The sequence below is a fragment of the Vipera berus genome (assembly GCF_964194415.1).
Source record: "Vipera berus genome assembly, chromosome: 3".
Taxonomy (NCBI): domain Eukaryota; kingdom Metazoa; phylum Chordata; class Lepidosauria; order Squamata; family Viperidae; genus Vipera; species Vipera berus.
Window position 1 is genome coordinate 16,094,110 of NC_138204.1, and position 144,179 is coordinate 16,238,288.

Genomic DNA, 144,179 nt, shown 5'->3' on the forward strand with positions numbered 1-144,179 from the left:
AGGTTGGCAGAAGCTGGGACGTGTAACAGGCGCTCACTCTGTTACGCGGCACTCGGGATTCGACCCGCCAAACTGCTGACCTTCTGATCGACAAGCTCAGCATCCTAACCCACTGAGCCACCGTGTCCCTTCTACTATAGCCATACAACAAGGGTAAATATACTTAGACACAGGACCGTACTGTGAGAATTAAGCGTTCAGTAGAGTGATGGCACAAGGGAAATACCTGTCCCTGTCCCTGTGTCTAGTTGTTTTGGCATGCAGTGCCCTATAGCAGTGTCCCAAGGGGTCAGTTTCTGTCCAGGATGTGAGGTGTCTTTAGATATTTTTTTTCAATCCTTCTGAGGATTGCAATACACAGGTCTTCTATGGCAGGTAGGCTGGTTGCAGTTGTTGTTTTTTCTGCAGTCCTAACTATCCATTGGAGTCTGTACCAGTCCGGTTTAGTTGCTGTACCAAAACCAAACAATTATATGTCTGCTACATAGACAGTTATAACCATGCATGTTACACCTCTACGCCATGAACAACATTGGCTGCCAGTATATTCCAGGTCCAATTCAAAATATTGATTTTGACATTGAAAGCCTTTCATGACTTGAGACCACACTATCTGAGGGACTACTTTTCCCCAGTTATATCAACCTGGTACATTAGATCTAGCAGAGAAGGCATGCTGTGGGTATATCAACTAGGGACCTACATCTGGTGGGTCCCAGGAAACGTGCCTTATGGAACATTGTTCTCCCCACAATTAGATTTGCCCCATCCCTTATGATATCCTAGAAGTCCCTTAAGATTGGCTAAATAATCAGGCCTGGGGCTGCCAGGGAATCGAAGATATGTTCAAATGGCCTATTCTTATTTTCTCTTTGCCTAGGGTTGGCATATTTGTTTTTAATTTGGATTTTACATTTTTATATTTCCTGTTTTTATATTTGTTGTTATTCTATTGTTGTATGCTACCCAAACTCATGTTTTATGAGATGAGAGGCTATATAAATTCAATAAATAAATTAGTAGATCATGGGAATGAAAAAGACATATATTTTAATTAAAATACATTAACTTCAGTAAAGCAAAGTCTCTCAATACAGTACATTCTTAGTAGCAAGCTGGTTAAGGATGAGTTGGATGGCACAAGAATTAAGTGGATACAAAGCTGATTCAAAAAATATAGTAAATGTATATTAAAAGGACTAACTCCTTCCATCCTGATCACATTGTAAGTACTTCTTAAATCCAACTTAGTAACAATGAGTGCCTTTGCAGATGGTTCAATAGATTTGAAATAAGAGACAATCGGTAGTAATCCTTAATGGTGACCTGACTGAGAAGCCTATAATCATGAACAATAGGAATTGAACCATCAGTCTAAGAGATGAATATTGCCAGTGCAGATGCTGGAGATTTGGAAGAGTGAATAAACCCCTTTTTGAAATTGTCATCAGGATGGCTAAGTTGACTACTCATGGGAATCCAGGACTCAGGTTTCAATTCAATAGTACAAACACGTATGTGTTTGACGGGGAGGCAAATGCATTGCCTCCTCCACAAATACAACAGCAAAGTTTGACTATTTGTCTAGCAAGGTAGAAGAGTCACTGCTGGACTGAGTTGGAGGAGAGAAAGAGCAATATGTGTTGACATTTTGGGGATGACAAAGAGAAATACTTGTGTCCAGACCATGTCTGGAGTATATAACTTGATTCCCAGGACAACGGGTCCTTGCAAGGAAGCAGTTACATAAAATGGGATCTTGTATCGTCAACTACAATGGATTAGTACACCACAACACATCTGTTGTCTGGGGGCATAAATTTAACTTTTTAGACTGGACCAATCTATACAATTAGTGGTTGTTCCTATGTCTACAAGAACAGAAAGTTGAACTTTCTGACCTGAAACTAAAGAAAGAATAATACAGTAGGAACAATTAAAATGTGCTTGCCTGCTGTTGGCCATCTGAGCTCTCCTTAATTTTTCCCCAAGAGTTCCAATTGTCTTTGGGAACTCTTGGGAGAGGCCTATGAAGTTTCCTGACACTGTGTCCTTGAAGCAAGTGGAGTATTGCTTTTTATCTGCTAGCTATATGACCTGTAGATCTGTAGCTGCGCAGCATCTGAGACCATCACAATAAAAGCATAAGCCCCATTCCTTTCTTCTTCTTTGTTTCTCTTGATGGAGAGACACAAAGAGATCTTTCAATTAATATAATAATAATAATAATAATAATAATAATAATAATAATAATAATAATAATAATAATAATAAGAAGAAGAAGAAGAAGAAGAAGAAGAAGTTGGAAGGGACCTTGGAGGTCATCTAGTCCAACCCCCTGCTCAGGTAGGAAACCCTATACCATTTCAGACAAATGGCTGTCCAGTCTCTTCTTAAAAACTTCCAGTGTTGGAGCATTCACCACTTCTGGAGGCAGGTTGTTCCACTGGTTAATTGTTCTAACTGTCAGGAAGTTTCTCCTTAGTTCTAGGTTGCTTCTCTCCTTGACTAGTTTCCATCCGTTGCTTCTTGTCCTGCTTTCAGGTGCTTTGGAGAATAGCTTGGCTCCCTCTTCTTTGTGGCAGCCCCTGAGATATTGGAACACTGCTATCATGTCAGCCCTCACCCTTCTCTTCATTAAACTACACATACCCAGTTCCATGGATTACACTGGATCTCCAAGAGGTCATTGAGAAAGGATAGAAGGGACAATGTAAAACCTTGCCAGTTCTCCCCTGCATCGACTCTTCCAGTCAGCCATCAATTATAACAGCTCTTCCAAAATTATCTGGGGTGCCTTGACTCACCAGTTCATCTCTCAGCAAGCCCTTCTATAAACTGGTCAGTTAGAGCCAAATCATTCTGTTCCACATATTTGGAAATAATTTAAAAACTGTTATATTCACCTGTACTCCACACTGACCTGGCCTAATATTGCAGATTTTATGGTTGGCGGTCACTCGTTTCGTGCCATGTTGAAAGAAATGTCTAAATCTTTGCATGACGTTTTGATAATTGTCCAGCCTGTGGGTGATTGCCCTCAATAATAGGTGTGGCCCATTTGGCTACCTCTTCTTTCAGCACACTGAGCACAAAAGTCACTTTAGTGTGATTAGTGTAATCTGGGAGAAGTTCTGCTGGCTAACACCATAAACAGCTGTACTGAGTCATGAAAGTCAGGAATTGGTCCTGGTATCCTCTGAATTTCTCTGATAAACTCCTATGCTGGCTGTGTGGTTGGCTGCTATGCTGCTGTTCACTGAGGTTAATTCTCTTCCAACTGTTGTGGTAGCCGCATCACGGCGTTTTGCAAGTTAGTTACTTATCTGTTATAGGTGTTGCAACCACACTGCAGTGAGGTGCTCAGCGGATAGTGGGGTGCCCTGAGAATTGGGAGTCATTTCTACAGAGAAAGATGAGATCTTATGCCTCTTATTTAAGATGAATGCAAGATTAAAGTTAGCTCCATTAGTTAGACCAGCCCAGAAAACCAACTCCATAGGACGATTAGAACTACCTTTATTGAGACTGAGTATAACAACAGAATTTTGCAAGTCTAATTATGCTATAGCTCTTCTCACTTCTTATTCCACAGAGAATCAGGGTGGTGTCTGGCGAAGGGGCTTCCAACTATTAAATTCTCAGGGATTAAAAACATCATCAGTCTCTTTTGGGTAAGCAACAGTTCTTGGATATTTCCATCAAAGTCATCTTCCTTACTTTCTATAGTCCCTTCCTGTAGAAACTATCAATAATGCTGGATTAGGTTTCATCCAAACTGAAAAAGAGAACTTTCTTTTCTCTTTTTTAAGGGAAAGTTGAGAGAGAAGATGCTTTCAATCAGCTTAGGATATAGTACTAAGATGGCGGTCCCAAAGGTGTTTTTTCAAGAGGCAACTAGACTTTCTTTGTTTATGTTCAGTGCTGAACTGAAGAAGCTTCTCGGATGAAAAGCAAAATGTCTTCAAGGAAAAACAAAGACAGTCCAGTTGCCTCTTGGGACTACCATGACCTGTCTGACTGAGAATCTTCACAGATTCTAAGATGGCACTGATCACACATGTAGATGATCTTAAGTGGGACTGGGATGAAGGCTTCCATTATAGCTTTTTTTGATATCTTGGTCTTCAATATCATTGGTCATATCTTTCAGGACCAGTTTAGGTGTTGAGAGGACGGGGACTAGTGTTGCAGTGCTTCTCCTCCTTCATCCAAGGTCAGTTCCTGTTGATGTTCAGAGGGAAGAGATCTAGACTTAAGCTTCTGCTCTACAGCATGCCTCATTCTCTTCCATTCCTACTCAATAACTGGGAAAGTAATCTATTGGCATGGGCTAAATGTATAGATGATTTAAAGTTAAATATCCCAACCCCTGGTTGACCAGATGACGATGTTAAGGCTCTTTTCCAGTATCTGGAGGTTCTGGATGGAGAAGAAACCAAACGGCTGTGTATTTAGGAACATCCCTCTCCTCCCCGACTATATTCCTGGTCTGGGAACCATTCATTGTTAGTTCTGGATTGGGTGCCATTCTCTCAAATGAACTGGTACACAATTTGGGGATCCTCTTGGACCCTTAAACAGCAGATGGGAAATGCAGCCAAGAGGGGCTTTGCACAAATCCATTTTGTGTGCTTATTGCTCTTTCCTGGATTAGGAAGTTCTGCTCCAGTCATTCGTGCCTTGGTCATTTCTCATCTGGACTACTGCAATACACTCTACATGGGGCTGCAGTTGAAGACTACCTAGAAGTTACAATTGGTTGACACTCCATAAAGCACTATGTGGCAGAGAGCTGGGTTATTTGTAGAGCTGAAAAACCAATTATCTGGATGGGAATGCTTTTTAAAAAAAATTGTATCCTGCTTTTCTGATTTTTACAAATAACTCAAGGAGGTGAACATATCCAACACCTACCTCCTCCTGTTTTCCCCACAACAACAATCCTGTGAAGTGGGTGGGGCTGAGAGAGAATGACTGGCCTCAAGTCACCTAGCTGGGTTTCATGGCTAAAACCGGACTTGAACTCACATCATCTCCTGCTTTCTAGCCTGACGCCTTATCCCCCTAGACCAGGGAGTTGAAGTCCACAAGTCAAAAAAGAGCCAAGGTTCCCCCCCCTGCCCTAGATCAAACTGGCTCTCTTTGGGGCTACTCTATCAAACAATGCCATCTGATGGGACCCAGATGTGCCTTCTCTGTTGCAAGACTGGTCATACGGAGGAGCAAATATTCCTGAAATGCAGATGGTTTGATCCTTCTGGTCTTTTCCAAGGGTCTTTTCCCCTGGGCATTGGAATGGGCGGTGGGATTGATGAGTTTATTCTGAAAAAGGGGAGCAGTATGATTGTGGATTGTCTTGTTATTTTTAAATAATAATAATTATTATTATTTTTGGGGGGTGTTGTTTGCTGACTTCTTTTTAATTCAACATTAGAAGCCCAGAGTCACAACTGCAAGTGAAGGACACGCATATACATTGATGAGATGAAATGAATTCCCCACTTCAATTAACTGCTAAGAAATATATTACTAGGTGATAAGCCATATTTTTTAATAAAATGAACTTGTCACTTAAATCTTATTTGGCAAATAGCTGCTAAACCTGGCACCCAATGAAGCAAAATTATAAAATGTAAAGACGGGGGGGGGGGGAGAGAAACAACAACAAACTCATATCACCACACACGTCTAAATTATAAAAGCCTCTGAGTTTAATAGCTCAATATACATTTTAACTATAAAGTTGACGTCATAACTTTTCACCAAAATTTGAATTCATTCTCACCTGGCAATACAATATTTGAAGCTTATAACCAGAAAGACATAACTAGAAAGAAAAGGAATGAAGAACAAATGAAGACGAGAGAGAGAGAGAGAGAGAGAGAGAGAGAGAGAGAGAGAATAGAAGGGCAACTTTTAAAACAACGCACTTTGCAAAAACAACAACAACAAGAAGAACAACAGGTTAGCGGATCCGAAACTGCAGAAATAAAAGAAGAATGGCATCCCTATACGTTTAGATCCTATTCAACACAACATCCAAGTTCTCGCCATTCAAAACATCACCTTTCCTGCTCTGGAGAATGAAAACAACCCCTCGTGGAAAACTGGCCGCTCGTTCAACGCTCCGCCACCCACCCCAACCCCTGCCGCCCACGACGCCCACCCGCCCGCGCGCTTACCTGGGGCAGCAAACTACGCAAAGTGGGCTTGGGAAACGCCCAGGAACGGGCTGCGCGCCTATACAAAACAAGTGCCAGACGGGGCAGGCCCTCCACGCCCCCCCCTCCCGCCACGAGTGTGCGTGTGCGGCGCTCCCCACGCTCCTTATCTCCAAGCCAGTCGGGGCTGAGGCTGAGGGACTCGGAGACGGGGTGGGTGGGGGAACCGAGGGGCTCGCTTCGAAAGCCTCCGAGCCCGGCGTGGAAAGAGAGAGAGAGACTTTCCCTCTGCTGCGGCTTTCCTTCCGAGACATTTTGGGGAGGCAGTGGGAAGGCGGCGGCGAGCTCCGCCCACTGAGCGCCCGAGCTGCCGCCGCCGCCTGTTGCTTGGCGAAAGCTGCAGTTCAAAAGCCCCGGGACTTGCGGGCGAGGCGCGCACGGAGGGGAGCGAGCGAGCGGCCGGGCGGGCGAGAAAGGAGCGCGGTCCCCGCAAGAGGCGGCGAGGTGGGTGGGTAGGGGTGGGGGGATCGCTCGATCTCCTTTCTTTTCTTTTCTTTTTTTACGCCCCCCTCCCCTTTCCCCCGTGTATGGATTTTGCCAACTGAGTCGCTTTCCCCGCCGCGACTGCCCGGGCTATCATGTGCGCTTCGAGGTCGGCTTGCCAGGGCAGCTCCCGAGCCGAGTGATCCCTCCGCGGGGCGCTCCGCTCAGCTGCCCCCCCCTATTTTTTTTAATGGTCAGCTCTTTCGTCCGGCTACCGCCGCTCAACCCCTTGGCTTCCTAGATCTGCACCCACCACCAGCACCACCGCCGCCCCCGCCACCCGTGACGGAGATGCACGCGGCGGAGTGGTTGAAGCAGCTGGCGGCTGCCTTCAGGATCGTCTGGATCCTCCTCTGGGCTCTGGAGCTGCGATGCGCCCTGGCGGACTTCACCCTGGAGAACGAGGTGCACTCGAGTTTCATCCACAGGAGGCTCCGGAGCCAGGAGCGCCGGGAGATGCAGCGGGAGATCCTGTCCATCCTGGGCTTGCCTCACCGGCCGAGGCCCCACTTGCACGGCAAGGACAACTCGGCTCCCATGTTCATGCTGGACCTCTACAATGCTATGTCGGTGGAGGAAGAGGGCCCCAGTGAAGGCGGCGAAGGTTTCTCCTACCCTTACAAGCCCATCTTCAGTACTCAAGGGCCACCCCTGGCCAGTCTGCAGGACAGCAGTTTCCTCACCGAGGCAGACATGGTCATGAGCTTCGTGAACATGGGTGAGTCTCTGGCTGATGGTGGAAAGTGGTTGGTAGCGCTTGGTAGAAGGTGGTTGAGGTAGAAGGTGGCTCTTGGGAAGCCAGTAAGGACCTAATGGAGGTGGGACCAGCATCTGGTCCTAGGAGCCCCAAGGCTGATGACCTGCCAGAGATCTTTGGGCACTGAGGATGCTTGTCCTAGATTTTCAGGTGCAGGTCCCTGACTATCTGGCAGAGGCAGCCATCTTCTTCCATGCCCCATGCTGATCTGAGGTATTGTGGGAAACAAAAAATGACCCACAGTAATTGGGTCATTAAGGGCCTGCTTAAACCTGAACCTAGCCTTCCAGCAACTTTCTTTTTCTTTATGGCTGGCATGAATCAGTCAGGTATTCTTGTTTGTCTTCCTTCCAGACTTTTACTTGATTATTCACAGGTTTTAAAAAAACACCCTGTTTTCTTATAGCTTCTTTGGATCCTTTGTTAAGTAAACAGAATTTTGTTTGGTATTTTTCAAATGCTTGGATTTTCTCACCATTATAAAGTAGTTTTGTCTCTGGGACATTTCTGATTCCCACATCAACCACATGTCCCTAGGTACTTGGCATGGTGTCTTCAGTGGATGCTTCCTGATGTTGTGAAGGCCAAATCTGTGGATTGGGACCCTTGTCCAACTTGGCATTTAGAAAGGAAGGTAGACCTAAAATTTATGATCTTAAACCCACATGTGGAGAGACACCATAAGAACAAAAGGGTGAATAATCTCAAGCCTGGTGGTGGTTATGATCAAACAAGGGAGCTATCATCTCCAAAATCCTTTGTAGATCAATGTGAATTCTTACAAAGTTGTATTTATTCCAGCCATATACCTTGAACAATGGAAAAAAGGGTTGACTTGTTGGATTTCAGCAACTTTCCCCTCTAGATATGAGACCCGTTGCATTAATGGGTAACCAACTTTAAGTGTTCTTTAAGCCTATTACATATTTTTTTTTCAAGCTACCCCTTGAAATCTTGCAATTAGCTGGCCTTAAAGGACCTTGTAAAGTGCACCTGCATGAATCTAAAGTTGCAACACCGCACACCTTAATTTGGGAATGAGTGGCACTGCCTTTAGTGTATGAAAACAGAGGACTGGGACTGATGACAATTTGCAAGACTTTAACTAGTGAGATTAATTAATCTGTGGTAACTGAACCCATTATGTTCTACACTTGCAATAACATAGCCGGACAAACACTTTCTTTGATCCTAGTGTCATCCAATGGACTGGTGAAATTTTCTACATTTTAATCTCCTTATGTGTATGGTTCGGTTAGATCAGGGGTGTCAAACTGCCGCCCCGCGGGCCGGACGCATCACAAGGAAACCGCGCCCACCCCATTGCCGGCAATGGGGGAAAAAGCTCCGATATGTCGCACAACATCATGTGACGTCGCGAGTTTGACATGTCTGGGTTAGATAATGTAATCTTGAATATGCCCCCCCACACTAGATTTATTCCTCAGTATAAACTAGAAACATTTTTTTTTAGTTTTCTTCTACTTAAAAAATATATGAACGTATCATGGAATCTTTGTTGTGGAGTAATTTGATGATACCATACCCTCATTGAAGCCACTGATTAAATGTCCATTGCAGGGTTGTGAAAATAGCCTCACATTGGTTAAGTGTGAACCAAAGTTTGCTAAAAGATACCAACTGCTTATCAAGATGTTTGGAGAATTAGTCTAAAGAGTTCTCAGTTTTATTTGCTATCATGAGCTGCTGTGCATCATAAATGAATTAATTACACTTTTGTGATTACACTCTGGAAATTGCTCAGAGATAATTTGCATAAGATAACAGTTGATTATTGTTATCTTAAATCTTATCACATATGCACTTCTAGTTCTCTCAATCAATCAGAATAGAGCTGGAAGGGATCTTGGAGCTTTTCTAGTCCAGCCCACTGGTCAAGCAGAAGACCCTAGACCATTTCAGACTGGTGGCTGTCTTTTCTTTTCTTAAAAACATCCAGTAATGGAGCACCACAATTTCTGATGGCAAGCTGTTCCACTGGTTAATTGTCCTCACTGTTAGGAAGTTTCTCCTTAATTCCAGGTTGCTTCTCTCCTTGATTAGCTTCCATCCATTGTTTCTTGTCTTGCTCTCTGGTGCTTTGGAAAATAAGTTAACCCTTTCCTCTCTGTGGCATTTGCAATGATGTTGAGTTCAGTCTTGGGTCTGAGACCTCAAGGATTTGGTCATAGCTTGTGGTTCACATTGAAGATTTTGGACCACTTTGAAGAGCATTGGTAATTGCTGCAGAAGCATCTACAAATGAAAAGGTCTCAGTGGGAAGAAGAAAGCTCAGAGCTGCTTTAAAGAGCTAGCTTGCTTAGCTTTATTCAATGAAGTTCTTTTAAATCTGGTTTGTAGTCCACAAACTCATTACGTATGAGACACCTATTCAGATGAGGAAAAGGTTTGCTTTGGTGGAAAAAAAAAAGCAAAACAGGTTGTGGATTGGGAACTTAATGATGAAGAAAGATTTCCTGTTAATTCCTTGTTTGCTATGGCTTTGTAATGAGCAAAGCCTGAGCACATGGCAATGGCTTTAAACAAATTAAATGAAATTTGTCATTTTTCAGTTTGGCTGTTTTTTTAAAATGGAGAATTATTATAGATGGGGGTTTCTCTTTTCTTGTTAATGGGGTTGAATAAACCAGCTGGATTTGAGTAGAATGCTCTCTAGGGCAAAGTTCTATTTAAAATGTATAATTATAGGTACGAGTTTCTGTGTATCTGTTTTTAGCCGAGATCACATGTTGTCTGTGAAACCACCGCATGTTACAGATTGGATGTCTCTGAATCCACACCAAATCTTTATAAAAGTTCAGAACAGAGAGAACTTTAAACCATTCTCCCTTCTCCAAGCACCCAGCTTGGCCTAAGTCATAAAGAGGGACACACCCTTCCTTATTGTGACATGAGGTGCAGTGGCCTAGGGCTTGGTTTCTGATTCTCCAAATGTCTACCCAGTTCAGAAAAGTGACTAACATATGATATTTTTTGAAAATATTTCATGGACAATCAAATGAATTGTAGCTAGGGGGACAGAAAAGTGTTAAAGCCTTTTTAATCAACGTGGATGGAAATTCTAGGAGGTGAAGGCCAACATATCTGATCAATAGTGGGCCAGGGAAAGTTGCTTTAAGAATGTGTGTTTGAGCAGTAAAGCCAAACCAAGCACATTATGATTTAAGATGATATGTGAACTTAGCCTGCCTGAAAGTTTAAGCAATTTTACCAAAGTTGTATTTCAAAAAAAACCCCCAGAAAAACTTTGGAAACTTTTCCATTGAAACACCAAATAGAGAGATTGTAATTATCCTTATTTAGCACTGAAGTTTCTTTGATACTGTATAAATCAATGCATAGTTCATAGTACATTATATTACATCTCTGTGCAGGATATATTTCTACAAGTTGGAGTCCTGTTCTTACATGACACTTGTATACAATCAACCAATATTTCTCAACCTTGATAACCTTTAGATTTGTGGACTTCACTGTCAGAATTTTCCAGCCAGCATGGGAGTTGAATTCCATATATCTTCAAGCTGACAAGGTTGAGAAACATTGCAATCATCTGGTAATTTTTTTTTGTTGTCTGAACTTTTCATTGTCTAGTTTAGCCTATGTGAATTTGGATGGGGAAGAAAATCCTTGTACCTCAGTCTCTTGGTGTGAACTAATTGTGTGAATTAATCTAGTACTGAGTTAATGCATTTTTAGTATCACACACTCCGCTGAACCAAAAAAATAACCTAACATGAGCTTCACACAGCAGGTGAAGCCCCCCCCCACACCTTTTAAGTAAAACCTAAAATTATTCAAGTTTATAGTGTTATGTTAATATAAATCCTGGGCATTTAACTAAATTAAATGTATGGTGTGAACCCAGCTCTAGAAGAAAGTGAGATGAAAGGCATTGCTTGCAGCATTTCTCAACCTTGGCAATTTGAACATGTGTGGACTTCAACTCCCAGAATTCCCCAGCCAGTTTTGCCAAGCTTGAGAAACACTTGCATTTCTGGAGAATCATCTAAACTTGCCCATCTCAATGCATGGAAAACATTTGGTTATGCCACTAATATGGATTGGGCTACAGTGTAGCAGGAAATATGCTATTCTGGAAATAATGATTCTATCATAGTGGTATTTTCTCTGTTAGTGTGGCTTTTCATTAGTAAGCTGATAGGAAAGATTCAGTAGTTTTCACATAGGCAGGTGGAAAGAAGTGAGTTTTCTCTGCCTGGGTTTGTTCCCCAGTGAAGAATGCATGCCAGGACAAGTTTAAGAAAGGACATAGATTTCTAATAGCTTTCTTCATCCTTGTGTACACTTTCATCCCATTATAGCTTCAGGTCTTTCATCTCTGTAGGACAAAGGCCATTTTGTTTATAGACTGTTTAATGAATTAGACTCATTGCTCACTAGGCTATATTATATAGTCAAGCCCAGCACCTGTTTTGGAGCATACAGATTTCTATTGACAGTGAAAATTAGAAGATCTATTGTCAGAGAGATCTCCCCCCCCCCCGCTTTTAATTGAAAGCTTTCTATAGCAATCTTTCAAAATTGCAGCCTCTGTCTTAAACTGTGCCATGGTTGAGAAAAAAGATACCCTTGTGGGCATTGTGTTTCCCAGGTAGGGTCTGGTTACATATGTTGAACTATGGCAGCAAGGAAGTGTCATAACACAAAACTGAAAACGTATCGCAGTGAGGAAGCGTTATAGCACTAAAAAGGTTGCAGGTAGTTAATAGGTTGAAATAAAGCAACTCTATATTTGAAATAACTCAATGTAACTTCTCTATCTCTGTCTATCTGTCTGTCTGTCTCTCTCTCTCTCTCTGTGTGTGTGTGTTTTAAATTAGATCGTTTTTTCACTTTTCTATTCCTCGGCTACTAAGAGGTAAAGAATGAGTTTTCAAGAAGATGCAAAGCGGATGAGCTTTGCAGGGATTGGTGAAGATTTAAAACATTTTGTATTAGGAACAAATAATCCTTTATAGAAAAGACAGAGTGGCTTTGTAAGTTGTAAAGAAGCATCAAAAGATAAAGGAGGAATAAGTGGCGATTATTTTTTCTCTTGCTATGGTTAAGTAATTCTGTAATTCTGTAATGTGCTGTAAGATACATGGAGGTTATAAGCAGTCCTCTAGAACTGGCATCAGGGTTTTGTTGCTAATCAAGCTGGCTGCTTATATAAGTTATAAGACTGACTGAATGTAACTTTTTTCAGGGCTGTTGTAACTTTGAACAATTTGCTAAACTAATAGTTGTAAGTCGACTACATGTACTGAAGTTGGAAAAGTTAGGCAATTCTTCCTTCCATACGTTGTCTTTAAAAAAACTGTATTTCCTTATAACCAATGATATTTCAAGAATATATCTATATATCTATATCTATATCTATATCTATATCTATATATCTACTGCTAAGCTTGTAAGCCGCCCTGAGTCTTCGGAGAAGGGCGGGATATAAATAGAATAAAAATAAAAATAAAATAAATAAATATATCTGTATATATACCACTAAACCTTCTGTCTGTATGTGTTATCTATTATCCTATTTACTTCCCAGGAATCCAGAGATTAATTTTGTGAACATATCAAGATCTGATTGATGGTGGTTCTGTCTTTTTACAGAATTAAAATTCTCAGCATATACCATCCATTTTCCACTTAGAACATTTTGACATTTGAGACAGGCTTTTGGGGTGGTGAGCCAAGTTTCACTGTCAGTAGAAGAGTGTGAACTGTATTTAGGGGTATTCTGCCAAGCTAGATTGCAGTGTCCAAGCACCATTTCTGGAAGACAAGTGAATTGCAGAGGCTGGCTTATTGAGGCAGCTATGAGTATTTGATGACTGGTCAACAGCCCATTTTTGATATAGTACAGGTTGTCCTTGATTTACGACCACAACTGAGCCAAAAAATTTCTGTGCTAAGTGAGACATTTGTTCAATGAATTTTGCCCCATTTTATGATCTTCCTTGCCACAGTTATTAGGTGAATGACTGTAGTTGTTAAGTTAGTAACAGGGCTGTGAAGTGAATCTAGCTTCCCCATTGATTTTGCTTGTGAGAGGGTTGCAAAAGGGGATCACATGACTCTGGGACTCTGCAACCCTCATAAATATGAACCAGTTGCCAAACATCAAAATTTTGGACATGTGACCATGGGATGTTGCAATGGTCGTAAAGTGTGAAAAATGGTGATAAGTTACTTTTTTTCTGTGCCATTGTAACTTTGAAAAGTCACTAAATGATCTGTTGTAATCCAAGGATTACCTACACTGCTTTTGTTCTCCAGATTTAAACTGAGGATCAGGAATGAGATTATTAATGCATAATTCAGACTTTTTCAATCAAGTACCCTCCAGATATCTTTGTGCCTATACAGTATAACCATTATACTCACTTATTGAATTTCTTTCTTTTGAGCACCCTCCAGTTGTGATATACAACTTTCTCATCCTACATGCTATTCTAGAACTTGTAAGCACAAAAGTACTCAAATCTGGAAAGATTATCATAGGATTAAATTGCTGGATTGAATGCCAGACCGAATGTCAAAACTGGTTGTTGTTTTTTTAATCGCATTTATATCCCGCCCTTCTCCGAAGACTCAGGGCGGCTTACAATCTAAAGCACAAATCAATGTGCTTAGCAATAGCCTTCATTCTATGTATATGCCTGTTTATTAGGGCTTTCGCCCCCCCCCCCGCAGCATTATTACAAAGTCAGCTTATTGCCCCCAACAATCTGGGTCCTCATTTTACCTACCTCGGAAGGATGGAAGGCTGAGTCAACCTTGAGCCTGGTGGGATGCGAACCTGCACTAATTGCAGGCAGCTGGTGTTACTTAAGGAGGCATTAGCCCACTGCTCCACCAAGGGTTGCTATCAAATAATGGGAGAACAAAGGATGGGGATTATTAAAAAGAGGAACCTTGGAATACAGATAGTCCTTGGACTTGTGATGGTCACTTAGCGACAGTTTAAAGTTACAGTGAACCCAGAAAAAGCTACTTACAACCTGAAGTCAAAGTTCTGATGACTGCTTCCCCATGGTCATGTGATCACACTTGGCAAGGGTTCCACATTAATGGCTTTTTGAAACACCTCGTGGTCTTGGGACAATGATTTATGATTTATTTTTGCCAGAAACTGGTGTTTACTTCTGGTCTCTGGCAAAAAAACATTAGCCTCCTTACCAACAATGGATTTGCTTAACTATTGCAACTTTGGTTTTACAAGCATAAAAGGTAAAGGTAAAGGTTCCCCCACACATGCGTGCTAGTCGTTTCCAACTCTAGGGGCCGGTGCTCATCTCCGTTTCAAAGCTTGTCCGAGGACGTCTCCATGGTCATGTGGCCGGCATGACTAGACGCCAAAGGCGCACGGAACGCTGTTACCATCCCACCATAGTGGTCCCTATTTTTCTACTTGCATTTTTACGTGCTTTCGAACTGCTAGGTTGGCAGAAGCTGGGACGAGTAACAGGTGCTCACTCTGTTACGCGGCACTTGGGATTCGACCCGCCAAACTGCCGACCTTCTGATCGACAAGCTCAGCGTCCTAACCCACTGAGCCACCGCGTCCCTTTTTTTACAAGCATAAAGGTAAAGGTAAAGGTAAAGGTTCCCCCGCACATGCGTGCTAGTCGTTTCCGACTCTAGGGGCCGGTGCTCATCTCCGTTTCAAAGCCGAAGAGCCAGCGCTTGTCCGAGGACGTCTCCGTGGTCATGTGGCCGGCATGACTAGACACCAAAGGCGCACGGAACGCTGTTACCTTCCCACCGCAGTGGTCCCTATTTTTCTACTTGCATTTTTACATGCTTTCGAACTGCTAGGTTGGCAGAAGCTGGGACGAGTAACAGGCGCTCACTCTGCTACGCGGCACTTGGGATTCGACCCGCCAAACTGCCGACCTTCCGATCGACAAGCTCAGCGTCCTAACCCACTGAGCCACAAGCATAGCCCTCGCCTAACAACTGCCACAAAAACAAGGTTGTAAAATCAGGTGCGGTCACATGATGATCTGCTTAAGAAGCGGCATGACTTATGATTGTAACTAAGGGCTCAGTTACGGTTGTAAGTCAAGGACAATCTGTAAATATTTTGGGGAAAGGCAGATACGGGTAATACTTCAGGCCAGGGAAAGGTAAACCGACAAGGGAATGAATTTATAGATACAACGTAATAGATTCAGATTTTATCCTCTGATCAAGTTTGGAAGCCTACAAGAAGCATGTGAAGACAAAAGAAGTAAAAGTATAAAGCATCTTCACTTTAAATGTCTGTAATGGTGGGGTTACTTCTTGCTACTTTGTAAATGGTAAAACAAAGAATTTCATTAGTGGACTTAAATAAACCACAAACAGATTTTATCTGCTCCCTCCGGGCAGCAAAGGATTGAAACATAATTCCCAAGTATTTAAAATCCTTGATTTGTTCTACTTAAATATCATTTATTTATTTTCCAGCTACAGGTGGTCCTTGACTTACGACCACAATTGAGCCCCAAAATTTTGTTCCTAAGTGAAACATTTGTTAAGTAAATTTCAACCCGTGTTCTTACCACAGTTGTTAAGTGAATCACATCAGTTGTTAAATTAGTAACACGGTTGTTAAGTGAGTCTGGTTCCCCCATTGACTTTGCTTGTCAAAAGGGGATCACAAGTTCTCAAAAGGGGATCACAAGACCCTCCAGGACATTGCAACGGTCATAAATAAATAAACCATCAATTGCCAAGCATCTGAATTTTGGTCACGTGAGTATGGGGATATTGCAGTGGTTGTAAGTGTGAAAAACGGTCATAAGTCACTTTTTTCAGGGCTTGTTGTAACTGAGTGGTCACTAAATGAACTGTTGTAAGTCGAGGACTGCCTGTACAGTTGTAATTGGGCAGCCATTCGGTGAAGACCACTAATTAGCTAATGACAATTAATTTTTCTTCTCTGCAACGTCAATCAAGGGTCTAAAGGCCTCACCTTAAACTGACTTGCATTGTGAAGCAGATGCTACTTCATTAGCATATGGAAGAATTGGTATACTATAGGCCCACTTGCTACTGTAGGAGGATGCAGTCCTTTGTGGATAAAACTTGATTTCCACCAGACTTGCATTCAGTTTATCTGTGGTTGAGCTTATCTGTGGGTATATACAATATTCCCTTAGCTTTTTTAAAAGTACTGTACCCATATATCCTTTGTATACTTATGGATAAGGCCATCTGTGGATAAGTAGATTCTTCAGTTTTTCACTAAAGTACCATATAAATCTGCAGGTAAGTCAGTTGTGAAAATTAAAATGTACGAACATTTTCAAAGGTCAGCTTATCCACAGTTGGCACATTTTTCATGGTATTTTGGTTAAAGATTTAAGGGTCAGTTATCTCTGGATGGGCTTATACACACGTACTGTGTATGCCGTAAATGGAATGAAAGAAAAAGTAAAGCCAAAATGATTAAAGCTGGATTGAGTTGACAAGATCCTTAAAAAAGAGAATTGAGAAGAACAAAAGGCAGTATATGAAGTGGTGTATAGAAGTGTGAATATTAGATTTAGCTATAGTTTCTTTTCTTATGCCACTAATTTCTTTGGTCTACTAATGTCTTACTCCTTTTGTACTCTTTCTATCATATTGTGTCAGCCTTACCAGGGTAGATCAGACAGAAAACTCTACTTTATTGTAAAATTACTACATTAACAGAATCTCACAAATCCGAAAGCATATTGCTCCCACCATTTTCTTTATAGCCTGATAAACTAGGGAGAATCCCTTGTGTGCCTCTTGCCCTACCCATTGTTCAGCTGTGGGCTATGCTGTCTTTTACCTGTCTGTACCCCAGCCAGCCTCTCTTCACCATGGTTCCCAAAATCTTTCCACACACCATTACACATTGGTTTGCTCAGAAGGGAATTACGTGAAGGGAATACATGCACGCCTGCATGTATGCTGTCCTACCAATGGAAATCCTATCATAGAGAAACACTCCCAACTTGCTTATTTTTTTTTCATGCTTTCCATCTTTCTCCCCATCCGTTATATCTTCAGAATGAGTTTGCATCTGGAGAATTGAAGGTTCTCAAACTGGATGTCCCCAGACCTAGTCTTTTTATTTATTTTAATCCCATTTATATCCCGCCCTTCTCTGAAGACTCAGGGCGGCTTACAATCTAAGCACAAATCAAATGTGCTTAGCAATAGCCTTCATTCTATGTATATGCCTGCTTATTAGGGCTTTCGCGGCATTATTACAAAGTCAGCTTATTGCCCCCAACAATCTGGGTCCTCATTTTACCTACCTCGGAAGGATGGAAGGCTGAGTCAACCTTGAGCCTGGTGGGATGCGAACCTGCAATAATTGCAGGCAGCTGGTGTTACTTAAGGAGGCATTAGCCCACTGCTCCACCAAGTCTGAGTCACTAGTTCAAAAGTGGGGAACTTAATAGTTCTCCAGACCTGAGAAGCCCTAGCATGTAAAGAGTAAATTTACCTTGATGGTAAATCTATATATACAATATTCCCTTAGCTTTTTTAAAGTACCCATATTTCCTGCATATATTTGTGGATAAGCAGATCAAAACAGAGCTTGAAGAAGAGGATCAAAACAGAGGTCGAGTCCAAATCGAGAAGAAGGCATGCATAAACATCTCAGACAGACACCCAGTTCACATGAATACAAAGAAAGGGAGGAGGTAAAGCATAACCAGACTTGCAAGATTCTGTTATTGTAGACCACCTTAATAAAAGTAGTTTTAGACTTCTGTAGATTTGGTGTAGTCTGCACTGTTAGGCTAAGATCCAGCAAAGGGCAGGGATGAGAAAGGAAAAATAGTTCTCCAGGTAGGCAGAGTTACAAGTTTCCCAGTCTCATCACATTGGCAGTGCATCTTGTAAATTGGCAAAGTAGGGTAGTAAGAAAGAAAACATCACCTGGACCGATCCCATTGCTTTGAAATTCCATAAGAACAGTAAGCAAGTGCTTGGCAGTTTCCTAGCAACCATGGTTTGCTTCCTTTATCTCAAAACAGGCCCCGAGCAATTCTTCAGATTGTTGGCTTTCCCAGAGCTGCTGCAAGGAAACAAAACCTTTCCATGAAAGTAGAGACTCATATCACCCGCCCCCTCCATACATAATATGGAAATAGCTGGGGAAGAGGTGGAAGAAAACAAGGTGTTTCTTCTTGCATTCAGGACACACCCAGACTATATATACTTTCTGGAATAAATGGGGGCTAGCAATGAATTCAGTAGTTTGGGGAAACTGGTTAGAATGAAAGTGGTTATTCTTGAGAATCCAGCCTTCTTTCTCCCCCTCCCTCACATTTCCCCAAGCAAATGTGTTTCTAATTCATTCTTCAGTATAAGCCTTTCTCAAGCTGGTGTCCATGCTCAGTTGGGATGATGGGAGCTGCAGTGTGAATCCTTGTTTCTCATGGAAGAACAGTCTCTTTGTAGAAGCCTTCTGGAGAAACCCTTTTCCTAAAGGGAAGAACGCTGAACTAGAAAGCAAAAGCGGTACCATAACAATTACAGTAACAATAATTGAAGCCATAACCCCATCCTGTGGCTCAGAAGCAGCATTCAAAATGTCTGGCAGAATTCTTCTAAAAAATAACGCAAAATATTTAAATTTAAATTCTAAGAAAGGTAAAGGTTCCCCCGCACATGCGTGCTAGTCGTTTCCGACTCTAGGGGCCGGTGCTCATCTCCATTTCAAAGCCGAAGAGCCAGCGCTTCTCTGAGGATGTCTCCGTGGTCATGTGGCCGGCATGACTAGACACCAAAGGCGCACGGAACGCTGTTACCTTCCCACCATAGTGGTCCCTATTTTTCTACTTGCATTTTTATGTGCTTTTGAACTACTAGGTTGGCAGAAGCTGGGACGAGTAACAGGCGCTCACTCTGTTACGCGGCACTCGGGATTCAACCCGCCAAACTGCCGACCATCTGATCGAAAAGCTCAGCGTCCTAACACACTGAGTCACCGCGTCCCTTTAAATTCTAAGATAGGTAAAGGTAAAGGTTCCCCCGCACATGCGTGCTAGTCGTTTCCGACTCTAGGGGCCGGTGCTCATCTCCGTTTCAAAGCCGAAGAGCCAGCGCTTGTCCGAGGACATCTCCGTGGTCATGTGGCCAGTATGACTAGACGCCAAAGGCGCACAGAACGCTGTTACCTTCCCACTGTAGTGGTCCCTATTTTTCTACTTGCATTTTTACGTGCTTTCGAACTGCTAGGTGGGCAGAAGCTGGGACGAGTAACAGGCGCTCACTCTGTTATGCGGCACTCGGGATTCGACCCGCCAAACTGCCGACCTTCCGATCGACAAGTTCAGCGTCCTAACCCACTGAGCCACCGCGTCCCCGGAAATTCTAAGATAGGGAACCATAAAAGTACAGATCCGAGAGGAAGGCAGGGGTAAACTGCTTTTATATCAACCCAAGAAAGCTACAAATTTGCCCATAAAGCTCGTTAACATCTGAGGAAGGCGTGAAAGTGGTTTCACTTTTTTAGTGATAAAATCAATTCACAGTTAGGCACCTGTTGGTGACAAATTGCATCTGTATAGGCAGAGTGAAATGTAGTGACTTTGACATTGTGCCCATCACATTTTGGAACACTCTGCTTCCCGTGGGCCTGCTGAATCTGCCTAACATATTTTGAAAAGCATTTCCAAGCAACTCTGTTCCATTGAGTTTTTAAGCCTAGTTGATTACCAGAGGTGTTTTCAATTCCTGTATTGTTTGGCATTATAACCTAGGTGGAGTCTTCTGATTAGGCTCAGCTGTGAAAACTGTAAATAAATAGATAAACTCTGAAATATGTGCATTCTACAACCTGAAACCAATGCAAAAGGGGGCCTCTATCCTAAACTGGCACTTGACAGCAACAACCTTTTCAGTGGGGCCTCTCCTGCAGTGTTAACATATAGGCAATTCATAATAGAAAATGGGTCCCTTTGGGAGTCTTGCTCTAATCTGTTTTGAGAGATAAAGGCCAGATCAATAATTTAAATTGTCCTCAGAGAACAATTGGCAACAATAGCAGATCTTTCAATAGGGATATTGTGTCAGCTTTTTTGGATTAAAGTTCAAGTTTTGTTTGCAATCTTTTTTTTTTTTCTTTTTTCTTTTTTGTTGTGTTTGGAATAATTATAGATGTGGTACTGGAAGAGGAACGGTCGATTACAGAAGAGTTGACTTTAAAGTTTTTTGATTTGGGATCCTTGGTTAATTTGGAAAATTATTTGTAAGAATGTTATATCATGGAATGGATAAAATGGATGGAGTTTATTTAGGATAAGTATAGGGTTGAGAAGGGTTTTTTTTTTCTTTTTCCTTTTTTTTTGTCTTTAATATATGTTTAATACTATTAAGGTTTGTTCCATTCTATATAAGCTAGAGAGTGTCCTTTTCTTATTCTAGTTTTTTTTTAATATATATATTTAATATTGTTAAGGTTTGTTTTATCCTATATAAGCTAGAGAGTGATGGATTTTAGAATTTATAGTTGTTAGTATATGGTTGCTTAGGTTTGCTTTTTTTTTATATATATACCTTGTATTCAGCTCTGGGAAGTAGGGGGGGGAGGGGGGGAGGTAGGGGGGGGAGGAGGGAGGGGGGAGGAAGGGAGGTAGGGGGGGAGGAGGGAGGGGGAAGGGGGGTTTTTTAAAGGAAAATTGTATTTTAAAACTTTTCAATAAAAAAAAAATAGGGATATTGTGTCATCCTTATATTTTGTATCAATTAATAGCCAAATGGCTACATTTTGCACCAGTTGCAAATTCCAGATACCTTCCTCTTTGTCCGTGATAGCTGGGACGTCCAGAAGTTGCCACATCAAGACAGTCTGGAGGGCATCATCTTAACTGCCCAGAGTTGCTGGGAATCGGACGGCATATAAATTTATTATTATTATTACTGTTGCCTTGGAAAAGGCAGCTGTGCATTATAAAACACTCTGTGGCAGCAAGTTCTCCCCAAAAGCCTCATAGCAGAAGTGTCCATTACCGAATTAAGAGTCAGACTGAAACCAAAACTCCTGGACTACAAGTTCTATCATTTGAAGCAGATGGTGGGAAGTTGTAGCTTGTAAGTATGATGGCTGTTACCACTGGTAATTATTGTTTTGCCATGGCTCATGGCAACCAGCTTGAACTTGCCCACTAGAAAGAATGCATAACAACTGAAGGAAGGGGGAAAGGATTGCTTCTCAGAGGAAACAGAGAGACCCTGAAATTGTACAGCTGAAGTGAAAAGCAGTTGATGAGAAGAAATCATTGGAGTTTTTTAAGAAGAGACTAGACAGTCACTTGTCTGAAATGCTATAGGTTCTCCTACTTGAGCAGGGGGCTGGACTAGAAGACCTCCAAGGTTGTATTCTATTCTATTCTATTCTATTCTATTCTATTCTATTCTATTCTATTCTATTCTATTCTATTCTATTCTATTCTATTCTATTCTATTCTATTCTATTCTATTCTATTCTATTCTATTCTAAGCAAAATCATCTGTGATGACAGAGGAGACCTAATAATCCTGCAGCATCCCATAAAGATGCCTTTCAAAAGATCAACAGGAGTGGAGCTGTGCAAATTGTGTTGGGAAGCTATTCCATAAAACATAACTCTGGGACAAAGAAGCAATTGTTGAGAGCCAGTGAGTAGAGTGGTTAAGTTGTTGGATTAGGACTAGGAGTGGAAAGAACAAGATCCTTCCCCTGACAAGTGTTTGGCATCAGAAAACCCATCTCTTTGCCCCATTTAATAACAAGCTTTTTAGCACTGTAGGGTATTAGAGTTTTCCTTCTACAACTGTGTAGGAGAAAGAGGGGGGTGGGCTCCCTCTTTTGGGGATTACTTTGTAAAGGGAATGTAAGGGGACAAGCATTTGCAGCTGTAACCTGACTTGTGTTAAAATTTGGAAAAGCTGCCTTACATTCCATCTCACTGCAGGCCTTCCTTGGTATACAGCCAAAGGTTAATATAGATGTCGCAAAGTTTCTCTCCCCCTCAAATCCTCCTCTCCCCCCACCCCACACACTTTAGAACGCTTCAGATATATGAGTATGTATACAGCTGTGTTTGTAGTAACCCTTTCATAATCACCCTTCTTAAATGGTATTTTCCTGCTTGTATAAATCAAAAGAATTTCTGAAGGATATTTGACCTGCATTTGAACTTATTTGATCTTTGCGCATTTCCCACTTGAAACAAAGCAGATTAAATCTTCGCCCTGAAAAGGCCAAGGATCACATGATGTGGTCCATACCTCAGGATAAACATTCCCCCCCCTCTACAACCCCCCCAATCCTTTTAAGCTGCTTTGCTTGTTTTGAAAGCCTGGACATTGAATCAGTTCCTTATACCTTGGGATTTATAACCCCCTAGAGATTTAAATGAGAGTAAAAAATTATGTTATCCTTCTAACAGAATGCATGATATTAAGATTTAAGATTTAAGATTTATTGAGATTTTTATACCGCCCTTCTCCCAAAGGGACTCAGGGCGGTTCACAGGGCATAAATATAAACAACAGTACAAACATTAAAAGATAATTAAATTAATGCCCAAGTTAAAACCAGAATAATAAAACAAACCTATAAAAAACCCAAGTACCCCCATCAGGCCAGACCCGCTAGTTCAAATAAATGGGTCTTCAACCCGCGACGGAAGGATCGGAGGTCTGATGCCATCCGGAGCTCAACCGGCAGTTGGTTCCATAACGCCGGAGCACCCACAGAGAAGGCCCTCCCCCTGGGGGCCACCAGTCGACATTCCCTGACAGGAGGCACCCTGAGGAGGCCCTCTCTGTGGGCGCGCACAGGGCGGAGGGGAGTCGACGCCGGCAGCAGGTGGTCCTCGAGGTATCGCGGACCCATGCCATGTAGGGACTTAAAGATCATAACCAAAACCTTGAACCTTACCCGGAAGACAACTGGTAACCAATGCAGCTCACGGAGCAAAGGTGTAACATGGGAGTACCGGGAAACTCCCAAGACAACTCTCGCGGCCGCATTCTGTACCAGTTGGAGCCTCCGAGTAGTCTTCAAGGGAAGTCCCATGTAGAGAGCGTTACAGTAGTCTAGGCGAGAGGTCACGAGCGCATGAGTGACCGTACACAAGGCCTCCCGGTCCAGATAGGGCCGCAACTGGCGCACCAGGCGAACCTGGGCAAAAGCCCCCCTAGTCACGGCCACTATGTGATCCTCCAAAGTGAGTCGTGAATCTAGGAGGACTCCCAAGTTGCGAGCCCTATCCACAGGGGGTAAAAGCTCACCCCCCATAGAAAGAGGTGGAACATCCCAGGTGTCTCGGGAAGCCGGAATGTACAGCCACTCAGTCTTGTCAGGGTTGAGTTGAAGTCTGTTCCTCCCCATCCAGACCCGAACCGCCTCCAGGCAACGGGACATCACAGCGAGGGCATCACTGGGGTGGTTTGGGGTCGAAATAAAAAGTTGGGTATCATCAGCATATTGATGATACCCAACTCCAAAACCACGAATGATCTCACCCAGCGGTTTCATATAGATGTTGAACAGGAGAGGCGAGAGGACCGACCCCTGAGGAACTCCACAAGCGAGAGTCCTAGGGGTCGACCTCTGCCCCCCTGCCAACACCGACTGCGAGCGTCCCAGGAGATAGGAGGAGAACCACTGAAAAACCGTGCCTCCCACTCCCAATCCCCTGAGACGCTGCAGCAGGATACCATGGTCGATGGTATCGAAAGCTGCCGAGAGGTCTAATAGGACTAGGACAGAGGAATACCCCCTATCCCGAGCCCTCCAGAGATCATTCACCAGAGCGACCAATGCCGTCTCCGTGCTGTGCCCGGGCCTGAAACCCGATTGGTAAGGGTCCAGATAATCCGCTTCATCCAGGACCAGAGGGAGCTGATGCGCCACCACACTCTCAACAACCTTCGCAAGAAAGCGAAGGTTGGAGACTGGACGAAAGTTGTTCAATACAGCTGGGTCCAAGGCAGGCTTCTTGAGGAGAGGTCTCACCACCGCCTCCTTCAAGATGGTGGGGAAACAACCCTCACTCAAAGAAGCAGATATAACCGCCTGGAGCCAGCCTCGTGTCCTCTCCCTAGCTGCATAAACCAGCCAAGAAGGGCACGGGTCCAATAAACATGTGGTGGAACTCAGCTTCCCCATAATCCTGTCCACTTCATCAGGGGTCACAGAATCAAACTCCTCCCAGATAACATTGACAAGACCGCCCGTGTCCTGATCGTCAGACTCTGCCCAGCTGGAGTCCAAACCGGTCCGAATCCGAGCGATTTTATCCGACAGATGTTGACCAAACTCCTCGGCACGACCCTGCAAGGGATCCTCCCTCACCTCCTGATTAAGAAGGGAGCGAGTCACCCTAAACAAGGCGGCCGGGCGATTATCTGCGGACGCGATGAGGGTGGAGAAGTAATTACACCTCGCCTCCCTCATCGCAGCGAGATAAGACCTAATGTAGGTTCTTAACCGCAATCGGTCGGGTTCAGATCGGCTGGACCTCCAGCAGCTCTCTAGGCCCCGTTTCCGACGCTTCATCTCCCGGAGCTCCGCGGAGAACCATGGAGCTCGCTGGGATCTGCGCCGGGTCAGGGGCCGCAAGGGTACAACCCGGTCGAGTGCCTCAGTGGCTGCCCTTTCCCAGGCTTCCACTAAGGCATCCGCCGAGCTGTGAGCAATGGAGGCAGGTGGAGACCCCAGCGCCGCTTGGAATCTCTCAGGATCCATTAGGCGTCTGGGGCGGTACCATCTAGTTGGCTCCGTACCTCCACGGCGGGGGGTGGCAAAATGGAAGACCAGCCGCAGGAGGTGATGATCGGTCCATGACAGGGGCATAATAAATGGAAAGCCCCCACCAAGATCATCCAACCACCGTCCAGATAAGAAAATCAGGTCAAGGGTGTGGCCTCCCTCATGAGTTGGCTCAGAAATTACCTGCGTCAGGTCCATGGCCGTCATGGAAGCCATGAACTCCCGAGCAAGCTCAGATGAACCTCCCAGGGATGGTAGGTTGACGTCTCCCAAAACTATAAGTTTGGGGAACTCAACCACCAACCCTGAGAGGACATCGAGCAGCTCGGGCAGGGCTGCCGCTACGCGACTAGGCGAAATGTACACGAGCAGCAAGCCCAACTGCGCCCCAGAGCCAAATCTCATGAAGAGAGACTCACACCCGACTATCTGAGGAACGGTGGTCTCCCGCGGACATAAGGTCTCCCTAACGATCACCGCCACACCCCCACCCCTACCCTGAGCTCGAGGCTGGTGTAGCACCCGGAAGCCTGGTGGGCAAAGATCAACCAAAGGGACCCCACCCTCTGGGCCCAACCAAGTCTCCGTGATGCAAGCCAGGTCCGCATGCTCACCCTCAACTAAATCCCTAATAAGGGGAGCCTTGTTGACCACGGACCTGGCATTCAAGTACACCAGCCGGAGCTCAGGAGGCTGCACATCATCGCTCCCGGAACCTCGGGAAAGAAGCAGAGGGTCGGAGCGCCCCACCGCTTGGAAATAGCGGAGACGGCGCTCCCGGTAACGATATGGCCCCCTGTCTATCCGCCTGCTGCCATTCCCCGTCGTGGGAATTGGTAATCCCACGACCCGCTCATGAGCCCCGGAGACAACGACCCCTCGTTCTCCCCCCGCGCGGTCAGACCCAAGTCTGGCCTGAACTATGGTTGATTGGCCGCCCCCCAAAGCCAGACAACCCTTATCTCCCACCCCCCTCCCCAACCCCGTAAAAAATTTTGATAAAAACAAAATCAGGGGCCTCTTATTACATTTATGTTGACGGCCCCTACCCCTGCCCAGCCATCTCTCAGAGACCCAAAACTCGGGCCCTTCATCGAGGTTAGAATTTAAAGAGGCGGGTCGCACCCAGGCGAGGGGGGCACCCCTGAGGGCGAGCAAGTCCGTGCTAGTATATTGTCGCATGTTAGTCCAGCAAGTCCAGAATAGGTAGTCCTGGAGATGATCAAGTCCATAGGAGGGTCGAAGGCCGGAAAAGAAAATATCTGGATCCACACCCAGCTGCACTGCCACTTAGCTGGGTGCCCCAGTAAACAGGTCACCCCCGCCCTCTCACGGCAAGTTGCAACTCTGTACCTGGGGATGGTCAAAGATATACTCTGGGTAGGCAAGCCCCATAGAGCTCCCACCTCTATGGGGCTGCAGATGTAAAAGTCAGCCACTCTCCCACCATGGCTGATACCCAGGACCGACCAAATCCAAAGGGGAGAGGGGGAGGCAGACAAAATTATATATTCAGGCAAAAGAGTAGACGGGCCAAAATGGGCGAAATGGTCTAAAAGCGTCACCGCCGTTAGAACGGTCCAAAGGTGGTATAAAGACCGCCTGTTGCTCCATTGAAGCGGTCCAAAGACGCTGTTGCCAACACAAGCGGTCCGAGGCAGCACAGGAAACATCATCGCCGCTAGGATAACTCTCAGTCGCCCTCTCCGCCGCCAAAACGGCCCGAGGACGATAGCGTCACTAAAAGCAGCCTGATGCAGTCTGGGGTAAGATGGAAGCACCACCGCCGGCGAGAGGGGCCGAGAGCCCGAGAAACATCGCAGCCAGTCACTGGCCTCCACAAGTGGCCCAAATAGGCCAGAAAACACTGATGCCGCCGAGGTGGCCCAAAAACAGGTCAAGTGTTGCCACTCAGACCAGGAGGCCCCAGGAATGCCACCGCTTAGTGCTGGTCGCTGAGAACGGCCAGAGCCCACTGCTGCCGTCGTCGTTGCCGGATGCAGGCCATCTCTGCCGTCGAATACGGCCCCAGGAGACGCCGCTACCAGCGGCAACGCCAACGCCGTCGCCGCCATCAAATCGGACCCACAGGCGTCTCTCTCGGCAACCAGAGGCAGCCCGAAGATGTTAAGGGCGGCCCGAAACGGCCCGGGGAAGCAAGAAATGCCGCCACCGAGCGCAGCCCGAGAAACTGCCGCCGCCAGCGCCGAGGCCGCCGCCCACGCCGCCGCCGCCATCACTGCCACCCCAAACGAACCCACAAGCGTCCTCCTCGTCCTCCTCGCCGACCAGGAACAGCCTGAGAACAGCAAGCAGCCCAACCGGTCCGGCACAGCAGGGAACAATAGGGAACGCCGGAGGCGGCCACGAACAGCTGAGAGGCGGTCCGGAGAAGGCGGCCCCGAACAGCTGAGGGCGGCCCGAAAAAGGCAAGCGGCAGAAGGCAGAAGGCAAACAAAGGCAAACAGATGAAAGAGCTCGCAGGTTACCAACTGTTCTCTGCCCGTTTTCATCAGCCACTAGCTACCTCGTCCCCCCAATCCACATCCCAGGCAGCCCGAAGGCTCCTGAGGGGCTCCAAAGGGACGCCTCATAGCTGGGACTCACGGAGCTCACGGAGCTCGAACAAGCACGTCCGCCATCTCCATCCTCCGCAGGGAAGAGACAGCAGTCACGTCGCGAAATAGACGACGACGGGGGTGGGAGAAACACGACCCCCCACACACACACTTTCTCCGCTTACCCGCTCTCCGCTTAAATGCATGATATTAATAAGAATAAGCCAATAGGTACTTTTGCTTTGTATCAGAATGTAGAAATCATAAAAATGCTTCTATTTAGAACAGAGGAGAACTTCACAGTGTGTGGTTCTCCAGTGTTCCTGTGTTTGCAGCATTTCTTTGTTTAATTTATATGCCTCCCATCTCACTCTGAAAAGTGACTCTCAGTATATGAATATGGTATTTGGATTTTAACTACAATCTAGAAATCATCAGTTTCTCAATCCTGGCTTAGGAGTAGGTAGCTAGTGTTCCCTAGAATTATGATTCCTATAAGACTGGAGTTGGGTCATATAACTCTGCTCTGCACCAGGTAGTAAAACCATGAATCTGATAGGCAAAGTAATTAAAGAAGAAGCTAAGTAAAAAACACATTAGATTGTCTACCATTCTTTTTTTTTTTGCTTTACAACTTCTGGTGAAGAAGAATTTTGAGAGTTGGAAAGAGTTATGAAGATAATGTTTGGACCATATTGGAGAAGATAGATATAGCCAGATTAACTCATGCCTTAATCAATAATCTGTCAGATGGTTGATGCAAGGAACCATACTTCAGGATGGTTGAACTACACTGATTTCAAAAGGCAACAGCAAAATGCTTTCCAGTGTATGCCAAACAAGATCATGTTAGACCAGGGGTCTTCAAACTTTGCCCTTTTATGACTTGTGGACTTCAACTCCCAGAATTCCTCAGCCAGTGTGCCTGGCTGAGGAATTCTGGGAGGTGAAGTCCACAAGTCACAAAAGGGCCAAGTTTGAAGACCCCTGTGTTAGACTGATCTTATATTAGCTTTGGTGATCTATATTGCCTTTATTTCGTGTGATAATAATGGGATATACAGACATTACTTGATGTACTGTATATTACTTTTAATTTTAGCTTATGTACTTAGGTGGCAATAGAGTTAAATTCACATCTGGTGTTAGCTTATCCAAATAAATAAATAAATAATAATCTTAACATTTCAGAGAATACATGTTTTGAATGTTCTGGGCTAAAAATGGGACACCTTACCTTTTGCCCTCACCGTAATTGGTTGAACATTTCAAGGGAAAGAATGAGTAAAGTTCTATACACACTTACGTCAAAAACATTCTGATTCCCAAACCTTTCACACGTTTGAGATGAGGCATCCCGTGTAGACCTTTTCTCCGTCTAATGTCTTTGTGCAGGAATTCTTTTCCACATTTTTAACACAAAGGAAAGCGCTGAAAATATGTAACAATGTCCTCCTGTGTTTTTAACAGAAATGCTTCTTTTTTTCTGTCTAAATTCTTTTCCCCCCACTCTCACATGGCAGTCTTAGTTCACTCTATTATAAAATGACATTTATCTTCTCATTTTCCGATGTGAATGTCTTCATCTGTGGAAATCACTGTATGAATAGGTTTGAAAGACTGTGCAGGGTTTTCTTTTGCATCAGTCCTGATAGTCTCACATTTTAAAAACTGATAAAATAAATGGCTTCCCTGTGTTATCTAGAGAAGGGAAGCAATAAATAATTACCTTTGGTGGAGATGATTGCTGCTTCATGCAAAATTAACAAGGTGTGGCAGAAAACGTTGCTATTTTTATTATTGGTTGATTTTGAAAACATATTACTATCAAACCACAGCTGGTATGCACATCCTTGGGAGTAGGTAGCCAAATTACCTAAAACTTAAAAGAGCAGTTTGTTGAGTAGAAAAAGGTTGCCTTAGTTCAGGGGTCTTCAAACTTGGACCTTTTATGACTTGTGGACTTCAACTCCCAGAATTCCTCAGCCAGCATGGCTGGCTCAGGAATTCTGGGAGTTGAAGTCCACGAGTCATAAAAGAGCCAAGGTTGCCTACCCCTGGTTTAGGTAGAAGATTGGCTTGCATCTATGTTTAATAATGCTCAACATAGAGCCTTTAAATCAGTGGGCTTAAGGTAGTTTTATTGATTTCAATGGACGTATATCATGACTAAGGAAAGATTGATATATCAATGAAACCATAAGCTAATTGCACAGACTTGGCTTACACCGGGTGGCTGGCTTACATGGCTGGCTCAGGAAAATTCTGGGAGTTGAAACCCACAAGTGATAAAGGGGTCATAGTTTCCCATCTCTGGTTTACACAATAAGGTTTAATAGATTCCCTAAGTAAAGGACATTATGCTCTTCTTTATATAGATTGTCTGAAGGGTCCTTGGCATAAGCATCCACAAGGGAAGCAACCGTCACAGCATCCCTATGGCCAAGAAATCAAAATTCAAGTGTTTGGCAACTGACATAGATTTATGATAGTTACAGCACCCTTGGGTCAGGTGGTCTCCATTTGTGATTTTCCCAGCCAGCTCCTGACAAGCAAAATCAATGGAGGAAGCTGGATTCTCTTCTATTGGTAATTGGTTTCTTTTATTCAATTATGTGATATGACCTCTGTGGAAATGTCTTCATTTAGTCATATTTGAAGTAAAATTACTATTTGTGACATGTTAATGAGGTGTAAATAGCTTTCAAAAGCAGAGTAAATAATTTTTAAAAATGGTCTTGATAGCAGCTCACGGAAGGGAATGAAGAACAAAATAAAAACAACAAACAGATTTTCTTTTAACAAGACTCCACTTCAGAGTGAAGATGACCTTAGTTAGAATGGGATGTGAAAAGATTTGAAAGGCCTAATAGAAATATTTTATTAAGCCCAAAGGTGAGCCAAGATAAGTGGATTAACCGCACTGGAAGAATCTTGCATATTGTCTCAAAGGAAGTAAATAAGTGAGTTTAGTCTACATTTAGGGTGGCCTGCACATGGCTCAAACCCATTGTCCCTGAAAAAAAGTTGACTTGACATGGATTGATCTAATCAATAGTAATCTGCTTTGAAGTGGTTTTTCTTTAAGTCCCTGCACTTTTATCCCTCTCATTCATCTTTTACCTGAAAGTGCTTCTGTATTTGCCTTCTCCTCAAATGAATAGCTGTAATTTGAATAGACATTATACTTACCAGAAGGATCCAGGCTGAGTAATGCAAGTTAATGCAGAATTTGAAAGAACATTCGCCAAGCTTTCTTTAACTCTTTTCCATCATGACATAACAATAATTAGAGCCAGAGAATGGTGAACGAATGCATACTGTAATCTGTAACCCATGCACTGGCACACAAGACTTACCGTACCCAAAATGAAACCACAATTATTGGAATAGATTACATTCTTTGACACCAACTAATGAATTTGTATATAAAAAGAATGATTCTGCTCAAAAGAGAGTTGAACTATGATTCTAACAATTCTATACTAATGTGAAGCCCAAAGAATTCAGTGGGGCTTACTTTCAAGTGAAACACTACAGAATTACAGGCTAATTTATTTTGGTTTGTACATAAAAACCATAGTAGGCTTGATTTTGTGTGGATAATTTTGCCAAAATTAATTTTTCAGTATTTCCTCAAAAGGTGAATGTGCTTGATTGTCCTGGATGATCTGCTGTAATTATTTAAAGTGTTTGACTAGGAGTTGGAAGGCTCAGATTCGAGTTTGATCTTAGCTACAGAAGATCATTGGGTGAGCTAGTTACTGTTTCTCAGCTCAGTCTACTTGGAGAGGGTACTGCATATGGCATCTTGGTTTCTGTAGGAGACCATTAAAGGTAAAGGTAAAGGTTCCCCCGCACATGCGTGCTAGTTGTTTTCAACTCTAGAGGCCAGTACTCATCTCCGTTTCAAAGCCGAAGAGCCAGCGCTTGTCCGAGGACGTCTCCGTGGTCATGTGGCCGGCATGACTAGACGCCAAAGGCGCACGGAACGCTGTTACCTTTCCACCGTAGTGGTCCCTATTTTTCTACTTGCATTTTTATGTGCTTTCGAACTGCTAGGTTGGCAGAAGCTGGGACGAGTAACAGGCGCTCACTCTGTTAACAAATTTTCCAGAATGATTTTCCTCACAGTTGTGATTTCAAAGTACTAAGGTAAGGCCCCATTCTTGAAACCTGCTGCTAGGTGTTCATGTATTGCCAACATATTGGTGATTGACAGCTAATAATGGACTCAGTCACTAGCTGGAATGGATGTCAAGGATGTGGTGAAGCTATTTCTCATGAGTTTGGATAGAGTTTTTATTGCAAGACTCGCAGCCATGCTGCATTGTGTTTCATGCAATTGTAGCTTATTCAACGATTATTAAGACATCCTTCTTTTCTTTTCTTAATAAAAAAATTACTCAGTTTGGAACATGTTTGAGAAAGGAATGGCAGACAAAGGCAAAAATGGTTTGAAAGATTTTTTTTCTCCCAAAGTTTATTACTATCAAAGCTGAGTCAAGATCTGTTGACAGATTTCTTTTTAAACGGGACATGTTATGCTTTAGTTTAATACATTCTGGCAGTGTCACTGGGGTTAAAGCTAATGCAGAGATGTGTGGATCCTGTCATGTTATTGTCAGGAAGAATGTGGGGATTAGATTTAAAAAGGGCAGTGGGTGAGTGGTGCAGCTGTCTATATGTATTATTAAAGAAAAAGGGGGGTTAGATCCCACTGCTAGAATCAATATATCAAATTGCAAGAATCTTTGGTTTTAATTAATCAAAATAAAATATGTTGTTAGAGCTCTTATGGCTTCCCTCCTTGAATCGCAGCAAGGAAATGCTAATATTTGTACAGAAACTGTTAATTTGTGGTTAAAATGATAACATCTTTAGTTTTTACACAACTCAGCCTTTCTAATACAAGAAAAGCCCAAAGCAGCTGATGTGATTGACTGATAAAAATAAGGTGAATCAATGAATTCAAGAGTTTGCACAGTAGAGGCCAGTTATTTATTTATAAGATTTGGATAGCCACCTAGCTTATGTAACATAACCCTGGGTGACTCAAAAGCAATAATAATAGTAGTACAAACAATTTTAAAAAAACACCAGAAGCCACCAAAATCTTCCTGGCACTCCAAACACAATATATCCCCACACATCCTTGTAGTCCTTTCCTGGACTCCAGCCTCTCTGTACCCCGAACCTTCATGGCTTTCTGGAAGACCAGGAGCCTTCTAGATCTCATAATGGAGGATAGTCCAAAGGTCCCAGCTATTGAGAAGGTGTGCAATGTAGGTCCTGCTGGATTGCAGTATTTAAAGGGAGGGATCTGGAGTGCCCAATCTAATGTCTCAATTCTCCTCCTCTGTTACAGACTCACCTGTATGATATACCTGCTCACAATCATCTGTACTTTCCATTATTTTTGTCTGTTGAAAAGTGATATAGGATATTCTGCAATAAAACTGATTTCCTTTTAAATGGTACTAATATATGTATCCTAAGAAAGGCACTTATGAAAGTGATACTCAGATAGCCATGTGGAATTACAAGGGTAAGGCTTTTCCAGCTGGCTTAGATTTTTCTCCTTGAGGTAGAGTAGAATAAATGCCCTTTCTTACATCTTTAGGCAAAGGTCTAGTGGTGGAAGAAGCTGGACTCAAAACAAGGAGGCTGTGAGTTCAAGTCCTGCCTTGAGTGTAAAGGCTGCTGGTGACTTTCAGCTAGTCATTCTGTCTCAGCCCTGAGAAGAAGGAGAGGGCAAGCCACTTCCGAAAAATTCTGCCAAAAAAAATATATATGCATGGAATTGGTCATAATCTAATAGTATAACAGGCTTAATTCATATACTACACTAAACAAACAAATCACATCCGAAGCTCTGATAGTTTTTAGATAAATGTGGATGTAGCTATAGAGGTGATACAGATATGGATTCATATCACACAGAACACTATAATGAAAGGGAGTACAAATTTCCATCCCATAGCATCATTTTAATCTTTTGTTTTTCTGGTGCATACGTTGGAAATAACCTGAAGGCATTTCAGAGAGCAACATAATCTTCAGACACAGCTGAATTTAGCAACAAGATGAACAACAGCTATTATATTACACTGTGGTGGAAGAAAGTAAATAACTGAATATTTATGAAAGAGTCTGGAAACTTGTCATATATCAGAGCAGAATATTTGCCCATCTATCGCCAACGTACTGGCTGAGGAATTCTGGGAGTTGAAGTCCACACATCTTAAGGTTGCCAAACTTGAGAAGCAGTGGTTTAGCAGCTGCCATCCAAAATGCTAACAGACCCTCCTGCCTGATATGTTTTTGACTTTAAATCTCAAAGGTTAAGTTAGGGATTTAAGTGCTGTAATACTTCAGTGCTATTTTTATCTGGGGGGTGGAAAATCTGAATTTTATTCTTGCCTAAAGTCTTCTCTGTATGAAAATTTCTCTGTGTGCAGAAAATTTGTGCACTAGGTAAACAGCTAGGAATGTTTTTTTTCCTCCTTAATACCCCAGCATTCTATAAACAATTTTGGTGTTGCTGGTTTTTTTTTACTGTTTTTGAAGGAGAGACATTCAGTTCCATTAAAAAAAAAAATCTACATTTTGTGGTTCTATAATCCCTACACTCCCTGAACATGTAATTCAGATCTGGATGTACTCAGTTTTGAGACTGCAAATCTCAGCGTACTTGTTCTATTGTTTAGGAACCAAGATGTTTATAATCTAGTTCCTGTGCAAACATGCTGAATGTGTGTTAATGTGTTTCAAAACCAGACCCCTTCAGCAAAATCTCTGCTTTTCATTAATTGACATCAGTAGCACATGGTACAGTATTTCAAAGTGCCGGCCAAATCTGAACTGTGTTTCCAATTTCTTGACGTTCCTGTGTTTGGAATGCCAATGTTAATTTGTTCCCATGGAAGAGACAAGACATGGCCAACCGTCATTTTATGTCAATGGTTTTACTGTGTAGAGTTGCCAATGCTAAAATGATATTTGGGGGGAATCTCTTGGCTGAGCTCATTAGATTTGGTACCTAACACTGGGAGCACCAAGTAAAGTTAGGACACAATATTGATATAGAAAGGTCAGCTTTTTTCCCCCTGCAGAAAAGATTTATTAAAATAGACTTATTTTTGCTTAATAATTAACCAGAATTACTGACTGAGTTCATTAAATGAAGTAAACCAATGGAAACAATGACAACTCCCATATTTTCCAAATTTTACCGAAAGGCACGGAAACATGCAGGCTAATCCCTGGATTTACTTGATTTTAGTGAGATTTTCTATGAAGCCAGTACATTTAGAAGGTCAGCCCTAATAGGTACAATATGTAATTTATGCTTTAACCTCTATTCCTTTCCAGGAGTTTTAAGATATTTAATTTTACATATCGTAGCATCCTGTCCAGTTCTTTCTGAAATTATTATAGTGTTCCCTGACAAACAGGATGGGCACAGCTTTTTCATAATATTATCCATCTGGAGTGGATTTTGTTTTTACATGCATGCCTTTGGCTGGCATAAAGGCATGTCCACAGAACATTTATCACTCCGTCCCTATCCAGTTTTAAACAAGTAACTAGTCCATTTTATTTATTTTATTTTATTGGATTTATATACCACCCTTTCCCAAAGGACTCAGGGCGGTTTACAGGGTATTTAAAACAAAAATCGATACAAAAGTTAAAAACAATTTAAAAAGATTAAATCAAATCCCTGAAAAAATATAAAACCCCCGATTAAAACTCTCAGCCTGGGCCGGAAAGCTCGAAGATCCAGGTCTTCAGGTCCCGGCGAAATGAACGAAGGTTGGGGGCAGTCCTAAGCTCCGCGGGCAGCTGGTTCCAGAGGGCAAGGCGCACCCACAGAGAAGGCCCTCCCCCTGGGTGTTATCCGCCGGCAATCTTTTACCGGCGGCACCCTGAGAAGGCCCTCCCTGTGGGAGCGCACAGGACAAAGGGAACTTGATGCTGGCAGCAGGTGTTCCCTTAGATATCCCGGACCCAAGCCATTTAGGGCTTTATAGGTCATCACCATCATTTTATGAAAACATTACACAATGCCTCTCTCTCACTATTAGTCTCATCTTTTTTCATGTATTGTTCTTATTCTCGTTTAAGATATAATATAATGTTTAACTGCATTTTTCAAATATAATATATTTCATGTTACTTCCTGTATCGTCATTTCAAAGTCAGCTAACATTTTTTGGGAAAAAATATTGAATCAACTGCATTAAAGCAAATATAAAACATTCATTATACATTCATTAAAAAAGGTATGGAAGAGAAACAATGTGGAGGGAGAGAGGAAAGAGAACAGGAAGAACAAAACCAAACCATTAATCCATAAAGGACAAAAAATCTAGTTCAGCTTTTTTCCATTATGGCCTTCTAATTATCAGTGGTAATCCTTTTTGCATTATCACACCAAGAAGGTGCTATTAACATGTGTAGCATTTCTCCCAAATTACAATTGCAGTCTTAATGCCAAATTCTTGACATTGATAATCTTGGAAAAACAAATTTTATGCCATTCCAACCAGTTATAAATAATTGGTTATACCAGTGCAACTTTCTCCTGACTGGAAATCCTTGAATTTGCAGTCTCAGTTGTAACAGGAAAAGATCTTACTGGAAGAGTTTGTGCTAGTGACTCGTTCATGCAAACAATATAACATCTGAAGTGAGTTTTTAGTGAATAATATAGCAGCTTCTTTGGTGGCTTTAAAATTCCAGTCTGATTTTTCCCCTCTGTGTTTATAGGAGTGCGCATATTAAACATAAATTAATTCAAAGAACATCTTAATGCAATGCATGCAAAACTTCTTCCTGTATATTCTGAACTGCTAAGAAACATATGTACAGCCCTGGAAATATCTGAAAACAACAGGGGTGGCATTTTTAATAGTAAGTCCTTGAATGTTGGATAAGCCATGAGTTTCTTCCTCTAGATTTTCCTCTTCCCAGCTTCCAACATAAGCAGAAAGAATACACTGAAATGAAGATTCCAACCTGGTTATTCTCCCAATGTTATTAACCAAGACTAACTGCTAAGGGCACTCTGAAAGGTGCTTTTTCAAAAGGCAAACGTTTTCCTTGAAGACGTTTCCCTTCTCATCCAAGAAGCTTCTTCAGTTGTCCAGTTGCCTTTTGAAAAAGCATCTTTTGAACAACCATGACCTGGAAGAAGCTCCATAGACATTTTGCCAATGGCACTGGAGTTATGAAAAGATGAAACAGCTGCGTGTGAGAGGAAGAAAAATTACTGAAAATACCTTGAAAAGTCATTTTAATGATTTCAACTGAAAATTGAGATGTTGAGAGATGCTAAACGGTTCTCAATTTTTGCTATTGCTATCTGCTGTCATAAAGCAGTTTTATCCATTGTATTTATCTGAAAGAAAGATTATATTTTCCTACAACAATTTACTCTTAAAATCTGAAGGTATTCTTATCCTTATTAAAAGTACAACAGTGAAGGCTAATGAGGATTTTTTCCCCCCTGTTTATTTTTACTTTTTCGCAGCAAGGAATCAATCCCATTTATAATGGCTTTGGATAGATATGGTCTTATACAACAGTTAACAACGATTCATTTAGTGACCGTTCAAGGTTACAATGGCACAGAAAAAAGTGCAGCATCCCCATGGTCACATGATCAAAATTCAGATGCTTGGCAGCTGGTCCATGTTTATGACAATTGCAGGGTCCCGGGTTCACGTGATCACCTTTTGTAACTTTCCGAAAGCTAAGTCAATGGGGAATCTAGATTCACTTCCAACCATGTTACTAACTTAACAAATATAATGATTCACTTAACAACAGTGGCAAGAAAAGTCATAAAATGGGGCAAAACTCAACAAATGTTTCACATTTGTTTTGGGCTTAATTGTGGTCGTAAGTCGAGGACTATCTGTAGGCCACAGGCATCCATTTCTTCCACCTCACCACCATCAACCTCAGATTTCCATTCTTTATCCAATCCCTTCCCAATAAGCACATTATTTGTTGCAAGTCTTCAGTAGCTGTAGAATAAAATTTCTAAGATTCTCTGGAGAAAAGATTTGTCTTATTAATATACTGTAGCCATGGCAAATCTAGACAGCACACTAAAAAGCAGAGACATCACCCTGCCAACAAAAGTGTGTATAGTCAAGGCTATGGTCTTCCCAGTTGCAATGTATGGCTGTGAAAGTTGGAGTGAAAGAAAGGCTGAGCTCAAAGAATTGATGCCTTTGAACTCTGGTGCTGGAGAAGACTCCTGCGAGTCCCTTGGACTGCAAGGCGATCAAACCAGTCAGTCCTAGAGGACATCAACCCTGACTGCTCTTTAGAAGGCCTGATCCTGAAGTTGAAACTCAAATACGTTGGCCACCTAATGAGAAGGAAGGACTCACTGGAGAAGAGCCTAATGCTGGGAAAGGTTGAGGGTAAGAGAAGAAAGGGACAACAGAGAATGAGGTGGCTGGATGGAGTCACTGAAGCAGTAGGCGTGAGCTTAAAGGGACTCCAGAAGATGACAGAGGACAGGAAGGCCTGGAGGAATGTTGTCCATGGGGTCGCGATAGGTCGGACACGACTTCGCAACTAACAACAACAAATTAATGTACTGTATGTAAAAACAGCCTTAAAAGAAAGTTTTATTTTATGCAGGGCTCATGACATTGTACAGATGAGGCTAGTTTCTAGATAATCTAATCTCATTCTCCTGCTAGATCTATTTTTGACAGATAACTCTTTAGTCATCTTCTATGGAAAATATCCCATCCGTTGAGTTAGGCCACTGCAGGAGATTCTTCTTATCCTCAAGCAGTTTCTCAACCCCAAAATCCTTTTCCTCTCATTTAATCTGTCTCTTAATGTGACTTTCTTCAGATTTTTGAAGCCTCTCCTGTCCCATTCGGCTTTCACCAGGCTTAACGTGTTCAGTTTCTTCAATAGTTCTTCAAAGAATCTCTCTTTTCTATTCCACCGACCAGCTTAGATTCTTCCCAATTCCAATCTGCTCACATCCTTCTTAAAGTACCCCTGTTGTGGCGTGACTAGTAGAGAATGAGTTATTTTTCCTGATGTCTTCAAAAATGTGGACATGTAATTATAGTTTTAAATTGTATTCACCTCTATTAAGTTGTTTTCATGATGGTTGGATGCCGACAGCTGGTTAAATGTAAAACTATAAACCAATTAGCATGAATATTTTGTTCACTGAATTACTTATAATTTTGTCCACCTGTCATAGTCATTGATCCCTAGCTCTAATCTTAAGAATCTTACAGATCAAGGCCTAGTCCAACTTTTTTTTTTTTGCAGATTGGCCAACTAGATCCTAGAGAAAACATACAAGTAGTTGGGAGTAGTTTTTCTGTGGTTCTCCACATTTATTTTGGCTTCCAGAGTAGCTTACAAATATTATTAGTAAGATGTGGTTTTCCTTGGAAAAATGTTGGGGAGGAAAAAAAAGCGAACTAATTCCTGAGCTAGCTTCTTATGTATTTTTTTTCTTTTTTCCTTCATACTCTTTTTTTTCCTCAAGGAGAAAACTTAATCTGCACTGCTTCCTACCTAACAATTGAAAAGATTGAAAATGAGACGGTTCCTAATCAGAGATGACCACTGTTTCTCTTTCTTCCTTTTGTTCTGATTTCTACTTTATTTGCCAGATTTAGATCTTATTTTTGAGCGGTGTGGTGGCCTAATGATAAAGACTTGGAAAGTTGAGAGTTCAATCCTAGATAGTGGCAGATATTTCTCTTCTAGGTCACAAATAAAAAAATATCTGCTGCAAACTCCACATGGCATCAGGAAGGGCATCCAACCTGCAAACATTCAGCTGCATCCAGTTGCCCTGACTCTACCCCAAATTAAGGGAATTCAGGGTAATAAAAAGGAAGTATTTAGATATCATCTTTCTTCTAGACTCTCAAGGCAGCATGAGTAGCATTCTCACCTTCAGTTTCTCTCACAGCAATCACATGAGGTAGGAAGGGCTGAAGGCACATTCCTGGTTGAAGGTGGTGAAATAGGGAGATAAAACATACGTGTTCCAGCCTGTGATTCACATATAACATACAATTTTCTTCCTCTCACTCTGGCTGTCTATCCTGCTGTGATTTTCCCCTTGGGCAAATCGTCCTTCTGCAGTCACTACCAAGGTCTCAACATCTTTTTTGTAGTATGGTGACCAAAATTGGTTGCAATATTCCAGGTGTGGTCTTACTAGGGTTTTATAAAGTGGTACTAATACTTTGTGTGATCTTGATTCTATGCCTCTGTACGTACAACTCAGGATTGTATTAGCTTTTTTGGCTGCTGCTACACATTGCTGGCTCATAGTCAAGTGATCATCCACTAGGATTCCAAGGTCCCTCTCACAGTTACTGTTTTTGAGCCAGGTCTCACCTAATCTGTACTTATATCTTTGATTTTTCCTGCCTAAATGTAAAACTTTGCTTTTCTCCACATTAAAACTCATTTTGTTGGATAGGGCCCATTGTTCAAGTTTGTCAAGATCTTTTTTTTAATTCTGAGCTTGTCTTCTGGGGTGTTGGCTATTCCTGCCAGTTTAGTGTCATCTGCAAATCTGACGGAGCCTTCTATAACCCCCATCTTGCAGATATCCCTGCTTTGGCTACTGTATAATGGCTGGGAGTTCCAAGAAATGCAGCTCTAAGAAATCTGGAAAGTGCTACACTGAGGGAGATTGCCTTAAAAGCAAAGTTTACTAAATCTGCACGTACTGAAGGATGCTCCATTCACAAAACATTGATGCATTATGGAGTAAATTTACTTTTGGAATCTAGTAATTAGTCATTGCTTCAGACTGGGCTAAAAAAAGAGACTGGACAGTATCACAGGTTAAGAAAATCCCAGACCCCTTCCTAGTATTTCAAGATAAAAATAGACATTAAAAAAGAAAAATAAAGGAGGCTAGTTATTTCAGGATTCTCTTTTTATGGGTTTTCCTCAGATTCAGCCACAAGTTTAGAAGTGTACCACTGGATAGACAGCTGGGCAAAAGTGCACTGAGTCCAAAAGGAAAACACTTAGCAGTTAGACCAGGGGTAGGCAACCTCGGCTCTTTAATGACTCATGGACTTCAACTCCCAGAATTCCTGAGTCAGCATAGCTGACTCAGGAATTCTGGGAGTTGAAGTCCATGAGTCATAAAAGAGCCGAGGTTGCCTACCCCTGAGTTAGACGCAAGGAGAACTAAAATAATTTAACAAGCACCTGTATAATTGTATCAAGCTATTTATTTTAGGGTTGTTTTCTCATTAAGCCAAGGGATGCCAAGAGGGAAAAGTGTAGATCAGGGTCTTCAAACTTGGCCCTTTTATGACTTGTGGACTTCAACTCCCAGAATTCCTCAGCCAGGCACACTGGCTGAGGAATTCTGGGAGTTGAAGTCCACAAGTCATAAAAGGGCCAAGTTTGAAGACCCCTGGTGTAGATACTGTTTAAAATGTTTAAACGAGTTTCCTAGAACAATCAAATCACAAGCAGGTTTCATTGGAAAAAGTTAGCTTAATTTCCCAAGCTAAATAGATCTGAATTTTAGAAACTGCACTCTGAAAAAAAAAAATGGAATTCATTCACTTCCCTCAGGCACTTCAGTTCTTCAGTTTTTCTCAGATGCATTGACTTCACTAAATCAGATCATCTGTCATAGAAGGTGGCCCTGGTCATTTTAGTTGTGTCCTTGTGGTTTTCACTTTAGAACATGCTCTTTTTGAAGGCATGGAAGAGATTATGTTGTGATCTTTTGTAAGTTTCCCCAGTCGAGGGGAATCAGCTCACTTTCCAACTTGGAGAATTTGCACCACTTTTTGTATTTTAGGGGGAGAAAAGCATACTCTTTAACTCACCGTCAGATGGAATTCATCTAGACAATAATAGCAAAAGAACTCCCCTTTAAAAAAAAGTGCTCAAAAAGATACAGATGTTTAGAATACACAGTGCAAATATAATACTGATTGGATAGCTTCCTGGGTCTTCTGTCCCCTGTTTCCCCCCTCCCCTTTCCCTAAAGAGTTTTGGGAATATTTGAAGGCAATTTTCTAGAAGCCTTGAGTGACAAAACTCATTACTTAACGGGCTTTTTCCTTGCCAAGCACTTTCTGCATTCTTTCACTGCTTTGCTCTCAAGAGACTTTTAAATCCATTGACCCAAAACAGCCCTCACTTTGCTGGCTTAGGAAGATCCTGGCAGAGCTGTTAGTGGCTACACCTGTTCCAATAAAACAGGAGATTTAAACCCATTTGGTGTCTTTATGAAACCTAAGGCAGCCTGTACTTTGAAAGCCTTCTCAGGAGAGAAGAAACTGTTTGTTTATGTCATGTTATGCTTTTAACCAAAAAGCGGTATACTGACTCGTAGTGTTTGGTCTGACTCTTCTAGAAAAGAGAACAGGCATGATTAAAGCTAAACATGAGCACCTACAATTTCATGTTTTTTCCTCTTGGTAAAAGAGGTTAATAATTTTGTTTTCCTAAAGATCCTTTTTCACATCACTTGACATCTTGGGGAAGTTACAGTATCTTACTTAGCTTGTTATTCTAATCATACTCACTAGGAGTATGTTAGTTACCCAACTATCCACTTGAATCATTTTAGATCAGGCCTGGAAATTTCTTTCTAAGAAGTCTGTATTTGATCATGAATAACTTAGTGTAGACTACCTGGAGGCAGGATTAATGAAAGCAATGGGTAGGGCCAAAAACTACCCTAACCCGAAATCTAAACTAACCTAAACCTAAACTAAAGAGACACCTATATCCTAATGTCCTGCAGAAAGCTTTTGAAATTAGCTTTAGGTGCTCAATTGTGTTTCGGAAGGAGGATAAATCTGTCTGTAGCTCTTTATATGATGGCATGATACCCCAAGGATCAAAAGCAGAACAAGGAAGATCCAAAGTCAAGTCCACCCTCAGCCACAGAAGTCCTTTTTGCTTCTTATTCCTTTCTATGCTCCCTATATCTGTTTGGCAAATGGTAAAGGGCTGATAAGATTCAGTTCCCTTCCTGAAGAAAGTGGGTGAAGGCTTTATTTCCCTAAAACAGCAACCCTTGAACAAGTTAGTGTGATTGTTTGCAGAGAGACAACTTGTAGGACAGGGGCCTTCAAACTTGGCCCCTTTATGACTTGTGGACTTCATCTCCCAGAATTCCTCAGCCAGCGTGCCTGGCTGAGGAATTCTGGGAGTTGAAGTCTACAAGTCATAAAAGGGCCAGGTTTGAAGACCCCTGCTGTCGGAGATGACCAAGCTGAGCCCAAGGGAGGTGTCAAGTGCACCATCAGTCTTGAGTCTGTTTGTGCCCACAAGAGATCTAAGTCCAACCCGCCTTGAATTCCATTGAGCCTTATCTCCTGCCAATTTGCTTTAACTATTAGTAGTTCAGATTTTTGTAGCAAGTGTTAACTTGCAGTAAACCTGTATTTATTTGAACTGCTTTGTCTTCTGATTCCCTGCACTTCACACGACCACCACCATGAGGGGATCTGACTGGGATACTAGCTTATTGAGGAGATCTGAGTGGAATACAGGTAGTCCTCACCTTAGGACCTTCCAGAATGGAGATTGCATTGGGAAAAGAGAGCAGGCCGCTCTGTCACTTGGCATCCCTAGGCCTTATGGCTCCATCCCTGAAGTGGGTGCCATTTCAGAGCAGCCACAATTCATTCTGCAATCCGTTTGTGGCATAATGTATCCATTCTGCATGTGTAGAAGCCTCTTGTGATATTCTCAACATTAGGTAGGAAGTGTCTTCCAGATTTTACAAGTGCTAGTTAGGCTGGTAGACATTATCTTTGAATGAATTATTGGAAGATATGGCAGCATTACTTGCTTTGAGGGAGTGCATCTCTTGGGCCTCTGCCAAAGCATATCCCATATAATTTAGAATATAAGTCAATACCATTTTTTGCCCATGTACACAGTTATCACTACCTTTATTTTGTCCTACTCATAGAATCAAAGAGAAAGTACTACTGGAAAAATAATATTCCCAACTAGTTATCCACAAAGCTACAGGCAGTCCTTGTTTAGCAACCACAGTTGGATGTTCAGCAAAGCAATTGTTATCTGAAACCATGACTGTGCTTATGATCTTTTACAGCAGAGGTCCCCAACCTTTTGGGCACCAGGGACCAGTTCTGTGGAGAGAGGTTTTTCCATGGACTGGAGGGTGCCTGGTTTTGTGTGCTGCCTGCAGCTCGTGGATGGGGCTTTGCTTGTTTGGGCGGCCTGGTTGCTGGCATGCCACGGCCTGGTACTGGTCCAGAGACCAGGAGTTGGGGACCCCTGTTTTACAGCTTTCCTTTCCAGACCCACGATGGTTGTAATTGCGAGGAATGGTCATAGAGTTACTTTTTCAACACTGTTGTAATTGCAAATGATTGCTAAACAAGAGAATCCCTATTCAGGGGTATCAAACTGCCAGCCTGCGGGCTGGACGCGTCACGTGGAAGCCGCGCCCACCCTATTGCCGGCAATGGCAAAACAGTCCCGATATGTTCCGTGACATCACATGACGTCACGAGTTTGACATGTCTGCCCTAAATGAAGCTGCAGGATTTGAGGGTCCTAATTATTGATCTAATTTCAGCTTTTCCTCTGCATGGAGATTTTGTTATAATTTATTCATGAGGATCCATGCATATAATGCATTATTCCATATTATGGCTCTCAGTCTGTTGCTGTTCCAGCGGGAATTTGGCACACTCCCCTAGGAGCACAGCTACTTCATCTGCCTCCACCTCTAATGCTGCTCTGGTAAGAGCTGCTATGTGATCTTCCAGTCTCCTTGTCAGATGTTGTTTGGCAGATGTGTTCTGCAGAAAGCCATTCTACTCATTAGCCAATATTCTACAAATCTTCCTTCCCGGTGAGACAACTCTGGTATGTGCTATGCTAGGATATTCTCCTGCACTTATAACAAAATATGTTTGACTTAGTGTGAAATATCCATTTTCTGCAGTGAAAGGAAGACATCTGGCTCTTATTGTTCAGTTATTGACAGGAAGGTTTTCTGTTTTTTCCCCTCCCCTCTTTTAAATAGTTTTCCTCTTTGATTCTATTATTGCTCTTCTTGTGTGTTGAAGCCCTCTTGGAATCATATTTAGAAGCTGGAGAAATTGGTCTTTTTCCTACAGTAAGAATCCAATAATTTTGGCTTCTTTCTGCAGTAAGTGTTCTCAACTTACAATCATTCATTCAGCAATTGTTCAAAGTTATTATGAAGCTGAACAAATGGTGTTTATAACATGTCTTTGGAGTTCTGACTCCAGCACCTTCATGGTTAGATGATCGTGATCTGGATGCTTAGCAACCAGTTCACACTTACAATTGGTTGCAGCATACCACGATAACATGACTTTCCTTGTTGGCTTCTCTAGAAAGTCATAGGGGAATCAGCAGGGCAGGTTGCGAATTGTTGTGTTAAGTGTCCTCCAGCCTCTCTGTGTTTTTGCTGTGCCGTCCACTCATGCATCTCTCACTAAGCTTCACTGTGTCTCCTGCGCAGCCCTGCAGGCCCTCCCCAAACCTCTCTGCACTTCTGCCACACACCTTTTTTGACCTACAATGCACCCCTTTTGGCCATCGTAACAGAACAATTACCAGTAACTGTATAAGTTGATAACTAGAGAAAATGCACCTTTGCTATCGGTCCAATGCTTACTTAACTTATTTCAGTAAGTAGCTGATGAAAGAATAGATGGTTTTATCTCTTTGCTTTGATAAGTATGTATTATTGCCTTTTTAATGTACTATTTTATTAGCCTTTCTGTGTTTTGAAGTTTTTTTAAAGAAACATTTTGAGTAACACTTCTTTTTATTTAATTCTCACAGATAAAATAAGCCCTCACTTCTTACCTGTTGTACTCTAGAATGGCTTTAAAAAAATCCAGACTAGACATAGGCATCTTAAAGCACACACATGCATGCGCACCGAGGCAATATAGTCAATTTACTTTGTGTACACAGCTACTCCAAATCATATATGAAAGCCCTTTCAAACACAAGAGTGCCCCCCAAATGCCCGAGTGAAACCCACCCTTATCTGAGTGTATATATAGATATTTATCTGATTTGCTGCTTAGGAGGTATGTTTGATTTCAGCACACTTCCTTTGAAATTCCTAACATGGCCGGAGGTAGTTTTGTTGGGATATTTTGACAGAGAATCTAGGCCTTGTCAGTTGGCCACCCCTGGATTATGCCATAAACCCACTGTTGTTATAAACCACAATGGCTGGGTTTGCACACCCTGCTAATGCATAATGTTTATATTGTGTGAACTCAGCCACAGAGTGCTACTAAGTCTGGTCTATTCAGAAAAGGAACAGGTTTTATATTTCTAGACAGGGTGCAAGCCAGCAGGATAATTCTATCGCTATGATCCCTGTGTGGAAGTGTGCCAAAGCAGAGGAGGCAGTAAACTGCTACTAACTTCATCACGAATCTTTTGAACATGCCTTAACAAAAGACGTTGGAACCGGTGAGTTTTGCTAATCTGAATTTGGCAAAGAGCATCCTTTGCCAAAACAGAGAAAAGCCACCTAGCTATAAATATGTATTCACTCGATTTGTTATTTGTAAGAAATGATCTATTTGCTTTCCATTTATTGTAACATATTTTTAATAAATATTCTGGCAAGAAGTATTAAGACCTGCTTTCACCTTCCAGTAAAGCCAACACCCTGCATTGCTGGATCAAGATGTTTTAAAAGGAACATGATGCTAAATGGAGCCTCAGGGAATCCATATTCCAAGCTCGTACAGATCAAGATAGTCTAAGTCTTGAAAATATTCGTCCTCCCAACTCCTGCTTGTTTCCCAAATGTGTGTAGTAGCTTGGGATGAATTTGTTTTGTTTTATGCTTTAATGAGAACTCAGTTTGCATTTGTTCCATAGGCGTTGAGTAGAAGCCACAGTGGTATCGTGCATCTCACGGCATATTCATGCAAACGATGCCAGCTATGAAATACATCAGTCAGAATGCAGAGGTGTACTGTAAAATTTGGTTTGCAAATGCTGTGCTGATATATACCCAATTTAGCCACTATTTTGACCAAAGGTAGAGTGACATCCACGTGCAAACTATGGGTTGAAAACTTAATTGGTTTCCTTAACTGAATCTCAACTTGTTGGGTTAATAATCTAAACAGAATGTGTGTAGGTGCATGAGGGACAGTTAATCTCTGGCGATCTGGATGCTCTCCAGGTATGTGAACTTCACCAGGCTTTTGCTGAGATTTCTGGGAACTGAAGTCCATATATCTAGAAGATGCTCAAGTTAGGGATCATATTCCATGTATTTCATCTTCCAAGCAGATAACCATCTTCCTCGCTCTGGCCTTAATCATCCCCCTTTATTTACATATTGGCTTGCACTATCATTTAATTTTACTCCAAAACTAACCAGAATATAGGCTGTGGCTAATGGCAGCAGTTTAACTAAGCATTCTGGTTAAGGCAACAGTATTATTATCCTGTATGCTGAGGATGAGTGATAGATTAAAAAAGCATATTGGCGTTTATACTTCAAGGGTTTATCCCAGGGACAAGATTTAATGCCATTTTGGTGTTAACTTTTTTTGTGTGAAATTCCTTACCTACTGAAGTTCTTAATCCCCCCCTTTTTTAAAAGATTCTAGGTATAAAAAGTTGGTGTTTTTTTAAACCCCTGCTTTGCCTAGCTTTGCCTAGTTGATTTTTGTAACTGACATTGACTGATGTTTTAAATGGAACTGGATTTTTAAAAATGTGGTTTTAAACACTGACTATATTGTTAATTGTTAGGTGCTTGAAAAATATTAAATAGAGAAGTGAGATAAAAATAATTTAACTTTAGATTGTACCAATTTGCAATTCACTTTATTGGCCAGTACAAGGCCCACTAAGACCAAAATTTACGGTTATAATTGTTCTTAACTGATATATGTTTGTAATTGGTTTTAATTAATTTATGATGATAGCAGTATTCTGTTATTTGAGAGGTTCCACAAAGAAGAGAGGGTCAATGTATTTACCAAAGCACCTAAAGGCAGGACAAGAAACAATGCTTGGAAACTAATCAAGGAGAGAAGCAACCTGGAACTGAGGAGAAGCTTCCTAACAGTGAGGACAATTAACCAGTGGAACAGTTTGCCATCAGAAGTTGTAGGTGTTTCATCACTGGAGGTTTTTAAGAAGAGACTGGACAGTCACTTGTCTGAAATGGTATAGGGTTTCCTGCCTGAGCAGGGGGTTGGACTAGATGACCTCCAAGGTCCCTTCCAACTTTATTCTGATTGATTGACTTATTTTGTGATTGTTCACCGCCCAGAAGCAGTTGTTTGAGGTGGGTGGCGAAACAAACAAACGAAATGGTTTTCTACCATTTCTAAATAACAAACAAACAAGCATTGAGAACATCGCCTAGGGTCCATTGAGAAAAGCCTCAGTATAGCTATCTTTCTAACTGACGTACAGAATAGAGACGAAAAATGGCTTTGAATGTCAGAACTTTCATTTTTTTTACACTATGATTTTCATAAAGTCAGTACCCCCTTTTTCCAGGATTATTATGGTAAGGAGCTGTGGTTTAGTATTACATTCACTTCACTTCTTTGTTATTTTGCCGTTTTAATTGGAGTCTTGAGTCCTGATTGCACGTCTCCCAAATAACTTTGGATTGGGATGAATCAAATTACAAGCGATGAGAGAGACCTGTGATTAGTCTGTTGACTATTTGTGCTAGGGTGTGTATACCAAATTACAGTAACTGAAGGATCTGTATTCAATTGGTTGTTTTTGTGTGTGTGCGCATACAACACACAAGTATTTGTGCTATGTCTTTTTTTTCCAATTTTAAGTGAGTTTCTTTCTCCTGTTCTTGGGAAGCGGGTAACTTTCACTTTTAAAAAGTGGCTTAAAAGAAAGAGTTAATCACATATTCTCCCCAATTAAATTCATAGAGTTTAATCTCCCAGCATGGTTACTTTTGAGCCATGGAGCTCCCCACATCCCATGTAGTTTCCTGATCTAAGACATTGTGGCACAAGTTCTACAAAAACATTTACAGCTATTTAAAAATCCCAATGGGATTTTAAAAATTCAGCCCAACCTCTGATGTTGTTTTCCCTAGACTGCTGCCTTTTGCAGGTGGAATACAGTTTGTTTCATCCCAGCTGGCACATTCAGTGGTTATATGAGCCAGGAAGCACCACGTTGGACCTAAGAAACAGAACTGCACAAATGAACTAGAGCAGGTGTCTGGAGATTTAGACTTTGACAGGGGAAATCTTTTTGTACTATAAGGAGCCTTGCTTTTCCAAGTCAACATCAATTTAGAAAGGAGCACATTCCACTGATAGCATTAACCCATTAGAAGTGTCTGTCACCTAATCTCCTGCTTTTAAGTGTTGCTGGTTGATGGATGTACCCATACTTTATGTCTGTGCCTTTGAAGGACTTTTATTCTGAACTCAAGATGTGGATCTTATGGTATTAAAGAAAACAGAGCAATCCTTTATGTAGCTGCACCTGCACCTTAATGCCTAATAAGTTTAGTTTGATGGAATCCAGACCTCAGGAAGGATTATAAATTCTCGTTTGATTTCATTTACTTCTGAAATACCTTAAACCAGCTGTACCAGTCTGGAATCCAGTTGGCTTTTCCAGACTGCTCTTTTTTCTTCAAATACCTGTGAATCTATTACACTTATAACTTTAACTTTCTAATGTACAACCAATAACTAAGAGCAGAAGAATGGTTAAAGGAGGGGGGAAACTTAAGAAATAAATTACATGTATATAATGTTGAAAGCAAACATCTTCTGAGTATGAAAGAAGCATTAAAAAAACCCACAATGCACTGCATTCTTGTTACATTAGGCATCTCAAGGAAGATGCTTTATTTGGGAGGGCTGAATCCGTGTTCTAAATCAGGAATTGTTAAACCAAGATTTATTGAATCTGGTACAATGGTTGGATGTGGTGGCTCAGTGGGTTAGGACGCTGAGCTTGTCGATCAGAAGATCGTCAGTTTGGCGGGTCGAATCCCAAGTGCCGCGTAACAGAGTGAGCGCCTGTTACTCGTCCCAGCTTCTGCCAACCTAGCAGTTTGAAAGCACGTAAAAATGCAAGTAGAAAAATAGAGACCACTACGGTGGGAAGGTAACAGCGTTCCGTGCGCCTTTGGCGTCTAGTCATGCTGGCCACATGACCACGGAGACGTCCTCGGCCAAGCACTGGCTCTTCGGCTTTGAAACGGAGATGAGCACTGGCCCCTAGAGTTGGAAACGACTAGCACGCATGTGCGGGGGAACCTTTACCTTTACCTTACAATGGTTGGAATCACATATTGACTAAACCCAAATCATAGATTGTAAACCACGAAAATTCTGGCCAAAGTAGTTTCTTGATTGTTTTCTTCTATTCTCCAAAGCATTGTGGTAAAACTGACAGAGAACAAATGGTCTGTGGCATTTGTATCAGAGAGAAAGACATTGTTATAATCTAAAAATGTATGACTGCCCATGAATGACAGTAATGACAGCTAGAAACAATATAGATGAACTAAACTCTTTCAGTGCACATCACAACCCTGTTACCCCGTGGTAAGATGGGTGTCACAAATAAACTTCACAAATAAATAAACACGGAGAACTATAGGACTATTAAATGGTACCTACAGTTTTAAATTTATTTATTGTTTAAAACATAATAAAAAAGGAACAAAACACAAACATAATAATGACAGAAAGTAATACATCGTCAAAGAAAGTTCATAGAAAGTACTTTAAGATGAGTATTATAATAGTAAACAGTTGCAGTTCTAAATATACTTATCTAATGCGAATATTATTTAAGTATAGGTAGTCCTCAACTTACAACCACAATTGAGCCCAAAATTTATGTTGCTAAGTGTGAAGTTTGTTGCATGGGTTTTGCCCCACTTTACGACTTTTCTTGCCACATTAAGTGAATCATTGCAGTTGTTAAATTAGTAACACAGTTAAGTGAATCTGACTGTCCCCATTGACTTTGCTTGTCCGAAGGTGGCAAAAGGGGATCACAGGACCCTGATTCAGTGGCCAAACATCCAAATGAAAATCACATGACCGCGGGAATGCTACAATGGTCATAAGGGTGAAAAATGGTCATAAGTCATTATTTTCAGTGCTGCTGTAATTTTGAATGTTCAGTATCAGTAAGCCAAGTGTTGTAAGTCGAGGAGTACCTGCTGTATGGATATATTTCTAATTCACTTATATAACTACAGTATCGTGTTTTTAACCTATATTAAGTGGTACATAGTACAACTACAAGTGCGGCCAGATAAGTTTGGAATCTCATCACGACATACACTACACACAGAAAAAGTATTTCATGAAACGGTGCTCTACAGACTTGGCTAAATATGGGCACAGAGGAAATAATGTTACCAAAGGAAAAGGGTGTCTTCAGATGTCTTCAGAAAGCAGCAATGACAATGCACAGAAAACCAGCATATATTTTATACACCAAACCCTACAATCTGAGAACATTTACGTCAGACAGACCTTTTTCCTCACATAATAGGACTGTGGTTACAACATACACATTAATTCAGTGCTTAAATTTTTCCTATGTGGGTAGCTGTCAACTGTCCTTCAGCCTAGTACTCCCTGGCTGATTTTTGTGGAGCAAAACTCCTTCTTATAATGTTGCTGTGGCCACAGTTAGAATTAAAATAACTTTCTATTAACCAACTTCTGTATTTCTAGAGCATATTTAAGTTTTTTTCTTTTCTGACCAGCTGTGGCATCGAATTAACAAACCAACCAACTGTATTCTTCTAATCACCTACAACCCGTTCACAACCCATACGTTCTGGACCCATTTATCAATATCTTCTTGGCATGTTGTTTTGTCACTAAGTCAGTATTGGATAGGATACTTCAATTAAGACATAATAAGTGCAGAATAAAGCAAGTTAAGCTATGCCAGGACTTTGAAGCCAGGGTTCTCCTGATATCCTCCGGGAACATGGCCATTGCTGAAGACTATTGGTAGTCGTAATTCAACAAGCTCTAGAGGACCACATATTCCCTACCTCTTTTCTGTGTAAAGATGGTATTTCTGCCTCATAATTGCAACCTACCATAATTGCAGCCTATTCTGATCCAGGGATTTTAATCTCTAGCCATCTTTTTTATGTTTGAACTCATTATTACATTCTTTCTTGGCAGTTGGGAGAGAATAAATATATGCAAAACATACCATTCTGAGAACGAGCTCTTCCAGGAACTCTGTTCTGTCTCTCCTTTGGATTGTGCTAATCAGCCTGATCTAGAGGATGGTCCAAGTGGTTTATAATGTTCTGACTGGGATTACAGCTTCTACTTTGAAAGAATAAATTATGAAAAAACTGCTCGACCAACCCCAAACAGTAGGGTTGGGCATGATCTGGAAGAGAATTGAAAAGTTAAGGAGTTTTATGGAATATTTCTTTCCCAAAATAAAGAAAATATAACCCACCTCGGTAGGAGAATCATATGGAGAAGAGAAGTTTGTTTCCATACCCTAAGAGCAGGCAGAAGCATCTTGTGAACTTTTGTGAGAACTATCCTTGGTCTGTTTCTTATGAAATGCACTTCTATGTGAAGATTAATATATCAGCATTCAGCAGACTAATGTTAGGACCCATATGCCATGGACCTGGGACCAGTGTTTAATCTAAGCCAGGGGTGTCAAACTGCTGGCCCCCGGGCCGGATGCATCATAGCGAAACCGCGCCCAACCCATTGCTGGCAATGGCAAAAAAGTTGCGATACGTCGCGACACGTCATATGACGTTGCGAGTTTGACACCACTGATCTAAGCCATTGTCACAATCTCCAGCTTCCGTGAGTGCTCTGAAGGTGCTCAAAATATTGTTGGTTCTATCAACCAGAAAGACATGCATATACTGCCTGGGGCTTACAAAGGATTGATTGTAGCAATATAACGGATCTGCCTGTTTCCAGTTGTTTTCCAATCCCATTTCTTCTTCTCATAGTTCTAATCCCAGCTCACTAAGAATTGTTCTAGTGGGTAAGTTGGCTCAAGGTGAATTAGGAAAGAAAGCTCAAATTATGGTGTTGAGAGTTTTCACTGAAATCAATCTCTCAGGACTGTCCAAAATTGGAAATTGGCCCTTTGCAGAGCTATCCTCTGTCATACTGCAATTTCTTTTGGCTTTGTGTCATTTGTCCTTGAATCTGGTGACCAGTGTGTTTGCTTTCTTCTTCCTGGACAACCCTCTTCACGGTTTACAACATTCTAAATTTCATTTTGCATCGCTTTTCCCTGCGTAATTGTAAGACTTCTTGGAGGTTCTGTGAAATAGTATATTATGCTTACTAATTTTAGTAGTTAGTATGACCTAGTGTACTAGTATTTTATATAAATAGTTTAAAATGCTTTCTAAGAAGCTGCAAGACAGTTCTTCAGTATTGGGCAGCGCAGTACAATTTGTTTTGACATGGGCTTGAAAAGACATGTCCTGCAGAATGTACACTATCCTTTTCTGGGAGGAAATGTAGGGATGGCTATTTCAGGCTTGCACAGATTAATTTTCTGGGTCTTGATGCCATCTGAGAAGAACTCTTGAGAGTTGAAGAGATGATTGGATCCACCTTTTCTTTAGTTCTTTCTTGTTGGGTTCCTACACAATGGTACTTTTGTTCACAGCAAATATGCTGATGTTAAAGTGTTTAATCTAGTTCTACGGTATTTGGGGGGTCCCTGAAACATCTGTATATGATAAGAAATGGTTTGTATTAAGAGGATTTGTTGACAAAGCAATAGCTAATGCTTATATGTGAGCAGATGGAAAATCTCTCTCTCCCCCCCCCCCCTTTATATTCAGCATGGAGAGGCGTTTCTTCTTTCCATTTGGGTTGCAGATGTAATATGCCCCATTGCTATAAAATCTGACTTATTTTACTTTATTAGTGAAAAGTCTGTGCTGGGTGGGAAGAATGCTAAAAACTCACTGCTCTGTGTTAGCCTCTATCATTTGGTTTGCCATAACATTCATTCATTCATTCATTCATTCATTCATTCATTCATTCATTCATTCATTCATTCAATTTATTTTTAACTGCCCACTTCCTTCTCTCTGGAAAGAAGAAAATGCAGCACAAGAAGTAAAAAGTGAAATTGCAGATATTAAAACATTAAATTACTAAAACCTTGGATAAATTTAAAAAAATAGAATCCCCTCCTACATTGTAGAGGAAGAGAGTTTGCCTCAAACCTGGTGGATAGTTTGTTCCATCGTAATCAAAATTTGAGGACAAAATCCTTTCGTTCAAGCACTAGTTTTTTGAGATTTCTGAAGCTGAGGTTAGTCATCTTAATGCTTTAGATGAACTTTTCCTACTTAGCCTTTCCAGATGTGCTTCTTAGCTAACAGATGTATGATGCCTGGACATGATGGAGCTGTTGTGCTACATCTGGAAACCCCTATATTGAAGAAGGCTGGAATAAACATTGGTGCTCCTATGGAGGCCCTGTGTGTGTGTATTTGTGTGTGTGAGTGCACGAGGGGGGTGGAGAGGTCTTGGAAATATATCTCAAGAATGCATTTTAAATCTCATTTGATAAAAGGCAATATTATTGAATTTACATTTGTTTGACTGCACTATAAACTAGTTTCATTTCTTATTTGTGTGTGTGTGTGTGTGTGTGTGTGTGTGTGTGTGTGTATGAAAGAATAGAGGTACAGTACAATCTCTTGCGAGATGAGAAGATTGTTCAAACTTGGTTCCAATATACTCAATTACGTGCCAGGTGGAAAGAAGACCAGAAAATTGGTTTCTCAATGACTGATGAAAATTTGATAAAGCAAATTAGAAATCAGGGTCCAGCACATATTAAACGGATTTATCTTGCATTGATAGATATTGACTCAGAAACAGAACTTGTTAAAGACTGTATGATAAAATGGGCCCAGAATATCCAAGAAGTTATTACAATGGACACGTGGGAAAAGATCTGGGTGAGGAACGTAAAATTTACGCAAGCCCAAAACCTAAGAGAGAACTTTTATAAAATGTTTTATAGATGGCATTTAGATCCTAAAAAGCTTGCAAGTATGTATCCGAATTATCAACCTAAATGTTGGAGATGTGGTGGTGAAGATGCAACGTATTTTCATATATGGTGGTCCTGCAAAAAGGTTAAGGCTTTTTGGATAAAAATTTGGTGGAATATGCAGAAGATCTTTAAGCAAAGGATAAAGTTTTGTCCGCAATTGTTTTTGCTGGGCATAATTACAGATGCTACTGTTGTGGACATTAAGTTGATGTTGAATTTAATTACAGCAGCAAGACTCTTAATAGGTCAATATTGGAAAAAGGAGGAACTGCCGACTATAGAAGAATGGACTTTAAAGGTTTCTGACCTGGCGGAAATGGCAAAGATTTCGGCTTACTTGAAAGATCATTCGCAAGAACGTTATATTATGGAGTGGAAAAAGTGGATTGATTATATTCAGAACAAATATGGGACTAAAAAGTTTCATTTAGCATTTGAATAAGTTTCCTTTTCTTTTTTCTTTCTTTTTCTTTTTATATGTAACATTAGTATTGCTTGTAGTCATTTTATATGAGCTAGAGGGCGATAGAATTAATAGTTTATTGTTTTTAGCATATGGATGTTTATGATTGTTCTTTGTTTTTATACCTTGTACTTAGCTCTGGGAAGTCGGGGGGGGGGGAATGGGGGGGAGGGATAGGGAGGGTTAGGTAGGGGTGGGGGGAGGGGGGGATTGTTAAAGATAAAATGTACTCTAAAACTTTTCAATAAAAAAAAAGAATAGAGGTACAGACAGATACAAATATTTAATTGGATCAGTTTTCTTACATTTTTTTCTCAAGGGGGATTTTTTTTTTGTGGGGGAGTAGACCCTTCCATAGGGACGCGGTGGCTCAGTGGGTTAGGACGCTGAGCTTGTCGATCAGAAGGTCAGCAGTTTGGCGGGTCGAATCCCGAGTGACAGAGTGAGCGCCTGTTACTCGTCCCAGCTTCTGCCAACCTAGCAGTTCGAAAGCACATAAAAATGCAAGTAGAAAAATAGGGACCACTACGGTGGGAAGGTAACAGTGTTCTGTGCGCCTTTGGCGTCTAGTCATGCCGGCCACATGACCACGGAGGCATCCTTGGACAAGCGCTGGCTCTTCGGCTTTGAAACGGAGATGAGCACCGCCCCCTAGAGTTGGAAACAACTAGCACGCATGTGCGGGGGAACCTTTACCTTTAACTTTTAGACCCTTCTATTATGATAGTTTGCTTGTTTATCTGTTTAATCTACTATTGGGTATGTCTAGTCTACTGAAAAGAAGGATGAGGGGTGGCAAAACAGTATTGTTCCAATATTTGTGGGGCTCCTACAAAGACGTGGTGATCATACTATTTTCCAAAGCACCAAAAGGCAAGACAAGAAACAATGGATGGAAACTAACCAAGGAGAGAAGCAACCTAGAACTAAGGAGAAATTTCCTAATGGCGAGAGCAATCAACCAATGAAACAGCTCACCTTCAAAAATTGTGGGTGCTCCATCACTGGAGGCTTTCAAAAAGAGACTGGACAGCCATTTGTCTGAAATGGTATAGAGTCTCCTGCTCAAACCAGGGGGGTTGACTAGATAGAAGACCTTCAAGGTCCTTCTCTGTTATTCTATGTTCTATTATTATACAGGTAATCCTTATTTACCAACTGTCTAATATGGCTATCATTGGGTATTCATAGTCCTACATAAGATGATCTCCGTCCTTGTTCTTTAATCTTTCTTTAAGAAAACAACATTTTTCCCTCAAAAATTAAATATGAAGCAATTTTAGACATTCAACCTCTTTCCTAAGTCAGGATTTGATAGTGTTTTCTTGTACAAATTAATTTCGCAAATCTTTTAGATATATTATTGTGATATATTTAAAATTTACTCAATGTTGTTAAGTGAGAGCACATATATATTAAAAATTTATTGCATGTGCACGTTTATGTATGCACACACATACTACATGCACAGACCTACACACACGTGCATAAATACATATTTACGTACATGAGAAAATTTGTATGTAAATGCAGAGTATCAGCTGGCCAAGCATCCCATCCAGCATTATATTTTGTTTGCCACTCAACTGTATAAGATGTTTAACTTTTGGAGGCAAAAGAAACCAATAGTACTTCCAATCTTACGACATTGCTGGTAAGATATCGCATAGAAATCATAAAGTATTTTAATATGTCATTAGTTTTTAGGGACAACAGAATCCAGATACCTTCATTTTTAAAAACATCTTTAATAAGCAAATATCCAGGTTACACACAATTATTTTTGCAGGCTACTTTCTGCTGTTTTTGATTGACATGTACACAATGGCTTCCTTCCTTCCCACTTCTTTCATTAGGATTGGCTGTATTTTTTTAAAATGACACATTAGCCTTTTCTGTAAATGACAATTGAAAGCTTCAGTTGCTTTATGCTCGTGTTATATAGGATGCTGTCATGTACATCAAAACATCCATACAGAAATGACAGTAATTTTGCGTCACTCTTCCATTTCTGCACTGATGATTTTAGTCCTATAAAAAGTGCAAAGGATGCTACTGTGTGCTTTCAAACAGAAATGTTTAGAAACCTTAGATGCTCTGGTTTCTCTGTTGCTATATGTATTATTTCAGACTGAATGTGATTTTTCATAAGAAAGGTAACTTTTTACAACTACTGGGATGGCACAGTGGTTAGAATGCAGTATTGCAGGCTAATTCTGCCGACCGCCAGCAGTTCGATCCTGATGGGGCTTAAGGTTGACTCAGCCTTACATCCGTCCAAGGTCGGTAAAATGAGGATCCAGATTGCTGGGGTGGGGCAATATGCTGACCCCATGGAGGAGGCTATAAAGCACTATAAAGCGGTATATAAGTTTAAGCGCTATTGCTATTGCTACCAGCATAAGGCAGAACACGTCCCTATTTGCAAAAGCAGGAGACCCAATTTCCTTTGAAGCTAGAATATTAGGGAAGGTGCAGTGAGCAAGGGAGATGGGTGAATAAATCAGATACTTGTGGAAGCAGAATTGCTTTCTGCTAATGCAAAACCTGAATGCCACACAAAAGAGAATTCCATGAGTCAGCAACTAGCAGCTTCAAATCTAATTGTCCCTAGAGGAATATTGCTTGGCTTAAAGTAGCATGATTTTATTTTGAAAGTGAGTGTACAGGAAGTCTTTAACTTACAACCACAATTAAGCCCAACATTTCCATTCTTAAGCAGGACAGTTGTTAAGTGAGTTTTGCCCCATTTTATGACCTTCCTTGCCACAGTTGTTTAGTGAATCACTGGAATCGTTAAGTTAGTAGTAACAGGGTTGATAAGTGAACCTGGCTTCCCCATTGATTTTTGCTTGTTGGAAGGTTGCAGAAAGTGATCACATGACCCTGGGACACTGCAACGGTCATAAATACAAGTCACTTGCCAAGCATCCAAATTTTGATCATGTGACCACATGATGATGCAGTGAGTCATAAGTGTGAAAATTGCTCATCAGTCACTTTTTTCAATGTGGTTGTAACTTCAAATGGTCACTAAATGAATTGTTGTAGGTTGAGGACTATCTGTACCTTTGCAGTTCCAATAGGAAAAGGTGCTATTGGCATGTGTGTGATACTGTTCAAAGAGGTCAGTGTTTCCAAAAGAGCCACGTGGCCTGCAAGCAGTGAACCAATAGTCAGATTAATTTACTGGAAACTAGGAAAGCTGTACTGTATGTTGTTTTCCTAGTGCAAAGGCTTTTTCTTTCTTTTAAAAAATCAATTTGCTTTCCTTTCAGCATGTTCCAAAATAATCTAATCAGGCAAGGGAGTTGAGGCCTATAAATTTTGACAGTGTCAGGCAAATTCTGTTTTAACAGTATTAAAGAAACATTTTCGTGTTGGTTGCACAGTGTGGAGCATTCGCTGTGCTCTCCTTCCAGAACCCCTTATTTATAGCATTAGAAAAATAAAATAAAACTAAAAAGATACAAATGCTGATTCAGCTCTGTGGTCATGTACATTAATTCTTTTACTCAAGGGAGCTGGGATAAAGAAAAGCAAAGTTGCATAACAGTGTTATGTTGCCCATTTTAATTTTCTTGCAGCAGATCCACAGAACATATATCAAGGAGATAACTGAGCTAAAAATACATGCCAGCTTATCCAAGTTGTGATCACAGAGAATTCACTTTGCAAAGTTATTAGTCTGGGGAGAATTTAGAAATTAACTGTTGTATTCAACATAGAATGAGGTGTAAAACAAGGCAATACAATATCACCTATCCTTTTCTCAGCCTACCTTGAAGAAGTATTTTGCAAAGTAGACTGGGCAAAAGATGGAATAAAAAATCAACGGTGCCTTTTTATATAACTTAAGATTTGCAGACGATGTTGTTCTCCTATCACAAGGCCCAGAAGAGCTACAAAGACACATACAAAAGCTGCACAAAGCAGAAGAACTATTTGGCTTAAAAGTAAACCTGAAAAAGAGCCTTATTATGCTTAAAAATTTCACCAAACAACATTTTTTTGCATCTGGAGAAGAACTAGATGTAGTAGACCACAACATATACCTTGGCCAACAGATCTCAATGGAAGGTGATACAATAAAGGAAATTGAACGGTGTGTTAAATGTGCTTGGCAGGCATTTGGCAAGCTAAGCATATTTTTCAAGAACAACCTCCCCCTATACCTGAGGAGAAAAGTTTTCGATCAGTGTGTGCTACCTTCTCTTAACATATGCCAGTGAAACATGGACGCTAACCTCACAATCGATACAAAAATTATGAGTGGCGTAAAGAGCCATGGCAAGATACATGCTCGGCATTACAAGACAAGACAGAAAGACCTGCACATGGATTAGAGAACAAACGAAAGTATAGAATATCATCAAGAGACTAAAAGAATTGAAATGGAAACAGGCTGGTCACATAGCAAGAAGCACTGATGGCATGTGGACCAAGGCTATCATAGAATGGATCCCACTGGATAAAAAGCATCCATGAAAGAGACCTAAAACAAGATGGATCAACAACATCAGCAAATATTGCAGGTCCAGTTGGCAAAAGAAAGCTCAGGACCATATTGGTTGGAAACATGCGAAAGAGGCCTTCATCCTGCAATAAATAGACAATGACTAAAATGATGATGATAATGATGATGATGATGGTGATTCTTTTCTACATGATGATGATAACTTTATTGTCACTTTGAATGTACAACAATCGGCATACATCAAAATGAAATTTCGTTGCATACAGCTCTCAAAGGGTCACCACCTCCGATATATACTTCTTGTTCAGGGCCCGCTCAAATTTCACATTGTCCATTTTAGTCTCTAGGGAGTGAACGATGGCAAACAGGACAGATAGAAATGGGGCTCCATGTGGATTAGCCCTCAAGTTAGCTTGTATTCTGACAACCTCGCCTTCTTTCCTTTTTCTGATCCTGACTCTTCCATCCTTTCCTTAAAGAGGCCTTGCTTCTTTTCGCCCCTGGAGCACGCTGCTGCTGCCGCCGCCACCAACTCCTCCAAAAGCCCTACTCCCTACTCATCAAATTGTTTAAAAGTTATCTGAAGTTGCAGTCAGTGATGAATCTAGGGGATTTTGTTAGGATTTTGGTTACTATAATCTTATTTCATCTTCCCTCTCCCAACTGCCTATCCAATTGACTCTTGTCTTGAGTCTAATCCTAGAGAAAAAACTCAATGAAAAGTTCTTGTCTCTTGGTTTGTCTCTTCTCGCTCTTATTGTGATTTGCATAACACCGGGGCCTAGTCTTTGTGGGCATTACACTTTGGGAAAAAGCATCAGGGAAAAGAGAGACTCACAAACTTAGCCTCGGACAGAGTGTTGGGCTTCAGTACTTGTCTAGTGATACAGACTTACAACAGTCCATTTAGTGACCATTCAAAGTTACAACAGCATTGAAAAATACATGGGCTTAAGGATCCTTGACTGTACAGATATGGGGGCATAATAAAAAAAGTTCTGATTTTGGAAGCATTGTTAAAAGATTCAGCTCCCCTAACTTCTCCTTTCATTCTAGCATATGGAAGGGTCTGATCTTTAGTCAGGTGTGATGAGGATTAAAGCAGTGCATTTAAGCTACCGATCTCTCTCTCTCTCTCTCTCTCTCTCTCTCTCTCTCCCTCCCTCCCTCCCTCCCTCCCTCCCTCTCTCTCTCTCTCTCTCTCTCTCTCTCTCTCTCTCCCCGCCCTCTATAAAGAGAGTATCTGGTTTAGTCTTTTGGAATCTACTTTCTCTTAGGTTCTCCTTGAGTGTCAGGAACTCACTCAAGGAGATTAAAATCTTCTGCAAATCCCCCATGGCCTTTTCTGGGGAGGAGATCGGTCACAGATATTTAAATATGCATTCCTGATGGTGTGTCTTTCTCTACATGTATGCTTTTTCATCCTCAAGGCAAAGCTATCAGGACCCACTTTTCCAATGGAAAGAGAGCCACTGTTAGGAATATTTACAACCTGACTTACCAACCAAAGATTTCTTGAGGGGCTAAACATGAAAATACATTTGTGAAAACACAGTGAAACCATATTAAAGAATCCTTAGTACCCTGTAAAATAGCACTCAGATCTTTAGTGAGAGTGTGTACACTAATCTTATTCTTTTTATATCTTATTAACCTTATTATAATCTTTAATAGTAGAACATACAGTGAAAACTACTCAACTGCTAACTAGAATGAATGTAGTTGGGTTTTATACACACACACACACACACACACACACACACCAGGAATACCATTTATTGATGAAAGGGAATTTCAGAATCTGGACATTATGGGAAACTACCGGTACCTTGCATTGAGTGAAATCTAGCTCAATCTTTAGCTAGATCAGAAGCATCATATGTAGAATACAGTTTCCATAAATCAAGTCACCTCCAACAAAGAATCATGGATTGAGAACAATCGGGTGGGAGGCAGCTGTTTAGAAAATTACCCTGGGGTCTTTGGCCTACAGGCAAGTTTTATATTACTAAGTTAAGGTTGTCAGGCTGCGGAGCAGAACATGCAAACCATGATGTCTGGACAGGCTCATCTTTAAATGAAACCATCTGGCTGTCAGATCCAGGCCATTTTTGAAATGCAAGAAAACAGGAAGGAGGGAATATTTATCCAAGCCATTTAAATTTAGCACATACTTTCCAACCTGAAATCTGTTAGAATATTATATAGTTTCTAATGCAGGTGCCAAAATCTCACAAGATTGTGGCATCTCCCAAGATCTTGGCATTGCTGTTCCAAATCTCACAGATTTTTGTTGTGTGGGTGACATCACTTTCCTGTTGAAGCTGAAGATAGTTCTTAGTGATATATTGCCACTAAATCCTAGAGGTATTATGTAGTCCACCTGACTAGGAGCTGTCAGTAAGGCTTTCTGTCGGGTGCTAAATGGTAGAATAAACAGGAATGAAATATACAGGATTCTTTTTACGCTGGAGTATTGGGAGAAAAGGGATGTGGTGGCTCAGTGGGTTAGGACGCTGAGCTTGTCGATCAGAAGGTCAGCAGTTTGGCGGGTTGAATCCCGAGTGCCGCGTAACAGAGTGAGCGCCTGTTACTCGTCCCAGGTTCTGCCAACCTAGCAGTTCAAAAGCACGTAAAAATGCAAGTAGAAAAATAGGGACCACTACGGTGGGAAGGTAACAGCGTTCCAGGAATCTTTGGCATCTAGTCATGCCGGCCACGTGACCACGGAGACGTCCTCAGACAAGCACTGGCTCTTCGGCTTTGAAACGGAGATGAGCACCGGCCCCTAGAGTTGGAAACGACTAGCACGCATGTGCGGGGGAACCTTTACCTTTACCTATTGGGAGAAAATTTGAACGACAAGAATTAAGAGGCATGGTGGTGTAGTGGTTAGAATGCAGTATTGCAGGCTAATTCTGCCGATTGCCAGCAGTTCAGTTTTCACCGGCTCAAGGTTGACTCAGCCTTCCATCCATCCAAGGACCCAGATTGTTGGGGGCCTTATGCTGACTCTGTAAACCTTGGAGAAGGCTGTAAAGTACTGTGAAGCAGTATATAAGTCTAAGTGTTATTGCTATTAAGATACCTGTTTTGTCCCTGAACCCCACCACTGGTCAATGCCATTTTTTAAAAAAAAATAATTGGCTGAAGATATCACTTCATGTCCAATTTTATGGTATCATAATATCTTCTGCAATAACCCCGTGGTATACAGGGAAGACAGAAGGCTGTAAATGAAACTGGAAATTTAATTATGACATCCACTCCCCCCCTCCCCCCAAAAAAAGGCCTTCATTAACATTACTGCACATGTGAATTTATTAAAGGCAGGAATTCTTTGCAAGGGTATCAAACCATAGAGTTAGCGAATGACTAAATAAATGCCTTTTTAAAAAAGCTGACAGCAGAGCAAGTCTACAAAGACATGGTGCTTAGTGCAAGACAATGCAAATCACACCTGCCTGTGTGTGGGTGGGTGTGTATTTGTGTGAAATATTGTCCATGAGAAAAGGGGTGTAATGGGGAAAATAAACCTAGCAAACAAAAGGGAAGCTGCATCCCTTTTTTTCCGCTGTCCTTTGGAAATGACAGTAGTTAAACATAGTTCATCTCTTTTTCCTAATCCCATCAGATCCAAATTGGCCCTCCCTGTTCTAGACAAAGCCCCCACCTCAATCCTATCAAGAATTCTATCTCACAGTATAGCGCCCAAAGGCTGTCCTTACCAGGAAATTGCAACCTAGAGAAACCCCAACTGTTTTATCCTCTATCAGCTGATGACCTCAATGTCTCATCTCCTTCACAATGGGCTTCCTCAGCTCTGCTGTCCTTCTGAAAGTTCTAACAATAAAAAGGTAACGGTAAAGGTTCCCCCGCACATGCGTGCTAGTTGTTTCCGACTCTAGGGGCCGGTGCTCATCTCCATTTCAAAGCCGAAGAGCCAGCGCTTGTCCAAGGACGTCTCTGTGGTCATGTGGCCGGCATGACTAGATGCCAAAGGTGCACGGAACGCTGTTACCTTCCCACCGTAGTGGTCCCTATTTTTCTACTTGCATTTTTACGTGCTTTCGAACTGCTAGGTTGGCAGAAGCTGTGATGAGTAACAGGCACTGTTACGTGGCACTCGGGATTCGAGCCACCAAACTGCCGACCTTCTGACCGACAAGCTCAACGTCTTAACCCACTGAGCCACCGCGTCCCTATGGAAGGGTGGGCTAATGCCTCCTTAAGTAACACCAGCTGCCTGCAACTGAGTCTCAGGATGATGGCATGATACCCCAAGGATCAAAAGCAGAACAAGGAAGATCCAAAGTCAAGTCCACCCTCAGCCACAGAAGTCCTTTTTGCTTCTTATTCCTTTCTATGTTCCCTATACCTGTTTGGCAAATGGTAAAGGGCTGATAAGATTCAGTGCCCTTCCTGAAGAAAGTGGGTGAAGGCTTTATTTCCCTAAAACAGCAACCCTTGAACAAGTTAGTGTGATTGTTTGCAGAGAGACAACTTGTAGGACAGGGGCCTTCAAACTTGGCCCCTTTATGACTTGTGGACTTCAACTCCCAGAATTCCTCAGCCAGCCAGCTCAGGAATTCTGGGAGTTAAAGTCCACAAGTCATAAAAGGGCCAAGTTTGAAGACCCCTGCTCGAAATAAAACATAATGCATCACAATAGCAATTCCACACACCTATTACTAGATATTTCTAAAATTAAATATCTACAATAAAACGTCCACTGCTTTAAGTTTAAATAAGTACATTAAAAACATAAAGTAAAATAACATTGTCTAAATTCTAACAAGGATAGTATTCCAATGACTGTAGTGGTTATATTCCAAATATTAAACTTGCAGTGACTCGGTTCATTAAACAACTGGCATGGGAATCCTATTTCTGCATCATTCCCATGTATCATGTGACTGCTCATGCTAAACAGGAATCTTTTATTGTTGTTATTTCATTATTGCATTATTGGCATGAGAAGTGACAAAAATCTTACAGTACGAAGGTGCAGTCAGACTGGTTAGGTCACGATGAACATTTACTATATCTTATTAAATAGTTTGAAAGTCATACTAATGCAATTAATTGAGCGCTGGTGCAAATGTTAGTGGAGAAATGTTAATCTGTAGATTATTGGGATCCAACTCTTAATGTTGAAATAAAGCCTTATACAAGTAGTCCTTGTCTTACAACAGTTCGTTTAGTGACCATTCAAAGTTGCAACACACTGAAAAAGTGACTTATGTTTTTCACACTTATGACCATTGCAGCATCCCCTGGTCACATGATCAAAATTCAGATGCTTGGCAACTGACTCATATTTATGACACAGAGTTTCCCAGGGTCTTTGCGATCACCTTTTGCAACTTTCTGCCAAAAAATGTCAACGGGGAATCCAGATTCACTTAACAACCAGGTTACTAACTTAAAAAACTGTAGTGAATCGCTTAACACATGTGGCAAGGAAGGTTGTAAAATGGGGCAAAACTCACTTAACAAATGGCTCCCTTAGCAACAGAAATTTTGGGCTCACTGGTGGTCATAAATAGAGGACTATCTCCATATGCTTTGAATCTTGAGGTCAGAGGCCAAAAGATATTGTTGGTGTGATTAAATATATGTATTACCCCTCCCCAGATGTTATATCCATGTCAGTTTATAATATTATAGAAAGTAATAGAATAATATCAGTAACTGTAAAAAATAAAGATGCAGATTATGTACTGTTTCAAGTTAGTGCTAAGCCTAAGATGGTCTGATTTCAGAAGAACTAATCCCACCTGGTGCCTCAGTGGTGCCCTCTGTAATGTTTTCAGCTCTCGGTGTCATGGCAATTGACTATTTCAAAACAGGGGCTTGAACATAGATTTCCAGAATAGTGGTTTGATGCTATTATTGTTAAATCTGTCTGGCTGTCACTGGAATATAACAAGATAGCATTTGGGTCTGATAAATTCGTGGTTTTCTTTCTTTCTTTCTTTCTTTCTTTCTTTCTTTCTTTCTTTCTTTCTTTCTTTCTTTCTTTCTTTCTTTCTTTCTTCCTTCCTTCCTTCCTTCCTTCCTTCCTTCCTTCCTTCCTTCCTTCCTTCCTTCCTTCCTTTCGCAAAATCACAGTAAAATTGGCAGATGTTACAAAAGACATCGGAGGATCAGGAGCTTATTTGTATGTGTCACATTTTTGTTGGAATTTCTCCATGCAATTATCCTCCATTGTATATTTGCAACTTAATTAAGAAAATTCCTTGTGATAATATTCTCCAGTAGCAATTTCCATGCTAATCTTGGTCATAATTTTGAGCTTGGTCACGATCACTGAAATTTTGCAAGAAAGTGTGTGTGATTACTTCCTCTTGATACTTCCTGTTAATAAAAAAGATGGGGTTTTGACTAGAGAAGATGCAAACTGTGAGCACATTCTCAGAAATCGGTGTAAACCCATGTGGCTGTTTTTTGTTTTAAGTAATCAAACAAGAAGGTCAAGTGGGGATTTGTTGATAATGTATGTGTAACTTCCCAGAGTTAATTGTTAATTGGGTAGCACAGGAAGTGTAAATGAGATCAACAGATACAAGCTTAAGCCAAGCAAACACACAGAGTGAGTTAAGTACACAGTGTAGCCACAAATGGGTGATTAATTATTGGGAGATTTATGAAAGCACTCAACAGCAATCAGGATCTCTCTTCTCTCTTCTTAGCTTTCAAGTCTGAGACCAAAATAGATATGGTGGTGGCCATGTAAGCATTCCATGCATGCCTCACCCCCATTTAAATAAAATCCAACTGTATTGTGTAGTGAGTCTCCATAGGAACAAACAGTCTCAAAGGACTATGGGGTTGGCCCATCATTACAGCAAACCTTTGTTTCAGTAAAATAATTTTGGAAACATTTAATTGTATCCTACTTTCATTTTAATTAATAAATTTGTGGAGAGAGGATATCAATGGTAGCATTAGTGTGAAGTTAGTGGTTCATACTAGCTAGCACACCATTGACTCATTTTGTTAGAGTTGGCTCCAAATACTGAACCATGTATGCTGGGATATTAGGTTCAGGAGATTTAGGAGGAAGAAGAATGAATAAACTAGGGTGGCAGAGTGTTGCACTAACATTGGGAAGACTTAGATCTCAAGTTACTACTTAATCATAGAGCTTGTAATCAATAGTACCTACGTATGTCCAAGCCCAACCTTACAGGCTAATGAAAAATTCATTTATATAAGCTCTCAGAATTAAGACTATCAGCTACACTTTTGAATGCCAATTGATCTAAGGTAAGGTGTAGATTATTTTTCCAATGTTGTAATGATTACTTTTAGTAGCTAACAAAAAGCAGATAACTCAGCTGATCACCGCAGTCTGTATGGTGTAGTGGTATATATATATATATATATATATTCTAGGGTTGCACAATATTTTGCATCTTAACTCAAAGCTTGATTTTGTTCTCAAGAAGTAAGGTTTTATGGAAGATTCTTCTGGGGGAAATGAGAGAATTCTGAGGATGTGTACATTAATCACCATGCAAACATTATCATGCTGGATTGCTGTGATGTCAACCTTTAAGCCAGATGTCAAAAACTATGACTTAAGGCAGTGTTGGTGAACCTATGGCATGCGTGCCAGGGGTGGCACTCAGAGCCCTCTCTGGGGCACACGCATCACCGCCAGCAGCTCACGCAGGTCCATTAGGCCCCATCTAGCACAAAGGAGGAAAAGCAGTTGGCTTTGCAGCTGGCTAGAAAGCTCGAGTAGAGGTGGTAGAGCACGTCCACGCCCAGCAAGCCAAAGGCCACCCAGGCCTAGCAGAGATGGGGGGGAGGTACACAATCCTAGCTGGGACCGGGGGGCCACGGTGCCGATGGGGATCCGGCTTTCCCCGCTCGGGGTGGCCTTTGGCTTGCTGAGCGGAGCTGCCGCTCTGGGTAAGGGGGCGGCCTAATGGACCTGCGCAAGTTGCTGGCAGTGGCAGCCTGAGGCGGGGCCAAAGTGCATCAGGTGTGTGAAGGGAACAGGCCCAACCTGCCAGAGACCCCCTGGATCTCCCCCAATCCTGCCTGGCTCCCACAGGTGTCCCTCCAAGTAACATTGAGGTGGACACGCCCACCCCAGCCACGCCCAGTCTGCTGTGACTACTGCAGCCACATCCACCCCAGGCATGCCCACCCAGTGGGCCATGCCCCTCCCATGCGGGCACCACAATACTGATGCAGCCCTGGCACTTTGCAGTAAATAAGTGGGTTTTGGGTTGTGGTTTGGGCACTCGGTCTCTAAAAGGTTTGCCATCACTGACTTGGGGGTCCAGATAAACCTTTATATTCCCACAGATTTGACTACCTACTAGTAAGTTCCACAACACTGCTGTTACCAAATGCAAAGGTACAGTATATAAGTGGTACCTTGCTCAATAGTAGTAACTGTGAGAAGAATCTCAAAGTCATAGTGGACAATCACTTAAATATGAGCCAACAGTGTGCTGCAGCTACCAAAAAAGCCAACACAATGCTAGGCTTCATTAACAGAGGGACAGAATCAAGATCACATGAAGTGTTAATACCAGTGGGATTCAGCCGGTGCACACCGGTCTGACAGAACCAGCTGAATGCATACTGCTTCCGGAAGTCCGTTCTAGGCCTGGGAGGCCTGGGAGGAGGCCTCCCAGACCTACTGTAGAATGGCCCACCAGAAGTGCATGGATGCCACTTCCAGAAGTCCATTCTAGGCTTGGGAGGCCTGGAGGAGGCCTCCCAGGTCTAGAACGGCCTACCGGAAGTGCATGGATGTCATTTCTGAAAGTTCATTCTAGGCCTCAGGGGCCCGTGTATGCATCCAATAAGAGAACCGGTTGTTCAGGTATTTGAATCCCACCACTGGTTAATACCACTTTACAGTGCCTTGGTAAGGCCACACTTGAAATACTACATCCAGTTTTGGTCACCACGATGTAAAAAAGATGTTGAGACTCTAGAAAGAGTACAGATAAGAGTAACAAAGATGATTAGGGGACTGGAGGCTAAAGCATAAGGAACGGTTGCTATGTCTAGTTTAATGAAAGGAAGGACTAGGGGTGACATGATAGCAGTGTTCCAATATCTCAGGAGCTGCCACGAAGAAGAGGGAGTCAAGCTATTCTCCAAAGCACCTGGAGGCCGGACACGAAGCAATGGATGGAAACTAACCAAAGAGAGAAGCAACCTAGAACTAAGGAGAAATTTCCTGACAGTTAAAACAATTGATCAGTAAAACAACCTCCCTCTAGAAGCTGTGAATGCTCCGGTACTGGACGTTTTTAAGAAGAGACTGGACAGCCATTTGTCTGAAATGGTATAGGGTTTCCTGCTTGAGCAGAGGGTTGGACTAGAAGACCTCCAAGGTCCCTTCCAAATTTTTGTTGTTGTTGTTGTTGTTGTTGTTGTTGTTGTTATTATTATTATTATTATTATTATTATTATTATTATTATTATTATTATTATTATTATTATTATTATTATTATTATTCTCTGTCTCTCTTACCATCCAATATGATTATGGGAGTATTTAATTTTTAGATTTATTTTAAACCCAGGAATTAGTTGACACAAGGGCATAGGGACACAGGTAGCCCTCAACTTAATTGGGATCAGGATTTTTATGGTTAAGCAAGGTGGTTGTGAAGTTGGTTGCAGCCAACTTTATGATCTTTTCCCCATGGCTGTTAAACAAATCACTGCAGATGTTAAGTGAATCACATGGTCATGAGGCAAGTCCAGCTTCCCTCATTGACTTTGCTTGTCAGACTTTGGCTCTGAAGGTTGCAAATAGCAATCACACGACCCTGGGATGCTGCAACCATTGTAAATACATGCCGGTTGCCAAGTGCCCCAATTTTTGGTCCCGTGATTGAGGAAGCTGCAAGAGTTATAAATGCAGTGACTGATTATAAGCTCTGTTTGAGTGCTATTGTAACTCTGAACAGTTACTAACGAAATGGCTATAAATTGGAAATTACCTGTAAGCATGTTTATATGTTAACTTCTAAAAGATTATATTATTTACTTAATTTAAATTTGCTCCCCTCCTTCACTTTTAAATTAATTTGATGTGGTCTTGTGCTTTTTTTCTTTATGCGCAGCCCTCGGTCTATCATTCTAAGACCAGCCTAACAAAAATGTATTTCTTTCGGTTAATATTAGGAAACTAAAACTCATCACAAACTTCACTCAGGCTTACTATATATTTCAGGAAAGCAGCTTCGTTTAGGGCGAGTATGAGAAGCTGGCTGTTAGGTGAAGTGGATCAGGATCCAGACCACAGTGGAAAGCAGACCAAGTCCAAGGGAGTCAAAAGCAGATGTATAATTTGCAGTTGAGACTCAAGGTAGTAACAAGTAGGGCTAGAACACAAGCCAAGATAGGAAATCTGCAAACAAGAGGACAATTGTTGCGATTAAGTGCCAGTTGCTTAGAAAGCTGCCTTTTTGTATTTTTGCCAGACGAATGAATGAGTTAAAGAGAAGGGCCTCCCATGAAGATCTTAGAAACTCACAAAGAAGATGCTTTCTTTCAAAATGCCTGAACTTGAGTCCTGTAGAATTTTATTGGTCACATCCAGCATTTGAATGGTGGCATAATACAGTAGGTGGTGAAACTGTTGTTAATAGCAAGTTCCTGCTAATTGGCCCCAAGCAATATCCCTGCTTCCAAAGTACTCTGAACCAGTTCCGTTTCTTTTTCAAAAGTTAGCAAGCTAAGCCAATCTTTGTGGATTCTTGGCTATTCCCAGAGGGAGAGGTATTGGAAAACAGAGAGAGGTTCAGAACTATGGCATGCATAGTAATTATCTAATTTGAAAGAGTGAGTGAAGCATTAGATATTTTAAATTCTAGAACTCTTTTCTTCTCTCCTTTTTCCATGTGGTTGATCCATAAGCAACTTGTCCTCCGGGTGAGATTCAAGGTGTTGGTAATGACTTACAAAGCCCTACATGGCATGGGTCCGGATTACCTACGGCAACACCTGCGGCCGGTGTCAACTTCCCTCCGTCCAGTGCGCTCCCACAGAGAGGGCCTCCTCAGGGTGCCTCCGATCAAAGAATGTCGATTGGTGGCCCCCAGGGGGAGGGCGTTCTCTGTGGGCGCGCCAGACCTGTGGAACCGCTTGCCGGTTGAGCTCCGGATGGCCCCCGACCTTCGCTCCTTCCGGCGCGATCTAAAAACTTATTTATTTGAGCAATCTGACCTGGTTTGATGGGTTAGGGTTGAGGTTTTAATATGTTTTTAATTACTGTTTTAAACTTGGGCATAATATTTAATCATTTTTTAACTTTTGTATTCTGTTTTTATATTTATTGCCCTGTTCACCGCCCTGAGTCCTTCGGGAGAAGGGCGGTATAAAAATATAATAAATAAATAAATAAATAAGCAACTTGGTTGGCTCTTCAGTCCAATTTAATTTGTTAAGAGCACAATTCAATGGTAGAGTACTTCTTTGCAAAGGGAATGTCTTGGAGTTCAATTCAGGTACAAGGATAGGGCTGAAATCTCTATTAAGTCCCCAGAATGTCTCCCCCAATCAGATTAGACAACACTCAGCTTCGCAGACCAACAGCCTGACCTGATATAAGGCAGATTCCATGTCGATTTAGTTCTGGGACATTCATTTATTTTTCCTTGTTAGGCCATTTTACTTTGAATATGCTTTTGCATAATACACAGCTCATTTAATCTTCAAAGGGTTTAATAATGAATTCTTCCAGCCCAGCCCATAAAGAGGGACTGCGGCCTTAGCAGATGAGAAAGCTGGCAAGGTTGATAGAGATTTCCCATAGATACCTCTGAGTGTTGCAGTCAGGGCTGGATCATGGACTTTCTTGGAACAGTAAGTCTTCAGTTGAGGAAGGGAGGAACAGAAATGTTAATGAAAATATTTTCTCAAGTCTAAACTATCTTTCCTCCTAATGCTATTTGCACCATCATATTCAGGCAGATAGTTGCATCATTTCAAAAAATGATTGGCTTATTTAAAGCTGTGTTGGTGTCATGTGCGTCACACTGCATCTTTGTAAAAGTCATCTCCTTCAGGTTCAATTTGACGCTGTGCCGTTTTCTTGGCAACAATAAATAAATAATTTGCAACTAACTTTTTCAGGATTTTTAATTCCGGTTCTAGTCAACAGCCTTTGTATTTCACGTCACCCATCCAGGACCAAGTAGTCAGAGATCCTGCTTAGCTTCTCAATCCAGACAGAAACAATTGACCAGTTGCTGCCACCTGCTGTGGCCTCATTAACTAAACTGAAACTACCACTTGGACAGTAATGTAAATTCTACTCTGAGGGCAGATATTCTGAAAAAAAAAAAAAACAAACCTGTGAACATATCCTTAGTGAATTACATCAGGATTCTTTTAGGACAATGTATAACCTTGCTCACCTTGCTTGAACAAGAAGACAGCTAGTCTAATAATCATTTGTAGGAATAAATGAAATTCCATTCTTTCATTTATTATACCTTTTCCATACAGACAACTAATCATGTTCCCTTCCCACTTTATTATTATTATTATTGTATAAGAGTGGTGGGAATGGGCAACTAGACTTTATTGAACAGACTGGGAATTGTCCATGTATGTTGCTGCAGTTGTGGTGATACTGGATCATAGCTTTCAAAAAAATAGATATTTTCTGGTTTTATTGTGAGTTACAGTCAGTTGAGTTAAGGGGTTCAACACATTTGATAAAATAAAAGGTGTCAGAATTCTACTCTGAAGTATGCTCAGCTTGAGGAAAGGGCAGAAGTTGACAACTTTATTATTTTCTTGATTCCTCAAGACATTAGGTGTTAGCTAAATTTCATAAAACAAATGCCACTGTTTGTGTTTTGAATTCCAAGGACACATGTCATTGCTGGAATCGGTAGTTTACTGGTGTTTTCTCTGCTTACTTTGTGACCATTTGGCTTTTTTTGATCCTAGCCTTTTTATGAGTAAAATTATTGTTATTTGAGCTCTTCCATTTTAATGGCTGTAGACTTTAATGAATTAAAACAAATCAACAAAGAACTAAAATGTGTGAAATCAAAGCATAAGCATGAAGTACAAGGGCTATTATGATACAGGAAATAATATTACTAATTGTGGTACCTAGTTGGGTGGCATAATATCCAGATCTTTAGTTTAAAACCTAGAATTTTCCAAATGATGAAGAGAGCAGAAGAGATTTATATGAGTAATTTTAGAATAGAATTATGATCTTGGAAGAATGTTAACTGTGCATAAGTTTAAATTATACTCTCCCCTCTCAGTATTAATGGTTAAATTTTGTGATTGTTAATTTGAATTTTAAATGTGGTCAGGGTCACATGCAAATGAGATGGGAGTATATAAATTCAATCAATCAGTTCTCTTCAATAATCAATCTAATAGTATCTTTTCTCTTGTAAGTTTTGATGCTTTTTCCTGATGTACTTCAAACAGTACAATTAGAACATAATGTAGTTAGGAAATTACACAGACAAGCATGTGAGAGTGGGATAATGCCCAGACAAGATCCACTTGGTGCCTAAGACATGTAACTACATTCCAAACATGGTCATAGTGCCTGGATGCTGGCATGGGAAAAAAGCTGTATCATCTCAGTGACAAAACATTGTGGTGAGTTTGGAAAAATGTGATCAATTACAACTCAGACAAAGAACATCTGGATATACCCTCCAGAACAAATGACTAACAGGCAGCTATACTATATAAAATGGATTGCTTTGAAAAGCTCAGGATGAGATTTGACTCAACGTGTGTGTCTTGTGTACAAGAAACCACATATTGACCATCTTACTTTGCTGCAATATGGAGTTGCTTGTGAATTGAATGCTGTTTTTGCTGGGATTGTTTTTTAAAAAAATAGTGAGAATAGGAACAGTTGGTCAAAGTTTCCGGGAAAGATGATTTAATGGACAAAGTGAAAGCTGGGGAGAAAGTGATCCTGTTGGAATTCTTAGTATGATGGGAAACAAGCTGAGTGTAATCAAATTCATGTTTTGGGTTTCGAGAAACCACTTTTAATAAACTGAAAAGAATAGTGAGAATTCCATGGCAAGAGAAAATAATGGGGAAAGAAGGCCAGGTGGGTAGGAGTTCTTTAAAAAGGAGCCATTGAAATAGTTACAAAAATATGGTGTAAAAATGGGTCAGTAGAGAAAGGTAGTACATGGGTACAAAAGGAATTCAAATTTCTGGATTGTACAAATACCAGGAGGATTAACTCTTAAAGAGACTGAGGTTGGTGACCAATGATAAAACTTAACCAAAAAGTCCTTTTCTAAATAAATGAAAAGAAAAGCAACAATATGCCAGTTATTAAATGGAAATGGAAAAAAGCTAGAACATTAAGAAAAGAAAGAACTACTTTAATCCCATTAAAACTCACGTTTTCTCCAAAAAATGCACATGTCGTTTCCCTGGCAAATAGGAAAAAGCAACATTCAAGCTTAAGGTTGACATCCTTGCAGAATACATGGTGACCTGGATTCAGAACACCAGGATTTTATTTTAAGATATTGAAAGGACTTGCTAAGTTTGTCTGAAACTTTTATTTTATTTATCAAATTTTGAATCTGCCCATCTCCCTCTCAGAGAGACTCTTGGTGGTGTACAAATAAAACACTATATAAAATTTGAAAAGAGGCAAGGATGATTAAAATTTAATGTTAGAAATTAATTAAAAGGCCAGGAGAGGGCTTTCAGGATACTGAGCTTGCATATCCATCTGTGCACCCCAAGCAAGGCTACAGCTATACTATATAAAATATAGTACAGTATAATATATAGTATAATATCATGATTTCACATTTTCCTGAAAGGCCAGTAGAGTGTGTGTGTGTGTGTGTGTGGGGTCCATCTTATCTCTGGGGCGAGAATGCTGTCTTCCTGGACCCCACCAGTTGGAATTCTGATGCTGATGAGATCCACAACATACGTTGCCTACCTAGCCTTGTAGGATGGGCTGATGTAACAGAACAAAGATAGTTCTGTAGGTAACCTGGCCCCATACCTTTAATTTATATAATCAACACTTCGAATTGGACCCAGAAACAGACTTTCCCAATTATCTTTGAGAAATCCTAATGAATGAAGAAAGTTTTAGGTGATTTTTGTCTCTACCTTCTAAATGGAGAACTCAGGTAACTACGGACCAAACAGTGTGATATCAATACCTGAGAAGGTTATGGGTCAGATCATTAAGTGGTAGGTCTGAAAGTGACCTGTGACATTCTGATTGGCAAGTTAGTTAAACATTGAGAATCTCTTTCTGCAGTTAAGCGCTTGGGTAGAATATTGTAAAAAACAGATTGTATTGGATTGTATTTTGTTGTTAAGCATTGGGAGTAGGAATAACTCCATAGCAGTCAAGTTTAATAGATAATAAAACTAATTGATAATAATTGTATTTAAATCTGGAACATACAGAAGGGATAAAGATGATTATTGTGGAAAGCATAATCAGTTATTGCAGTGCAGAGGAATTTATATGTACTGTATTTAAGGAAGGTTGTTGGTAAATAGCAGGGTTTTGGTTTTTTTACAAACAAGTACCATGTAAATGCATTGAAGTCCAAATCTACCATCTCCTGCAATTTTTATACTAATTAGGGTGATATTTTCCAAAATGTTGGAGGGCACCAAGTTGGGCAAGATTGACACAGAACAATAAAAAACCATTACAGATTGGCAACTGCAATGAATTGTCATGGACTACATCCTATGTATCCTATTTAACGTTGATAAATGGATTATGTTTTTGAAGAGAGAGTTCAGTGGTCATAAAATGCATTTTTTAAGATAACTATCCTTTGTGTAAAGTAGGAAGTAAAGAACCACAGAGAACTTCAAATGAAACAAAAATATTAAAATCAATATGACCTTCAGGTTTACCACTATTCAGTTCTGATTCAAGCAATATAAGATCATAGGAAGCAATGGACAATGTTATATGAGTCACACCATTCATAGAGTTAGCTGTAGTCCCATTGCTGATTGAAATATATCTGTTAAATATGTCTGGTTTTATACTTTCCTTACATCGGTGCACTGTCTAGCCAACCATACTTGATTAACTCGTTTGTTCCTCATCAGTGATTTCTGTAAAAAAGAGGTTAGGAAAAACACAGGTTTGCCTAAATCGCTAAGTGATTCTTACTTACAAGTAACCTGGGATTACTAGTATGGTAGATGAAGCTAACAGTTTAAAACTTATTTCAATCTTTTCTTGATGATAGGGCTGTTCAGCCTCCTACTGATGGGACTGAGATCCGTCTTTATGTCTACTGTAAGCATAGAGATTGTTGGTAAATGCATTCCTGAATGTGGAGTAGCTTCTGTGTCTGGGAGTGCTTTTACGCAAGTCTGGTGAATGTGTATAACCATATTAGATTAGTTTAAAGGCCAGTGTAGTCAAGTATCTTGGTTTTTAACAGTGGTCTGCCTGTTAATGATGGGAATGTTTGTAGATTCTTTTCTCACTGTATAACCACTACTGTATTTTTTCATTGTATTCCAGTTGTTTATATTCCGCTAATCATCATCATCATTGAGAAAGAACTGGAAAAAATACAAAATACAAGGACCGGCAAATAGAAGTAGAACAACGGGGGCAAAAGAAAGCAAAGATAATACCAATAGTCATAGGTGCCTTGGGTGCAATCCTCAAAACACGTGGAGCACTACTTGAATACCATCAGCACTGACAAAATGGACAATTAACCAGAAATCACCTTCAGAAATTGTGGGCACTCCATCACTGGAGGTTTTTAAGAAGAGACTAGACAGTTACTTGTCTGAGATGGTATAGGTCCTCCTGCTTGAGCAGGGGGCTGGTCTAGAAGATCTCCAAGGTCCCCTTCCAGCTCTATTCTACTGTATTCTAAAAAAAATCACCACCAATCAATTGCAAACTTTACTTGGAACAGCTTATATTCTGCAGTTTATATCTTTAACACTATCAAACCACAACATCGGCCTATCCCAAGTCTTTGGGAAAACCCGATTAGTGGATAAAAAATGCCAAATCCAAATCCATATCTATCCATCCATACCTATGGGTTACTATGGGTGCCACCAACCATAGTAACAAATATTGATGTGGAATTCACAAGGGAAATTAACTCAAGTATCTCCTCACCAACTATATGTTGAGCCATATACTGTCTCCATTGTCTCAGTAGGTGGCAGCACCTGGTTGATATTGTCTGAGCTAAAAATATTAGCAGGATCAGGCCTGATTAGACCTGGATAGAAAACATCCTGGGAATACAAGTAATCCCAGAAGAAGGCAGAGGGTAACTATTTCCTAACTGTTGCTAAGAAAACTTTATGGAAATATCCATGAAGTCATCAGAAGTTGAGTTCAGATTGAGGAAAGTGATAATTAGAGGTAATGCATAGCTCTTGTGATTAGTAGCTAATAGGAAAGTTAGTTCTCACCCGGTCAGAAAAATAAACTATGATAACCGATCCAGTGATTGTAAAAATAAAGGACAGATAGAAACAACCTGGCTTGCTCAAAAGAGATGGACAAGAAGGAGAAGAACATGCAAGAGAGTTTGAATACTGTTCTTATAGAAAGGTTGTTTTTTTTTTGAATCACAGCAATTATTGAAATTCTTTAGTTATTGTTTCTATTACTTTTTTCAATACTTATGACTCATCTGTCATCAGACAACTGTTGAGAGACAAATTTATGGAGAATAACATAAGAGTGTTTATGGAGTGATACCACATTTTAAAGCCATCTGTGTTAATGGCCATGGTCTATATATCTTCTAGAAGCAAATTCTATTGTTTAAGCATGAGTTCTCTGAAGAAATATTTCTTGGCAAAAAGAGTGAAGTGACATGTTCCCTCCCCTCCATTTGTATGGTTTTTTTTGCAATTCCCACTCTAATCTTGCAATTTCTCATGTCCTCCTCTCCAAGTACTAATCAGGGCTTGACCCTAGTTAGTTTTGTTGAGATCAGCCACGTCTAGTTAGGTACCATCATCTGTGGTGATTCTGCCCCATTTTAGTGCTCTCCCAATGTTGATAAAAAAATTTCCAGAATTCCTTTGCATTCTGTCTGGTGGTTGAAAGAAAAAAAAATCTAGTTAGAAAGCCTAGTATACCCTATATCGGAGGTCTCCAACCTTTTGGGCACCAGGAGTGGTTCCATGAAGAGAGATTTCCCACGGACCAGAGGGGGTATGGTTTCATGTACTGCCTGCATCCTGCGGATGGGGCTTTGCTTGTTTGCATGGACCAGTTTCTGGCATGCTGCGGACCAGTGCCGGTCCATGGACTTGGGGTTGGGGGCCCCTGCCCTATATGCCCTCCCAGAAACTTCAGTGACAGAGGATACTAACAGCTTTCTAAGATGGACCAATAAACCCACTTCTGCCAGTTCACTATATGGGACTAACAATACTCTAAAGTCTAGAGGAGATCCAGAGATGATCAGTAATGTATATCTGTTTTATCATCCTCTAATATTGTACTTCGTATTATATACTGTGTATTTTTTAGGTAGTCTGGGTTTGTGATTGTGAAATTCAGACTGGATTGGCTGGGTTGCTCAGGAAGGAAGAGTGCACAGATCCTTCCCAGCATCTGGCACGTCCATCTAGTTTGAATAACACAGCAGACACTTAACTCTGCAAAGGTTTAAAATAAGTTGTGAGTAATAATATCCTCCCATCCCTTGGATACATTCTCTTCTCTACCAGAGAAGAGAATATGCATAACATCTAATGCAGGGGTCTTCAACCTTGACAACTTTTAAGACTTGTGGACTTCAACTCCTAGAATTCCTCAGCCAGCATAGCTGGCTGAGGAATTCTGGAAACTGAAGTCCAGAAGTCTTAAAGTTGTCAAGGTTGCAGACCCCTGATCTAATGCATACATGTTAATTCTGCCATTGGATATTTTACGGGTCACTAAAGAATTATTTGAGCCAATCATTTCCTTTTTTCTTTTTGCAGTGGAACATGACAAGGAGTTCTATCATCAGCGCAGCCATCGTCGTGAGTTCCGATTTGACCTCTCTAGGATCCCCGAGGGTGAAGCAGTAACTGCAGCTGAGTTTCGAATTTACAAGGACTACATTAGAGAACGTTTTGATAATGAAACATTCCAAATCAGTGTCTACCAGGTCCTCCAAGAACATCCAGGAAGGTGAGTGGCTAAAAAACCCCATTTGAGTTGTTCGCCGGAAACCTAAGAGACTGTTAAGAATGAAATGTAATTCAGTAGTGCCTGTAACATGGTGTGTGTGTTTGTGTGTGTGTGTGTGTGTGTGTGTGTACACGTGTGATGTTTGCTTGTTATTTAGTATCTCCTCCTCTAAAGACTCAGGGCTGAATGTGTGAAGTGATCTTCTAAAACTTATTTTGTTGAGATGATATGGAAACTGTGTTTTTAGCACTTGACCTCCAGAGGCTGTTTCTGTTCAGCTTAATTATCCCCCTTAAAATGCAACTATACTTGTGCACTTAATGTATTTAGCTTTGAAGTAATAATCAAGAATTGAGGTGTAAGCCTTTGAAGAGCAGTTGGTTTAATTAATGTAGAACTTGTTTATGAAACAGGTAATAAGATTAGGACAGTTCCACGAGGACTAGAAGATTGCTTGGTGGCTCTGTTGCTCAACTGCACTGAGTTCCTCCATGGCTGGCCAAACAGGACTCATTTTGCTAAACTTTCAAAATGGTTTTATTTTCAGTCCTTCAAATGGTCAGAGTTGCAGGATCTCCTCCTATCTGAATCATGTTGAAAGCCTTCACACTGCTTGAGAATGGCTTAATATGGCAGACTTCACACTGGGACTCCAAAGACAGATTTAAATAATAGGAGAGCAAATTCCAATTGAAAGTTAGAAAATAGCAACGGAGCAATAGCTATTGGATAGTGAAATAGTTATCCAGATAGGTCAGGGGTAGGCAACCTTGGCTCTTTTGTGACTCGTGGACTTCAACTCCCAGAATTCCTGAGCCAGCCATGCTGAAGGGAAAGAGAGAGGTTCCAAGCTGAGCCATGCTGACTCAGGAATTCTGGGAGTTGAAGTCCACGAGTCATAAAAGAACCAAGTTTGCCTACCCCTGAGGTAGGTAGTAGACTTCCTGTCACACTGCTTAAGCAGAGGATCTGTCACTGAGGAGTCAGTCAGAAGAGAGCTGGAAGGGACTTGGAGGTCTTCTAGTCCAACCCCTTGCTCTAGCAGGAGCACCCTATATCATTTCATATAGGTGGCTGTCCAGTCTTTTCTTAAGAACCTCCAGTGATAAAGCACCCAGATTCCATTGTGGAAATCTGTTCCACTGGTTAATTGTCCTCACTGTTAGAAAGTTTCTCCTTAATTTCAGGTTGCTTCTCTCCTTGATTAATTTCCACCCATTGTTTCATGTCTTGCCTTCTGGTGCTTTGGAAAATAAGTTGACCCCCCCTCTTCTTTGTAGCAGCCCCTCAAATACTGGGATACTGCTATCATGTCACCCCTAGTCCTTCTTTTCTCTAGACTGGCTGAAGTCCCCTCTGATTCTATGATTTTGTTAGTTGAAGTGTTGCAATGCCTGTAAGACTTTTTAATAATGATGTGACTGGTGGCATGTAAAATATGGATGGAAACTTTAGCTATTTGTTGTTTCTGTTCTGTAACCACGTCAAGTTTTGCAATCTAAAGTTCATTCAGGAGTTCAGAAAAGGGGTCCAGCCATAAGCAGACTCTAAAGCTAGGCCAAAGGTCAACATCAGTGTATAAGCAACTAGGATGCTCAACTGAAGATCAGAAGAGAAGCTTTTGTAGCGTTCCCACTGATGAGTAAGCCTTTATTCACATGCCGATCTTTTTCTCAAGAGAGCATTCTTTTGAAGTCCTTGGTACTCTCTGAACTTGGTGGTTTTGCAGGCTCCAATTGGGGTTGGTCACTCGGACCAGAGGCTTAATCTTCCAAGCTTTTGGACTTGTGCTGGAGTCCATCCTCATCTGGCTCCAGCACAAATCCGAAAGCACAGAAGACTAAATTTCTGGTCCCTGTGACTGACTCAGATTAGATCATGCAACATTATCCTGGGACATGTATATTTGCCCTCATTGGTGGTTTTCTTTCAGATGTTTCATTACCAAACTAGGTAACACCACAGAGCATTCCTTTGCCTAGCTATTACCACCTCTTTTGCTGCCCATCATCCTAGTGATTTTATCCCAACAAGAGATCTCTATCTCAGGAAACAAAGATGAAGGATCTCCTCTAAATAAATAGGAGTCACCTGTTCCATTTAGGGGGTCATAGTGAATGTATCTCAGGAGCTTCTAATCTTCTTCCAAACAGAAATCCTTTGGGGTCAGAGTAGAGTACGCTGTTCAAGCCTTGCTACTGTTTACTCCTAAACAAGACATATGCTTTCTTCTATAAATCAGTAAATAGATAGCAATAGCACTTAGACTTATATACCACTTCGTAGTGCTTTACAACCCTCTCTAAGCAGTTTACAGAGTCAGCCTATCATCCCCAACAATCTAGATCCTCATTTTACTGACGTTGGAAGGATGGAAGGCTGAGTCAATCTTCACCAGGTGAGAATTGAACTGCTGGCAGTTGGCAGAATTAGTCTGTAATACTGCATTCTATCTACTGTGCCACCATGGTAGGTAGGTAGGTAGGTAGATAGATAGATAGATAGATAGATAGATAGATAGATAGATAGATATTCAATTTATTAATTGGCATGCCTTTGTAATTTTACTTTGTTTTATGTCTCCTGAATAAATAATAAACCAAGTCTAATCTTTGTGTTAAAAATAGGGCACGAAGCAAACAAATTACTGTATATACTTGAGTATAAGCCGACTCGAATATAAGCCGAGACCCCTAATTTTACCCCCCAAAAATGAAAAAGTTATTGACTCGAGTATAAGCCGAGGCTGGGAAATGCAGCAGCTCACCTTATGCTCCTCTCCAGAGATCTTCCCTCAGCAGCGGCCGGCAAAGTAGCTCGCACGCGAAACAAGCCTGGCAGAGGAGCCGGAGCGGCGAGCAAAGACGCCCGCCTGGATCCTGCAAGGCCCCGGCCGAGACGCGCCCCCAGCAATGGAGCTGCTCCGGCTCCTCTGCCGGGCTTGTTTTGCATGTGAGCTACTTTGCCTGACGCTGAGAAGACCCGCTTGGGCACTCGGGTTGGTGTCAGTCTCCGCAGGCCCTTTTCGTTTCCAGGAACGTCAAGTGCGCTTGGCTCCCCACCCCCACGGCAGGGCAGGGCAGGGCAGGGCAGGGCAGGGCAGAGACTTGCTCGCCCTTTTGACGGCCCTGAAGAGAAACGAAGGGCTTGCAAACTCCCCGCGAGAAGCTGGGCGAAGTGCGCGGCTGGGCGAGTGTGTGCCTGCGCGCGTATTTACGAAAGAAACGCTCCGAGAGTTCTTCTTTCTCCGCCCCCTTGGGGGGAACTCTAGCTCGGGCTCGCTTGCGCGCAATTCTCTCTCTCTCTCTCTCTCCGCCGTGGCGATGGTGGGGCGCCAAGGTAACCTGAGAACGCGGCAGGGAAGAGCCATATTTAACTACCCTGTTCCCTGCTTTCCGTGTGGCAGACCCGTATGTGCCAGCTCTCGGGTCTCTGGGGACTGGCGGCTGATTAGGCTGGGCCTTCGGCTGTCCACAGCTGAGGCGGCGGTGGCGGCGGCGGAATCTGATGCCGAGGCAGCGGGAAAGAGTTTCTCAAAAGCCTCGAGGGCTCCCGAGGAAGGCATTGGGGAGGAGGAGCTTTGCACCTTGGAGACACGATGGAGCCGCTGTGACGGTTACTCCAGAGAGAGTTGCACGAAGCCAAGGCATCTCTCTTCCTCCTCCTCACCGTTTCCTTTGCTTTTCTTCGTGCTTTTTATTCCTCTGCGGAACTCTGCTGCTGGATTTTTCAGCGACTGCTGTAGCCGCGCTTCTCTTCTCGGCTCCGAAAATAGGGATTTCTACTCTCTTCTTGGTCACTTTGCTGGGATAAAATGCCATTTCTCGCTCTGGGTGTGTAAATTGAGAGGCAATCTGGATATAAATTCTAATTAGCACCCGAAGTTGAAGTCATTAGAGATGCGTCAGGCAAAGTAGCTCACATGCAAAGAAGCCCGGCAGAGGAGCTTGCAGGATCCCTATTTTCGGAGCCGAGAAGAGAAGCGCGGCTACAGCAGTCGCTGAAAAATCGGAAAGCTGTTACGTTTCCACCGTAGTGGTCCCTATTTTTCTACTTGCATTTTTACATGCTTTCGAACTGCTAGGTTGGCAGAAGCTGGGACGAGTAACAGGCGCTCACTCTGTTATGCGGCACTCGGGATTCGACCCGCCAAACTGCCGATCTTCTGATCGACAAGCTCAGCATCCTAACCCACTGAGCCACCACGTCCTGGGTAGTATGTGTATTTATTTTAAGAATCTACATGGCACTTTTGCATTGTAAAATATTCTCAAAATCGTAAATCTTCAGAAAAACTCTAGCTAATTACACTTTTAGTAGGGGATACCCAAAGATGGAGAAGCTCTATACAGTCAGTAAAAACAAGACCAGGAGCTGACTGTGGCTCAGACCATGAGCTTCTTGTTGCAAAGTTTAGGCTTAAATTAAAGAAAGTAGGGAAAAGCGCTAGGCCAGTCAGGTATGAATTAAATCATATCCCTGTTCAATATACAGTAGAGGTGACAAATAGATTTAAGGAATTAGATCTGATAGACAGAGTGCCTGAAGAACTATGGACAGAGGTTCGCAACATTGTACAAGAGGTAGCAACCAAAACCATCCCAAAGAAAAAGAAATGCAAGAAAGCAAAATGGCTGTCTGAGGAAGCTTTGCAAATAGCTGAGGAAAGGAGGGAAGCGAAAGGCAAGGGAGAAAAAGAAAGATATGCCCAATTAAATGCAGAATTCCAAAGAATAGCTAGAAGAGATAAGAATGCCTTCTTAAATTTTTAATTTAATTTAATTTAATTTAATAACATTTATATACCGCCCTTCTCCCTGAGGACTCAGGGCGGTTCACAGGGCAGAATAAAATAGCGAATACAAACATTAAAATAAGATTAAACAAATTGCCCTAGTTAAAAACAATATAAATACAACACTAAAAACCCCCAGAAAAGTTAAAAAACGAAAAATAAAATAACCCCAACACTCCCCCTCAGGCTAGGCCGGCTTGTACAAACAGAAATGTCTTGAGATCGCGACGAAAGGAGCGAAGATCGGGCGCCATCCGGAGCTCAACCGGTAGCTGATTCCACAGCTCCGGAGCGCCCACAGAGAAGGATCTCCCCCTGGGGGCCACCAATCGGCATTCTCTGATCGGTGGCACCCTGAGGAGGCCCTCTCTGTGGGAACGCACAGGGCGCAGGGAGCTTGATGCCGGCAGCAGATGTTCCCTGAGGTACTCCGGCCCCATGCCATGGAGTGCTTTAAATACCGTTACCAGTACCTTGAATCTCACCCGGAAGACAACTGGCAACCAATGCAGCTCACGGAGCAGAGGCGTAACGTGGGAGTATCGGGAGGCTCCCAACACCACTCTCGCGGCTGCATTCTGTACCAGTTGGAGCTTCCGAGTAGTCCTCAAGGGCAGCCCCATGTAGAGAGCGTTGCAGTAGTCCAGACGAGAGGACACGAGCGCATGAGTGACCGTGCATAAATCGTCCCGGCTAAGATAGGGCCGCAACTGACGCACCAGGCGAACCTGTGCGAAGGCCCCCCTAGTCACGGCTCCTATATGGTCTTCCAAAGTGAGCCGTGAATCTAGGAGGACCCCCAAGTTGCGAGCCCTATCTACGGGGGGTAATAGTTCACCCCCCATAACTAGAGGTGGAATGTCCGAATAAACCCGGGACGAAGGTATGCAAAGCCACTCAGTCTTGTCGGGGTTGAGTTGGAGTCTGTTCCTCCCCATCCAGACCCGAACCGCCTCCAGGCAACGGGACATCACGTTGAGGGCATCACTGGGGTGGTTTGGGGTCGAAAAGAAAAGTTGGGTATCATCAGCGTACTGATGATACCCAACTCCAAAGCCACGAATGATCTCACCCAGCGGCTTCATGTAGATGTTGAACAGGAGAGGCGAGAGGACCGACCCCTGAGGAACTCCACAAATGAGAGACCTCGCGGTCGACCTCTGCCCCCCTGCCAACACCGACTGCGAACGTCCCAAGAGATAGGAGGAGAACCACTGTAAAACTGTGCCTCCCACTCCCAATCCCCTGAGACGCCGCAGCAAGATACCATGGTCGATGGTATCGAAAGCCGCCGAGAGGTCTAATAGGACTAGGACAGAGGAATGCCCCCTGTCCCGAGCCCTCCAGAGATCATTCACCAGCGCGACCAATGCCGTCTCCGTGCTGTACCCGGGCCTGAAACCCGATTGGTACGGGTCTAGATAATCCGCTTCATCCAGGACCAAAGGGAGCTGATGCGCCACCACACTCTCAACAACCTTCGCAAGAAAGCGAAGGTTGGAGACAGGACGAAAGTTGTTCAATACAGCCGGGTCCAGGACAGGCTTCTTGAGGAGAGGCCTCACCACCGCCTCCTTCAAGACGGCGGGGAAGATACCCTCACTCAAAGAGGCCGATATAACTGCCTGGAACCAGCTGCGTGTCCTCTCCCGGGCTGCATAAACCAGCCAGGAAGGGCACGGGTCCAGTAAACATGTGGTGGCGCTCAGCCTCCCCATGATCCTGTCCACTTCCTCCGGAGTTACAGAATCAAACTCCTCCCAGATGGTATCGACAAGACCACCCGTGTCCTGATCGTCAGACTCTGCCCAGTCAGAGTCCAAACCGGTCCGAATCCGAGCGATTTTGTCCGACAGATGTTGGTTAAACTCCTCGGCACGTCCCTGCAAGGGATCCTCCCTCACCTCCTGATTTAGGAGGGAGCGAGTCACCCTAAACAGGGCGGCCGGGCGATTATCTGCGGACGCAATAAGGGTGGCGAAGTGGTTAGACCTCGCCTCCCTAATTGCAGCGAGATAAGACCTAATATAGGCTCTTAGTCGCAATCGGTCGGGTTCAGATCGGGTGGACCTCCAACCGCTCTCTAGGCCCCGTCTCCGACGCTTCATCTCCCGGAGCTCCGCAGAAAACCATGGAGCCCGACGGGATCTGCACCGGGTCAGGGGCCGCAAGGGTACAACTCGGTCAAGGGCCTCAGTGGCCGTCCTTTCCCAGGCCTCCACTAGGGTCTCGGCCGAGCTGTGAGTGAGGGAGGCAGGTGGGGACCCCAGCGCCGCCTGGAACCTTTGGGGATCCATTAAGCGTCTGGGGCGGTACCATTTGAGTGGTTCCAAACACCCACGGCGGGGGGTGGCAAAACGGAAGACCAGCCGCAGGAGATGATGATCGGTCCATGACAGGGGCATAATAATTGGAGAGCCCCCACCAAGATCATCTAACCACCGTCCAGACAAGAAAACAAGGTCAAGGGTGTGGCCTCCTTCATGAGTCGGTCCCGTAATTACTTGCGTCAGGTCCATGGCCGCCATGGAAGCCATGAACTCCCGAGCTAACTCAGATGATCCTCCCAGCGATGGTAGGTTGAAGTCCCCCAAAACTATAAGTTTCGGGAACTCAACCACCAGCCCCGAGAGGACATCAAGCAGCTCAGGCAGGGCTGCTGCTGCGTGACTAGGCGAAAGGTACACCAGCAGCAAGCCCAACTGCGCACCAGGGCCGCATCTCAAAAAGAGAGACTCACACCCGACTGTCTGGGGAACGGTGGCCTCCCGCGGACACAAGGTCTCCCTCACAACAACAGCCACTCCCCCACCCCTACCCTGAGCCCGAGGCCGGTGCAGCACCCGGAAACCTGGTGGGCAAAGATCAACCAGAGGAACACCGCCCTCTGGGCCCAACCAGGTCTCCGAGATGCAAGCCAGGTCAGCCTGCTCACCCTCGACCAAGTCTCTAACGAGAGGAGCCTTATTAACGACCGACCTGGCATTCAAATACACCAGCCGGAGCTCAGGAGGCTGCACATCCTCACTCCCGGGACCTCGGGGCGGAACCAGAGGGTCGGAGTGCCTCACCGCTTGTAAGCAGCGGAGAGGCCTTCCCTGAGACCGATACGGCCCTCTGTTCCTACACCTGCTGCCATTCCCTATCGTCGTGGGAATAGGCAATCCCACGACTGGCCCTGGAGCCCCAGAAGCAGCCAACCCCCGCTCCTCCCCATCGCGATCAGCCTCAGCACTAGCCTGAACAACGGTAGATGGACTGCCCCCCTCGTCCAAACAACCAAGAAAAGAACCCTCCCTCCTCCCTAACCCCCAAAAAAATTTTGACAAAAAACAAATCAAAGACCTCCTGAATGAACAGTGCAAAGAAATAGAAGAAAACAATAGAATAGGGAGGACCAGAGATCTTTTCAAGAAAATTGGAGAGATGAAAGGAACGTTTCATGCAAAAATGGGCATGATAAAGGACCAAAATGTCAGGGACCTAACAGAGGCAGAAGAGATTAAGAAGAGATGGCAAAATTACACAGAAGAACTATACAAGAATGAGCTTAACGTCCCTGACAATCGCAATGAGGTGGTCACTGACCTCGAGCCAGACATCCTAGAATGTGAAGTGAAGTGGGCCTTAGAAAAGCTGAGCAACAACAAAGCTAGTGGAGGTGACAGTATTCCAGCTGAGCTATTCAAAATCTTAAAAGACGATGCAGTAAAAGTGCTACACTCAATTTGCCAGCAAATTTGGAAAACTCAACAGTGGCCACAGGATTGGAAAAGATCAGTTTACATTCCAATTCCAAAGAAAGGCAGTGCCAAAGAATGTTCAAACTATCGCACCATAGCACTCATTTCACATGCTAGTAAAGTTATGCTTAAAATTCTACAAGCTAGACTCCAGCAGTATGTGGATCGAGAACTACCAGAAGTACAGGCAGGATTTCGAAGAGGCAGAGGAACTAGAGATCAAATTGCTAACATACGCTGGATCATGGAGAAAGCTAGAGAGTTCCAGAAAAACATCTACTTCTGCTTCATTGACTATGCTAAAGCCTTTGATTGTGTGGATCATAACAAACGGTGGCAAGTCCTTAAAGAGATGGGCATACCAGACCATCTTATTTGTCTCTTGAGAAACCTATATGCGGGCCAAGAAGCAACAGTGAGAACTGGACACGGAACCACTGATTGGTTCAAAATTGGGAAAGGAGTCCGGCAAGGCTGTATACTGTCGCCTTGCCTGTTTAACTTATATGCAGAGCACATCATGAGAAAGGCAGGGCTAGATGAATCAAAAGTTGGAATTAAGATTGCCGGAAGAAACATCAACAACCTAAGATATGCAGATGATACCACTCTAATGGCAGAAAGTGAAGAGGAACTAAAGAGCCTCTTGTTGCGAGTGAAGAAGTAGAGTGCAAAACTTGGGTTGAAACTAAACATTAAGAAAACCAAGATCATGGCATCTGGCCCTCTCAATTCCTGGCAAATAGATGGGGAAGAAATGGAGGTAGTGACAGATTTTATTTTCCTGGGCTCCAAGATCACTGCAGATGGGGACTGTAGCCAAGAAATTAAAAGACGCTTGCTCCTTGGGAGGAAAGCCATGGCAAATCTAGACAGCACACTAAAAAGCAGAGACATCACCCTGTCAACGAAAGTGCGTATAGTCAAGGCTATGGTCTTCCCAGTTGCAATGTATGGCAGTGAAAGCTGGACCATAAGAAAGGCTGAGCGCCAAAGAATTGAAGCCTTTGAACTCTGGTGCTGGAGAAGACTCCTGCGAGTCCCTTAGACTGCAAGGCGATCAAACCGGTCAGTCCTAGAGGAGATCAACCCTAACTGCTCTTTAGAAGGTCAGATCCTGAAGCTAAAACTCAAATACTTTGGCCACCTAATGAGAAGGAAGGACTCACTGGAGAAGAGCCTAATGCTGGGAAAGATTGAGGGCAATAGAAGAAGGGGACGACAGAGAATGAGGTGGCTGGATGGAGTCACTGAAGCAGTAGGCGTGAGCTTAAATGGACTCCAGAAGATGGTAGAGGACAGGAAGGCCTGGAGGAACATTGTCCATAGGGTCGCGATGGGTCGGACACGACTTCGCAACTAACAACAACAACCCTGATCAGAAATAGTTGCCACATTTTCTTGAAAAGTAACTGGCTGATGTACTACAACGAAGGCTTTCTTTCTAGTAAGCTGTACCTGGGTTTGTTCCCCCCTCATGGTGCTTATAGACCTTGGGGCTCCCTATGCCCCCTATGCTATTTGATTTTTCTAAAATATGATTTTAATTTAAAAGGAGAGTGAAACGATGGCACACCGTAAAGCAGATTGCCAGCCTGAAGTGCAATTCATTTCCAGGAATTTGCTGAGCCCCATACATACGGTAAAATTATTATAAAGCACTGAAACCGTTGCAGCCATTTATAAGAATGTTTCTTTCATCATTTCAGATTTGTCCACAAGCCCCACAAGATTATGTTTTTACGATCTTAAGATATGCTTTTTGTTAAATCAAGATTGCAATTAAAGAGTTAGTCCTTGTCCTCCAGTTTACCCGGGTATGCATTATACAGAGTACGTAACTTCTCTACAGTACGGTAGGATTCTTTTGAAAATATAGAAGAAGTAACTGTCAGATGCAGAAAAAGTTCTCTGAAGGTAAGAAGTGTATTAGGAAAAGTACTTTTTAAATTGTTAAATATTTTCACCTTTATCAGATTTGCTGATGAAATTGATTACATTACACTACATCACATTACATTAGATGATCTCGTGCTTCAATAGCTAGAGAAAGATCTTTCATCTGAGGAGTTGGAACATTTTCCCAGCTCCTTAAAAAAACAACAACCCTCTAGTGGCTGGCTGTTATAGTGTTATAGCAGGATAAATGTCACAAAACATAACAAAAGGTCAGCTCGGCATCTCTGCCCTGATCGTCCAGAGTTGTGAGGGAGATGAGCAGTTCTAAAGATGGGTAGACAGATAGATATTGTGTTTCCCTGAAAATAAGTGAAGAGGGTGAACAGGGTCTTAATTAGGGCTTAGATAGGGCTTATATAGGGACGCAGTGAGTTAGGACGCTGAGCTTGTCAATCAGAAGATCTGCAGTTTGGCAGGTTGAATCCCGAGTGCCGCGTAGCAGAATGGGTGCCTGTTACTCGTCCCAGTTTCTGCCAACCTAGCAGTTCGAAAGCACGTAAAAATGCAAGTAGAAAAATAGGGACTACTACAGTGGGAAGGTAACAGCGTTCCATGCGCCTTTGGCGTATAGTCATGCCGGCCACATGACCACGGAGACGTCCTCGGACAAGCGCTGGCTCTTCGGCTTTGAAACGGAGATGAGCACCAGCCCTTAGAGTTGGAAATGACTAGCACGCATGTGCGGGGGAACCTTTACCTTTACCTTTACCTAGGGCTTATATTAGGAGCACATGTTAAAATCAAGTTAGGGATTATTTTTGGGATAGGTCTTATTTTCGGGGAAACAAGAGTAGACAAGACAGCTCTAATTCCTAAGCTGCCTGGGTATGAAAGCAGGTACCTAAATTATCATCTCCTGTTCTTGGTCTGAACTACATACATGACATGCACCAGAAGCACACAAAAGCATCTCTCTCTGCTGCCATCTTGTGACTGTCCAGAATTTTTTGCCCATCTATGGTAGCCCTAGAGATGCTCCCTCGGTCAGCTGGAACCTGAATTAAGTAGAACAGGAGACCTATTTCTCAGTTCTAAAATAAATCTCTTTTACTAGTGCATGGTGCTAGTAACTTCTACACCAGGGGTACCAAACTGCCAGCCCATGGGCCGGATGTGTCATGCTGAAACCGTGCCCACCCCAGGTCCGGCAATGGGGGGAAAAGTCATGATATGTCATGAGTTTGACACTCCTGCTCTACACAGAGTACCATACTCATAACAATGCAGAGAGTCAAAAAGATGGCACTGAAATTAATTTTAAAAAACCTGATGCTTGTGTCTATACTTTCCCTCTTAAATTTATTGATTCCATTTTCCTGGGGTTTTGAAGCAGAGGACCTGATCCTATTCAGAAATTTTTTTAGCTGCTTTTAGAGATTACGGCCCACCAGACAGAGTTTTTTTTTTAAATCAAATCGTCATTTTCAGTCCAAATTCCCCTAAGCTCTACCTCCTGTCATTCGTAGAAGACAGTGGGCTTTAGATATTATAAAATATTTAGAGTAATCATCCAGCCTGCAGAAATCAACAATAATTAGACTAGTTGAAAAGTTTGGGAATTAATGCCTTGGTATCTGGAGGCTTCACAGGGTATGGAAAGCTTGTCTGATTGTTAGTCTGATCCAGAATAGCTCTTATATATTTTTTTTAATATATTGCCTTGCAACACAGCTGTAATTGGCCTTTATTTGTTTTAAAGAGGCCATCAGACTATCATTGCATGTGTTTATATTATTACAACCTGTCCAGAAGTCAAATTAAGTTGAAATAATTATTCCCCCAAGATTAAGGTCGGGTGTGCTTTAGCAGCTAGCACAGCAAGTGAAACTACTCTAGCAGTATCTTTCTTTTAGCTTTCTCATCAAGTGGCTTCTTTCCTGCCAAATTGAGTGATGCATTGTGATACCAGTACGGAATAAGGAAGACACTACAATTATTTCTTTTTCTTCCTAATCTAAGAAGCTGTTGGAAGATGAATTGGTGTTGAAAATGCCTGATGTTGTTGGGTTAATTTGTTAAAGCAGGAAGATGTTGTCAGAATAGGTCCTTAATTCAGGTCTAAATAACCTCATTATGGTAGACATAAGGTTCCACCTTCTGATTCTATATTTTCATAATTTATTGTGCATTTTTAAAAGCAATACTCAGTAGGGCATTATTGTGTATCTCTTCCATACATTTCCCAATATTCTGCCAATTCCTAAAGAGTCCTATGGACTTTCTATTACACTTAGAAACAGTGGTGAGATTCAGCTGGTTCGCATCACTTCGGCAGAACCAGTAGCTAATTTTTTGTTGCCCAGGCCCAGAATGGACTTCCGGAAGCGGCATCCACACAAAGAACCACTTATTCACATATTTGAATCCCACCACTGCTAGAAACCTAAATATTAAGATGTGTTTCTGATGAGCCAGCATGAAACTATGACGGAATTGATGAGATGAAAACTTTATTCCTGCATTTTGAACTTCCGGTATGTCAGAGTGTCTGTGCTTGGTGTTTGGCAGATTCCATGCTTAGCTGAATTACTTTTAATTAAAAATCACATGTAAAAGTACCATGCTGTAAAGCCAAGCCCAACTCTTTAGCCCGTTTTTAAAGACTATAGTCTCAAGAGTGCTTCTTGACCCTTCATATCCTATGCTGTGGAAACATATAGGACAAGGTCAGCAGAAGTGGTAAGGAGCCTGCAAGAAAACTAAAGCAGGTGATTGGGAATATTCTCATTTGTTTGCCTTCTGATAAATCCAATCTACAATGCCTGGTAATTTCTGAAAATGCTCATAAAGTGGCTTTCAGAACTTACCAGCACAAAAAAAATATAAATACCTCTGTTCTACCAGATGGTTCAGTTTTGGTGTGCCACCTATAAAACCTTGATAATAATTGCCTCATTAGTTTTCATTTAAAAGGCTGAAACAAGAAAGCTTAGCAGCCAGTTTAGGAAAATCCAATTGAATTTAGTAACACTTCAACCAGACTTAATTTCAAATGAGTAAACTGTTGATCACAGCTGAATTCACTTAATATATTCCTGTTGTTGAAAACTTGCAAGAGAAAGTGCTTACCGTCATGTTGCGTCCCAGGCAGTCCCACATGTGAGACTAGATTTGTTGTAGATGGTCCAAAAGTTGCTTGAACTTGCATAAATAACTGTCCAGATTACAAAGAAATAAAATAGATATTGCTTCTGTCTCAGACCTCATGATTATCTTGCTTGATCTTTGTGCTTACTCTTGAAGTTGCTCTAGTCCTTTGTTGAATGTTAAATTCCATACCTCTGCCTTTTTTTTAAATGAGTATGCTTTTGTGACTTGGTGCTTCTTTTATCTATAAAACCCTGTACTATCATTCTACTGATAGTAGAAGTAGTAGTTCAAGAATTTATAGAGCACCCTAAGATTTTCATAACCACACAGATGGGCTTATCTTTGCTTCAGTTGGAACCCACACAAAGTAATTAGTTATGCAAATATCTATGCAAAAGTGTTCACAGTATGCTTGGCAAGATGACACATGCAAGTCAGCAAAACGGGCTTGTAAATGAAGCTGGCATGTTGGCGTATCCAATTATCAAGCTTGCACAAACAGTTGCAACTTCCAAGTGGCCTATATTAACTATAAATGGATTGTATCAGGAATGTACAGTGGCTGGGGTGGGAATTAAGGACACTATTTAGAATAGCATGTGGGTCACACAAGTTGAAAAATGAGCATGGACAAGGAGATAGAAGTATGATATGATATGATATGATATGACATGTTATAAAATAATATGGCATGCTATATAATACCATCCATATAGTGAGAGAGGATTGATGGGATGATATCCTCATTCAAAACAATTGAAGTATAATCCAGTATTTATTTTAGGATTTGTGGGTTTCTCCACACTATTGGCCAATGGCTTCAATGAACAAAGAATCTAATCTAATATCTGTCGGTCCATCCATCCATCCATCCATCCATCCATCCATCCATCCGAAACAAAGGCAAACCCAAAGAAAGTTATACTCATAATGGCTTGAGAATCTTAGTCAATATTCCCCAGATTCTAGGAAAGGAAAGTTGGATGACATTGAGGCTGATCTCCCTCAGACTCCTTCTTCATGCAGTAGAGAATGTCTCCATTGAAGAGAGGAGAAGTTTTTCTGTTTTCCCATGGAGAACACGAGTTTGCTGCTGGAACACCTAATTCGGCTCCAGCTTCCTCAGTTGTGTCAAAATGGTAGGGTAGACTAAAGCATTGTCCATGTACCACATGTGATGCAGTCTATGAGTAGACCTCACCTTAGGACCACAGTTGGGACCAGACGTTCTGTTGCTAGCAAGGCTGTTAAGTGAATCATGCCCAATTTTACAAGCTTTTTACCACAGTTGTAAACAAATCACTGCTGTTAAGTGACTTGTGTGATAGTGAAACAAATCTGGCTTCCCGCACTGACTTTGCTTGCTGGAAGTCAGCTGGGAAGGTTGCAAGGGATGATCACACAACCCCGGATTGCTGCAACTGGCAAAGAGGCATGCCAGTTGACAAGTGACAAGAAATTGATCACGTGACTGTCGGTATGATGCAGTGGTCATAAGTGTGAGGACTGGTCATAAGTCACTTTTTCATGCGGTTGTAGCTTCGAGTGGTTGTAAGTCAAGGATTACCTGTACGAAGTTTTAGTGAAACTTTCATCGTATATAACTGCCTTAAGGAGAACTGCATCTCAAAACTACTGGAAGCTTCTTCTGTTATAGAAGATGGTCACCGGAGTTTATGGTGAAATAATAGCTTTAGCAGCTTCTACGTGGAATTCTAGAAGGTATTTGTTATTTACTTTTAGTTTGGGGTACTAAGGACTGCAGTGGACGAGGCTGAGATGTTCCATTTCTTTTCTTTGGGACTTGGTTTTTTTTTTTTTAAAATACAATCATAGTTAAGGCTTAATTGATAATATTTATCCTTGTTCCAATCTAAAAAGAGCAGAAAAGTATGCTGCAAATACTTGGTGGGAATTTGCCAGATTTTAGAGGCACTTTCAGCAGGTCTTCTGGGAATTGCAAAGAATGTTCCAGCCAACAGGTTGTGGATTGCTTTGCACGTTGGATGCCTGCCTATAATTCACTCTCTATTTTTCAAGTCCTCGCAGGACATGAAATGATTTTCTGGAAAACGTTGAATTGAAAAAGAATCCCCACTGCCCTAGATTGGTAGAGTTTTCGTTTTTATTTTTGGGTGGTGCTTTCCCTCGATTCCTGGTAACTATCTGGACTTGTGTTGGGCCTAAGGCAGGACTAGCACTCACAATCTCCCAGTTTCTAACTTTGTGCTTTTAACCATTATTCCAACCTGGCTTTCAGAACTTTGAATATATTTAGTAGAATAAAACTAAACAAGGACTACTTGTGCTTATTCTATAAATATATAAAATATTTGTTCTACAGCCAAAATAAAAACTGAAAATATTGGAGGGGAGGAACTCATACTAACTAGAATCAATAAATTGTTCTTAGCGTTACATTTAGACAAATTGTTAATTATATTTCCTGCATTATGGCTTCCGGTTGCCCTCCGGGTGAGATTCAAGGTGCTGGTAATGACCTATAAAGCTCTAAATGGCTTGGGTCCGGATTATCTAAGGGAACACCTGCTGCCGGCATCAACTTCCCATCGTCCTGTGCACTCCCACAGGGAGGGCATTCTTAGGGTACCGCCAGTCAAGGAATGCCGGCGGGTTATTCCCAGGGGAAGGGCGTTCTCTGTGGGCGCGCCGGCCCTTTGGAACTAACTTCCCACGGAGCTTAGGACTGCCCCCGACCTTCGCTCATTTCGCAGGGACTTGAAAACCTGGTTTTTTGAGCTGTCTGGCCCAGACTGAGGGGTTTTAATTATTTATTAATGGGGTTTTAGTTTAAATTCAGGGACTTAATTTAATCTTAGTTTTAATCGATTTTAACTTTGTATGTTATGTATTCTTAATTTTTCCCTGTAAACCGCCCTGAGTCCTATAGGGCGGTATACAAGTTTAAATAATAATTATTATTATTATGGCTCCAGTTCATTGAAAATGGTATTTTTAAGAAAATTCTTTACACGGCACCACATATTGTGATCTAAACATGTTTGCTGTTTAAAATATGGGTATGTATGTATGTATGTGTGTCTGTATGTACAGGTTTCCCTGTCGTGTTCAACTCTTGGACACAGTGCTCATCTTCGTGTCTTAACCGAGAGAGACTATTTCCGTGGTCATGTGGCCAGCATAGCTATATACCAAAGGTGCAGAGGAAGCTGTTACTATCCCACCAAAGTGGTACCTGTTAATCTACCTGCATTTGCATGCTTTCGAACTGCTAGGTGGGCAGGAGCTGGAGCAAGGAACAAGAGCTCACCTGTTGCATGGTGCTCAAGTCTCAAACTTGGACTGTCAGCTCTTCAGCTGACAAGTTTAGTGTCTTTAACCACTGAGCTATCATGACTCTCTCTCTCTCTCTCTCTCTCTCTCTCTCTCTCTCTCACACACACACACACACACACACACACACACACACACACACAAAATCTTAATTTTAATTCTAGCAATTTTGAAAGATCTTCTCTCCCATGTTCCTTTTATTTTGTGTCTAGGGATTCAGATTTGTTCTTACTTGATACGCGTATAATTTGGGCTGAAGAAGAAGGTTGGCTGGTATTTGATATTACAGCAACTAGTAATCATTGGGTGGTAAACCCACAGCATAATCTTGGCCTGCAGCTATCAGTGGAGAGTATAGATGGTGAGTATCAGAAAATAACATTTTAGCAAATCTTTTACAATTTGTGCTTGGGATAATGACCAGTTGTATTTAGAGATGGTGTCACTTTCATGTGTCCCCTTGGTAGGGAAGGTGGTCCTTTATTCAAAGGTATCCTCTGTCCAACCAATATCTGGATTAGCATTCATAAAAAGGAAGACAAGGTCCTTGATTGGTTATTTTCTTCTTCACTGATTTAGCTTCAGGTTATTCTCCTTCACCTCTCCCAAAAAGCTTTTCAAGTGCTAGTTTAGACTTTCCATTGGCTTTTATTGGCACAGTTTATTATGTGCACCTGGAAGTCATTTTGCCTTTAGATCAAGTACTTTCTTGTTTTGTTTTTGCCTCTGGCAATACAAAGAAACTACCAGAATCAGACATCTTCCTCCTTACTGAATGAAGACTAAGAAGAACAAGCTAAATTTGTTAATGTAAGAAAAGTATATGTGGGCATTGGCTTTAGTCTTATGACCATTTCATTTACCCCATGGAAATTTGAGTCTAGGTGGGATGGTTTTGAAGACATTTTGAAGTTCTATCTGAAACATAAGCTCGTATTCAATAGCAAGTAGACCAGAGGTCCTCAACCTTGGCAACTTGAAGACTTGTGGACTTCAACTCGGCTGAGGAATTCTGGGAGTCGAAGTCCACAAGTCTTAAAGGTGCCAAGACTGAGAACCCTTAAGTATACAACCCATAACCTATTTGGTTATCATTTCAGAGATATTTCCTTACTTAAACCGAGAAACAGAATGACCAAGGGCAGAAAAATCAGTGAGAGTGAGAATGACTTCTGGCAGCCATTGGTGGGATTGATCTACACCATGGGTGTCAAAAGTCACGACATCATGTGACGTGTCATGACATATCGTGACTTTTTTCCCTTTGCCGGCAATGGGGTAGGCGCAATTTTGGCGTGACACATCTGGCCCATGGGCCGGCAGTTTGACACCCCTGATCTACACAGGCTCCAGAAAGCTAGGATGGAACTGGTCTATTGAACCTCTGGATGGCAATACCTCAGCACTGAAGCTACCATAATTTTTCCAAATTTCAATTCCATGGGAGTCACGTGTCCTGGATTTTGGACACATTCTTAAGTTAGCCCAATTGAGGTAAATTGGTTCAAAAATTATTGCCCTATGATGCACTGTTTCACCCAGGTTAGGTTATAGACATGAAAGTTTTAGTAGTATATAGATGATAGTTTCTATTCTTTGATAGTTAAATCCAACAAAGGTAGAAGAGAGAAAGAAAGAAAAAAAGAAAGAAAGAAAGAAAGAAAGAAAGAAAGAAAGAAAGAAAGAAAGAAAGAAAGAGAAAGAAGATAAAAGATAAAAGATAGATAAAAGGAGGGAATTTTAGAGGGTTTTTTTTTTTTACTCTTAGAAAGTTTGGCTGAAGTGAAGCAATGTTAAAAAGGCTAAAGTAATTCATTAGCCTCGGGCATTCTGTTATCTTCTAAGTCTGTGAATGCTTTCCTTCCTGACATATTGGAGCAACAGCTGACTTTGTAAAGTTAACTTGATTTCTTACATACTAGTTCATATCCTGTTTGTCTTATTATAGTGGCAAGTTGAAGAAAACTCTTTTGCAGCTTGACTCTAGACATACATGCTTGGCAGTAAATCCCTTTCAATTTATTGGCCTCCAGAGCTAAGGAAATGTTCAGTGAATGTAAACTTAGAGCCATAGTGTCTAAAACATATTTGCATCATTTCATCTGAATGAAGGGTATTGCTTTAGAATTAATACAGCTATATTCTTCTTTAAAGTCTTCATGAGAACCCATCAGAGTGATAGTGAAGGAACTTTCACTATAATGAGATTAGAACCCAAGATAGGGAGTTACTGTAGTTAGGAATGAGAGCTTTTTTTTTTTACTTAAAACAGGGACCCCCAACCAACAGCTCACAACCGGGCCATGGCCTATTTGGAAACGGGCTGCCTGAGAGGCAGGCCAGTGTGCATGTGTGCATGCAGCTACACTCACACAAGTGATGAGCTGGCATGCATGCATGTGTGCTAGCCCACCACTCATGTGGCCCAGTTCCCTCTCCCACAACTGGGCCGCCAAGCTGCAAAGGTTGGGGACCGCTGACTTAAAAAGATTTGTTAAATTACTTAAAATCTATTTCTTAATTTATCTATAAAATACTGTTTAAGAAAGAAAACAATGGCTATTAAATCCTCTGTTAAATTTTCCAAATTGATACCTCCGATATTTAAGAATGAATGATTTAGTCCAGCATTACTGTGCAGCTGAATAAAAAAATATTATTGATATATGCAATATTGACTACATGGGTATGCTGGGGAGCTAAAAAAATGACCATATTTCTGATGACCACTGCGTGCTTCAGAAATCCATTGGATGCTGGTAATATTTGGAAGTGGTATGAATAAATTTCCTCTGAAAAATCATTGTGTTCTCCAAAGGGCTGCATAGGATGAAGCCTGCAGTGTGAATTGTACCCAAAACCATATTTGTAACATGTGCAGGGCCATTAATGTAGATGCACTAAACAGCAAATGGGCCGCTTTATTCTGAATCAATTGTAATGTTAAAGTGAATTTCAGAGTAGCCCCATGTAAAGACTGTTGCAGTAGTCCACAATATCATCTTTGTTTACATAAGACTAAAAATTTTATTGGGATGTCTTTTAATAAGAAAAAGCTGTTTCTTTCTATCTCTCAAATGGATGTTTTCTGGAAACACACCAGCTTTTATTTTAGGACATTTTTATTTTAAACTAGTAACTTTCAAGGAAAATTTAGTGTTCTGTTGGGTTTAGTTTTATGGCTCTTTTTTTTAACAGGAGCACCTTAAATGATAAATAGTTGAACTCAAGAAACTTCCCTCCCCCCCACTTGTTTTTTTAAAGAAACCAAAGAATAGGAGAAATTAATATTGAAGTTGATCTGGAATAACATAGCTTTCAATAGAGGTAATTCCTTCAGGAATGGCAAATTTCAAAATAGAAAATGTTTTTTTTTAAAAAAAATTGAGCCATTTCTCGTATGAAATGTCTTGCATTAATTTACATGTTTAATAGCAGTAGCACGTACACTTACATAATCCTGCATAGTGCGTTAAAGCAGACTCTCAGCGGTTTACAGTGTTAGCATATTGCCCCCGAACAATCTGGATCCTCATTTTACCAACCTTGGAAGGATGGAAGGATTTGATCCCCATCCTGGCTGTGTGTAGAGTTAGCTTGTAGTATTGTATTCTAACCACTGTGCCATCATGCATGGACTATCTTCCTGCACCTTGGAGGCTTCCATTATTGCTGGCATAACTGGAAAATATGCAACATTAATCCACAAAACTAATTTGCCTCTTTCCTCTTCTTGCTCTTTCCACTTAGGACAAAGCATCAATCCGAAGTTTGCTGGTCTTATTGGAAGGCATGGCCCACAAAACAAGCAGCCATTTACAGTGGCCTTTTTCAAAGCTACCGAAGTACATTTTCGAAGTATCCGTTCTACAGGAGGTAAACAGCGGAATCAAAACCGTTCAAAGGCACCTAAAAATCAAGAAGCTTTTCGAGTGTCGAATCTTGGAGGTACGCAAACATTAGGTGTGTGATTTCTATAAAATTAACATTGGGGATTAAGTTAAGAAAATGAAGCTCTTTCCAGTGGTTTTCTCTCCTTCCTTAATTGTTTTGCATCTGAGTTGAGAAGAAAAGAAATCTGAGCCTTGCTTTCTCTGCTGTCAAGATGCTTAGTGGTTGAGAAGTCTTCAAGAATGCTTCTCTGCAACCAACTGGTTATCAAACTTAATGGATTGCAGTGCACAATTGGAGTATGTAGTCCATTCTTAGCTCAGAACGGCCATTTTGATCATTCCAAATCTGACTTCAGGACAAAATAGAGATGTTGCTTTGAGTGTTTTACTAGAAAAGAAAAAGGTATCTTACTCCCAACATTTCATCTGAAAGCTACTCTCCTAGGTGGAGTAACAATCCATGCTAAGCAGTACATACTGTTGGGTTCCTCAGGCATGACACTTGGAAGAATACACCAACGGACTGAATTTTTATTGTCACACAGTAGTTGCAATCATAATGTAGACAATCTCTGTATTATGGGAAAAATCTATGGAATATGTACCCAGTCTTACTTCCAGAGAGGAGCCGTACCAGTTTTGACTTTTAGTGCATGGCTGCTTCATGATTGGCCACCATTTTGTGCTTTGGGAGGGAGGAAAGGAAGAAAGAAAGAGGTTATTGGATTTAGGATTTGCACTTATGCTGCAGTGTAAAGAGTCTGTATTCTTTATATATCCCACCTTTGTTATTTTTGTAAACAACTCAAGATGGTGAACATACCTAATACTCCTTCCTCCTTCTGTTTTCCCTATAAACAACAGTCCTGGGAGGTGGGTTAGGCTGAGAGATACATATACCCTTATAGGATAGCATGGAATTTTATTGCACTGTTTATAGATATTGTCATTATTTTAGAAAAAAATAATATTTTTTAAAACGTCATGTATGAATGTAACTACATCACCTCAGCTAGCCTGTGCCTTATTAATATAATTGCCAGACTGGTTGCTGTGAGACAGTTGGTCTCACTTTGCTTTCCCTTTTTTTTCTGCCCAATGCTCTCCAACTCAGAAAACAGCAGCAGTGACCAAAGGCAAGCTTGCAAGAAACATGAACTCTATGTCAGTTTCAGAGATCTTGGCTGGCAGGTAATTCTACTTTTATACTTGGAATTAGAGATCCATGGTGCGCTTTAGTCTACTTATTCTCAAGTGGGTAATGTGAATACTGTGACCTCATTTTTTTATTATGTCCGCTTGTAAAAAAGCAAAACAAAAAAACAACCCTGTTTCAGCAGGTAAGATCATGGAGATCTCCAGGTTACTTGCAAATAATTCAAGGGCAGGTGTTCTTTGCCTATAGAATATTCAGATCTATTCTATATTGATATTCTATATCAAATTTGAAGATCACCCATCTCACTCGCAGAGCCACTGTGAGCGGTGTACAATTAAAACATTAAAAACCATGCATGTTATATTCCAAAAGGAGGCAGTTTAAACACGAGTAAAATAATTAAAGTTAGAAAGGCAGAGGAAGGGCCTTCAAGGCACTGTTCAACACCAAAGTTGTGTGTCTGCGGAGATTCTCAGTTGGTGTCTTTGAAGAACACCAAAGTTGCATGTTCCTCTGGGAGCCCCAGGCGAGTCAGCAGAGCCCAGTCTTCAAATTCTTTTGAAATGCCTTGCTCCTGGGGGGGTGGTTGAGAGTATTCCCAAGGGTAGGGGTGATGGCAGAGAAGGCTCTCTTCCTGAACCATGCCCGTCAAAATGTTTAATTTCTATATAAACCAAAAGAATCAGTATTTTTAAAGCCATCTTTAATGGGTAAGGCTGAGAGAGAAGGATTGGCTCACAGACAACCAGCTGGCTCTCATGCCTAAGAGGGAACTAGAACTCACAGTCTCCCAGTTTCTAACCTGGTACCTTAACCACTATAAGGAGTGGGTACAAATCTAATTATTATATTTAACACATATTTCCCTTGCCTTCTAGCTAATAAAAGAGAGAAAGAACCTGTGGCTCAGGAAGTTAAAACAACTGCCTAATATATAATCAGCCCAGGTTCGAATCTCAGATAAAGGGTATGACTGACTGATGAGAACATAAGAAGTTCGAAATGATCATCTCAGCCTCCCAAATTCTTTATTAGCAATTTGAATAATTTACACAAATAATGAGCTGTCATAAGTTGACTATATCCTGTGGATAAGCCTTGAGTCAGGCCAAAGCAGGAAAGAAAGAGTTAATTAGCAAGGTGCATTCAAAAAGCCTTGACAAATTATATGTGTGTGTGTGTGTGTGTGTGTATGTATGTATGCATATATATGTATGTATATATATATTATGTATGTATGTGTGTGTGTATATATATACATACATACATGCATATACACACACACACACACACACACACACACACATATATATATATATATATATATATATATATATATATATATATATATATATATATATATATATTTGTTTTCTGAGTTTTTCGCGGGTGTTCGTATGTGGATCCTTGGTTATTCGGGTTTTTTCCCCGCGTAGAACTAAAGGTGTAGGAGCGACGTTTCGACGGAATCCCATCCGTCATCATCAGGCTGGTGGCTTCTGCTTCCTTCTTCTGGGAGAAGCATGTGGCTGTTTGTTCCTCTTTTTTAAACTGCCAGAGGGGGTGTGTTCTGTGGGTGGAGGTGTGCTCTGATTGGGTGGGGGATTAAGTGTGTTCTGATTGGGTGGGAGTGTGTTTTGAATGGTGGGGGTGTTCTGATTGGGTGGGGGTGTGTTTTGAGTGGATGGGCTGGTCTCAGCTGCCAGCCTTAGACCTGAGCTGGTGAGTTGTGCTGCTTTTGTTCGGCTTCGTGTTTGTGGTGGTGCCATGTTTTTATAGTGGGTGTCAGTTTGCTTATTGTGTGGTTTGGAGGGGTTTAAAGTGGCTGATGTTGCAGCTGTAGTTAGGTTTCTGTTTTGTGGTTGTGCCTCGTTATCATTGTGGGTTCGGATTTGCTTTTTGAATGGTTGTGTGGTGGTGATGTCATGTGGTGTTATCATGAGTTTGGGTCTGGTATCATTCTTGGTGGTTGGGACTCGTCTGTCAATCAAGGCGGGTTTCCAAATGGTTGGTAGGCGAGAGGTGTCATCCCGTTTGTTCATGCTGTGGGGGCGTTTTTCTATCTCAATGGCTTCTCTGATTATTCTGTTGTTAAAATGTTCAATTTTGGCGATAGTTTTGGTTTTTTTTAAAATCAATTTCATGTCCCGTGGCTTCAAAGTGTTGGACCAGGGATGAAGTTTGTTCTCCCTTTCTGAGTGAGTTTTTGTGCTCTTCAATGCGTGCACTTATTCTTCTGTTGGTCTGTCCGATGTAAGTGGTGGGGCAGGTGGTGCATGGGATTTCGTATACTCCTTGGTTTTCTAAGCCAATTATGTCCTTGGGGTTTCTTAGGATGGTGGATATTTTTCTGTCTGTGTAGAATGCTGTTTTGATGTTGTGTTTTTGGAGGACCTTGCTGATTCTGTCTGTGGTCCCTTTTAGGTATGGGAGGAGGGCTTTGCCATTTTCTTGTTCTCTGTCTTGGGTTTTTGTGGGTGTCTCTCTTCGGATTAAGTTGGTAATCGTGTTTCTTTGGAATCCATTGGCTGTTAGTACATTAGTGAGAGTGTGTAGTTCGGTTTTTTGGTGTTGTTCGTCAGCTAGGTGTTTTGTTCTGGAGATGAGTGTCTTGGCTACGGAGTTGATCTGTGCTGGGTGGTGGTGTGAGAGTGCGTTCAGATAGCGGTTTGTGTGTGTTTTTTTATGGTAGATAGTGTGTCCTAGGGAGCCGTTGGATTTCTTGTAGACTAAGACATCAAGGAAGGGAAGTTGATTGTTAGCTTCTGTTTCCATGGTGAATTGTATTTTGGGGTGTAGGCTATTTATTTATTTATTTATTTATTTATGGGACTTATATGCCGCCCTATCTCCCGAAGGACTCAGGGTGGCTCACAATAAAACAGCTGAGGTGTGTGAGGAAGTCATCCAGTTTTTCTTTGCCGTGTGGCCAGATTACGAAGGTGTCATCTACGTATCTGAGCCAGAGTTTGGGTTTGTGGTTGGATTTTTCTAGAGCGAGAGTTTCAAAGTGTTCCATGTAGAGGTTTGCGATGACAGGTGAAAGGGGTGATCCCATGGGTGCTCCTTCCATTTGTTTGTATCTTTGTCCATTGTAGATGAAGTATGTGTTAGATAGGCAGTGGTTGGTCAGTTCTAGGATGTGTTTTGGGGGATTGTATTTATTTAGGATAGCTGTCAAGGCTTCTTTGATTGGCACTTGGGTGAAGAGGAACAAACAGCCACATGCTTCTCCCAGAAGAAGGAAGCAGAAGCCACCAGCCTGATGATGACGGATGGGATTCCGTCGAAACGTCGCTCCTACACCTTTAGTTCTACGCGGGGAAAAACCTGAATAACCAAAGATCCACATATGAACACCCGCGAAAACCTCAGAAAACATATATATATATATATATATATATATATATATATATATATATATATATATATATATATATATATATATATATATATATATATATATATATATATATGTATATATATATGTATGTATGTATGTATGTATGTATGTATGTATATGTATATGTGTATATATATATATATATATATATATATATATATATATATATATATATATATATATATATATATATATATATATATATATATATATATATATATATATATATATATATATAAAATGAAAAGTAAAAAAGTCATTCTAATCCAATGTTTCTTCACCTAAGCAACTTTAAGAGGTGTGGACTTCAACTCCGAGAATTCCCCGTTCAGCATTAGGGGAAGCAATTAAAGTTACAGCAACTGAGAAACACTGCTTTAGGGGAAATGAAAAAAAAATCCACAGCAATCTCATTGGAGTTGATACCCATGAACTGGGTCTAGGGATAAATTAATGTGCCTGTGGCAGGAAATGAAGGTTAAACTTTGTTAACTGTCTCTTTGATCTTTAGATGATAGCACAGACCAGAGACATTAATTTAGGCCTTGATAATCCCTAAACTGTTTTGTGCTAAAGTAAACCTCTCCTAACCCCCATCCTTTTTGTCATCATTCTTTTATTGCAACTTTTAAAAAAGAAACATAAGGGGAAAAAATATCTACAGAAAGAAATTAAAGTAAAAACAATATCTAACCAATTCAGTTTTAAACCCCCATTTTAGTGAATTTCCTGTATGTATACAGGGACACGGTGGCTCAGTGGGTTAGGATGCTGAGCTTGTCGATCAGAAGATTGGCAGTTTGGCGGGTTGAATCCCGAGTGCCGCATAGCAGAGTGAGCACCTGTTACTCGTCCCAGCTTCTGCCAACCTAGCAGTTCGAAAGCACGTAAAAATGCAAGTAGAAAAATAGGGACCACTACGGTGGGAAGGTAACAGAGTTCCGTGCGCCTTTGGCGTCTAGTCATGCCGGCCACATGACCACGGAGACGTCCTCGGACAAGCACTGGCTCTTTGGCTTTGAAACGGAGATGAGCACCGGCCCCTAGAGTCGGAAACGACTAGCACGCATGTGCAGGGGAACTTTTACCTTTACCTTTATATGTATACAGATGCTTTATTTAGTTCTCTCCATATCTCTGCTCACCTACCCAGGACTGGATCATTGCTCCAGAAGGTTATGCTGCTTATTACTGCGAAGGAGAATGTGCTTTTCCATTGAACTCTTACATGAATGCAACAAATCATGCTATTGTACAGACACTGGTAAGTTTCTCTTAAAAGTCTTTTGCAACAGTTCTATAGCCTGATCAGTGTCATTCCATTTAAAAAAAAATTACAAGAGAGTTGAACTACATGGATTTCAGGAAAGTAAAATAATCATTAATTGCACACTACATTTCTTGTATCTTCAATCTGGTAATTTGTTTGATACCAGGGTAGATGGTATTTGGTGAACTCTCTGGAGTCCTTGGTGGTCTCTGAGCTTAATGTTTGCTTGCAGACCTTTCATTACCAAACTAGGTAACATCATCAAGTTTAAATCATGTATCCACAATTTACCATTTTTAGATACTTTGGAAGTTTCTGTCCTCTCTTCCCCCCATCCTGTTAACATGTAAGACCACAGTTTTTAATCATGCTAAGCAAACATATCCAGTAGACACATTTTTTCATAGCAATATACTTCTCATGTTTCCTCAAAAAAACCTCACATAAGAACATTTTGAGCGATATTTTCCATCATCACAGATTTTTTTTTATTAAAGAGTTTTACAAAAACAAAATTTTACAATATATCCCCAAATCCCTCCCACCCCAAACCCACCCACTTCCCCCCCCACTTCCCAGAGCTAAATACAGGATTATAGTTACAATAATCATATTCTAAATAAAAATTATGCATAATATACAATTAACCAAATTTATAATGCGCTTTAACTCTCTTTTAACATAACTACGAACAACGTACCAATAACAATATCCCACTAAAATCTACTCATAAGCTAAATGGTACTTTTTGGTCCCATATTTGTTTTGAATATAATTTATCCATCTCCTCCAAACTGAAATATATCTTTCCTGTGAATGATCCTTCAGATAAGCAGAAATCTTAGACATTTCTGCAAGATTCGAAACTTTAAACACCCATTCTTCTACAGTGGGCAAACTATCCTTCTTCCAATATTGTCCCACCAGTAACCGTGCTGCCGTTATCATGTTCAGCATCAAGTTAGTTTCTTTAACATCACAATCTACAACAATGCACAATAGAAACAATTGCGGGGAAAACTTTTATCTTTCTCTTAAAAATCTTTTGAATGTTCCACCAAATTTTAATCCAAAAAGCTTTTATATTTCTACAAGTCCACCACATGTGAAAATAGGTAGCTTCTAAACTACCACACCTCCAACATTTAGACTGTAGATTAGGATACATGTTGGACAACTTCTTGGGATTATCCCATCATCACAGATTATCAGGAGCTGAAATTCCATACGTGGGAGAGGATATTGGGTTACTCCAAGATTATAAACTAGATCTAATTATTAATTGACACTATGAGTAAAGAACTTGCAGCTACATTGGCAGTTCAGGAATAGCTAGTTCAGCTACTTTGATGGTGGTAACCTGTTTTCTTTGGGCAACACCCAAAGTTGCCATGCAATCAGAGGAAATCAAGTGTTGGTAATAATAGGTGTCAAAACTGGATGTTCTAGTTGCATAATGGGAGGAAGCATTGACAGGGTGCAAGCGTATGGCATTTAACCAATTGACCTGTGTCTGTGTGTATTTATAAATCAGTATAAAAATGGAAGTGAATAAAAGTGAATTAAGTGCACTTTTACCTTTTAAACTATATTTTCACCAAGAATGAGAATTTGAAAACTACTAAGAAAATAATTCAGATATTTGAGAAATCCAAAAAAAGAGGAGGAGAGAGGAGGAGGAAAAAGGGGAAGAGAAATATTATTGTATTCATTCAAATAATGTCTTCATATCACCAGTTCCCGAGGATAGGAAGAATATCTAAATAACAGTCAAATCCACTGAGAAAAGTGCTTTCTGTGGCTGTAAGAGCTGCATTAATGATAGTGTGTGTGGGGGGGAAGTGAGTTGTATGCATGCACCACATACCCACAGCACACACACACACACACACACACACACATATATTGCAAATAATTCACCCTTTATTTTATTTTTTTATTTTTTTTTAAATTCCATTTATATCCCGCCCTTCTCCGAAGACTCAGGGCGGCTTACAAGCTTAGCAGTAGCCTTCATTCTATGTATATGCCTGCTTATTAGGGCTTTCACACACCCCCCCCAAGCGGCATTATTACAAGGTCAGCTTAATTGCCCCCAACAATCTGGGTCCTCATTTTACCTACCTCGGAAGGATGGAAGGCTGAGTCAACCTTGAGCCTGGTGGGACTCGAACCTGCACTGATTGCAGGCAGCTGGTGTTACTTAAGGAGGCATTAGCCCACTGCTCCACCAAGGCTCTTTATCCTTTTATTTACCCAGACTTTATTCTTGCTCACTGCCCTTTCATGACTTCCTCATGTAACAACTCTTGTTGATCTTCTGTAAGACCTGTTTCTTCTAAACCTAGGAATTATAGTCTTCTCAGTACAGAAGTCAAGGTGTCATATCTCCTGGCTCCACTTCTGATAGAACTTGGTGGTAACTTTGTTTGCAAGCCCTGTTCCTTTCAATGTCTAGTAACCACAGAGCTTGTTCAATTCATAGTTCAAAAATGCCTTGTTTAATTCTTGCACAGTGATCACCAAACTTGTAGAAAAGCAGGTCTTTCAAGAAATTGGTATAAGTGGCATTGGTTGTAATCTCACTGTGGCAGAAACAGGAAGCAGATATGGAGGGGGATAGAACCATAATCCAGGGTCCCCAAGCCCCGGTCTGTGGACCAGTACCGGTCCATGGCATGCCAGCAACCGGGCTGCACAAACAAGCAAAGCCCCATCCACAAGATGCGGGTAGCACACAAAACCACACACCCTCCGGTCCGTGGAAAAACCTCTCTCCACAGAACCGGTCCCTGGTGCCCAAAAGGTTGGGCACCTCTGCCATAGTCCATTTCTTGAGAGCCATATTCCAGTCTGCAAAATTCCAATGATCACTAGATGGCAGCAAGGAGTGAATCATTTTCAGAGTCTTTCCTGCCATCAAATGGTTTCTTGGATTCCTTCAGTCTCTCTGGTAGCCCAACTGATGCTGTTGTGTTGCATTTGTAGTTAATATTCAGCTTCAATTCTTGTAAACATCCTGATGTCTCATAACTTATTTGCCTCCAGGTTCACTTTATAAACCCCGATACCGTGCCGAAACCTTGCTGTGCCCCAACACAACTCAACGCCATTTCCGTTCTCTACTTCGATGACAGCTCCAATGTCATTTTGAAGAAATACAGAAACATGGTGGTACGAGCCTGTGGCTGCCATTAACAGCCTAGTCAGGAAAGCTATATCAGCTATTTCAAAATGTGCAGACTGATTTGTTTTTATAAAATACAGAGTTTAAAAAAAAGAGGGGGGGAAAAAGAGAAAACTATCATAGGAAGAACATTTCTAAACGGGCCAAAGGTTCAGGAATGATTTTTTGAGAGGCAAGTGCTGCTTTGAGTAAAGTTGGCTTTAGATTGCATGAAAGCATCTTGTTCTTATGATGAAGATAAGGATGAATTTTAGGAACAGATTTTTTTCCATTGCAAGTGCCTTGTCAAGAAAACAGACCTCTTTTCTTCCTTACTTTTCTTTCTTTTTTTTTAAATAAGAAAGCTATTTGAGGTGTATATGAATGTGGAATATGTCCATGAGTGTTACGTGCAGGTTTATAGAACTTCTTCCTAAAGAAATGCACCATATGAATTAAAACATATGAATGAATTTAAGTGAATCCACTGGCTATCTTGACCATACTACTAGGAAGATGTGAATTCTGACTTTTTTAAAAACAAAAAATCCATGGCCTTACATGTTTGAGATATTCCCTGCCAAGGCAGCTATAAACCTTTGCAGTGATTCCAGTCACTGAGCATTATGTATATACTGTAATTTCTGCAGCTGGATCTCCTGTTTCCCTTTCAAAGCGAGCAGACAGTATTACAAATCCAAGAATCAGGGCTGTACATAATATCCTTGTATGGCCATGCATAGTGTTCCATACAAGCACAGAGACAGCAAGATAAACGGCATACAGATTTGAGTTGCAGTTGGCTGTATTTAATGTAATTCATGGAACTGCACAATTAAGCTTCCACTATTTGAGAAAACAGGGCTGACAATAAATAACATTAACTAGAATACTGACAATAAAATTTGCCAATCTGTTTCCCAAGTCAGAGTAGCAAATAATGCAGATTTACTCTAATAATTTTTAATCACTTTTTTTTCTGACAAGATTTCTTCTTTTCCTATGCTTTAATCCAATTTGATGGGCAAGAGAAAAAGTCTAAATATTCAGAAGAGTGAATTTCTTAATGTGCAGGAACAATGCATTCAGCCAACATAGAGATCTTTTGTTTCTGAAAAGTGCCTTCTCCCTTTTCTGTTTTGGCAATGCTAATTTAAATCTTCCTCTAATCTGAAATGGGAAGGGAGCAGAAAAGTGTAAAAAGCTAATACAATAATAACTGTTGAATTAAAAGGCTACATTCCTAAACCAGATTGGCCAGACTAATCTGGATGAAGAGGTGGACAGCTTGTCAATATTTCCACAATGCTAAATGACATGGAATTGCTACTCTGTTGAACAGTGGTAAGCAGTTTGTGACTTCCAGATGCTACTGAATTGTAAGTCTCATGTTTCATTATTAGTCATTGTGGCTCAGAAGCTGGAATTCAACATCTGTAGATCCATGTGTTACCTATTTCTGCATAGATTGTGCACACGAAATTATTCACTGGAGAGAGCCGTTGGGAGAAAAGTACAAGGATAGAGATTGGGTCTGTTATGTAGAACAAACATTAATCAATAACTTGATAGCAAGGTAAACAATTCAGGTTCTGTCATCAAGCAGAATTGTTTCCAAAACCTGAGAATGTTACTGCTCTTCCAATTAGCTTGAAGTTGTCCAGGTACGGCGATATGATTTGCAGTTGGGTTGTATGTTGTCTCAAAAAGAATTTTGACCATTCAGGAAAATTTCATAGGAGAAGATACCAAGATAGTAAGGCTAAAGGAGCTGAGCTAAAAAAAAGTATTGAATTTCAAGCAGCAAGTGTAATATGCCGTCAGCTAAAGCTTCATGAACACTGGGTGGTAGCCCAAAAAGGATGTTGCGGCTGAAAAGTGATTGAAGCCATTCAATTTATTATAACTGCAAGGTTGCAGATAATAACTCTCAATCACTCAACAAAGTCCCATGGAAAGCCATATCTAATCATCACTTGCTTTAAACAAAATTCAAAGGCTTTTTCTGCATCTAAAGCAGGGGTGTCAAACTTCTGGCCCATGGGCCGGATGCATCGTCCACAAGCTGCGCCCACCCCTTTGCCAGCAATGGCAAAACAGTCCTGATACGTCTCGCGACATCACGTGACGTCACGAGTTTGACATGTCTGATCTAAAGATATTAAGGCAGCAGAATCCATTTTATCCTTGGCTATGTGCAGTACGCTACTTAATATATGCAAATTATCTGATGCCTGAAAAATTTTTGATAAGCCCCAACTGGGAAGGATGAATTATATCTAGTAAGATCTTTTGCAAGCATCCAGCCAATAGGGTAGTTAAGATCTTGGTGTCCACATTTTGTGGGTCTTTACTTGGTTTTAAAATCTTATATATCTCTCATAAAATTATGGCGGTAATTTATCAACCTTAAATTTTACCTCATTATACACTGCCCAAAGAATAGAAACCAGTGCAACCTGTGCATGCCTTATACCAGTGATCCTCAGTCTTGGCAACTTGAAGATGTGTGGACTTCAACTCCCAGAATTCTCCAGCTGGCATAGCTTTTTTGGAATCTGTCATAACTTCCAATGGTTGCTGAGTGAGCAGTCATAAGTTGAGGACTAGCTGTATTTTTGTTTCTGGTCTCCCTGAATATTAGAGAGATATTTCTTCCCTTCTTACTGCTAATAAGGCTGCCTAATGAAGTTAATTTGCTGCAATAGTACACAGAAAGCATTTTATCACACAGTGCCTAAGTAAGATTTCTAGGATTTGTTACCACATGATGAATTGGTGGTTTTTAAAATAGGAGGAGGATGGGTCTACCAAAGACTCTGAACGATGGAAGATAACTTCTACATGATCATATGTATAGGATGTTAGGAACAAACCATATTAATTGACATTGCCTTGCTGTCTGTGAAATCATGCTTGGGAATGTTTTAGACTGGGTGGCTGTTACATGGAAAAGGCCACAAGTGGACTTTCTTACTGGTCAGCCAGCTTGTTTCATATAGGTAGATTGTGGAGATAGAGCCCAACAGGATAGTAAAGAGACCAGAATGATTTTCAAGCATCCCTCAAATTAGAGGTGATTCTTACCTTTTCTCCCAGTGAATTTATTTTAACTGCCCTTTCACCTGCTGATGAAGCCAGGAAGTCATAATCCTAGCATATTTTTATATAGATGCTTACACCAGGTTCATATGTCTTTCTAGGGTTTGGTGAACCTCGTTCAGGGAACTCTATTTAATGCTATACTAGGTAAAAGGAAAATATGGTCTTCCTGAGCCTTTTCAGGCTGTGTTGGGACAACAAAAGCAGGATTCCTGTCCATCATGTGAATTCTGAGCATTGTAGTCCTGGTATATAAAGAGGACACCAGCTTCCAGGAGACTGCCTTATGAATGAGTATGTATATAATATATGGGTGATCTGTAGTGCCTTCTTTTCCAGATTATGTTGGTAAATATTCTGGAAGAAAACCTTCACAAATGAGTTCAGCCTCTTTATGTGTATTAGGGGAATAATATTCCTAGGGTCGTTTCCCTTCCCAACCTTTATAAATAAATGGCCTTTTTGGGGGGGTTAATTTCTGTTTAAGTTCCATTCTTTGTACATGTTTTTGTAAATAGTTTTCACAAAAGCCAAAAAAAAAATATTATTTATTTCAGCCTCTGTATTTCTTTTCTCAGTCACATTTGAGAAAAACAAAACCAACCAAGCAACCAACAAAAAAAAAATCGTCTCTCATTTGAAAACATTGTTGTTTCTTTATTTAATAAAATATTTATTAACAGCTGCTGGTGAAAACAAATAAATGTTTGGGGACTTTTTATTTCCTTACAGCAGTTGTTTTTAGATGGTTGTTTGTAAAAATTAATCAAATAAATCATTGCCATTTTATGTGGTTTTAAAATGAAGTCTCTCTTGTGATGTTTTTGTGTGATTATTGTGCTTCCTTTTCTTCTTCGCAGCCCCATCCTGTAAATGTTCCTTTGAGTTCAATGGTTTTCATTGTCGGGACAATGCAATCCAATTCAAAGAGGCATAAATGAATGAAGGCTACAATTCCTCATTTTTGTACCTCAGTGTAAGCTCCGTGTAACATAAGGAGATTTTTCCTTTGAATATATTTGCATGTGGATGCTCTAGAAAGGTTGAAAGGTTTTGGGACCCAGTTTTATCCAGAATTAAGCTCTGTATTTATTTGAAAATACATCTGTTTCACTTTGACTCCCAGGTTTTCCAGATGGCTTATGACAAGACAAATCAATAAACACAGTCCACAACAAGAAAGATACAAAATTGTAAATAACGATGAGAGGGAGGAAAGAATCAGATACAAAGGAGGACAGAAAAATTTCCCCTAAAGCTGGGTTTATTTATTTTATGGAGGAAAATGTTTAAATTGCCCAATAGCCAAAGCTTTCTGGATGGTTTATAATAAATACATTAAAAGATACATTTTCAGAATAAAAATATGTACAATAAAACGCCAAATAAAAACTTGAAAACTAGGCAACTGAAAGACAATTATTCAAAAGCTAAAATAATATGAATTAAAATACAAATAAAAATCAGTTAAGAAGCCAGGGCAAATAGAACTTGACCCTGCAACAAAATGATGCTAATGTGAATAACAAGCCACTCTGAGGAGGGGATTCCACAAATGAGGTGCTATCACTACACAAAAAGGTCTTCCCCTTGTAGAGGTACATCTCACCTCCTTTGGTGAAGGGACCTGGAGGAGGCCTTCATTAGACAAATTTAAAGTCCAGTTAGGCACATACAGTATGGAAGAAGGTGCTCCTTCAAGTCATTTGGTCCTAAGCTGTTTAGGACAGATCTGGGCATTTTACGGCCTGTGGATCACATCTGGCCCTTTGGCTGTCCCGGTCTAGCCTACATGTTTATTTTGAAGGTGACTGCATGCCTACACACCTTTACAGCCCTATTGGGTCAGCTCTCCTCAACAGTCTCAGTTTCTCATCAGGCGTCTTGGGAAAAGTGATTGCCCACTCCTGGTTTAGAACTTTAAAGGTTAAAACTAACACAAGTCCAGTATTGGAAAAGGTATTTCTTCAAGTAACTTAGTCCTAAGCCAATTAGAGCTTTAAAAGTCAAAACTAACACTGTGAACTGAGTCTGGAAATGGACCGACAGCCAATATAAATGGTGAAATGTTCACATCATCCAGTTGCAGTGAACAGTCTAGCTACTTTACATGGGGCTGCCCTTGAAGACCACTCGGAGGCTCCAACTGGTGCAGAATGCAGCCGCACGAGTTGTGTTGGGAGTCTCCCGATACTCCCATGTTACGCCTTTGCTCCGCGAGCTGCATTGGCTGCCGGTTGCCCTCCGGGTGAGATTCAAGGTGTTGGTAATGACTTACAAAGCCCTACATGGCATGGGTCCGGATTACCTACGGCAACACCTGCGGCCACCGTCAACTTCCCTCCGTCCAGTGCGCTCCCACAGAGAGGGCCTCCTCAGGGTGTCTCCGATCAAAGAATGTCGATTGGTGGCCCCTAGGGGGAGGGCGTTCTCTGTGGGCACGCCAGACCTGTGGAACCACTTGCCGGTCGAGCTCCGGATGGCCCCCGACCTTCGCTCCTTCCGGCGGGATCTAAAAACTTATTTATTTGAGCAATCCGGCCTGGTTTGATGGGTTAAGGGTTGGGGTTTTAACATGGTTTTTTAATTACTGTTTATATTGGGCATAATATTTAATTGTTTTTTAACTTTTGTACTTTGTTTTTAATATTTATTGCCCTGTACACCGCCCTGAGTCCTTCGGGAGAAGGGCGGTATAAAAATTTAATAAATATAAATACTCTGTTTTGAACTAACTGAAGTTCCTGGAGCATTTTCAAAGACAACCCAATATACAGCACATTGCAATAATCTAACTGGAAAATTACCAGACCATGAATAACTATTCCAAGGCTATCTATCCAGATAAGGTCACAGTTGGTAAATCAACTGAAACTGATAAAAAATACTCTGTGCAACCCAGGTCACACCTGGGCTTAATGACAGTGATGGATGTGGGAGCATCTCTCAACTTGCAAACCTGTTCCTTTAGGGCAGTGGTGTCAAACTGCCGGCCCGTGGGCCAGTTTCATCATACAGAAGCTGCGCCCATCCCATTGTCAGCAATGCAAAAAGAGTCACGACACGTCATGTGACGTGGCGAGTTTGACACCTGTGCGTTAAGGTAAGCGTGGATCCCTCCAGGACAGAAATGCATCAACCAGTAATACAGTAGTATCAATATCTTGTCTGGTTTGAGTTTCAGTTTATTGGCCCTCATTCAGCCTATCACCCTGTCCAGAACATTAACTGATTCAATCTGTATTAGATGAAAAGGAGAGGTAAAGATTTTTTAAAAATTGATATGCTGTTGTTTTTTTTTACTTCTGGCAACCATACAGATTTTCTCTACGATGATCTGTCTTTCGGGTCTCCCAACAATGCATTCATTGCCAGTAACTGAGTCCGTTCACCTTGTTGGTTGCTATACTCTTTTTTCCTTCTACCTTTCCCAGCTTAAGAGCCTTTTCCAGAGATCTAGGTATCATTCATGTATTGATAGCACCTCAGTCTATGCTTTTTGACTACATAACACAGCTCTTCCAAGTTGCTCAGTTTCTCTGTCTTGGTTACTTGTCAACATTCACTGCAATGGCATAAATCTAAATTATTGGGATAGAGAGAGAGCTACAAGAGTGGGGAGGGGGGAGAGAAGTGAACTCATTTCTGGAAGCCCAGCAAAGATGCCCAGTTGATTATAGCACAGCTGTCAGCAGCTGTTTCGAAGAAGCAGGAGGTAAATTAATTCTGTTTACTGCTGACATAGCTTAGAAATTTAGTCATCCCAGTAAAATCGGAAGCACAAGAAGAGGCGGGGGTGGGGGTGGGGGTGGGCAGTAGTTAGAAACTAAAGAACCCTTAGCTAAGAAGTTGGTGCTTTTTTGCAAATTAGGTGGATATAATGCAGTTTTGCAGATGTTGTCAGCATCAAACATTTCTTCTGCCTACATAATATTGTTCTGGAGGAGCAAGGTGGAGATATATTGGAAAAAATAACCATTAGTAGCCATTGCTAGGGACGTGGTGGCTCAGTGGGTTAGGACGCTGAGCTTGTCGATCAGAAGATTGGCAGTTTGGCGGGTTGAATCCCGAGTGCCACGTAACAGAGTGAGTGCCTGTTACTCGTCCCAGCTTCTGCCAACCTAGCAGTTCGAAAGCACGTAAAAATGCAAGTAGAAAAATAGGGACCACTACGGTGGGAAGGTAACAGCGCACCTTTGGCATCTAGTCATGCCGGCCACATGACCACAGAGACGTCCTCAGACAAGCGCTGTCTCTTCAGCTTTGAAACGGAGATGAGCACCAGCCCCTAGAGTCGGAAACGACTAGCACGCATGTGCCATTGCTATTTGCCTGCCTACATGGAATACAGCCGATTATCAGCTGACTAGTTGTTCATCATACTAGAAATAGTTTTGCACAGCAGTTGTTGAGATGCCTCTACAAAAGAAAAAAGAAACAGAGGATAGTATACATCCTGGGCTCCTGGGGTTAAAATGATTGCCTTTTCCTTTCCTCTGCTGCTATTGTCTTAAGCTACCACTGCTACTCCTGATTTCAGTTACATCAATTGTTCCCTAAGTGAGATGTGCTTGGCTTCAACTTCAGGCATCTGTGGTTTAGATGCAAAGCACATCTGGTGGGTTCCAGGTTCAAAAGAGTGTCCTGTATCGCAGAGGAACAAGCACATCTTATAAGGATACAAGGGACTAAGAAGACTTACCTTTGATCAGGCTGAAACTCTGCATGTCCCAAATTGTGATGATTGAGAATATCTTTTTCCAAAGCACCAGAGGGCAGGACAAGAAGCAATGGATGGAAACTAATCATGGAGAGAAGCTACCTAGAACTAAGGAGGAATTTCCTGATAGTGAGAACAGAGGGGTCCTTGGTATTCTCTGAGCTTGCTTGTTTTCTTCCAGACGTTTCATTACACAAAGTAGGTAACATCCTCAGTGCTAGTAAGGAGTGCTGTTTGCTGTCAGTTAAATTGTTCTAATAATTAATCAGTGGAATGACTTGCCTCCAAAAGTTGTGAGTGCTCCAACACAATGTTTTTAAGAAGAAATTTAAAAACCATTTGTCTGAAATGGTATAGGGCAGGGGTAGGCAACCTTGGCTCTTTTATGACTCGTGGACTTCAACTCCCAGAATTCCTGAGCCAGCCATGCTGGCTCAGGAATTCTGGGAGTTGAAGTCCACGAGTCATAAAAGAGCCAAGGTTGCCTACCCCTGGTATAGGGTCTGCTGCTTGAGCAGCGGGTTGGATTAAAAGACCCCCAAAGTCCTTTCTCACTCTTATTATTTGGTTATTTATTTTTGTAAGTCCATTTTGGTGGCACCAGTGATTTTCTTTTTAATTGGGTGCCTTAATCTCCTCATAAACATAGCTCATCTTTTTAAAACTTGTTAAAAAGAGTAAGAAAAGTTTCCCAGATCACAATTTTGCTCCTGCATTTTGGCTCAGAGCATGGAGGCTCATTTATTGACCAAGAAGATTATCCAAGAGATGAAGAATTAATTTTCCCTATTTACTCCACTATAGCCCTATCCCTCCTGTTTTGTTTTGTTTGGTGTTTTTTTGTTTTTTTGCAGAGAGAACTTCTAATATGGAATAAATAAGTGAGAATCACCAAAATTATGCAGGTATGTTTTCAGTATTAAAATGTCAGCATCAGAAAAAGCCATTTCTCTCAAGCTTTGGCCTGGCATAGAAATGATACAGACTTAGGAATGAGATAACGAAGGTGTATGTATATGTGTCCATGTCAGTGATTTATAATGGCCAAATCACAAAGTGTCAAAGTTTGAGCTGCAAAAACTTGGTGAGGAAAAGAAACTTAATCTGCTATCACCCTGATCCCTGAAATATACCATATTTTAGGGAACTTTTGTCTACTCTAACATCTCCAACCTGAACTGTTTCTGGTTTCGATACAAACTTTGACCCAGCAAAGAGAGTCAATCTCAGTGGATTTTCCCCAATGTAATTGTGCTATTGATGTGTCAAGTTCCTTGGATGACTTAACATAAACTATGTGAATGTGGAAAGATTCCAAATCTGGAATGAGTTACTAAAGGTCAAAGTGCAGCTATGTTGTCTCAGGGACCTCTTGCAACTGAAACCATGTCTCTCCCAGCACCCCCCAGCAGTATTTGGGAATTTTATTTAACAGTTAACCTTAATCTTAAAAACCATTTAATTTGGAAAATAACTCCATTGGGATCAGCAGTATTATTTTTATTATTATTACTTTTATTTAGGTGAACAAATTAAGACATTGGCAAGGCAGAATAAATTCGCTACTGAATTTGTTTAAATTCCTTTTGCTCTCAAAAAGAATTGGAAGGTGATACAATATGTAGAGCCTCTATATCCTTTCCAGACAACTCCTGGTTTTTCTTAATTACAAGATAACGATGAGTTATCCAAAATTGCTGTAATAAATGAGAACACGTGAATAATGTAGCCTCAATGATTTCACCGAACCTATTCCAAGCCTGGATCCAGTCCTATATGGATACAGGCAGTCCTCACCTTACAGCCACAATTGAGCCCAAATTTTCCACTGCTATGCAAGGACGTGGTTAAGTGAGTTTTGCCCCATTTTAGACCTTACTTGCCACACTTGTGAAGTGAATCACTGCAGTTGCTAAGTTAGTAATATGATTGTTAAGTGAATCTGGCTTGCCCATGGACTTTGCTTGACAGAAGGTCTCAAAAGGGGATCACATGATCCCGGGACACTGCAACCATCATGTGTACATGCCAGTTGCCAAGCATCCTAATTTGGATCACATGACCGCAGGGATGTTGCAATGGTTGTAAATGTGAAAAACGGTCATAAGTCACATTTTCAGTGCTGTTGTGAGTTCAAACGGTCACTAAATGAATGGCTGTAAGTTGAGAGCTATCTATAGTTGATTCTGCAAACAAAATTAGGGACCCTAGAATAAAACCCTAGAATAAATGAGAACACATGAACAGTGAAACCTCATTGATTTCACCAAGCCTATCCCAAGCCTGACCCCAATCCAATATAGGTAAAGGTAAAGGTTCCCCCGCACATGCGTGCTAGTCGTTTCCAACTCTAGGGGCTGGTGCTCATCTCTGTTTCAAAGCCGAAGAGCCAGCGTTTGTCCGAGGAAGTCTCCGTGGTCATGTGGCCGGCATGACTAGACGCCAAAGGCGCACGGAACGCTGTTACCTTCCCACCATAGTGGTCCCTATTTTTCTACTTGCATTTTTACGTGCTTTCGAACTGCTAGGTTGGCAGAAGCTGGGACGAGTAACAGGCACTCACTCTGTTATGTGGCACTCGGGATTCGACCCACCAAACTGCCGACCTTCTGATCGACAAGCTCAGCATCCTAACCCACTGAGCCACTGCGTCCCTTACCAATCCAATATATAGATATATAATAAAATATTAAGACCCAATTTCCCTTGATGAGGGCAGGAACTATGCTGAATCGAGAAGGATGGTATCCAATGTCTGTCACTTTCTTCAGCAGTTAAACATTTCCATTTGGAGCTGAAATGTTGAAAGTTGCAGTTCTGTAGCCACTGGTGAGATATTTGCAGGAGTGAGTTTAAGAGACAACAGATGTCTCTCCTCTAAAATCAGAACCTTCAGAAAATAAAACTGGAGATATGAAACCTTCTCCAAACACCCCACCAATGTCTGGTGCTGGTTTTTTTCATGTAACGTTATTGAAACTTTTAAAAACAAGTATAAGACTAATACAAATGAAAATAGAGTGAAAAAGGAAAAAAGAAATAAAGGTGCAAAAGAAAGGAGCAGAAAAAATAGAAAAGATTTTAACAAGTGGTTTCTGATCTTCTGTACCGCAGTTATATTTATACATCAATCTCTCCCTCTAAAGATACGTCATGACTCTCTTCTTTCTATAATCTATCAGCAAAACCATAAATTTGATGCTGTGTTTTTCAGAAGGTAAATTGAAAAGATTGTTTACTCTTTATTCTTTCCTTCCCATTGACACCAATGGGCCTTGGAGAAATATATTATGGGAACAAGGGGCTATCAGACCAACATTAATCCTTGTCCAATATGCCAGTTGCTCTTGGAAGGGCCCCCATATGAAGATCCATTATGGATAGAACAGCAGTGTCTCAATATCTAAGGGGCTGCCACAAAGAAGAAGGGGTCAACCTGTTTTCGAAAGCACCTAAAGGTAGGACAAGCAGCAAAGGATGGAAACTAAGGAGAGAACCAACCTAGAACTAAGGAGAAATGTCCTAACAGAAAAAATTAATCAGTGGAACAGCTTGCCTTCAGAAGTTGTGGGTGCTTCATGACTGGACGTTTTTAAGAAGAGATTAGACAAATCATTTGTCTGAAATAGTATAAGATTTCCTGCCTGACCAGGGGGTTGAACTAGAAGACTTCCAAGGTGCCTTCCAACTCTGTTATTCTGTTATTCTACATTTGTAAGGCATTCTAAGGGGGTGCCCCACTGGAATGGGTGGGGTGATAAAGTTGGCTCTGATGAGGGCTACCGTGGGAAGGAAGATTAAAACAAGCAAGGTGGCAGTCGTACCTTGTTTTTGCAAGCTTTGCACATATGGAGACTCCTGCTCTGCAGATGTTCTTACTCAAATTGTATATAAAAAAAACAACCATAAACATGACAGGTGTCCCTGCCCACCACTTCTGGATTAACCTTTAAGCCAAATAAACATAATCAGAATACCAAAAGAAGTGGGAGATTTTTTTCCCCCCTGGCTATCATGCCTTTAACTCTTTCACTGCCATGTTAAAGTGCTCAACTTTAGGCAAATGTTTTTTTTTATTGTTCTTAGCTGCCGTGTTTGACTTGGATTGTTAAATCTGCGTTGTTAAAAACAATGTTCAATCTGTTAAATCTGCATAGTTAAAAAAAGTTTTCTTTTCCATGATGAGCAACTAAATTTTATAAAGGTATTATCAGATATCACATTTATTTCCATCTCATAGTGTGAGAGTTTTTCTTCTGACAAGGGACAACATTGTTGGGTTTTGCTTAAGGCATCAGTTGGCCTTAATTTGGCCCTTTGCACATTAATGCTTCCAAGGCCTGATCAGCCTGACCAATGCCATGTTTTAGTTAACATCCACATTTACTGAATATTGAAGCTTTCTGTTAAAATACGAACCATGAGTATATTTTGTAATCCAGTTTCTCAACTCAGGCAGCTCATTTTCTGGGAAAGGAATACTTTATTATTACTCAATAACAATTTGCACAATGTTTTTAGAACAACAAAAAGTGAACTAAAATATAAAATTGCAGGTGACAGAATGCTTCGTTGAAACACACACAGAGAAAATCCTGTCTTTACTTTCGTTTCACATTACTGTCAAGAAGTCACTTGTAAAGCAGGCAAGGCAACACATGTGTGTATATACAGAACGTCTAAGCATAAATATTGTCAGGGCATCTGGTTTAAGAAGGTGTAGGTAGCTTTTTGTCAGCACTGCCATCAGAGACCTTTATTTTCTCAGGTTTATATCTCCATTTTGGAAGAGGAGGAAAATGGTTGTAGAAGAAGTGAGTGGGTTCCCTTGGACCATGCACTTAGCAATCAAACATTTCTTTTGGAGGTTTAAATTGCCTGTGGCTAGGATTAGGCTCAATTCAGAATGAATTCAGTGGATCATATAACCTGTAGTCCTATATACATACTTCACTGGGTTCATGGAGAGGGAGAGGGAGAGGGAGAGGGAGAGGGAGAAGGAGGGAGGGAGGGAGGGAGGGAGGGAGGGAGGGAGGGAGAGAGAGAGAGAGAGAGAGAGAGAGAGAGAGAGAGAGAGAGAGAGAGAGTTATACTCATGCGTTCTGCTTCAAATACAGGGAATACAGGAAATCTTCCAACGATGACCATAATGGAGCCTACCCATCACGTTCATAAAGTTGCGACAGTTGTAAATTAGGCCATTCATGTGCCAGACCCAATTTTACAACCTTTTTTTTTCATTGGTCATTTAGCAAATGTCAGAGCTGAAGCAATTGTTTGCTATGGGTATGTTTTTGCTGAAAACTGGAAGTCAGCATGCTGTAAAATGTGGGCACCGAATGCTGGAAGCAGCTGTAAAAGCAGCCTTGTTGCTGAGTGCCTGAAGTTTGGTCACATGACTGGTGGGGACCAACCATTGGAACTTTGAATCTGGATCATAAGTAGCCCCATGGTAGGTCTGAGAATAGAATAGAATAGAATAGAATAGAATAGAATAGAATAGAATAGAATAGAATAGAATAGAATAGAATAGAATAGAATAGAATAGAATAGAATAGAATGGTTCTTTATTAGCCAAGTGTGGTTGGACACACAAGGATTTTGTCTCCAGTACATAAGCTCACAGTGTACGTACAAGTAACAAGTGATAATGTTGAATGACTGCTTGTAAGTCAAGGACTATTTGTACCAGCTGAGGGCAGCTATAGGCTGATAACCATCATGCTTCTGGATCCTAATTGTAGAAAAATCATAATAATTAATATGATTTCAAACCTTGATCTCTGCTATAGTAATAGTCAGTCTAGTGTCCTGGGGTCTCTGTGGTTCCTCAGGAGATTCCTGAAAATTGCCCCAAACTAGGGCCACTTTTTTTTCTAAGCTTTAAAATGCAGTTCATATAATTAAAAGAACTCCAGAAATTACTACACAAAACAGCAAGACATAACCCTGTCCTGTTTGTATAACTGCTCTGCCCACTGAAATTTGTACCTTCTTTGGGGGTGGGGGGGTGGAGTGTAGTACACAGCCAATAAGTGCAGCAAAATGTAAACATGCTTTCTTTGATGGCCCATGAAACACTGAAAAGAAAGCGGTGCTGAATTGGCCAGGCAAAAGAACTTTAAGGAAACTTCTTTTGTTCCAAATCCTATTTGGGACAGCACCAATCAAGGCAACTGAAGAAGGAAGACATAGCTAGTAAAACTGCATCATACGTTGCCTGTTTGAATTTTGATACTCAGTCAATAGATGAAAGGACACAGAAGGGATTTTTCAAAGAAACCTGCTTCTAATTTATGGTAGAAAGCCCCATGTCTAGATGCAAATTTCATATATTTGCACATTGTGAAAAATAGAAAACACCAGTGTGGTTACAGAATGCTTGTAAGCCATGCTGCTTTCTGAAAATGTCGTGGTTTGACCACTTAGCCAAGAAACTGGGGAATGAAACCTTCAGCTTTCTTTGGCGAAACCACCAAACCACTGATAATATCCTCCCGGGATGCTGGGAGATGGAGAGATGGAGGCTGCCAAAACATGTGGAATGTCCTGTGGAAACACTAGACCACAAAATTCAAATCTTACCAAATCATGACTGCAAATAGATGAGGGTGTTGCAGTAGGGCCTCTCTTCAGTCCTTCAGGATGATGCTCAGACATATAGCTATAACCACCTTACGTGAGCTGATGCATTTATCTGACAGTATAAAAACAATATGTTAGATGCAGGGCTTTTTTTTGTCATAGAACGCTCAAAACGGAGTTCCGGCACCTTTTTTGGATGGAACTTTGTAGGGTAGGCAAGGCGGGTTGTATGACATGTGTGAGTTCCGGCACCTTTTTCTTTTACAAAAAAAATACTGGTTAGATGAAAATCTCACCCACGCTTAGTTTTTACAGGCTTTCTAGGAATGACAAAAACACACAGTATTAACTCCTCCCCCCATTAACCCCGATTGGCAATTGGAAATATGCACTTCTTGGGATGTGGCAGACATCCCTGTGAGATTAACACACACATGCATGTAACTTTTCTGTCATTAAACTCTTGAACAGAAAAGCTAACTCAACTGTTCTAACACAATTTCTAAGATTGTGCCATTTTAGGCAGAAAAATGACAAGCATCTTTCTCTAAAGATGTCAGGACTGGTCAATGGCAGTTTATCCTATTTTATCATCAGAACTTTATCATCAGAACAAATTCTTCTGAAATGTAGGAAGTGGATGAACTTCTAGGCTGAAGGGGGATTTCAATCTGGATTAATATACAATACTATATTATGTACATTACTCCCATTCACTAGGTATCACAATTAACTTAGATAAAAACTCCTTCATGCTAATGGTAAAGCTAAAGGTTCCCCCGCACATGCGTGCTAGTTGTTTCCAACTCTAGGGGCTGGTGCTCATCTCCGTTTCAAAGCCGAAGAGACAGCGCTTGTCCGAGGACGACTCCATGGTCATGTGGCCGGCATGACTAGATGCCAAAGGCGCACGGAACGCTGTTATCTTCCCACCGTAGTGGTCCCTATTTTTCTACTTGCATTTTTACGTGCTTTCGAACTGCTAGGTTGGCAGAAGCTGGGACGAGTAACAGGTGCTCACTCTGTTATGCGGCACTCGGGATTCAACCCGCCAAACTGCCAACCTTCTGATCGACAAGCTCAGCGTCCTAACCCACTGAGCCACCGCGTCCCTTCATGCTAATGGAGGTTCCAATAAAAACCTATGCTATTATGAAAGAAGTTCCACTAACCTTGATCTATTCCCCCACACACACACAAAATTAGACCACACATTTTTAGTTAGCCTTTCCTCCATTCTGTCAGTGTCAATTCTTGGGAACTGCAAACAAGCTGAGTTAATTCAACATATTTTAAGGAAAGCTGAAATAAGCTGCTTATAATTCCTGAAATTCTTTCCAATCTCTTTGCCAGCAAGGACCATAGGAAGTGTGTGTTTTCTTCTGCATAACAATGTGTGATGCATCTTTCTCAACCCTTGTGTTTGTACCTCTGTATTGGGAAGAACATGGCACTGTATATATTCTATCCCGAGTCTCATGACCAGGAGGGAGGAGGGAAAAGGCTTATCATGGAGCAAAGAGTTACATACCAAGATTTAATACCTCTTTACATAATTTATTTCTACATACCACTGGACGGGAAAGGAAAGGAAATCACAGAGAACCTGGCTTCTGCAATTATTGCCATCTGCTTACCAGCTGTGTCATGAGGTAATGTGTTGCATCTTTGTGCCTCTGTGCACTTTCTCCCCAGGGACTAATCAAGATGGATTCATATGTGTTGCATTGCTTTGCTGTCCCCTAGTTTGTGTCTAGATATGTCTATGTATACAAATGGGTTGTTTAGGCTCCACTCTGGGCCACATGACCAGAAGGAAAGCCAGAGGGAGGCTTAGCATGGAGGAGTCAGTAGCACCCTGAACAGCAGCCCAGCTGCTATGCATTGGAGGATTTTTTTTTCCTCTGTAGTTCCCAGCCGGTCCAGTCTACTTTTGAACAGCATCATTTGTTTTGATTCGTTGGCTTCTCTAGCCACACACATTTAGTCCTTGGTGAATAGACTAAATGGTGGAGAGTACAGTAGTCCTCAACTTAACAATAGTTTGTCTAGGAACCGTTCGAAGTTGGAGTGACACAATTTTTCACACTTCACACCGTTGTAGCATCCCCATGGTCATGTGATTAACAATCAGATGCTTGACAACTAGTTCTTATTTATCACGATTGCAGTGTCCCAGGGTCCCGGGGTCATGTGATCCCTTTTTGTGACCTTCTGACAAGCAAAGACAATGGAGAAGCCAGATTCACTTAACAACCATGGTACAATTGCAGTGATTCGCTTAACAAATGTGGCAAGAAAAGTAGTAAAATGGGGCAAAACTCGCTTAACAAATTTCTCGCTTACCAACATATATTTTGGGCTCAATTGTGGTCATAAGCTGAGGACTATTTGTAATATATATATATATATATATATATATATATATATATATATATATAACACGGTGGCTCAATGGGTTAGGACGTTGAGCTTGTCGATCAGATGGTCAGCAGTTTGGCGGGTCAAATCCCAAGTGCCGCGTAACAGAGTGAGTGCCTGTTACTCGTCCCAGCTTCTGCCAACCTAGCAGTTTGAAAGCACGTAAAAATGCAAGTAGAAAAATAGGGACCACTACGGTGGGAAGGTAACAGTGTTCTGTTCGCCTTTGGCATCTAGTCATGCCGGCCACATGACCACGGAGACGTCCTCGGACAAACGCTGGCTCTTCAGCTTTGAAACGGAGAGGAGCACCGGCCCCTAGAGTCGGAAACGACTAGCACGCATGTGCGGGGGAACCTTTACCTTTACCTTGAAGAGAATAATTGAGTTCTTGAAGTTCTTTAGCCAGCACTTTGTAATATTCTTAGCTGAGCAGACCAGCTAAGACTGTGATTTTTCAGGGCTTTCTCAATTCCCAGTTGTTCTCAGACAGCTAAACTGTAGCTGCATTCACACAGGACATTGAACCTGTGCTTTTTCAGTTACATAATTTCTGATCCTGTTTGTAAGCCTGTCACGCTTCTTGTAGACTTTTGCGTACCTGCAACATGCTTCTGAAATGCACCCTCCAAATAATCTAGTGTTTTATTCACCACTAAAACAAAATTGATCCAGAAAAAAAACTCTATAATATTGCTGAACAAGAGGGCCTCCATGGATGAAGACGAAAATCTGAAGTGTCCAGGAACAGCCCAGTGGTCCTCTTTGGAAACCATACAACTGTCACTTTTGTTTATTGAAAAAAGAGACATAGAAAAGACCTGAACTTGATGGGAACCAGATAAATAATAATTGTATCATCATTTTCGAATCAAAATTGCTTCCTCCCATTTCTCCTGTTGTCCCTATTTGTTTGAGGCTTCTCTGAAAAGTGATTGATAATGCTGAGAAAATAACTACTCACTGTCCCATCTGACCTTATGACAGATGATTTCTGTCTATGGAGGAACAAATAATAAGTTCCTTTCCTGAAATTTGCCATGAAACTGATCCTTGGATCTTATTAATGCATTTAGCTGACCATCTTCATATATAGAAGGTGGAGGGAAGAAGAGAGAGAGAGAGAGAGAGATCAAATATGGTGATAGGAGTGTAATTTTAAGAACTGAAGAGCTATATTTAGGCACAGCCAAATGAATGAATGAGCTAGTTTCATTTTTTAAAGCCATGATGCCATTAAGATAGACGGTATGAATTACTGTCATTTCCAAAATTGCTAGCTGCACGAGAAACATCCCCAAAACTATATAATATGCCTGCACACTGGGACTGTCAATTTAACTGTAATTATATGAAAATGTTTAAATGGAGCAGCCCCTGGAAATGAAAAGCACACAGCATCAGTCCCTGCAGCTGAAGTCTTATAGCAGCTTGAGGGCCATGCTTGGTAACACATGATTTTCATGTATCTGGGTACAATCACTGTTTGGCTGCATCTGTTCTTTCTTGCTGAAGTTCTTGCCTAGCTTAGCACTTTGCTTTCTTGAAGGGCCAAGTTACAGCTTCTGCTTCAAAGTGAAAGCTGGTCATAAAGGTGCAGCAGGAAGAAGTTTTTAAAAAGCATTAAGATAATTATTGCAATCATTCAGTTAAAACTCTTCTCCATTTTGATGTGTGTCACCTGACTGAGGCATATAAAAAGGGTGTGGCTTTGAAACTTTGCTTGCAGTTGCCAACTTGATTTTTTTTTAAAACAGGTTGTCTTCATTTGGTTACAATTGAGATGGCAACTTGGTCATTAATTGAAACTATGGCTGTTTTTTATGGCCTTCCTTTAGCTTTCTTTTCATCACTCTCATAGCTTGAAATGGTCATTAAGTGAGGTGGTTTAGCAGAACAAGGCAGGACGAGGACTACTATACTGAGGAGCTGCTAATCAGACGAGCACTGAGCACTTTAAAAGAAAATGTATTTTTTTTTAAATAACTGCTCAGTCTTTCCAGATACCTTTTCCCCTAGCTATCCAACTCAGGTAAAAAAGGCCATCTATAAACCCATCACCCTTGATTCATCATGTTTCTTTTTGCCAAGCTATTGAAAAATGACCCAAAAGGTTGTGAAAGGTTAGAAACAAAGCAAGTGTAGGAGATGACCAGACTGAACCTGAAGGAGGGGTCAAACACATCATAAGTCTCAATTTCCTTTGTTCCCACAAGAGATCTAAGTCCAGCCCACCTTGAATTCCATTGACTCTTATCTACCACCATTTTGCTTTGACAGTTAGTAGTTCAGATTCTTGTAGAGAACATTAGAATACAATAAACCTATATTCATTTGAACTGCCTGGACTCTTGATTTTCTGTGCTTGATAGTAAGAGATATACAATCAGATCATTGTGAGAAGTCACAAAACAAAAAAACTAAAATTTATAAAGGAGCAGCAGGATCAAGAAAAGGAAAGATGGTCATGGAAAAGGATGGTTAGATGAGGACACATTTAGTTGAACAATCAGGCATTCCTCTAATAGATTTAAAATCTTTCAGATACTGTTGTTTGCATACACATGTTCATACAAAATATTCACTGAATAGTGTGGCAATGTATATGCTTAACTGATTCAACAACATGCATCAGATGATGTTCACAGTATACCAGAACAGAACTGATGGTGTAATATTTATCATGCAATATTTTATGCTCTACTGTTAGACAGATTTGCAAAAGTGTGAGCTAGAGAAGGGCATATTACATTGCTATGGTTTCTCTTCTTCTTCCCTAATATCTGGTGGAGGAGTGGGAGGCACAGAGCTTGCTTCTACAGCAATTAAGGAGGTCAACAGAGCACCAAGACCTTTGATACAGGCAAACTGGGGATCATATCAGCTTCTCCATTTCACATTGTTGCTTTTCTGTATGTCTTTGTGTTGGCTTTTGAAAACTTGAGAGTGTTCCTTATAGTTTAGAGATGACATGTGGTCTCTGGATATGATTTAATATGGCAGTCTATTGTTCATTAATCCAACATGGACTCTACTTTGCTTAATTTTATGGCACCGTTCTCTCTCTTGTGCAATCTTCTGACAACTGATGACCTGCAAGCTTTGCCTTATCTTTTACAAACATGAAATTTGCAGCTGTTGTGGATTTCTTCTCTGAGATGAAAGAACAAGAACAAGGGTTTTCCAGTAAATTTTATAGTACCCACAACAGAGAAATTGGAAGATATAGGATTAAAAAAATACTACTGCCTGGTTGGTAATAAGTAGGGAGCATACCAATGAAATAAACATAAAGGCTTCATCTAAAGACAGGGCTGAAGTAACTGAATTAAAGGATCTCCAGTGAGGGAAAATGCAAGGAAGAGATAAAACAGCTGTTATATCCAGTTGTTTAGTTATTGAAGAGTCTGAAAAATACATCTGTTTTTCTGTGTCCAAAGCCATGTCTTTGTGGATGCACAAAACATACTGAAAGTAATTAAGACATGATAGTAACTACTTGGGGTATTTTGGCTCTGTGCAGATATTTTCCATAATTGGTGCCTGAACTGGTCAGCAGACAGAAATGATGGGAGATGTGGTCTTCAGGGGCTGGAGAAATTCAAGGTTCTTACTTACAATCATCTTGACCATGATACTTGGATTGTCGGTAACCATCATTATAGACAATTCTCTTCTTTCTAACATTTCTGTCTTCTGGGGAAAATGATGTTAATCCATAATCCTTATTTATTTGTACTTTTTATTTACCTGAAAAATGTTTGAATAGGGCACTTCCCAAACACCAGAAATCACTGCTCGAATTCTTAATCTCTTCACAAAGCTGCATTTCCCAAGATTCTGTGAGTAAAACCATCAACATCAAGAAAACCAAAACTAGAAATATGCAGGCTTGATTTGGACAGGATGACAGAAGTTTGTTGTTGTTTTTTTTAAAAAGGATGCTCATCTCTTCCTTAAAAGTGGAAGATCTGGAGATCAATCCCAGCATCTCCAGATAGGACTAAAACACTCTGCTCTCTGAAACTGTGATGAATCCAAACTCCAAGACATGAGTAAAATACAATCTTCCTAACAACCAAGTCACACAAAAAAATGTGCTATGAGCAGGATCCCATAATCTGTAATATCTCCTCCTAGATCTGTTGGAGATCCCCTGACCTATGTCAGGTTATGACAAGCCAAAACCTATCTTGATAGAGTCAGAAGGTTGAGTTTATCATCTGAGATTCTTTGCTTTGTCCATAGGAAAATGTCTAGAAATGTTTTATTTCTTGTAAACTTTTTCTATACTGTATTACAATAGTGGCCTGAGGCAAAGGAGCTTATCTTCCATCTACTTTAGCTTTTAGAAAAGCTGCTCAAGAGAAGTACTTAGCCTCTCCTTAGTTCCATGGTGCATGATTTGATTTTAAAGTTTTCCCACTTTGAAGGCCAGATGCAAATAGAGCTGGGCTTCAGTTGCCAGCGAAAATTAGTTCTGCTGGTTCCTGCTTTAGTTAGAAGAAAGCAGGGCTTTAGTTTTCTGGCTTAAAACACTAAACACACACAGCTTATAAAACACTGTGTATGTCAGTCCCTCTGATGTAGTAAACCCTGGGATGATATGAAGTCCTTCACAAAATCATTCAGATGATCCATGTCCTGGGAGTGTATTATGCAAGCCTCTAGCATTTTATAGTGGGAGTAAGACATGCTTCCCATGCCTTAATTCATATTTCTATGATTGCTATCCAAGCTTTTCCCGTTTCCATCAATTACAAATTGTCTATTTCACCTTTTGTATCAATTTCTTCTGTAATACTGCTGAAACCTGTCCTGCAATTATCTGTACATTTCACTTTCCTCTGGAACGGTCTGATCTGAACATTCTGAGATACTTTGAATATTCTTGGAAATAAACAAAGTCAAGCATGGGTGCTCAGTATCAGTTCTGATGATATCATATGAATGAATTATTTAATTGAAATGAATTATTTAATGTTGAAATGAATTATTTAATTTGTATCAGTCACATCTGTCACAAATGTGACATCACTTCTCTTCCATTTCTCCTCCTTGTGGACACTCATGAAGCCAAAGATGCTACATACTGTATAGTTGGAGCAATAAAAGGATATTTGTACATCTATTCCTCACCTATGCCTTCCTTCCTTCCTTCCTTCCTTCCTTCCTTCCTTCCTTCCTTCCTTCCTTCCTTCCTGTCCCTATGAACACTGGACAGTATACAAAACTAGAAAAAAACAATTAAACATTAAAACATTACATCAGTTGGACAGCCCAGACTAAAATGATCTAATAGAGAACAACATCCACAAAACAAAACATGGACAAATAATAACATCAATCTCAAATTTTCCAGGAATGCCAGGTTTTGAAAGCTTTATGGAACTCTAGGAGAGAGGCCACTGTCCTTATTTCTCGAGGGATGCTATTCTACAGAGTAGAGGCTGTGTCAGAGAAGGCATGCTTCCTATGTTCCACAAGATGACAAGGCTTAAAGGATCTGGAGTGCACCCGCTCTGCTAGAACATACTGGGTGGGCAGACATACTTGGAGGCAAGTAGTCTCTCAGATATCCAGGTCCTATGTAGAGGAGGAGGAGGAGGAGGAGGAATGTACTTCAGAATAAACCTAACATTTCTTTACTGTTTTAACAAATGAGGATCTGTGGGTGGAAACCACAAACAACATTGTTTAACATATTGGTTGTTCTGATTTCTTGGAGGGGAGGACGATTGGTTTTGGTTGCAGGCACTGTGTTATCAGAACATATAATATTAAAGTTGTGTATTTCTGCTGATAACATTTAAAACTACTATAAATAAGAGAATCTTCCACATTTAATTAATTAATTCAGTTAGCCAGTTGAAGTCCAGTCTCTTTTATATGCATCTGGCATTGATTCATGCACAAAACTGGTGGGGATTTAATTGCACAGTCTGGATCATCATTTTGACTTTTTTCTACACACACACACACACACACACACACACACACACACACGAACACACACATACACACCTTGGATGCCCTGGTACAGTGAGCAAACAGGGTGGTCCAGGAATATCAGTTCCACAAATTGCATCAGTTTCACATAAACTGCTAGCTCCACCCTGGAATCGTGTTATCTCATTATCTTATATTGATATTGACAATTTGGCTTTCCTTGTCCTGCAGAAATCCAAGCAATGAAAAGAAGCTTAGAAAGCTAGAGTACTTACACTTGCAGTTTGAAATAACATCCATATCCTAAGTCTACTTTTAAAATTGAAATGTTGCCCTTGGGATCTGGATGTAATTTATGCACAGAACATTCGGGCAACTTCTTATCAGCCCCACTGGGGATGAAGGAATAAACCAAATTAAGTGTACTTGGACTGATGCCTATAAAAAGCTAACCTTGAAGTCTTTTCTTTGAGCATTCCCTCAAAAAGACAAGGACACTAACTTTCACCTACCTCTTTACCACACATTTCCTCATGTGCTTCCAAATCTTCAGCTCATGCTTTTTGAGAAACTTTGATGTGGTCCTTGTTATTTTTCCCATCTGGATCCCACATTTACAAATGATGTGCTTGGTGATGATCTGGATGAGGGTTATAAAGCCGGTGTTATCCTAGGGCAGGATTACTGAATAGATTGTTTGCTAATAGACGTCCCACTGTGCCTTTGTCTTGTTGCAGAACACCACTTTGCCCTTTCCTTGTTCTGGGTACAAAATTAACCAGATGTGAAAATTGTAATACTATTAATTATCCTCATTATTTTTAGTGCTGGGTTGGCAAGCATAAGCGCTAAGAGAGCAAAACTAAGGCACAAAGTTTCCACATAAAACCAACTGAGAACAACAATAAAAGACAAACCAAGTTTCCAATGATACAATTTCCTATCAAACTATTTTCCAAACCACCAAAAGGCAAGGCAAGAAACAATGGATGGAAACTAACCAAGGAGAGAAGCAACCTAGAACTAAGGAGAAATTTCATAACGGTGAGAGCAATCAACTAATGGAATAGCTTGCCTTCAGACGTTGTGGGTGCTCCATCACTGGAGGCTTTTAAGAAGCGACTGGACATTTCATTTGTTTGACACGATACACGGTCTCCTGCTGTAGCAGAGGGCACTAGAAGACCTTTGAGGTCCCTTCTAACCCTATTATTTTATGTTGTTTAATGATAGTAGCATGTCTATCAGAACATCTACAGATTATAATTTCCTCAGCTGCTGTGTATATTTAATTTTCTTTTGAATTGTGTTTGTAAATTGGTTTTAGTTGATTTTTTTTATTTTATTTATTTTAATTCCATTTATATCCCGCCCTTCTCCGAAGACTCAGGGCGGCTTACAAGCTTAGCAGTAGCCTTCATTCTATGTATATGCCTGCTTATTAGGGCTTTCACACACACCCCAAGCGGCATTAGTACAAAGTCAGCTTAATTGCCCCCAACAATCTGGGTCCTCATTTTACCTACCTCGGAAGGATGGAAGGCTGAGTCAACCTTGAGCCTGGTGGGACTCGAACCTGCACTAATTGCAGGCAGCTGGTGTTACTTAAGGAGGCATTAGCCCACTGCTCCACCAAGGCTCTTTGTATTTTATCATTGTTTGCTATCCACAGTCACATGTTTGAGATGGTCTGCCACATAGAATGGATGAATGGATGAATGGATGAATGGATGAATGAAATAGATGTTCTCAAGCAGTGTCACCATTTGGAAGTCCAAATGGGTTGTGTCTTCAATTTTGAGAATTCTTAACAAGTTAAGGTTGTAATCTGCCTTGAGCCCAAGGTAGGTGATATATAAAACATTGCACAGGTAGTCCTCGATTTATAACCACAACTGAGCCCAAAATTTATGTTGCTAAGTGAGAAATCTGTTAAGTGAGTTTTGCCCCATTTTATGACTTTTCTTGCCACATTTGTTAAGTGAATCCCTGCAGCTCTTAAATTAGTAACATGGTTGTTAAGTGAATCTGGTTTCCCCATTGAGTTTGCTTGTCAGAAGGTCATAAAAGAGTGATCACATGACCCCGGGACACTGCAACCGTCATAAATGTGAGTCAATTGTCAAGCATTGAAATGTAAATCACAAGACCATGGGAATGCTGCAATGGTCATAAGTGTGAAAAATGGTCATAAGTCACTTTTTCCAGTGCTGTTGTAACTTTGAACGTTCACTAAATGAACGGTTGTAAGTTGAGGACTGTCTGTATAAAATAATTACAGTCTCAGGCCACCTGAAAGGCAGCAGGCTGATGAAAGCTTCTTTGCAGGAACAAAGTCTTAGGCAAAAATAATTCTAAATTGTGTCTTCAATTTAGGGAAATGAATTTTGGATGGTTTGTAGCGATGTCTGCAAGGGAGGGCAAGGAGAGTCACGCTGACCAAAGCAGAGTTGTAGTGTTGTTCTGAAAGTCCTGTGCTTTTTCTATATGCACTGCAACACCCCATACTGTATATTCCTCAAGCAGTTCCACAAAGAAGAGGGGGTCAACTTATTTTCCAAAGCACCAGAGGGCAGGACAAGAAGCAACGGATGGAAACTAATCAAGGAGAGAAGCAACCTGGAATTAAGGAGAAATTTCCTGACAGTGAGGACAATTAAGCAGTGGAACTGCTTACCATCAGAAGTTGTGGGTGCTTCATTACTGGAGGTTTTTAAGAAGAGACTGGACAGTCACTTGTCTAAAATGGTATAGGGTCTCCTGCTTGAGCAGGAGGCTGGACTAGAAGACCTCCAAGGTCCCTTCCAGCTCTATTCTGATTCTGATTAGTCACTAGAGTTCAACTTGATTTGAAGAAGACTGTTTTTTTATCCTTTGCCAGTTGTGAAAGTGAATGCTAAAAAAGACAGGATCTTAATTAGTCATCAGGTTTAACAAGGCTGGACTAGAAGACTTCCAAGGTCCCTTCCAGCTTTGTTCTGATTGATTGTGTGAAGGTTGCAGCCTGATACCACACTGCTGTCATCAGTCTGTCCTTCCTTGCACCAGTCTGCAAGACATCTGGTGTAATGTTGAGAGCCATCTGTCTCTGATGTTTTGCATTCACACGGAGGTTAATGTTCAAGCCATGCACATTAGTTAATTGGAAATACTAGCCTAATCTTGGTTTGGAAGGACATTGTAAATTGAAATCTGCCTTTCAGACTAAATGGATCAACGGCAGTGCTACAAATTTATATGTTATCATAGCCTACATAACTTTCTAGGGTCTTCTAGTTCAGGGGTCCCCCAATCCCCAGTCTGTGGACCAGCACTAGCCCGCAGCATGTCAGCAAGTGGGCCGCACAAACAAGCAAAGCTCCATCCTCAGGATGCAGGCAGTCTTCAAAACCACACCCCCTCCGGTCCGCGGAAAAACCTTTCTCCATGGCACCGGTCCCTGGTGCCCAAAAGGTTGGGGACCTCTGTTCTAGTTAACCAAATGCTTCCTTGCTGCTGAATATGATCCTATCCAATATAAAGTAACCCAAAACAAAAAGAGAAATTAGAGATTATAGTAGAACAAATAAATGATTGGATTAAGTATGGATGGAATTATTTCAAAATGTATTAAAATCTAGCAGATTGACTATGAAGGGTATGTTTGATTGTTCTGAAGTGTTTCTGTTTAGATTTTGGAGGAATTACACCATTCTTTCATCTGAAAATGATTTTCTAGCTAGCAGTGAAACCCTTGTGTAAGTGAAGAAATTGGAGCATCATAACATTTTAATTATATGAATTCTTAATTATTTTTTCTAAGTTATTGCACATTGAATTAAATATTCAATTGATTTTTTTTTAAAAAAAACTTGGCAGTCACACAAATGTCATCATCATCCCCCTGAATTGGTTGTGCTCCATCTGTTCTCAGTCTATGATCCAGGGATCATTGTTGGTCCAGGAAGATGCTATAGATGGTCTTTCAATGCAAGTGCTGCTAATTCATATACTGTATTCTGATCGAAACCTTGGGTGTGAGATTTCCCATCATTTAGATACTACCACACTTGTATATCTCTAAGCCAGGCATGTCAAACTGCCGGCCCATGGGCCAGATGCATCATGGCAAAACTGTGCCCACCCCATTGCTGGCAATGGGGGAAATGTTGTGATATGTCGCGCGATGTCACGTGACGTTACGAGTTTGACATGCCTGCTCTAGGCAATTCAGAAAGCTACATAATAAAACAACAAATCCATAAAACTCATATCACACTTTCGATGGAAAGCAATTCAATATTAAGATTGTCAAATGATCCTACCAAGGTAAAGCCTAAATACTAATCTCCAAAGTCTTGTCAGAACAGCCATGCTTTAACACCTTTATAGAAGATGACTAAAGTGAAGGGCAGTTGGATCTTGGGGATGGGGTGAAAGATTGTGGAAGCAATGAAAAAGCAATTCTTCTATGTCCCCCTATCCCCAACTTACTTCCCAAACTCCAGATAGCTGGAGCATCATCTTGTGAATAGAATGAACAATGATTAGACTCAACTTGGGGGAGATAATCCTGAAGGCATCTTAAACCCTTTATAGCTTAAATTCTTTTCATAGAAATGCACTGGAAGTTGGTGCAGCATTCATAATGTACAGTATGTATTTTATTACTGTACTGGTTCTCACCAGTCAGTGGACGGGATGCTGAATTCTACACAGTATTTTATACAAGCATCCATTTTTAGGTAGTCTTCAAGGGCAGCCCACATAAAGCATAGAGAAACAATCCAGTCCTCAAATGAGGAAGTGGCCAAATACCTGTAACTAGCTGGCATGGTGAATCCATAAAAACACTTAATTGTGGATCTGTTTCCTTAAGGATATCACTATCCTATCCACACCTGGGAAAAGTCACCCATGTATACCCATTCTATCTTGCTGGAACTCCTATCTAAAATTTACAGCTTATGAACATTACATAAGGACCTCCATAGGGTCTCCACTTCAACCTCAAATATAGATGTATAGCTGTGTATCATCAGCATATAGTTAGTACCTCAGCCAAACCAACAGATAACAGTAGCTTCATGTAGATATATATTGTACACAGGAAAACACTAAGACCTAAGGCACCGTATATGAAAGAGGCCATAAGCTCTACAATATATCGAGAGTCAAGGAAAATATACGTATCCCAGAATAATGTTTCAGGATTCAATCTGAGTTGGTCTCCAGAACCAAAGGTTTTATTCTTTCAAGCTTTTGGGCTTGTGTTGGAGCCCATCCTCAGGGAACTTCTCTTTCTCTCCAGAATATGTGCACCGAACTGTTCTATGCACTGTATTTATGTGGTGCCTGGTTGTGTGTAGCTTTTAGATGTTAATTAGGGGGTTGATGGCTGGCTATAAAGTTGTTGAGTGTTGTTTCCTTGCACCCTCAGCTCCTAAGTACTTGATAATCTGGCAGTAAATCAGCACTTCTATTGACTGAAAAGTGGTATGTTTCCCAGGCTTCAATCGTTTTTCTGGCTATTTTTGTCCCTGCTCTGCCAACAATTGTAGTAGCTGTAAATTGGATGCCTGTCCTTCTTCATTGCAGTGTGAGGTTACCAATAAGTTTGGGTCTCCTCATCTAATCACTCTCTCATGTTCCCACTGTCTAGTGGTTAGTTTCCTCCCTGTCTGTCCATTCAGGGAATTCAGTAAATTACATGAAAAGTTTCCATAACCTCCACTGTCAATTACATATCCTCCATCACTAACTACATATTTCCACCACTAACAACCAAACTTCCCACACTCGAAGGACTGGAACCATTCAAAACAGTGCCCACAACCCTAGTAGGTGATTTAGGACAGGGGTCCCCAACCCCCGGTCCATGGACTGGTACTGGGCCACAGCATGCCAGCAACCAATTTGCACAAACAAGCAAAGCCCCATTTGCAGGATGCAAGCAGCATACAAAACCATGCACTCTCTAGTCTGTGGAAAAGCCTTTCTCCATGGAATCAGTCCCTAGTGCCCAAAAGATTGAGGACCTATGAACTAGGGGGATATTTTATTGATAGTATCAGAAGTAGCTGAGAAATGTAACAGATCAAGGAAAGTTGCTCTCTCAGCAACCAGGACCCATTAAAGGTCATCCACAAGAATGACCAATGCTTTCCTGTTACGTACTTGGATCTCAATCCTTGCTGAAAGGGATCCAGATAGTTCACTTCATCCAGAATCCTTTGCAGCTGATGTTCTCCCACTTTTTCTACTCAAAGGAGTTAGGAAGGACAGGGATTCAGCCCACAGATGGCAGAATTTCAATTGTCAAGATTCCTACTACCATCTTCAAAGCCCATAAGATGAAAAGAAATTCATTTAACTTTATGTTACCCCAGTTACAGCTATCGGTACTGTCAATATGATGTGTTAGTCTGAGTGAATGCAAGCAACTTGGGTTATACCTTTCTTTTTCTTTTCTCTTTTGGTTTGTAACTCCAAGAGGGAGCCAGTAATTCCCCACTCCATCTTCTGAAAAGTCCTTAAAAGAAAGATGTTTTATATCTAAGGTATTGACTGAAAATTTCAACCCCATAGGAAGGTCTAGCTGTTCTTTAGCTAGGCTTTATACTCAGGATTGACTTTGTCAGTAGAATAAGAAGGCCACCTCAAGTGGCATGTCCTAAGATGGACGAAATTCCAATATAATGAGAAGGTGAGGTAGGGTTGTGAAATCTGCACAGACTGCCCTCACCTAGTTTGCTTTCATCAAGGCTAGTGATAAATACTTCCATTTTCACTTGGAACAAGATTCCAGGACTGCCCCAGCCTTGGTGGAGCAGTGGGCTAATGCCTCCTTAAGTAACACCAGCTGCCTGCAATTAGTGCAGGTTCGCATCCCACCAGGCTCAAGGTTGATTCAGCCTTCCATCCTTCCGAGGTAGGTAAAATGAGGACCCAGATTGTTGGGGGCAATTAAGCTGACTTTGTAATAATGCCGCTTGGGGGGGTGTGTGAAAGCCCTAATGAGCAGGCATATACATAGAATGAAGGCTACTGCTAAGCTTGTAAGCCGCCCTGAGTCTTCGGAGAAGGGCGGGATATAAATGGAATTTTAAAAAAAAAGAGAGTATCATTTTAACCTTGTCTATGGAGATTCTCAGTCATCTGGGTCATGGTTGTCTCAAAGGTGCTTTTTCAAAAGGCAGCTGGACTTTGTTTTTCCTTGAAAACTTTGTACTTCTCATCCAAGAAGCTTCTCCATTTCTGACTGAATGGTGGAGGATGGAAGGATTTATATTCCTTGCAGTCATCTGGTTGTCAGAACTCTTTCTGAGAATCGTTGAGGCCACTTGGAGGTTTATCTGTGCTCTCTGGGTCACCTAAATAGTGCAGATGCGTGTGGAGCCTTCTTGGAACTGCTGAAACTTCTTGGACTGTGTTGTAGACTGAAGATAAGTGGTGTCCTATCCCTCCCCCTTCTCTTTTAACCTTCTCTTCAGGCAACAAATTGTCTTCAGCAGACCTTCTTGGTGCCTCATTTTTATTTTTATTTTTTTTACATTGATGGAGCAGAGCTGTTTTGGAAATGGAAGTGCTGTGAAGCAGAACCGCTCTGGGAAATGGCATTCTGTCCATGGATCAGCAGTCAAATCGACAGATTCATCCCTTGCCTGTAAACACACATGTCAAAATTTGGAATCTTTCATGCCGGCTGACATAATAGAGCAAGCTCTTTAACATGTGACTCAGTTATTTTATAAGAGACACTTGGCCAGTTGGGGTTTCTTTCTCCCTGCTTCAAGCTCTGTTTTCTTCAAACAACTTTCCTCTCTAATGCACACACAGACACACACACTCAACAACCCCCATACAATCTGGTTATGATTATGGGTTACAGCCACCCGCAGCTTGATAAACTTATAACAGCTGCATTGCAGGAAATCACCCACAATTCAACCCTGATGTTGCATGGATGTCTTTAGTTAACTTAAATAGGCTTTTAATGTTTCTCTGGGTGTGCACGTGTTGTATATGTGTGTTGCATGTACGTGTGTGTGCATGCATGCTTGTGTGGGTGCACAGAACACTAATCACAAGTTTTGACTGCAGAGATCAAAAAGCTAACAATGTGTTGATTCTGGATTGTTTTCCAGTGATGTATTGTTATCATTTTGGAGAGTTATGAGGAATGAAGGTTTTCTTTTGCTGTGGGCGCCCCGGAGCTATGGAACCAGTTACCGGTTGAGCTCCGGACGGCGCCCGATCTTCGCTCCTTTCGCCGCGATCTGAAAACATACCTGTTCGAACAAGCCGGCCTGGCCTGAGGGGGGATTGGTGGGGTTTTTACTATCATTTTATTGGGGTTTTATTAATGTATTTATTGTTTTTTATGGGCATGTATTTAATTACTTTTTAATTTTTGTAGCTTTGTGTTTTATTCTTGCCCTGTACACCGCCCTGAGTCCTTCGGGAGAAGGGCGGTATAGAAATATTAATAAATTAAAATTAAAATTAATGGATCAAAGTTGATAAGAGAAATGGCTGAAGCTGAGTCCTGGGAGAGGAAGCTATTAACAGCAATGCTTGAAGAGTTTGAAGGGTCATGCTGCATCACAGTGCTTGAGTTTGTTGAAAGTTATGTTATATTCTTCCCCCATCCCCAGCAAAGGAAATGAGTTCCTATAATCCACTGCTTTGAGCCACATCCCAGCAGGATAATGAAAAATGGCTTATTTGATAGGAGACTGCACACTATACATCAGCACAAGGATGAAGGCTATCCAACAAATAAAAATATTCGTCTTGAATGTTGGACTTCAATGTTTCATAACATAATTCTTAATTGCAGAACTGCAAGAGGCATAGAGTATGGGAAGTGCCATCTTAACTGTTTTTTAAAAATTGTTATTATTATTCTTTTCAAAGCACCGGGCAAGCTACAGATTTTAATAAACAACTCAAGGCAGCCTTGTTTTAACCACCCATCCTCCAGAGGTGCCTAACTACAAGACCCATCATGCTTCACAGGCAAGGCAAGGAAGTCTGATGTATCTGGAAATGAATACTTAATCTGTTATATAATACAGTGGTATCTTGGTACTCAACTGCTTTGAATCTCATCGAATTTGGTACTCAATACATTTTGATGCAAAAAATTTTGTCCCAATATTTATTGTTTGTTTGGTACTCAATGCACAAGCTAGAATTTGTCAGTGTTCGACTTGTGACTCACTACATTATTCTTTATGGGGAAAAATTGGTACTCATTGTTTTTGTGCCTTCTGGAACCAATTAATGATGAAGACCAAGGTACCACTGTACACGAAAATAAGGTGAAAGGTAAAAATAAAAAGTAAAGCACCAAACAATAGTTTTGGAATATTGAGCAGAAAAACAGGTTATTTTGCATAGTATGAGGCCAATTTGGCAATGTCCTGTTTCAGAATCTGTTTCTGGTGCTTCTTGGAATATGGGGCATAATTTTGGAGACTACTGGAGATTCCTTAGATACTTAAGTGAGGACCTGTCCAGGAGAAGGCAAGGAAAGCTTCTTGGAAAGATAGGTGCCATTAGGAACATATCCATCTCTTTTGCAGATCTGAGTTCATACTTTTGGGTCAAAGAGAGCTGATTCCAAACAGGAAGAAATGTGAACCTTTTCCCCTCTCTTGACGGAATTGGTATGGGAGCTGGAGATGTTGAGTGATTTATGCAAACATTAAGCATGCACTAAATCAATCTCTATTAGGGGGAAAGGGGGGAATGCCCTTTCCCCCCTTGAACAGCTACAGAGTTAGAAGTTTGAACATGAGGTCTGATGTTGTAAAGTAAATGGCCATTGATAATTTGGGAAATGCAACATAAGTAGAGTGGTCAGTTTCAATCTGCTCCTTTTTAACATTCCACAAACTGAATAAAACCTGTATTCAATTAGGGCCTATGAAAACAACTTCCTTGCAAGGCAGAAAAACCTATGTGGTTTACACTTTCCCGGTTGAATATATGATAGAACTCTTATAGTCCTTCCTTCCTTCCTTCCTTCCTTCCTTCCTTCCTTCCTTCCTTCCTTCCTTCCTTCCTTCCTTCCTTCCTTCCTTCCTTCCTTCCTTCCTTCCTTCCCAGTTTCACATATCTAATAAAAACACATTATGCTTGATGATATACAGTACTAACTCATGAACTCTTATAAAAACCCAGTTCATGAAATTGTTTGAAAAACACTTTCTAAAAGTGTAGGTAATCAGATTTACAGAGGTGCCCACTGTGTGCAGAGTGTGTAATGTAGGCAGCTCAGTATAATTTGCTAATCCCTTCTTCATTTCATCAACCTTGTCAGGCTAGTAAATATTTTATCCTTTCAGACTCATCCATAGACTCTACTAATAGGTCAGAAGTTGACTTTGCACTTTATGTTATCATGGATTTGCTTGATAAGTGTTATTTGTTTATTATTTAAAGCACACAGACCACCACCAATCTTATGTACAATAACAAAGAGAACAATAATAACAAGAAAACTAAAATCAGCATCAAAAAACTCCCAGCCTCCGGCACTCCAAAACCACAATACTCCATACATAGAATGGCCTTAATGAATCAAATCAAATAATCACATTTGCTGGGTCTAGCACCACTCTATTCCAATGGTTGGGAGAAGCACCAAGTTTTTAAGGCCATCTGCAAAGGTATATATTTCCTTGAAAAGCTTCAGGTGATAAACATCTCTCTCTCTCTCTCTCTCTCTCTCTCTCTCTCTCTCTCTCTCTCTCTCTCTCTCTCTCTCTCTCTCTCTCTCTCTCTCTCTCTCTCTCTCTCTCTCTCTCTCTCTCTCCAATTGTCTTATCTTAGGGTTGCTGGTCTGAGAGAGAGTAATTGGCCCAAAATAACACTGTGAGTATATTTGATTGAAGTGTGTCATGATTCTGGGTCTGTCTTTTTTACCTCTCTGGCTTTCTAGATATCAGGAAAGGAAGAAGGAATGATCTGCACTATTTAGAGAACCAGTACAATGATCTTCAGCTGTTTAAAAAATGCATATCAAAGCCATTTTTGAATTTGTCCATAGAGTTGATGGGACCAGCTATCAAATGAGGTGTCATATGAATGTTTTCTCACCTGCATCCATAAGAGAAGTCAAAAATGGCCAGTAGGGGACTTCACAATTAAAGCCTTGCTCATTTTTTCCAGTATATTACACAAGCAATGCATATAAAAAACGGGCAGATCACGTAGTCACGTCTGTTATCTTAACTCTGTGGACCCTACTCCTCCCTGGGTGTCTGCTTGGGATCCTCCGTGTAACTGCTCTTTGCAAATCACATCAGGAGGCAGATAATGTGTGCAGAGATGTTCCCATGTACATTTGGGAAGAGATATCCTTCAGTAGTGAGCAAAATGAACTCTCTGCATATGATCAAGATACTATTATCTTCACTTGGGCTTGGCTGAACAATAGTTAAGGCTACATTTATGAACAGATGACAGAGTTAAGTGCTGGTGTTCTCCATTATGAGATAAATTATTATTTATTTCATTCTTCCCAGCCTGATGCATTCCAATCAGGTTACAGGATATCTACTATAAAGCATCCATTGGGGAAAAAATGTAGATTTATATACCGCCCTTTCCTGAAGGACTTGATGCCTCAACATATGACTGCAATGACCTGCGACATAATTTCAGGCTCAGCTATGGTTATAAGTTGAGGACTATGTATTATCTTCATCCAACATTCTTATGGTGGATGAAAATACTGGTGCTTGTGGCTTAATACATCTGAGGAAGATTGATTTATTTAATCTGAAACAGAAAAACTTTATTTATTTAACCTGGAGCTAAACAGTTAAAAATTAGAATGAAATTTGCAGAAAATGAAGTGTCAGAATATACAGATTGTCCTCGACTTACAACAGTTCATTTAGTGACCATTCAAAGATACAACGGGGCTGAAAAAAGTGACTTATGACCGTTTTTCACAATTACGACCTTTACAGCATCCCCACAAATCATGTGATCAAAAATCAGATGCTTGGCAACTGGTTCACATTTATGACCGTTGCTATTTCCCGAGGTCAACCTTTTATGACCTTCTGACAAACAAAGTCAATGGGGAAGCCAGATTCACTTAACAACCTATGTTACTATGTTAACAACTGTAGTGATTCACTTAATGATGGTGGCAAGAAAGGTGGTAAAATGAGGCAAAACTCACTTAACAAATGTCTCACTTAATAGAACTGTTGGGCTCCATTGTGGTCGTAAGTTGAGGACTGCCTGTATCCATATTGGACTGGATCCAGGTTCGGTGAAATCAGTGAGGCTACATTGTAGTTGCATTTTTCCCTCCCCACAATCCACATCTTTGGTCAGTCCATTATCTTGATTATCCTGGTTTGTCCATCCCAGTAGAGGAAGGTCAGCCTATGCAGAGAATCAGCAACACACTAACTTGGCTGAAGTTTTATTCTTGGCTGATCAACTGAAAGGAGTTTGAGAGAAGCACAATCACCTCTTGGGTCACTGTCATTCCAGACCTTTTGACTCAGGAGTGTAATTAAAAATGTGCTGGGGAATGCTGCTCACCTCCCTCTCCAAAAACAAATGCGCTGGT

At 41.2% G+C, this 144,179-nt stretch overlaps 1 protein-coding gene across 2 annotated transcripts; it reads left to right on the forward strand.

Annotated features, from left to right (window-relative positions):
• Positions 1–6,341: 6,341 nt before the first annotated feature.
• Positions 6,342–111,095, forward strand: BMP7 (bone morphogenetic protein 7). 2 transcript variants are annotated; one of them, XM_081324079.1, is made up of 7 exons: positions 6,342–7,425; positions 78,834–79,026; positions 96,141–96,289; positions 99,679–99,891; positions 100,936–101,012; positions 105,537–105,647; positions 108,702–111,095. In XM_081324079.1, the coding sequence occupies exons 1-7, from the start codon at positions 6,999–7,001 to the stop codon at positions 108,849–108,851; spliced, it is 1,320 nt and encodes a 439-aa protein (XP_081180205.1). In that variant the 5' UTR covers positions 6,342–6,998; the 3' UTR covers positions 108,852–111,095. The 2 variants fall into 2 exon arrangements, with proteins under 2 accessions (XP_081180205.1, XP_081180206.1); XM_081324080.1 differs by having other exon boundaries at positions 99,679–99,876.
• Positions 111,096–144,179: the final 33,084 nt, after the last annotated feature.

What these genes read in the sequence shown, in the direction of transcription:
- BMP7 (XM_081324079.1), top strand. Translation starts at nt 6,999, where the DNA reads ATGCACGCGGCGGAGTGGTTGAAGCAGCTGGCGGCTGCCTTCAGGATC. An exon ending in CATGAGCTTCGTGAACATGG is followed by an intron (nt 7,426 to 78,833) that starts GTGAGTCTCTGG and finishes TTCTTTTTGCAG; the next exon opens with TGGAACATGACAAGGAGTTC. An exon ending in TCAGAGATCTTGGCTGGCAG is followed by an intron (nt 101,013 to 105,536) that starts GTAATTCTACTT and finishes TCACCTACCCAG; the next exon opens with GACTGGATCATTGCTCCAGA.